The 144179-nt window shown below is 39.0% G+C and overlaps 1 protein-coding gene and 1 pseudogene across 1 annotated transcript; one reads left to right on the top strand and one right to left on the bottom strand.

Moving 5' to 3' along the window:
- Positions 1–53453: 53453 nt before the first annotated feature.
- On the bottom strand, positions 53454–54404 carry LOC147824560 (lipopolysaccharide-induced tumor necrosis factor-alpha factor homolog pseudogene; annotated as a pseudogene).
- Positions 54405–69433: 15029 nt separating this feature from the next.
- On the top strand, positions 69434–133271 carry LOC101697849 (chondroitin sulfate proteoglycan 4-like). The gene is made up of 10 exons (XM_087189374.1): positions 69434–69602; positions 86230–86393; positions 87180–90740; positions 92068–92538; positions 97142–97318; positions 108030–108228; positions 112073–112204; positions 120157–120329; positions 129410–129596; positions 130310–133271. Exons 1-10 carry the CDS (start codon positions 69533–69535, stop codon positions 132352–132354), a joined length of 7179 nt encoding a protein of 2392 aa, XP_087045500.1. The 5' UTR covers positions 69434–69532; the 3' UTR covers positions 132355–133271.
- The last annotated feature ends 10908 nt before the right edge of the window (positions 133272–144179 follow it).

Raw genomic sequence — 144179 nt, 5'->3', positions numbered from 1 at the left:
CATATAGATCATTGGAATAAAACAGAGAATCTGGAAATAAAACCACACAAATATGGCTCACTGAGTTTTGAAAGATGATTTAACATTAACATTTTATAGAATATAAACTCAATTCAAGAGCAGAGGAAAAGATAATGTTTTCAGCAAATGGCACTAGAACACCTGGTATCCATATATAAAAAATTAACCTCAACCTTTTATTTCCATACATAAAAATAACTTGAAAGGATCTATGACCCTAAATATGAAAGACTAAAACTATAAAAGTTTAAGAAGAAATTATAAGGGAAAATGTTCATGAATTTAGGTTAGGCAAGAATTTCCTAGGATATAAAAAACATGATGTATAAAAAAAAATTGATAAATGAAATCCCATCAAAATTTGGAACTTTAAATGACATCGTTAAAATGAAAAGTAGTTCTTAAACAGACCATATTTACAATGCATATAGCCTATGATCAGAATATACAAGGAACTCTTACAGCTCATTAATAGACAACTCAATTAAAAAGTAGACACAAGAAGATGATAAATAGCCAGTATAGCACAAGGAAAGGTGTGTAACACTAGAATCAGAAAAATACTAATCAGTACAATAACAAGATTGAATTATACACCATTAGGGAGATGAACTTAAAAGTTTTAAAAGAACAAATGTCAGCTTAGGTGTGAACCAGTTAGAACTTTCTAATACTGCTAATGTGAATGTAAAATGATAAAACCATTTTTGGAAAACAATATAGAAATTTCTTGTATCACTGTTAAGAACCAACTGTCCTGTTCTTAAGTTTTTACTTGAGAGGAATGAAAAGACATGTTCACAATAGATTTGTACATACAAGTTGAGTATCCCTTATCTGAAATTCTTGAAACCAGAGTGTTTCAGATTTTCATTTGAAATCCACTTGATCTGCAAAGAGGATAGCTACTCCTGCTTTTTTTTTTTTTTTTTGGTTCCTGTCACATGGAATATTGTTTTCCACCCTTTAACTTTTAGACTATGAGTTTCTTCAATTAAGTGTGTTTCTTGTATGGAGCATATTGTTGGATCTTGGTTCTTGACCCATTCTGGCAGTCTATTTCTTTTGATTGGTGAATTGAGACCATTAACATTGATGGTTATAACTCATACATATGGACTTATCATTGTCATGACTTCCGTTTGTTGGATTCTTCCCCTTTGCATTTAATTTCTTGTCATGCCCGACAGATTCATTCTGCTGGGTTTCTTGGGGTTGTGATCCTCATTGTCTTTTCCTAGGATATTGTCTAAAATTTTTTGGAGTGCTGGTTTGGTATTCATGAAGTTCCTAAAGTGTTCTTTGTCATGAAAGTATCTTATTTCTCTATCAATTTTGAAAGATCATTTTGCAGGGTACATAAATCTGGGTTGGAGGCTGTTTTCCTTTAGGGCTTGAAATACATCACTCCAAGCTCTTCTTGGCTTGAGGGTTTGCATTGAGAAGTCTGCTGTGATTCTGATGGGCTTTCCTTTGTATGTGATTTGGTTCTTTTCTCTCACTGCTTGTAGAATTTTGTTCTTTTGTTGGGTTTCTGGAATCCTAACAATTATTTGCCTATGTGTAGATTTTTTTTGATCAAGGCTAGTTGGAGTCCTATATGCCTCACTTATGTGTATGTCAAGTTCTTTCCCTCTGCTTGGGAAGTTTTCTGCCATCACTTCTGTGAACAGTTTTATGTTTTTTTTTTGGTACCAGGGGTCGAACTCAGGTCCTTGTGCTTGTGCAGCATGCAGCAAAACCACTGAGCTAAATCCCCAGCCCTGTGAACAGTTTTTTTTAATGTCATTTGCACTCCTGTTTCTTCATTGACCTCAGTCAGTCTAATGTTGTTCTTCTTTGCATTGTCTAGCAGCTGCCAGATCGATTTCTCGTGGCCCCTCACAATTTTAAAGCAATTTTTCTTTTCCCAGTCACCAATTGCAATTTTATCTTCTGTATCTGAAATTCTGTCCCTCACATTGGCTCATTCTGCTGTGTAGACTTTCAATCTTCTGGAAATCTGTTTGTATCTGTTTTATGGATTCCATTTGTTTCCTATGTAGGGATTCCATCATGTTCCTCAGCTCCACTCTAGATTTATTAATTATGTCTTGCACTCTGGGCAGATTCTCTGCTGTTATATGAGAAATTATTTCTGATTTCATTTTTTCCAGATCCTCTTTTGTTACCAGTTCAGGGAATCCAGGTGGTTGAGTATCAGAGTGTTCCAACTCATTTCCCTTTGGGGTTGTTATAGGTGATCTGGAAGTCTGGTTTTGAGACTTGTTTACATGTCTTCTCATTTTGATGGGGGCTGTGCTGCTCTTGCCCATGCAGCTTACCTCCTCTGTGCTGGTAGGGGTGGTATGGGGGCCTGGAAGCCTCCTCTTGTGTCCTGGGAGTGGCTCACCTCCTCTGTGCTGGTGGGTGTGGTACAGCAGCCTGGAAGCATCCTCTTGTGTGCTGGGTGCAACTCACCTCCTGTCTAGAAGGCATAATCTTGATTTAATGAACATAAATCCAATAATCTCAACTAATAACCTTCTTGTCACACATTGGTTTCATGTTAAGAACTGTTTCAGTATTGAGTAGAAAGAAGGAAGACATGGGGGAAGGGAAAGATTATCATTAAACAGAGAAGAGAAGAGAAGAATTATCAGATTCCAATGAGTTTATACCTTCCATTAATTATTTTCTTGTGGTCATTTATTCTCTCCCAAATTTCCCAGAAAGTTTATTTCTTTTGGAGTTCCATGTAGAGTCATTGTAATTTGCCTAGAGGAAATGTGGCAACTAATCTACCACAGAAGTGTAAAATACAGAATCTAAAGATCCTATTATAATTCCTGAAAATAAGTATGTTTATATTCTTTGACTTGGGCCTCATGACCATGGTGAAAGTCATTATCTATAGAAATAGATGACTTTAAATTAACGGTGGCCTGAATACCAACAGTAATATCCACAACTTAATGAGACCAATACATGAATATTTTGTCATAGGGGAAAAATAATTTACAAATTTATTGAAATTACCCCCAAAACAAATATGAGGCTTCTAAATCAGGGACACAAATGATTGTCAATTACAGCATAGTGGAGTATCAGTCAAAATGGCACAGTGAACATCTCTGAAAATTTACCGCTCTATGAAGAAGACAACAGAAACAAAAAACTGGCAGGAATTAGTATAATTAACTTTTTCAGATTTGGAAGTTTGCCTGGGGAGAATTGAGCAGAGAAAGTGTCCCATTCTCCTTCTCTGCTTCCCAGCTCAGTGGGAAGGCTTTTAAGGCTTCCCAGCTTTAAAAACACATAGCATCCAGCATGACTGACCCTGGAGAGAGCCAACCAGACTTTAAGTTCTTTCACAGTTCTCAAAGAACAGTTATTGTTTGACTTACCTGGTCTCCTTGGAAAATTCCACTTTTTTACCTCACATAAGCTTTATCTGAGGTTGTCAAGAACATTTGTCAAGAACACTTTATCTGAGGTTGTCAAGAACATGGCTACCTGAAGTGATGGATAAAAAATTGGTGCAAACAATAGACTAAAACAATACTTAAAAGGAAACACTAAAGGATAATTATCTATAGTAGCTTTGAAAATTTCCAATATAGTCTCAGAAATCTAAATGACCATGTCCATATATAGCACCATGTGCATGCTCATGAAAGACCTGAGAAGATCCTAAGTTCTCACCTCTGGCCAACCTTGAGGTTCTGCATGACTAAGATGTAAAGGCAAAGGCAGAGCTGCAAACTACTTGATTGAATGTTAAAGGCATTCTGTACTTGCAGAGCCACTCAATAAAAATTGGGAGGTTAATTCAGGCATTTAATAAAATATCTGTATAATCATTACCATTAGATGATAAAGTTAATTGAATAGAGACTTTAGTGCCAAAGATTACAGATTTTAGTCAATTATTTAAGAAAACTCACCAAACCAATGAACAACAACTACAACAAGCTGCCAAAACAACAAACTTTGAGAGGAGAAAGAATCTAATCTCTGGAGTTACTACTTATATTATTCAAATCATTCAAATTTTGACAAAACTTATGAAACATACAAGGAAACAAAAACGTATCACTCATACACAGGAAAATAGCAGTCATTGGAAGCTCAGACACTGGATTTATTAAACAAAGATTTTAAATCAGCATGGTAGTTAGGGTGGAATATCAAGTTCATTGACTTTGGGACTCACCCTGATGATTGGTTTATCTCAGAATGCCGCAGACCAGCTGCAGTCGATGTGCAGTCGATGTAGGGTAGGAAGGGGAGATGTCCTGGGGCAGCGATGAGAAAAGAACCTTCACAAGCAATGTTCAGGTTCCCTCTGAGAAGTCTCAGGGTCTGATTTATTTTTATATTTTTAAGCAATAGCTGGGAGGCATTGGGCGGAACATGTTTACATTTTAAGTTGCCTTAGCAATTTCTATTGAAGTAAAGGTTATTTTTTGCTAAACAAAGTACAATTCCTCTAAGCTGTTTCATTTCATTGAACATCATGAATACATATTTAAAAATTACAATTGTCCCCTTATTTACCCACACCTAAACAGAACAGAAAGTAACTTAATCAAAATCTTTATATCAGTGGGGGTACAAGCAAGATTTAATCAACTAAGTGTCAAACTTGTGGTCACCAGCTGGCCTTTGAGAAACTGCACAATGGTTAATATAGTTTGCTATTAGCTCTGTATTTTTCTATACCTCTATTCATCTTAACTAAATGTCATTTGGGTTCATAGTCTATGAGCAGGAGATATTTACAGCACTTTGAGAATTATTGAGTAACTTCCCTCCTTAATGCATTTACCTGTCTTAAAGTTCTTTCTATTTCCAATTTTCCACTGTTTCTTACATCTAAAGTCTGTCCTTTCAATCTCTTTGTAAGACCCCTTTAGTAAAAAGAATGTCAACAATAAGAGGGGGAGTTATAGTAGTGGGGAAACAGAGGGGGTTTTAGGAGAAGTTTTTTTAGAAGTGGATGTGGCAATAGAACTAAGAGAAACTGGAATTTGGGACTTGTGAGCCAGATCAGATTTCAATATATCATTACCAATTTGCCTCATGGAGAGTTTGTTGTTAGTCACAAACACAATGACTCCTGTGATCAGAGTAACAATTATAAACATTATGGCAAGAAAAAATAAAACATGAGGGTATGATGTGTTCCACCCTTTCTTTCCCCCAGCTGGAACTTTGTCAAGCAGCATTGGAGGTCAGTTGGGCTTCACCACCAGAATACTTTTGAGTATCTAGGTGAGTGGTAGAAGCATAACCTTATTATGGTCTATGTCTGGTCCCTTATCCCTTCCTCTCTGGTACTATTCCCCTGCTGTACTTCCCAGATGCCATGAACTAAGCAGCTTTGCTCCACCGTGCCTTTCTGATATGGTATTTCTGCCTTGGAACCAGATGACCATATAGTGAATACCCTGAAACTTTGAAACAAATTAAATCTCTCACCTTTCAGTTGTGGGTGTTGGGCCTTGTGTCTCAGTAACAAGAAAGCTGACTAATACAGAAAATCGGTACCAGAGAAGCTGGGTCATTGTTATGATTGTATCTGATCTAATTTGCTAAGCAGAGCTGGATAGGTGATTCTGGTTGGATTTCAGAAGACCAGAATGCTGATAAGAATGTGGACAATAAAGGTCAGGCTCAAGAAATTCAATTTTGGAACAGGAACCCCATTGGCAGCAGAACTAGAGGCCATGTATGTTATACTCTTGCAGAAAATTGTCTGCATTTTGTTCCTGTCCTGGTACTTTGCAGGAGATGGAGGATAAGGGTTGTGGACTAATCGATGTGGCAAAGGAAATTCAAAGTTAGCCCAACATTCAGGTCTTGCCATGGGTACTTCTGGCTGCTTTTAGCCAGAATTTTAGTGAAAATTGTGGGCAAAAGGCTGAACAGAAAAATTTGAAAAATTTAAATTTTTGCCCAGAAGGAACCATGTGTAAAGTTAGAGCCAAAGGAGGTATGGTTGCTGGAGAGATTAATGCCATTAGAAAAAAAACCAAGTACTTTGTACAGGAACAAGAAAAAAGGCATTGCAGAAACCAGCAAGATCCACCCATCACAAGCTCAAAAATGTAAAAGTATAAAACTTTCACTTTAAAATGGAGTTCCTGAGACCCCTGTTCAAGAAGGATCTCCTAGGGAATTGGCCCTCTAGGATTCATTTCACCATGTTTAGCCATCTAGGCACTTAGATGTTGCTGCTGTCATGATCCAATAGGCCGGCCTGGGTACCGCTACTGCTGATAGCAGACTTTGGCATTACTTGTCTGATGCTGGATTTACTGGCAGGCAAAATGCAAGAGCTGTGCTGTCAGGGATATTTCCACACAGATGTCAAAGGAAGGCTTGGGAAATCAGGCAAAGAGTCCTTGAGACAGTAGTGGGTAAAGTTGTAGGAATGAAGCCAAAGGTGAGTGGAGAACCTAGAAAGTTGGAAATGCCATGAATATGCTGAGGAAAGCTCTAGGCCATGAGTACAGCCACCCCAAGAGAAAGGCTGTGGGCTGCAACTGTCAAGGCCATAGGAGTGGGACCACCTAAGTCCTCTGGAACTAACATTTTACTACATGTGGCCCATATGAAAAATATAGAGCCATAGGACTTAATCTTTGTTATACTGTGTTTCCATCATTTCTAGCCCCCTATTCCTTCTGTCTGGAATGAAATATTTATCCTGTGCCATTGTAAATGGGATATATAACTTGGTTTTTATTAATATAGAGACTCACAGATAAGAGTTTGACTTGAGTCTCAGAAGAGACTTCAACTTGGACTTATCAAAAATGCTGACCATGTCAAGAATTTGGGGAAGGGATTGCTGTGTTTCATTTTTTTTATATGTATATATACTTTTGTAATGTATTTTATTTTTAAATTAATTTTATTGGTTCATTTTAGGTGCACAATATAATGACATTCATCATTGGAAATTTGCACCTTTTCATAATATCTCTTGGTTCTTATTTTTTCCCCATTTCCCTGCCCTCCCATCAACACCTCCATCCCTCCCTATTTACAAAGACTTTGTTTCCATTTTTTCAATTTCTCATATTAATTCTATTCCCATCTTTCCTTTCCTCTACCCTTCCCACTTACCCTTTGCCCCTTTTCTTCCTATTTCACATTAGCTATTATACCTTTTAGTCCTTATTTACACTTTCAGTTTCTTACGCAAGAGAAACTATTGGGTATTTACATAGTGTCTTATTTTTTAAAAATATTATTTTATTGGTACATTTTAGGTATACAAGATACCCAGCAGGGGAATAGCTGGGTCAAATGGGACTTCCAGTCTTAGTTCTTTGAGGTATCTCTGTACTGATTTGCACAGTGGTTGCACCAGTCTACACTCCCACTAGCAGTGGAGCAGGGTTCCTCTTTCCCCACAGCCCTGCCAGCATTTGTTATTGGTTGATTTCATGATAGCAGCCATTCTTTCTGGAGTGAGGTGCAATCTCAGTGTTGTTTTCATCTGCATCTCATGAATGACCAGTGATATTAAACATTTTTTCATGTATTTATTTGCTATTTCTACTTCTTTGTCTGAGAAATGTTTGTTCATTTAAGATGCCCATTTTTGGATTGGGTCTTTAAATTTGGGAGGTCAGATTTTTTCAAGTTCTTTATAGATTTGAGATAGTAGACCTTTGTCTGAGGAAAGTAGGCGAAGACTTTTTCCCACATTGTGGGTTTTCTCTTCACTCTGTTGGTGATTTCGCTTGCTGTGCAGAAGCACTTTTTTTTTTTTTCGGTACCAGGGATCGAACTTGGGTCCTTGTGCTTGTACAGCAGGTGGCAAAACCACTGAGCTAAATCCCCAGCCCAAAGCTTTTTAATAAGAAGAGATCCCACTTGTTGATTGTTTGTGCTAGTTCATGGGCAACTGAGGTTTTGTTCATAAAATCTTTTCCTACATCAATATCTTCAAGAGTTCTACCTAACCTCTATTCCAGCCAGTTCAGCATTTCTATTTTAATATTTAAATCTTTAATCCATTTAGATTTTAGTTTCGTACATAGGTCTAGTTTTGATCTTTGGAAAGTTGAAAGCCAGTTTTTCCAGCACCATTTATTACAGAGGCTATCTTTCCTCTGGTGAGGGTGTTTGGCTCCTTTATCAAAGAGGAGATGGCTGAATGTGTCTGGAGTTGTTTCTGCATCTTCTAATCTGTTCCACTGGTCCTCAGGTATGTTTCTTTGCCAGTGCCATGCTGTTTTTATCAAAGTAGCTTTGTAGTATAGATTCACATTGGGGATTGTGATACACCCTGCCATGTCTCTGTTGTCTACAATTGCTTTGGCTATTCTAGGTCTCTTCTTGCTCCAAATGATTTTTTGGATTGTTTTCTCAAGGTCCGTGAAATATGTTGCTGTGATTTCAATTGGGATTGCATTGAATCTATATAGCAGTTTTGGAAGTATGGCCATTTTCACTATGTAGATCCTTCCTACACAGGAGCAGGGGATGTCTTTCCATTTTCTGATATCATCTTCAATCTCTCTTTTGAGAGTGCTATAGTGTTCAGAGAAGAGATCTTTGATTTCTTTTGTTAGGTTAATTCCTAGGTATATCAGTTTCTTGGATGCTATTGTGAAGGGAATTGTTTGCCCTATTTCTGTCTCAGTGAGTCTGCTGTTTGTGAAGAGGAAAGCTATTGATTTGAGTACATTGACCTTTTATCCAGCTACTTTACTGAATTTAGTTATTAAGTATAGAAGACTTTTGGTGGCATTCTTGAGGTCTTCTATATAGAGTATCATGTCATCTGCAAACAATGACAATTTGACTTCTTCATTTCCTATCTTTATTCCTTTTATTTCTTTCTCTTGCCTAATTGCTGTGGCTAATGTTTCCAAAACTATATTGAACAAGAGTGGTGATAGTGGACATTCTTGTTTTGTTCCTGATTTTAATGTAAAGGATTTCAGTTTTTGATCATTTAGCATGATATTGGCTGTTGGTTTTTCATAGATTGCTTTTATCAGATTGAGGTAGAGACCATCTATTCCAATTTTTTGTAGGGTTTTTATCATAAATGCATGTTGGATTTAGTCAAATGCTTTTTCTGCATCTATTGAGATGATCATATGGTGTTCATCCTTGGCTCTATTGATATAGTGTATTACATTGATTGATTTGTGCATGTTGAACCATCCCTGCATCCCTGGGATGAATCCCACTTGGTCAGGGTGTATGATGTTCTTGATGATCTTCTGCATTCTATCTGCCAGTATCTTATTAAGGATTTTTGCATCTATGTTCATTAGTGAGATTGGCCTATAGTTGTCTGTTTTGATTGGATCTTTCTCTGCTTTGTGGATCAAGGTGATGCTTGCTTCCAGGAATGAATTTGGGAATATTGCTTCCCTTTCAATTTCATTGAAGAGTTTCAACAGTAGTGGCAGGAGTTCCTCTCTAAATGTGTTGTAGAACTCAGGGGTGAATCCATCAGGACCTGGGCTTTTCTTAGTTGATAAGTTTTTAATTACGTTTTCAATTTCATCAGTTGATATTGGGTTGTTTGGAATTTTCAGGTCTTTTTCACTCAACTTTGGTAATTCATATGTATCTAGGAATCTGGCCATTTCTTCTATGTTTTCCATCTTATTGGCATATAGCTTCTCAAAGTAGGTATGGATGATCCACTGGATTTCTGCTGGGTCCGTTATAATTTTACCCTTTTCATTCCTAATTGCATGGGTTGGGGCCTTTTCTTTCTTTTTTTTTATAAGGTTGGCTAAGGGTTTGTCAATTTTGTTGATTCTTTTGAAGAACCAACTCTTGGCTTCATTTATTTTTTTTGTATTGTTTTCTTAGTCTCCATTGCATTGATTTTTGCCCTGATCTTTATAATTTCCTCCCTTGTATGAGCTTTGGGTTTGTTCTGCTCTTCTTTTTCTAGAAGCTTGAGGTTCAGTATCAGTTTGTTTAATGGGCTCTTTCTGTTTTCCTAATATGAGTATTCACTGCTATGAATTTCCCTTGTAAGACTGCTTTCATTGTGTCCCATAGATTCTGATATGTTGTACTGTCATTGTCATCTAATTGCAGGAACTGTCTGATTTCTTCTTTAATTTCCTCTGTGACCCATTGGTTATTCAGAAGTGTGTTTTTCAATTTCCATATGTTCGTGAAATTTTTGCAGTTTCTTTTGCTATTGATCTCCAATTTCATCACGCTATGGTCTGATAATATACAGGAGATGATGTCAATTCCTTTGCACTTACTTAAACATGTTCGATGAGCAAGTATGTGGTCTATTTTGGAGAACAACCCGTGTGAAGCTGAAAAGAATGTGTATTCTGATTTTGTGTGGGTGGAATATTGTGTAAACATCTGTTAAGTTCATTTGTTCAAGAGTTTGATTGAGTTTTAGTATTTCATTACTTATTTTTTTCTAGTTTATCTATTTGTGACAATGTGGTATTGAGGTCCCCCACTACTATTGTATTAGTGCTTATATGATTTTTCATGTCCATTAGTTTTGTGTAGTTGGGCACACTAGTGTTTGGTGCATTTATAGTTATGATTGTCATCTCTTCCTCTTGGACTGCTCCCTTTACAAGGATGTAGGGTCCTTCATCTCTCTCAATCAGTCTTGGTTTGAAATCCACTTGATCTGCAAAGAGGATAGCTACTCTTGTTTTTTTTCAGATTCCTGTTACATGGAGTATTGTTTTCCAATCTTTAACTCTCAGTCTATGAGTTTCTTTTTGAATTAAGTGTGTTTCTTCTATGTAGCATATTGTTGGATCTTGCTTCTTGACCCATTCTGCCAGTGTGTCTTTTGACTGGTGAATTGAGACAATAAACATTGATGGTTATAGCTCATACATATGGACTTATCATTGTCATGACTTTTTCTTTTTGTTGGATTCTCTCCCTTTGCATTTAATTTCTTGTCATGCCCAGTGGATTCATTCTGCTGGGCTTCCTGGCATTGTGATCCTCGTTGTCTTTTCCTAGTATATTGTCTAAAATTTTTGGAGTGCTGGTTTGGTATTCATGAAGTCCCTAAGGTGCTCCTTGTTGTGAAATTATCTTATTTCTCCATCAATTTTGAAAGATAGTTTTTCAGGGCACATCAATCTGGGTTGAAGGCTGTTTTCCTTTAGGGTTTGAATACATCACTCCAAGCTCTTCTTGTCTTGAAGCTTTGCCTTGAGAAGTCTGCTGTGATTCTGATGGGCTTTCCTTTGTATGTGATTTGTTTGTTTTCTCTAACTGCTTGTAGAATTTTGTTCTTCTGTTGGGTTTCTGGAATCTTAACAGTAATTAATGCCTATGTGTAGATTTTTTTCATCAAGACTAGTTGGAATCCTATATGCCTCAGTTGTTTGTATGTCAAATTCTTTCCGCCTGCTTGGGAAGTTTTCTGCCATCATTTCTGAGAACAGTATTTTTAATGTCATCTGCACTCTCTCCTGATTCTTCATTGACTCTGATCTGTCTTTTTTCCCCTTTTCTCATATTTTTTCTTTTCCTTTCTTTTCCTTCCCCTCCCCCTCCCACTTCCCCTACTCCTTTAGACCTTTTCTTCCTATTACACAATATCAATTATACATTTTTAAAATTAAAATATCAAGATCTAGGAGACATTACCCCAGATTTTACAGAATTTAAAAGGATATAGAAAGCATATTAAAAAAATATTTTTGAAATAAATTTGACAACTCCTAAGAAGTACCTTGGAAGACAAATTAATGAAACTAACTCTGGAGGAAATATAAAATTTGAATAGCACCTATTGTAGAAAGTATATTCCTAGCTTGAAAACCTACCTATATGACAACAACAGGCTCATATACATTTAAACTTCTAAATTATATCAAACATTTAAAGCAGAAAAAAGAAGGAAGACTTCTCCCCTCATTTTAGGAAATCAATATTGTGCTAATCCTAAAACTGGATAAAGATAATGGAAGAAAAAAGTATGAATATAGACATTAATTTGTTTAATAAAACAAATATTAAAAGTCAGATCTGGCAGTATGTAGAAAAGTGGTTTTATTATAGTGATGGCAGTGTTGGTTCAGCATTGGAAGATCCACCTCCAAAAGTCATCATTTTAACAGAGGAAAGGAAAAAGCTATATGATCCTGTCACTAGTTGGAGAAAAAGTATTGGACTAAATTCTACACCTGTTCATGGTAAAAGCTATCAGGAGACTAGAAGTAGTACAGAACCTTCTCAACAGATCAAAGACATGTACTCCATACTTCCAGCAAAAATGCCTTATATGAATGGAGAAGATACAATGCTTTCTCCCTAAGGTGGGGAACAAGGGCAGATATGCCTACTCTTCATCTGTCCATTAAACTTTGAAACATAGCCCTAAATCAAAATAATCTGGCCATAAAATGACACAATTAGGATAGGATTGGCAAGGAAGAAGTAAAATCTTTATATGTAGATGAAATGATCATCTACAGAGAAAATACTAAGAAATCTCTAGGAGCCCCTAGAACTTGTATTGGAATTTAGCAGGATTAGAAAACACAAGGTATATAAAAAAATCAAGTCTATGTATGCTTGCTATAAATGAAGAATTGGCTATTGAAATTTAAAAGTTATGTAGGAGTACAAAGGACCCAGAAAAGTAAACAAACAAACAAATAAACAGTGTTGGAAGACATTTAGTACCTAATTTTAAGACTTCCTCTAAAGCTATAGTAATAAAGGGAGTTTTGATGTAAGGAAAGACATACAGATCATTGGAATAAAACAGAGAATCTAGAAATAGAACCATACATATATGGTCCACTAAGTTTTGAAAGATTATTTAACATTAACATTTTATAGACTATAAACTCAATTCAAGAGCAGAGGAAAAGACAGTGTTTTCAGCAAATGGCACTAGAACACCTGGTATCTGTATATAAAAAATTCACCTGAACCCTTTACTTCCATACATAAGAATAACTGGAAAGGATCTATGACCCTAAATGTGAAAGACTAAAACTATAAAACTTTAAGAAGAAATTATAAGAGAAAATGTTTATGAATTTAGGATAGACAAGAACTTCCTAGGATACAAAAAACATGATGTATAAAAGAAAAAAATTGATAAATGAACTTTAGAACTTTAAATGACATTGTTAAAGTGAAAAGTAGTCCTTAAACAGACCATATTTCCAATGCATATAACCATGACCAGAATATATAAAGAACTCTTACAGCTCATTAATAGACAATCCAATGAAAAAGTAGGCAAAAGATGATAAATAGCCAGTACAGCACAAGGAAAGGTGTGAGACACTAGAATCAGAAAAATACTAATCAGTGCAGTAACAAGATTGAATTATACACTCATTAGGGAGATGAAGTTAAAAGTTTTAAAAGTCTTATCATGACTTTTCTTTTTGTTGGATTCTCCCCCTTTGCGTTTCATTTGTCACACCCAATGGATTCATTCTGCTGGGCTTCCTGGGGGTTGTGATCCTCATTGTCTTTTCCTAGGATATTGTCTAAAATTTTTTGGAGTGCCGGTTTGGTATTCATGAAGTTCCTGAGGTGCTCTTTATCATGAAAGTATCTTTTTTCTCCATCCATTTTGAAAGATAGTTTTGCAGGGTACATCAATCTGGGTTGGAGGTTGTTTTCCTTTAGGGCTAGAAATACATCACTCTAAGCTCTTCTTGGCTTGAGGGTTTGCATTGAGAAGTCTGCTGTGATTCTGATGGGCTTTCCTTTGTATGTGATTTGTTTCTTTTCTCTCACTGCTTGTAGAATTTTGTTCTTCTGTTGGATTTCTGGAATCCTAACTATTGTATGCCTATGTGTAGATTTTTTTTTGATCAAGGCTATTTGGAGTCCTATATGTCTCACTTATGTGTATGTCAATTTCTCTTCCCCTGCTTGGAAAGTTTTCTGCCATCCCTTCTGTGAACAGCTTTTTTAATGTCATCTGTACTCTCTCCTGCTTCTTCTTAGACTCCAATCAGTCTTATGTTATCTTTGCATTGTCCAACAGCTGCTGGATTGCTTTCTTGTGGTCCCTCACAATTATAAAGCAATTTTTCTTTTCCTGGTCACTAATTGCAATCTTATCTTCTATATCTGAAATTCTGTCCTCACATTGGTTCATTCTTCTGTGTAGACTTTCAATGGAGTTTTTAATCTTTTGGAAATCTGTTTGTATCTATTTTTGGATTCCATTTGTTTCCTATGTTGGGATTCCATCATGTTCCTCAGCTCCTGTATTTTTTTTACCTGTGTCCTCTCTAGATTTATTAATCATGTCTTGCACTCTGGGCAGATTTTCTGCTGTTATCTGAGAAATTATTTCTGATTTCATTTTTTCCAGATCCTCTTTTGTTGTCAGTTCAGGGAATCCAGGTGGTGGAGTATCAGATTGTTCAATCTTGTTTCCCTTTGGGGTTGCTGTACATGATCTGCAAGTCTGGTTTTGAGGCTTTTTTTACATATCCTCTCATTTTGATGAAGTGTGTAGGGGGGTGCTGCTGCTGGCACTTTCTCGGCTCACCTACTCATTCCTGGGTGGGGCTCTGCTCCTTTGTGCTGGGGGCATGGCACAGAATCCCAAAATTCTCAGCTGCTCAGCGCTGTTGACTTCTGCTCCTCTGCACTGGGGGCGGTGGTATGGCAGTCCAAAATGCTCAGGTGCTTGGTGCTGGATGCCTCTGCTTCTCTGTGCTCCAGGCAGTGGTATGGTTGGTTAAAAGGCTCACCTCCTTGGTGCTGGGTGGGGCTCTGATCCTCTGCACTGGGGGCAGTTGTATGGCATCCTGAACGGCTCAGCTGCTCGGTGCTGGGGGATTCTAGGGATTGTTGTATTTGTGGTTGTACACAGGATAGTTGTAGTATGTTAGGTGGAATTATGAACTTGCTATTTGTTTTTAAATTGGAAATTAAGTATGGTTTCAGGTCTGGTTGGGTATGAAGTTGATTAGGGATATGATGTGGTGGTTTGGGTGAAATATCAACTTAATTGCCTTTGAGGTCCACCCTGGTGATTAGGGGAGCATACTTCTGTGTGTGTCTTTATAGGCGATAGAAGCATGGCTTTGCTTTGAATGGCTGGTCCCTAGCCCCTTCTTCTCTGGCAGTGTTACACTGCTGTGCTTCCTGGCTTCCATGAACTAAGCAGCTTTGCTGCACTATGCTCTTCCACCATGGTGTTTCTGCTTTGGAGCCAGCTCACTACATGATAAATACTCTGCAACCATGAGCCAAATTAAATATCTCTTTAAATTGTTGATGTATGGTATGGTATCTCAGTGTTGAGAAAGGTGACTAATACAATCAGCTTTTAAAAATATGTTCAAGAGCTAATTGAAACCACAATTAAGAACTAAAGAAAAGCATGATAGGAAAGTCTCATAAATAGAAAACATCAATAATGAGATAGATATTGCCAGTGGTGTCGCCACCTGCCTCGCAAGCATAAGGTCCCAAATTCAATCCTCAGTACAAAAAACAGAACAACAAAAGAGACAGTTATTGCAAGAAGTCATCAAATAAAAATTCTAGAGTTGTAAAGTATGATAACCAAAATTAAAGAGAATGAAATGGGCAAACTAGCATAGTTGAGAAGGCAGAAAAATTGTAAACATGAATATAGATTTATTAAAATTATGCAGTCTGAGGAACAAAAATAAAAAGAATAAGGAAAAATGAATAGAGCTTTAGAGATATGTGATACTTTACAAATAAATCTATTCATAAATATATGCTAATAGGCACACAGTGTATGAAAACATTAATTTGTGGCAACAAAAGCATAAAGCAGGAGGGAGAGCTAGAGCTAGAGGGAAGCTTACTGTTTACATACTGCTGGAACTAAGTTGGTATTAATTTGAAAGATATTGTTATAAAGTAAAATGTTAATTCCCAGGCCAACTACTAAAAAACCCTATAAAATACATAGTAAAAAGGAGAATTAAAATAGTACACAAAAGTATCTATTTAATATAGAAGAAAGCAGTAATGCAGAAATAGAAAAATAAAAATACAATAAGGCATATAGAAGAACAAATAAAATGACAGACACAAATTTTATGTCATTATATTAAATACAAACAAAAGTCTTCACCTAAAAGTCAGAGATGGATGAAATTGTTTTAAAGTCTAACTTTATTCTGTCTATAAGAGACTCACTTTAGATTCAAAGACACAAATAGTCAAAAGTAAAAGGACAGTGAAAAGTAAATGATGCCAATAGCAAGCAAAAGAGAGCTGGAGGGGTTATACTGTACTAAAATCAGCAAAAATTGATTTTCCAATAAAATTATTACTATAAACAAAAATGTTCAATCCATTCAGAAGATGTAAATCTGTAACTATATAACCAACAAGAGATTCCTGAAATATATAAAGAAAAAACTGACAAATTTGTACAGAAAAATAGACAAGTCAACAACAATAGCTGAATACTTCACTACCCTACTTTCAATTATAGAAAAAGCAAATAGACAAATCAATAATATAAGACTTGAGCAATAGTATAAAGCGATAGACTCAACATGTATATATAGAGCATTCCACACAGCAATAAGAGAATATACATTATTCTCTAATGTACATAGAAAATTCTCCAAGAGGGATTATATGTTAGGTCATAAAACATCTCAATGGTGTATACAAAATCTGTTCTTCAACCAGAATGGAATGAAACTAGAGATTAGTAACAGAATATAATTTGGGAAATTCATAAGTATGTGGAAATTAAGCATAGTCCTACATAACTAATTTGTCAAAGAACAAAGTTTCAAGAAAAATTAGAAAATTATTTTGATAAATTAAAATGAAAATACAACATATCAAAATTTATGGGATTCAGCAAAAGAAATGCTCATAGGCAAACTTACTCATTTAAATATCCATGTTATAAAAGAAAGAAGATCTTGAATTAGTAACCTAGACTTCTACCATAAAAAATTAGATCAAGAAGAGAAAAAGAAAAGTAGAAAGAAAGAAATGATAATGATTAGGGCATCAGACCAGAAATAAGTAAGTTAGAAATAAATACTAAGGAAATAGAGAAAATCAATAAAGCCCAAAGTTGATTCTTTGAAAAGAGCATTAAAATAGATAAACCTTAGGAAAAAGAGAAAAGGAGACAAGACATGAATTACTAAGATCAAGAATGAAAGATGAGACATTACTATTGTATATTTTACAAAAATAAAAATTTATGAAATACTATAACTATGAAGTAAATGAATTAACTTAACAAAAAGACACAAATCACCAAAACTAGCTCAGGAAGAAATAGAAAATTAGAATAGATCTACCTATAACAAATAAATAATTGGAGAATTCTACTACACATTTAAAAAATAATTAACACCAATCCTTCCCAAATTTTTCTAAAAAAAAAAAAGAAGATGATGATGATTGTACAAAGGAAGAAGAAGGAATTCTTCCAAATTCATTTTATAAGTCCAGCATTACTCTGCTACTAAAAATAAAGGTAATAGAAGAAAAAGATTTCTTAATTCATATGAAAAAATTCTCAACAAAATAATAGCAAGTTAAATCTTGCAATATATAAAAAGGACACCATAACCAAGTGGGATTCATCTTAGGAAAAAGTTTCATTCAATATATGACAATCAGTCAAGTTAATACATTGTAATAAAAAATGAAAAAGAAACATACAATCTCAGTAGGTAAGAAAAATGCTTTGAAAAAATTCATCACTGTTTTATAAATAGACACACATGCAAAAAACAAAAAAAAAGAAAAAATTCTTAACTTGCTAAAAGTTAAGTTGTAATAAACCTATAGCTCATAAACTTAATGGTGAAAGATCAGGAAGAAGACAACGATGTTTGCTCTCACTTCCTCTGGTCAAAATTATACTAAAGGTTCTACCTGGCATAATCAAGTAAGAAAAAGAAATAAAAGACATCCAAAATGGAACAGAAGTAAAATAATCTCTATTTGAAGATGAAATGGTCATAAAGATTTTTAAAACTCTAAAGAATTTTCAAAAACTGATTAGAGCCAGTAAGTAAGTTCAGGAAGGTTGCATGATTAAAAATCAATGTTCAAAAATGATTTGTATCTTTATACACTAGAATTGAACAATTCAAAAGGGGAATCAAGAAACTTGTTCCACTTATAGTAGCATCAAAAAGAACAAAATAGTTTGGAATAAATTTAACCAAGAAGGGTAAGCCTTGATCTCACTGAAAACTGTAAAAGACTGCTGAAAGAAATTAAAGACCTAAATGAATGGAAAGACATCTTAGGTTCAAGGATTGATATTGTTGAAATGACAGTACTCCCCAGAGTGATTTATAGAGTCAGTATAATCTCTGCATATGCACAAAAAGGGTTCTCTTGCACCATAGGACAGGAACCCCAAATTATGGCTCAGCTTATGTAGGAGCAGGACAGTTGCCCTCTCCTTCCTTCTGAGAAAAAGAGAAAAATCTGGGTTCCCTGACATTTACAATCATTAAATTCTTACAGAAAGAGAAAGGGGGAAAGCCCAATCTTGGAATGTAAATATCTGGCTCCTGGAGAGAGAGGTTTTATTATCTATTAGTGGGAGCAGATGGCATCATATCCAACATACTTTAACCTCTGAAGGCTTTTCTTTAACCTGGTTTTGGTTTCCATTGCTTTAAAAGCACTAATTCTACATAAATATGAACTGACTGACCTGGGCTAGCAGTCCAGACATAGTCTTGGGGGATCAGGACAGGATGACAGCCACCATAGAATACCACAGGGTACACCATAATTGGGTGACCCTACACCTTGCTTTGGCCAGGAAGATTCCAATTTACACTTGATGTAGCTAAATTAATGCTTGTTAGTTATTTGTGGTTCTTTCACTTTCAAAAGTGCCCCAAGGTGATGATTAGTCATGTTACTATCTAACACAAAATTCTAATGATGCCTATTATAATGTATAAGGCTAAAGGAATGAAGGAAGGAAGAGGATGGAGCCAGGGCCATGACTAAACAGTCTGTCGGTGAGTCACATTTTCATAGTTTGAAATTTCATTTATACAGCCAATATTTCAAACTTGATCCTATAAAGCAAGCCATTTGTCAGATAAGTATGCCATTTTGTATTGAATAAGTCACCTGGTAGGCAAGTCTAAGCCTCAGGAAATTCTGGGAGAAGGTAGATAAGCTTCTGCCAAAGAGAATAGCAAGGAAATAGCATGGAATAATGAAGAAATGACTCAACACTGAATACAGGTTTTACAAAATGTCCTGGATCCATTTCAGAAATATGAAACAGAGGAGAAGAAAAAGCAAATGATTCCAGGCCCATTTGGATTTGAGAAATCCCAAAGCTCACTGAGCATTGACTCTGACTTGTATTTTTCCTCAGGAAACACTTTGATATTAATGATGTGTCTAAGATGCTATCACCACTCTGTATTATCTGAGCTAAGCTCTGGACTGTTCAGTCTGAAGGAGAAGCAGAGCTTTGGCTTTTGAACAGTGGAATGATGAGATATGTAGTATCTTACTGATCCCAGAAACTTTCTTATCCATAAATTTCCTCCCAGAACTATGGAAGGGTTTTTTTTGGTGGTGCAAAATGTTTCAGGTTCTCATTGCTCTCATTTGCCTCTTGACTTCTCCAGCAGTTTATCCAGGCTTTTGCTGTAGATAGAGTCTACCTTATCTTATAAGGCAGGAACTGGGTCAGCGTGGTTTACTCAAAGACATGAATGTAGAAAAATCATTTTTGCGTCTTTGTTTCTCAAGAGTCAGACTCATTGATGTAGACTTTTACTTTAGATATATCTAACCTATCACTTGCCTCCATCAGCAAACAGCTAGAAGATTGTGTCTTGAATTTGAGAACAAGGAGTGAGTACAGAAGAGTTGCAAAGAAAGGAAGTGTCCAGGTGTTAGCACTTTGCTCCTTGATAGCAGACATTCCTTTAGATATGCTTTGTGCAATAATAGGATAATTGAGAGCTCTTGAGTCCTAATTTTGGATTCTCTACCCACACTCTTTTGTCATTTATTCAACCATACATCTGAACCAAATCTAGAGGGGCCAGATGTATGACTCAGCCAGAAGCTATCCAACCTTTTCAATATTAAAAAGATGGAAAATGGCTCCACAGTGTTGGTATTTGGATGTGGGCTATCAGGGTTACTGCTTTTGGATTATTATGACAGCCCAAGTTATTCAGACTGTTTGTTACAATAAGTAGCCTCACTGACCAATATTGTACCAACTATGGTATCTTCATTCTGTAGATAGACTTTTCTATGTGGTCAGCGAAAATGATTGCTACTTGCTCCAGGCTGACCTGGTTACAAAAAGGGAAGATCTCTCTTATTCATCTATTCATATATTAAGCTAAACCAGCTCTAATTATTATTGACCTATGGCCTTATTCTTGGACCAGCTATGGTGTCTAATGTGATGAGATGTTTCAAATTAGTGGTTATGAGCATAAATTTTGAAGGCAGAGTGTTTGGATTACAATCCAGGTGCAATTGTTTCTGATCTAGGATAGAGTGGATTGGCTGCTTCATTATTTGTTTCCACACCTGTGAAGTGGAAATAATAATAGTACATTCTGACATTACTGTGAGGAAGAAATGAGTTAATATTTAGAGTTTAATAGTGACTGGTGCACAGGAGAGCAAGTACTTACATAACTTTGGTCCTGCTGGGTCACCTGGCTACACCAGTGGCTAAGAGAGTATATATATTGAGAGACGTAATTGAAAGAAATATCAGCAGGAGAAATGCTTTAAATTTTACAAAATACCATGGACCCTTGATTTACTCAATTAATTTGGGAGGGCTGGTTGTTACTCAGGTTGATCAGTTGAAGGCTCAGGCTCCTCTGTACAGCCTTTAGAGTCTCTCTTCTGAATACAGGCAGATCTCAGTGTCTTTAGAGAGACATTGGCCCAGGATTTCCCAGTTAACCCCACACAGGAAAGGATGTTGCAGTGTTCCTTCCAGTACTCTTTAAGGGTTAAATCTGTTTCTGAGACCATCTGGAAGCACAAGTGGCTAGCATTCCGGTTGAAACTCAAGACTTTGTTCTTAAGTTAAAACTAAAATTCCAGTCATAACTCAAGTTGTTTTTATATCAGGCCAGTCATAACAAGAGGGTCCAATGTAGTTTTTTTTCCCTTAAATTCTTTTATTGGTATATCTTAGGTATACAATACATTAACATTTATCATTGGGAACTTGTACCTTTACATAATTTATCTTGGTTCTTATATTTTCCCCATTCCCCTGCCCTCCCTTCACCCACTCCACCTTTCCCTGTTTACAAAGACTTTGTTTCCATTTTTTCCTTTTCTCATATTTTTTCCTTTCTCTTCTTTCCTTTCCCCTACCACTCCCCTACCCCTTTGGATTTTTTCTTCCTATTTCATATTATCAATTATTCATTTTAGTCCTTATTTACACTTTCAGTTTCTCACAGCAGAGAAACTGTTTGCTATTTACAGGTTTGTCCTATTTATTTTGCATCAGAGTATGGCCTCAATGTGCATCCACTTAGCTATAAATGTCTCTAGTTTCTCATTCTTTGTGGCTGAGTAGTACTCCATTTTATAAAAAAACCCCCACATCTTCTTTATCCAGTCTCCAGTTGATGGGCAATTGGACTGTTTCCAAGCTTTAGCTATTACAAACTGTGCTGCTATAAACATGGGTGCATATATATCACTGTGGTGTGATACTTTTAATTCTCTTGGGAAGATACCAGCAGAGGAATAGCTGGGTCAAATGGGACCACTAGTCCTAGTTCTTTGAGGTAACTCCATACTGATTTCCACAGTAGTTGCAGCAGTCTACACTCCCACCAACAATGGAGAAGGGTTCCTTTTTCCCCACAACTCCACCAATATTTATTATTAATTGACTTCTTGATAGCAGCTATTCTTTCTGGTGTGAGGTAGAATCTCAGTGTTGTTTTCATCTGCATCTCTTGAATGACCAGTGATGTTGAACATTTTTTCATATGTTTATTTGCTGCTTTTACTTTTTGTCTGAGAAATGTCTGTTCATTTCAGATCCCCACTTTTGAAGTGGGTTTTTAAATTTGGAAGGTCTGATTTTTTAAAGTTCTTTATATATTCTAGATAGTAGTCCTTTGTCTGAGGAACAGCTGCTAAAATTTTTTTCCCATGCTGTAGATTGTCTCTTAGCTCTGTTGGTAGTTTCTCTTGCAGTGCAGAAACTTTTTAATAAGATGAGATGCCAGTTGTTGATTTTTTGTGCTAGTTCCCATGTTACTGAGGATTTGTTCATACAGACTTTTCCTATGCCAATGTCTTCAAGAGTTTTACCTAAATTATCTTCCAGCAAGTTTAGTTTTTCTGTTTTAATATTTAGATCTTTAATCCACATCGATTTTAATTTAGTGCATGGTGATAGATATGGGTCTAGTTTTAATCTTTGGCAGGTTGTAATCCAGTTTTTCCAACACCATTTATTGAAGAGGCTATCTTTTCTCCAGTGAGGATGGTTGGCTCCTTTGTCAAAGATGAGATGGCTGAGTATGTCTGGAGTTGTTACTGCATCTTCTAATCTATTCCACTGATCCTTAGGGCTGTTTCTTTGCCAGTACTATGCTGTTTTTATCACAGTGGCTTTGTAGTATGGTTTCAAGTTGCAGATTGTGATACTCCCTGCCATGTCTCTGTTGGCTAGAATTGCTTTTGCTATTCTAGGTCTCTTCTGGTTCCAAATGAAGTTTTGGATTGTTTTCTCTAGCTCTGTGAAATATATTGTTAGGATTTCAATTGGCATTGCATTAAATCTATATAGCAGTTTTGGAAGTATGGCCATTTTTACTCTATTGGTTCTTCCTACCCAGGAACAAGGGATGTCTTTCCATTTTCTTATGTCCTCTTTGATTGCTTTTTGCAGAGTGCTGTAGTTTTCATTGTAGAGTCTTTTCCTTTATTCATTAGATTGATTCCTACATATTTCATTTTTTTGGATGCTATTGTGAAAGGAATTGTTTCCCTTATTTCTCTCTCAGTGAATCTGTTATGTGTGTACAAGAAGGCTATTGATTTTTGAGTGTGGACCTTGTATCCAGCTACTCTATTGAATCTGTCAATTAAGTCTAGAAGTCTTTTGGCAGAGTTTTTTGGAACTTCTATGTAGAGTATCATATCTACGGCAAATAATGACAATTTAACTTCTTCCATTCATATCTTTACTCCTTTTATTTCTGTTTCTTGTTTAATTCCTGTGGCTAATGTTTCCAAAACTATATTGAACAGGAATGATGTCAGTGGACATCCTTGTCTTATTCCTGATTTTAGCGTGAAAGTTTTCAGTTTTTGACTATTTAGTATGATGTTGGCTGTTGGTTTTTCATAGAGACTTAATCAGGTTGAGATAAAGACCTTCTATTCCAATTTTCTGTAGAGTTTTTTTTTTTATCATGAATGGGTGTTGGATTTTATTGAATGCTTTTTCAGCATCTATTGAGATGATCATATGGTTTTTGTCCTTGACTCTGTTAATATAGTGTATTACATTTATTGATTTATGTATGTTGAATCATCCTTGCATCCTTGGGATAAATCCAACTTGGTCAGGGTGTATCTTCTTCTTGATGACCCTCTGTATTCTGTTTGCCAGTATCTTGTTGAGGATTCTTTGCATCTATGTTCATTAGGGAGATTGGCCTGTAGTTCTCTTTCTTGGTTTGATCTTTCCCTGATTTTGGAATCAAAGTAACACTTGCTTCCAGGAATGAATTTGGAAGTATTGATTCCCTTTCAATTTCATTGAAGAGTTTAAAGAGTAGTGGCAATAGTTCTTCTCTAAATGTTTTGTAGAATTCAGCAGTGAAGCAGGACCTGGGCTTTTCTTTGTTGGTAATTTTTTTTTTTTTTTTGGTACTGGGGATCGAACTTGGGACCTAGTGTCACTAGGCAGTGACACTACTGAGCTAAATCCCCAGTCCCTGGTAAATTTTTAATTATGTTTTCAATTTCACTGATTGTAATTGGGGTGTTTAGAATTTTTATATCTTCTTTGTTCAACTTCGGTAATTCATATGTATCTAGGAATCTGCCCATTTCTTCTGTGTTTTCCATTTTATTAGAGTACAGGTTATCAGAGTAGGTATTGATGATCCTCTGAATTTCTGCTGGATCTGTTGTGACTTCATCTTTTTCATTCTTAATTGCATGGATTTGAGCCTTTTCTTTCCTTTTTATTGAGAAGGTTGGCTAAGGGTTATCAATTTTATTTATTTTTTCAAAAAACCAACTCTTCAATTCATTGATTTCTTTGTATCGTTCTCTCAGTCTCCATTGCATTGATTTCCGCTCTGATCTTTATAATTTCCTCTCTTGTACAAACTTTGGATTTGTCATGCTCTTCTTTTTTTAGGAGCTTGAGGTTCAGCATTAGGTTACTTATCTGATTTCTCTCTGTTTTCCTAATATGGCCATTCACTGCTATGATTTTCCCTTGTAGAACTATTTTCATTATGTCCCATAGATTCCTGTGTGTTCTATTGGCATTATAATTTAATTGTAGAAACTGTCTAATTTCTTTAATTTCCTCTGTGACCCATTGGTTGTTCAGGAGGGTGTTATTCAATTTCCATGTTAGTGGGTTTTTGCAGTTTCTTATGTTATTGATCTCCAATTTTATTGCACTATGTTTTGATAATACATAGGGGGTAACTTTAATTCCTTTGCATTTACTTAAACATGTTTTATGAGCTAGCATGTGATGTATTTTGGAGAATGACCCACGTGCAGCTGAAAAGAATGTGTATTCTGATTTTGTGGGGTGGAACACTCTGTAGACATCTATTAAGTCCATTTTTTCAAAAGCTTGTTTCAGTTCTAGTATTTCATTGTTGATTTTTTTGTCTAGATTATCTGTCTATTTGTGGCAGTGGGTTATCAAGGTCCCCCACTACAATTGTAGTAGTGCTTATTTGGTTTTTCATGTCCATTAATATTTGTTTTGTATAGTTGGGGGCATTTGTATTTGGTGCATATATATTTATGACTGTCATCTCTTCCTCTTGGATTGTTCCCTTTACAAGGATGTAGTGACCTTCTTTGTCTCAATTAGTTTTGGTTTGAAATCTACTTTGTCTTCAAATAAGATTGCTACTTCCACTTTTGTCTGGGTTCCTGTCAGGTGGAGAACTGTTTTCCATCCTTTTACTCTGAGTCTATGAATTTCTTTTTGAATTAGGTGTGTTTCTTGTATACAGCATATTGTTGGGGTTTGTTCTTAATCCATTCTGCCAATCTATTTCTTTTGATTGGTGAATTGAGCCCATTAACATTGATGGTCATAATTGATAAATTTTTAATTTTTTTTTGGTACCAGGGATCAAACTTAGGACCTTTCACTTGCAAGGCAGGTGGTGGAAACACTGAGCCAAATCCCTGGCCCTACAATTGATAAATATTGACTCATCTTTGTCATGGTGTTTTAGTGTTGTTAGCTCTTTTATTTCTTATTTTCCCCCCTTTCCCTTTAGTTTGATACCTTGGCTGCTGGCTTCCCTCTGTTTGGCCTCATGGAGTTGTGAACTTTGTTGTCTTTTTCTAGAATATTGTTCAGAATTGTTTGGAGTGCTGATTTGGAGTCAATGAAATTTCTCAGGTGTTCTTAGTCATGGAAGTATCTAATTTCCCCCTCAATCTGGAAAGATAATTTTGCAGGATACAGTAGTCGAGGTTGGAAGTTCTTTTCTTTTCTTTTTTCTTTTTGTATTAAATTCTTTTATTGGTACATTGTAGGAATACAACACAATTACATTTCTCATTGGGAATTGTACCTTCACATGATGCATCTTGGTTCTTATTTTTGCCCCATTCCTAGCCCTCCCTTCACACCCTCCACCCTTCCCTATTTACAAAGACTTTATTTCCATTGTTTCCATTTCTCAGCATTTTTCCTTTCCCTTCTTTCCTTTCCCCTGCCCCTCCCACTACCCCTATCCCTTTGGACATTTTCTTCCTATTTTACATTATCGATTATTCATTCTAATCATTGGTACATTTTAGGTATACAATATAATGACATTCATCATTGGAAATTTGCACCTTTACATAATCTCTCTTGGTTCTTATTTTTCACCCTTGCCCATTCCTCCCTTCAACCCCTCCATGCCTCCCTATTTACAAAGATTTTGTTCCTAGTTTTCCATTTTCTCATATTAATCCCATTCCCTTCTATCCTTTCCCCTAGCCCTCCCACTTCCTTCCCCTTTGGCCCTTTTCCTCCTATTTCACATTACCTATTATACATTTAGCCCTCATTTACACTTTCAGTTTCCCGCAACAGAGAAACTATTAGGTATTTACACATGTGTGTCCTATTTATTTCACTTAAGAGTAACGCCTTGATGTGCATCCACTTAGCTATAAATGTTTCTAATTTCTCATTTTTTATGGCTGAGTAGTACTCCATTTTATAAAAAACCCCACATTTTCTTTATCCAGTCTCCAGTTGATGGACATTGGTGCTGTTTCCAAGTTTTAGCTATCACAAACTGTGCTGCTATGAACATGGGTGCACATACATCACTGTTCTATGATTCTTTTAATTCTTCGGGGAAGATCCCCAGCAGTGGAATAGAGGGGTCAAATGGGACTTCCAGTCCTAGTTCTTTGAGGTATCTTCATACTGATTTCCACAGTGGTTGCACCAGTTGACACTCCCACCAGCAGTGGAACAGGGTTCCTCTTTCCCCACAGCCCCACCAGCATTTGTTATTGGTTGATTTCATGACAGCAGCCATTCTTCCTGGAGTGAAGTGGAATCTCAGCGTCGTTTTCACTTGCATCTCTCGAATGACCAGTGATGTTGAACATTTTTTCATGTATTTATTTGCTATTTCTATTTCTTTATCTGAGAAATGTCTGTTCATTTCAGCTGCCCATTTTTCGATTGGGTCTTTAAATTTTGGAGGTCTGATCTTTTTAAATTCTTTATAGATTCGAGATAGTAGACCTCTGTCTGAGGAAGAGCAGGTGAAGATTTTTTCCCACATTGTGAGTTGTCTCTTCACACTGCTGGTGGTTTCTCTTGCTGTGCAGAAGCCTTTTAATAAAAAGAGATCCCATTTGTTGATTGTTTGTGCTAGTTCGTGGGTAACTGAGGTTTTCTTCATAAAATCTTTTCCTACACCGATGTCTTCAAGGGTTCTACCTAACCTCTGTTCCAACTGGTTCAGAGTTTCTATTTTAATATTTAGATCTTTAATCCATTTTGATTTTAGTTGAGTGCATGGTGAGAGATACAGGTCTAGTTTTAATCTTTGGCAAGTTGAAGCCCAATTTTTCCAGCACCATTTATTAAAGAGGCTATCTTTCCTCCAGTGAGGGTGTTTGGCTCCTTTGTCGAAGATGAGATGGCTGAGTGTGTCTGGAGTTGTTTCTGCATCTTCTAATCTGTTCCACTGGTCCTCAAGTGTGTTTCTTTGCCAGTACCATGCTGTCTTTATCGCAGTAGCTTTGTGGTATAGTTGCAGGTTGGGCATTGTGATACCCCCTGCCATGTCTCTGTTACCTAGAATTGCTTTTGCTATTCTGGGTCTCTTCTTGTTCCAAATGAATTTCTGGATTGTTTTCTCAAGGTCTATGAAGTGTGCTGCTGGGATCTCAATTGGAATTGGATTAAATCTATATAGCAGTTTTGGAAGTATGGCCATTTTCACTCTATTAATCCTTCCTACCCAGGAGCAGGGGATGTCTGTCCATTTTCTGATATCCTCTTCAATCTGTCTTTTCAGAGTGCCATAGTTTTCAGAGAAGAGGTCTTCGATTTCTTTTGTTGGGTTGATTCCTAGATATTTCAGTTTTTTGGATGCTATTGTGAAAGGAATTATTTGGCCTATTTCTCTCTCAGTGAGTCTGTCATTGGTGTAGAGGAAAGCTATTGATTTTTGTGTGTTGACCTTGTATCCAGCTACTTGATTGAATTTGGTTATTAAGTCTAGAAGACTTTTGGTGGAGTTCTTGAGGTCTTCTATATAGAGTATCATGTCATCTGCAAATAATGACAATTTGACTTCTTCATTACCTATCTTTATTCCTTTTATTTCTTTCTCTTGTCTAATTGCCGTGGCTAATGTTTCCAGAACTCTATTGAAGAAGAGTGGTGATAGTGGACATCCTTGTCTTGTTCCTGATTTGAGTGTGAAGGATTTCAGTTTTTGACCATTTAGTATGATATTGGCTGTTGGTTTTTCATAGATGGCTTCTATCAGTTTGAGGTAGAGACCATGTATTCCAATTTTTTGTAGGGTTTTTATCCTAAATGCATGTTGGATTTTGTCAAATGCTTTTTCTGCATCTATGGAGACAATCATATGGTTTTTGTCCTTGGCTCTATTGTTATAGTGTATTACATTGATTGATTTGCATATATTGAACCATCCCTGCATCCCTGGGATGAATCCCACTTGATCAGGGTGTATGATCTTCTTGATGATCTTTTGCATTCTGTTTGCCATTATCTTATTAAAGATTTTTGCATCTATGTTCATTAGTGAGATTGGCCTATAGTTCTCTTTTTCAGTTGGGTCTTTCTCTGCTTTGTGGATCAAGGTGATGCTTGCTTCCAGGAATGAATTTGGGAGTATGGGTTCCCTTTCAATTTCATTGAAGAGTTTCAACAGTAGTGGCAGCAGTTCCTCTCTAAATGTCTTGTAGAATTCAGCAGTGAAGCCATCAGGGCCTGGGCTTTTCTTAGTTGATAAGTTTTTAATTACATTTTCAATTTCTTTTTTTTTTGGTACCGGGAATCAAACTTGGGTCCTTATGCTTGCTAGGCAGGAGGCAGAACCACTGAGCTAAACCCCCGGCCCAACATTTTCAATTTCATTGGTTGATATTGGGTTGTTCAGAATTTTTAGGTCTTCTTCCTTCAACTTTGGTAATTCATATGTATCTAGGAATCTGTCCATTTCTTCTGTGTTGTCCATCTTATTGGCGTATAGGTTCTGGAAGTAGGTATTGATGATCCTCTGGATTTCTGCCGGGTGTGTTGTAATTTCACCCTTTTCATTCTTAATTGCATGGATTTGGGGCCTTTTCTTTCCTTTTTCTGACAAGGTTGGCTAAAGGTTTGTCAATTTTGTTGATTCTTTCGAAGAACCAACTCTTGGCTTCATTGATTTTTTTGTATCGTTCTCTTAGTCTCCATTGCATTGATTTCTCCTCTGATCTTTATAATTTCATCCCTTGTATGAGCTTTGGGGTTGTCCTGCTCTTCTTTTTCTAGAAGCTTGAGGTTCAGCATCAGGTTGTTTAATTGGGCTTGTTCTGTTTTCCTAATATGCGTATTCACTGCTATGAATTTCCCTCATAAGACTGCTTTCATTGTGTCCCATAGATTCCAATATGTTGTATTGTTATTGTCATTTAATTGAAGAAAGTGTCTGATTTCTTCTTTAATTTCCTCTGTGACCCATTGGTTATTCAGAAGTGTGTTGTTCAATTTCCACATGTTTATGAAATTTTTTGAGTTTCTGTTGCTATGGATCTCCAATTTCATCGCACTATGGTTTGATAATGTACAGGGGATAACTTCAATTCCTTTGCACTTACTTAAACATGTTCTATGTGTGAGTACGTGGTCTATTTTGGAGAATGACCCATGTGCAGCTGAGAAGAATGTGTATTCTGATTTTGTGGGGGTGGAAGGCTCTGTAAACATCTGTTAAGTTCATTTCTTCAAGAGTTCGATTGAGTTCTAGTATTTCATTACTTATTTTTAGTCTAGTTGATCTATCTATTTGTGACGGTGGGGTGTTGTGTTGAGGTCCCCCACTACAATTGTATTAGTGCATATATGACTTTTCATGTCCGTTAGTATTTGTTTTATATAGTTGGGTGCACTAGTGTTTGGTGCATAGATATTTATGATTGTCATCTCTTCCTCTTGGATTCTTCCCTTTACAAAGATGTAGTGTCCTTCTTCGTCTCTCTTAATCAGTGTTGGTTTGAAATTTACTTGATCTGCCAAGAGGATAGCTACTCCTGCTTTTTTTCGGGTTTGTGTCATATGGAGTATTGTTTTCCACCCTTTACCTTTCAGTCTATGAGTTTCCTTTTGAATGAAGTGTGTTTCTTGTATGTAGCACATTGTTGGATTTTGCTTCTTGACCCATTCTGCCAGTTTATTTCTTTTGATTGGTGAATTGAGACCATTAACATTGATGGTTATAACTGAAACATATTGACTTGTCATTGCCATGACTTTTTCTTTTTGTTGGGTTCTCCTCCTTTACATTTAATTTCTTGTCATGCCAGATGGGTTCATTCTGCTTTGCTTCCTGGGGTTGTGATCCTCAATGTCTGTTCCTAGGATATTGTGTAAAATTCTTTGGAGTGCTGGTTTGGTATTCATGAAGTTCCTAAGGTGCTCTTTGTCATGAAAGTATCTTATTTCTCCATCCATTTTGAAAGCTAGTTTTGCAGGGTACATCAATCTGGGTTGGAGGCTGTTTTCTTTTAGGGCTTGGAATATGTCACTCCAAGCTCTTCTTGCCTTGATGGCTTGTGTTGAGAAGTGTGCTGTGATTCTGATGGACTTTCCTTTGTATGTGATTTGTTTCTTTTCTCTGAGTGCTTGTAGAACTTTGTTCTTCTGTTGAGTTTCTGGAATCTTAACAATTATATGCCTATGTATAGATTTTTTTTGATCAAAGCTATTTGGAGTCCTATGTGCCTCACTTATCTGTATGTCAAGCTCTTTTCCCCTGCTTGGGAAGTTTTCTGCCATTATTTCTGTGAAGAGATTTTTTTTATGTCATCTCCACTCTCTCCTATTTCTTCATTGAGCCCAATCAGTCTTATGTTATTCTTCTTTGCATCATCTAGCAGCTGCTGGATTGATTTCTCATGTTCCCTTATAATTTTGAAGCAATTTTTCTTTTCCTGGTCAGTAATTGCAATCTTATCTTCCATATCTGAAATTCTGTCCTCACATTGGCTCATTCTGCTGTGTAGACTTTCCGTGGAGTTTTTCATGTCCTGGAAATCTATTTGCATCTGTTTTATGGGTTCCATTTGTTTCCTATGTTGGATTCCACTATGTTCCTGAGCTCCTCTCTAGATTTATTAATCATGTCTTGCACTAGGAGCACAATTTCTCCTGTTATTTGAGAAATTATTTCTGATTTCATTTTTTCCAGATCCCCTTTTGTTGCCAGTTCAGTGGGTCCAGGTGGTTGAGTATCAGAGTGTTCCATCTCATTTCCCTTTGGGGTTGCTGTAGGTGATCTGGAAGTCTGGTTTTGAGACTTATTTAAGTGTTTTCTCATTTTGACGGGGGGGGGGTGCCATTGGCACCTGCACGGATTACCTCCTCTGAGCTGAGATAGGTGGGACAGGGGCTGGGAGCAGTGTTAGGGATGGTGACCCAAAAGCCCCTTCCTCTGGGCTGGAAGCAGCGGTAAGGATGGTGGCCGGGAATCCCCTTCCTCTGGTCCAGGAACAATGGGATGGCAGCTCAGAAACCCCTCTCTCTGGGCCGAGAGCAGTGGGAGGGATGATTACCAGGAAGCCCCTTCTTCTGGGCCAGGAGCAGGGGGACAGAAGGTGGCCCAAAATCCCTTTCCTCTGGGCTGGGAGGAGTGGGAGTGATGGTGACCGGGAAGCCCCTTCCTCTGGACCAGGAGCAGTGGAACGGTGGCTCAGAAGCCCCTACCTCTGGGCCGGGAACAGCAGGACTCAGTACCTTGGTCTGGTCGTCTGGTGTCCTCTGCGTCTTTGTAGTGTGGAACCAGGTGGCTGCCTGTCTGCAGCGGGGTGATTCGGTGTCTTCTGTGTGACTCAGGACCTTGGTAGGGTGTGCACAGACCTTCCTGTGTGCAGTGGGCTGATTCGGCATGTTCTGTGCAACTCAGGACCTCAGTAGGGCATGGGCAGACCTACCTGTCTGTAGCGGGGTGATTTGGTGTCTTCTGTGTGTCTCAGGACCTCGGTAGGGTGTGCACAGAATTGCCTGTCTGCAGCAGGCTGATTTGGCATGTTCTGTGCAACTGGAAGTTATTTTCTTTTAGGGCTTGAAATACTTCACTCCAGGCTCTCCTTGCCTTGAGGGTTTGTGTTGAGAAGTCTGCTGTGATTCTGATGGGCTTTCCTTTGTAGGTGATTTGTTTCTTTTCTCTAACTGTAGGATTTTCTTCTCCTGTTGGTTTTCTGGGATCTTGACTATTACATGTCTTGGTGTAGATATTTTTTGATCGTGGCTAGTTGGAGTTCTATATTCCTCACTAATCTGTATGTCAAATTCTTTACCTCTGGGAATTTTTCTGCTATTACTTCTGTGAACAGTTTTTTTTATGTCATTTGTACTTTCTCCTGTTTTTTCATGGACCCCTATAGTCTTATGTTATTCTTCTTTGCATCATCTAGCAGCTGCTGGATTGATTTCTTGTGGTCCCTTACTATTTTTAAGAAATTTATCTTTTCATGGTCACTAACTGTAATCCTGTCTTCTATATCTGATATTCTATCTTCACATTTGCTCCATCTGCTGTGAATACTTTCAATGGAGTCTTTAATCTGAATATCTGTATGAGTCTATTTCATGGATTCCATTTCTTTCCTATATTGAGTGTTCTTGCTATCCATTTCTTTCCTGTGTTGGGCATTCATGGCTTCCAGCATGGTCATGAGCTCATGTATTTTTTTTTTTTATCTGTTTCTGTTCTGGAGTCTCTAATCATGTTTTTCATTCTTCTCACCACCTCTGTATTTATCTGGGAAATTATTTCTGTTTTGAATTTTTCTAGAGCCTCATTCATCTGTTTTGATATTTCCTGTGCTATCAGTTCAGGGTATCCAGGTGGTTGATTATCATATTTTTTCCACCTCATTTCCCCCAGAATTTGCCCTTGGTGTGCTGAAAGTCTGGGTTTGTGTCTTGCTAAGATGTCTTCTCATTTTTAATTTTGTTGTTGGTGTTGTTTTTTGCTTTACTTCCTGGGCTGATACTTCAATATTTTTTACTGTGCATATCTTTATTATTTATGTTTAGAACCCTCATGGAGTGATTGCTTCTTGGAGATATCTTCCAGGTATAGCTGGAGTTTTTCAGTTTTGAGTCTTTAATGACTTTTAGGCAATCTCATTTTCAGTACACCAGGGAGAACAACTGATTAGATCAATTATGACATCTTAGCCCAATTGACACAGTCAGCATCAACAATAGCATCAAACACAGCTTAGAAAATGACAATTTGTGGTAGCAGTTAATCTTCCACCTTTAACCTAGCATGAGCTAGATCAAAATCTAGAGTCAGCCCAATATATGTTTGTAGTAAATAAACCCTTCAATATGGCAAATTTACCCTTTGGGATAAGGATCTAGAAGGGGTGGGGAGGGAGGGATAGAGAGATAGGAGAGGGAAAGTTTAGAGGTGAGGCTAGAGGACACAGGAAGATCATGCAAATTGTGGGAATCTGTTGAAGACAGGAGGAAAAGACTGAGCAAAAGTACAGAACAAACTGATAATAATAGGGAAGCTAGAAATTGTATTCTCCTTCCTATAATAGTGACAGTTGAGAGTACAGAGAGAAACAATTCAAAATGGGACAGGAACAGGAACAAAGAGGGAGAGAAATACAGAGCCAGAAGAGAGAGAGAGAAAAAGAAAAGAAAAGAAAAAAACTTATAAAAAAGATCTTCCCCAGGATATGTCTCTGGTGTTCTGGTAGACAATGTAAGTAGCAGTGTGCAGGTCTAAATCAATCAGTCTCAGCAAGCCAGCTGTAGTCTACTGAGATTCAGGGTGATTTCTGGCTGAAAGGCCCAAGTTGAGGTCCCTGACCTCTTGGAGGATTAAACTCTGCAGGTTCCAGGTGTCCTCTCCCATTAAGTGAGTCTGGGTTTCTATTAGAGGTGCTGATCCCACCAACTTACCAACCACGATGGTCCAGTGTGCCTTCATTGAAGAGATTTTCTTCACTTTCCCAGTGGGCTTCAATTTTCATTGAGAAGCCTCAGAGAGGCCCTCTCTGTTGTTCACTTCTGCTCTATCTTCTGGGGCTCATAGCCATGGCCTTTATGGCCCTTCCCTGAGGTGCTTCTGCTGTGCAGATTCAGATTCTGTGTGGCCCACGCAGCGTGGTCCAGTGGAGATGCTGCTGGTGTCCATGTAGGGTCCGCTGTACTTTTTATGTCTATTTTTAAAAATTTGATTCTTGTCTCAATGCTGTAAGGAGGTCATATTATTTTTTCTACTTTATAAATAAAGAAACAGAGGCAGAACTAGCCCCAGGTTTCACAATTAGTGACCCAGAAGTTTTCCAAGGTACCCTGAATTGTATGGATATTGCCAGAGAGGTGCTGATAATGAGCCCAAGTTAGCCCGAACTCCTGGAAAATTTGCTGAATAATGCAGCCCCTTCTAATCTATGATTTGATCTTTAGAAAATGATTTGGTAAGTGTTGGGAAGCATCATTCTCTGCACTTCAGGGACTTGGCATCTAGAGGTAGTACTATTATTTGGATCTTAACTGTCACCCAAAAACCCATGTGTTAGAGGCTTGGTCGCCAGTGTGGCACTATTGGGAGCTGGTGGAACCTTTAAGAGGTAGACCCTAGTGAGAGGTCTTCTGGTCATTGGGAGTCCAACCTTGAAGTGAATAGTGGGATCCTGGCTCTTCCTTCTAACCCTCTGCTCCTGGCTGTGAAGTGATGTCTGCTCTACTACATACTCCCTGTCATGATGTGTTATCTTCTTACAAGCCACAGAGCAATAAAGCCAAATGGTCATGAACTGAAACTTCCAAAACTGAACCAGAATAACATTTTACTGTTTACAAGTTGACTTATCTTGGATGTTTGTTATTTTGAGGGAAAGTTGGCTAACACAGGCACACTGGAGCATGTCAGGCTTTTCCTTGTTTAAACACTCACTGCCTTGATGTTTGGGGTGCCCACGGTGCACGATCTCCAAGGATGTCACTGGATATAAAGAGTCTCATTAATTGAGTAATGCAAATAGGTTGAAAATACAAGATGGTTTAGACATAGAATGCAATCCCTGGCTCTAAAATGACTTACTTTTCTTTTCTCTTAAAAAGTATCTGAATGTACCTATTAATAACTTACATATAATACAGGGAGTCCTTACACCAGTTCAATGTAGCTAGAATTTAGAGGAAAAAACCTGAACTTTAGTATCTGACACTGATCTGAATTTTTAATTTGTTTTTATTTTAATTATGGCTTTTTCAGCATCAGATTGATTTTCCCTCAGAACCATGTTAGTCAGATTTCCATTACTGCAACAAACACCTGAGATAAGCAACTTATTAAACCAAAAAGTCTTATTTTTGCTAACAGTTTTGGAGCTTTATGTCCATGACTGGTTGATCCTGTTGCTTTTGGGTCTGCAACAAAGTGACACATCATGGCATGGACAGCGCTATAGAACAAGCTGTTCACCTCATGGCTGGGATGTGAAAAAAAAAAAGAGGTCAGAAGGGTCCCATAATTCCCTCCGAGGTTGTTCTCCTAATGACCCCATGAACTCTCTCTAGGCCTCACCTCTTAAAGCTTCCATCAATTCCTAATAGCACTGTGGGCTAGGGACCAACCCTTTAACAAATGGCTTTTGGGAGACATTTCAGATCCAAGCTATAGCAAGGACACATAAAGGCAAAACAAAAAGTACTTAGTTTTGTTCTTAAATTTAGGGATGAGGAAAGGGGATTGTTTACTTGTAAAGAAATTCTCACAGCTGTGTTATAATAATGTAGAGAGTGGTGGGGTATGGTGGAGTCTCCAAATATGGCAGCCATTGCTTCCTTCTCCCGCTGTGTGCACACACTGTCCCATCTACCAAGGAGCGCATTTCCTTTTCCCTTGAATCTGGGATACTCTTATAACTTACTTTGAATAATAGGTTTCGTAGAGATGACACTCAGCCAGTTCTAGATCTAGTCTTAAGGAAATCAGGAATCTTTTAATTTTCCTCTTTTCTTTACAGGTAGACTCCAGGCTGTAAAGAAGCACAGGCTAGACCATCAAAGAAGGAGTGATTGTGTAAAGAGAAAGACCACGGAGGGATATTTTGGTGTGAGACATGTGAGTGAAGCCTTTGTGGACCTGCTAATCTAGTCCATCTGCCAGCTAAAAATATCTGAATTAGTTACCCCAGACAGTGCCTTGTGGAGACTTACTCAACAAAGTCCTAACTCAATACCTGACACATCAGGTTGTTTTAGCCAGTGAGTTTTGGGGTGGTTCATTAGAGTAAGAAATCTTCCTGCAACATGGGGTTTCCCTCAGTAGCTTCTGAAGGGAAGCCAACTTAGCCTATATTCTTGACATTAATTCTCCAAATGAGGACAACAATGGAAAGTTAACCAAAGCAAATAAAAGTTGCAGACAGTAGCAAAACTTCCAAAAATGGAGCCCTTAGGACTAAAGACCCTTTCGTTTTTCTCTTCTAAAATAGCTCCCTCAGATATGGCATGTGCTGAGCCCATTAAAGTGAACCTCAAGTTGTCAATACAGTTTTTAAAGAACTTATTGAGCCCTTTCTAGGAGCTTGGAGCACAGCTCTGAATATGGGAAGGAACCTCTGCTCTAGTGGATATTAGACTCTACTGGAGAAGCAAGTGAAGTTACAAACGTGATAAATGTCATAGAAGGGAGGTATGGGGAGTAAAAATTGTCAAGGCTTCTCTGAGAAAGCACAATTTAGGTTGAGACTGGATGAGGAATAGAACTCAGCGAGGGGCAAAGGCCAAGGGATGGGGAAGAAAGAGCTAGGCAGAGGCAGTGAGAAAAGCTACAGAGATCTTCACTGGGCCTGAGGTACAGCTCTCTAGAGTTAGGCCACCTGTTGTCACAGTCTAACATAGCTTTGCTGCTTTTTGTAGCCTTTTCCCAGAGCTGCTTGTTTTCACTCACCTTCCAGAATGAAGGCCTACTCATTGGGTGTGTGTTTCTTTCAAGTTTAATGCTCTTTTCCTACCAGATCTAGGATCTGCTCTGATTCTCTCAGCTCCTCAGATTACTTGACTTTCTCACATAGGTGGGTTGGTGCATGCAATTGCTGTTGCAGATTGCTAGGATCTAGCCATTTTCTAATGATGCTTTTGGGAGGTATTTTCATGTGTAGATTCACTGATGAGTAAGCCATTTTATTCTGCCAATTTGGCTCTAATCTCTGTCTTTCCAATTTACTGCCTGACTGCAGAACCAATCAGCAGATATTTCAGTGGAATCTTGCTGGTTGGATGAAAGCTGAATCTAACACTGCATTTGGAGTGCCATAGGCAATTCACCACACATCTGTCTTTCAATGAACAAGTTTTCCAGGGACTCAATGGTTGCCAATATTTTGCAAAATAATCTTGTGGGTTTGGACAGAGGACAATGGACCACATTTTATGATTCAAGACACATGGCCACCTTGAATGTACAGTCAAATTTCCAAGCAAATAACCAGAAGAGTTTTAAGCCAGGTGAAATAGGATAGACATTACATCATCAAGCAACACTAACTTGTGGTCTGTTATTTGGCTCTGGTGGCAGCTGAAGCTCCTGGAGAAAATGTATTGGGCTTTTGAAGCTGCCAGGATGTAGTTTAGTAGTTTATCAATGTGGTCCAATAAATTAATGATGTTCTGGTTACATTTTATGTCTGGAGGTGAGTTTGATTCCTCCCTTATTTTAAAGTAGTTTTTGTTTTTTTAGGAGGTACAATAGGATTACAATAATAACAAAATAATAATCTGATTTGGCCTCCAGAAGCAAAATCATCATATCCTTAGCAGTCACTATCATCTCAGATTGTAAAATAATCCTCTATTTTTCAAAAGCATCTAAGATCCAAATATTCTCCTTAATGGTTAATGCTGCTGTCTTCTTCTACTCTGTCACCTCTACTGGGGGTTCCCCGTCTCCAGGAGACACATCTGCTGGCTGTCTTGGCCAAAGACTGACTGAAGGGTCAGCTCAGCTGTGTGACCATGGGTGAATCATCCCCCTTACTTCTCTGTGCTTCAGAAGAAAGAGGTTCAAGGAGGCTCTAAAATGAATTTTTTTTAACTCAATAGAGCATTTAACAAAACTAAACTTTTGTGATGTTAATGCAAAATTTGTTGAATGAGACAGTCAATAGGAAAATAGACTGTATTCTAAAGAGAATAGAAGAGCACCACATTATTGATGTAAATTGGAGTTTCCTCTCCCTGCCTTCCATCTACCTCAGCTGGTCCAAACTATGGTACTCAGTGTGAATTCCTTGGTTCTCTTAAAGCCTCCTTTTATTTTTCTGAATGATCATCTCATTTCTTAGATTTTCCTTTGCAGATATATTGCTCTAATTATTTCATACATGAATCTACTCTCTCTATTTGACTTTAAGACCCTTCAAAGTAGGAGGCAAACTTATCTTCTGTTGCCTAGCCCAAATTTGTGCAGAAACCTTCTGCAATACTTGGGAATTTCATCACTCCCTGTGATTTTCTACTATCCCTTATGGAAAGTAGGATTTGTGTTGAACAAACAAAGCCCGATTGAGAAGCTGAGGTCACATACCAGTTTTTCTTTTCTCTGGGAGTTTTAAACCCCCAAATAAAGCAAAAATTTCCCCTATGGAAACTCAGAAAGTTTAGGTTTCCATTTTTAAGTCAAAAGATTCGTGTTATGCAATTTGTTCCCAATATTTTCCTCATTTCACATTGGAATATTAATCTAAAGCAAAAATACACAGAACATTTTTTTTTAAACACAATATCCTTCTTATTTCATTTGGCTGGGTAAAGGCTGCTTTGTACAAGAGAATTTAGTTTGTCAACTGGATCTTAGTTAATCCTACGAGAGTATAAAGAGATTCCCTTTCTTTTCCTAGAAGTGAGATCTGATTCAGTTTTATTTCCTGCAGCTTGCTGGACAAGGGATAGGTCTAAAAATAACACTGAAGTAGCAGAAAGCTATTTTCTTAAAACCTGATGGCGCCCCCAAGTGGCACATTCCGTTTCAAAATCCCAAATCTCAGGCAGCGAGCCTGAGAAATTATTTTATCAATAATCAAAGCTATCAGTTACGTTTATTATTATTATTTTCCTTGAGATCCAAGGACTAAATATGCACTCTACCACTGAGCTACAACCCCAGCTCTCTAAGGTGTATATATTTTTTTTAAGAAGATAACTCTGTAATATCCCTTACTAGCTTTTAGTTCCTGGAGCACTTGAGATATTTCTTGCTACCTGCTGCCATGAGAACAAAACTTAGACATATGCACTGATGCTATAGAACATGGCTGATGCATGACTTCTCAGAAGATTTTCATGGGAAGGGTAGATTCACTCTTAGAATTCACTGATGATAAGTTGGTATTTGACCAAGGTAGAGAACTTGAGAAAATATGTAAATACTTTGAAACCAAGCATGCTAAGCTCTTTTCCTTTCTACAGTGTAGTTTTAAGAAGGCACAATGATTTTTAATGTCACAAGGTACTAAGTAGTGCTGAATTTCTTGGTTTTCAGTGAACTACTTTGATCATTATTTTTCAAGAGTGACCTTAAACATAAAATCTTTGAAACTTCCAAGTAGATGGATTCAGTTTCCTACAAGCTGGTAAACCATTCACCAAACCTCCTCATGTTCCCTGGTCCAATAGGTGCAAGGAGGCTGATGTGAGAGATAGTAGAAAAGACAGTTTAGTTAGGTAGCTTATGAATAGGCAGTTAGAGAGAAGGCCTGAAATAGAGTTAGGCAGTCAGTCATACTGGTAAGAATTAAAATAAGAATAGGCAATGGACTAGGATTTTGACCAAGAAAGGACATACTCAAGCAAAATGCAATGCAACCCTTTCCCTACATTCAGGGCTGAATGTAGTACTAGTACTAGTACTAAGTACTAAGCCCCTAGTTGTGGGCCCCCCTACAAAGTTTCTGAGTTTCTAGGAACTTAAAAATGCAGAATAACCAGTTCTTCTTTAAAATCTCTGTTTCCTTTAAACTCTGCATACTAAGTAACTGGTTTAGAGATCCTGAGTACCAATTAGTCATTTTAAACTAATGGAGTCACCTATCATAGGTGACCACTAACCAGCTGAGCAAATTCTAATGCTGTGCTTATCCATAAGAAGTTCTGGACAAGGGGCCACATGGTGACGCATTTGGGACCCCTTCCAACCAGGAGCTAGTTTTCTTCTTATATTTCTTTCTTTAAATTTAGTTTTTCATTAGTACATATTTGAAGTACATAATGATTACATTCCTTGTGTGGAGTTTGCATATGTACATAACACATTGTAATCCCCTCCCGCCCCCGCTTTTTTTTCCTGGTAGCAGGGATCGAACTCAGGACCTTGCTGTTGCAAGGCAAGCACGGTGCCACTGAGCTAAATCCCCAGCCCCTTGTAATTCCTTTTTTCATGCTCTTTCCCTCCCCTCTCTCTCCCCTCCATCTCCTGATCCCCTCACTTTTGAGAAAGATCTAGCCCCCTACTTCCTGCGGTCTTCCATTTTGCTCTTTATTTGTAATTTGAGTTTCTCATATAAGAGAAATGTAGTATTAACCTTATGTGTCTGATTTACTTCACTTAACATTATGGTCTCAAGGTGCATCCATTTTCCTACAAATGACTCAAGTTTATCTATTTTATGGCAGAGTAGTATTTGATTGTGTATAAATATCACATTTCTTTGTTCTTTTGATATTGGAGAAATGTAACTGCCAACCTGCAAGATGTCAGATATGCTGAGTTCATGTCTTCTGAAATCAAAGAATGAATTCCAAAGGACAAAGGAGATTAAGAGTAGGAAAGGTTTACTGATGAATAGGAATAGCTCCTGAGAGACAGGAGGGGTCCCAAGTGGGTTGCCACAGAGGCCCTTTGTCAGGGATAGCTTATACAGCAAAGTCACAATGTGGATACCATGTAGGTCAAACTATAATTAACCAATAAGATTACAAGTATAGCTGCTTAGCTAACATTGATCCAATAGGGAAGTGGGGCACGTAACAAGGGCATAAGGCCAACATCATTAATCTTGGCTTATCTATGACTTCTAAAACAGAAATATTTTTAGGAAAGGGTGGGCCCAGGTTTCTGGACTCAGATTAAGATAGAGTCCTTCAATACTTACTTTCTTCAGGGTTTTTTTTTAATCATGAAAGGATATTGCATTTTTGTCAAAGGTTTTTTCTGCATCTATTGAGATGATTATGTGATTTTTGTCTTTGCTTCTGTTTATATCCTGTATTACATTTACTGATTTGCATATGTTAAACCATCTTTGCATCCCTGTGATGAAGCCTGCTTGGTCATGGTATATGATCATTTTGATGATTTGTTACATTCTGTTTGCCAGTATCTTGTTGAGGACTTTTACATCTATGTTTGTTAGAAAGATTGGCCTGTAGTTCTCTTTCTTGATTGGACCTTTGTCTCATTTTGGGATCAGGGTAATGCTCCCTTCTAGGAATAACTTTGAGAGTACTCATTCTTTTTAATTTCATTAGAAAGCTTGAGGAGTATTGGTGTTAGATCTTCCCTGAAGTTTTTGTAGAATTCAGGAGTGAATCCATCTGGACCTGGACTTTTCTTAGTTGGTAGGTTATTTATTACTGCTTCACTTTCATTGGCCATTATTAGATTATTCAAGGGTTTTGAATCTTCCTGGTTCACTTTTGGTAATTTATACGTTTCTAGGAATCTATCCATTTCTTCTGAAGTCTCCAATTTATTGGCATATAGGCTTGCAAAGTAGTTCTTAACCTTTTTGATTTCTCAGGGTCCATTGTGATTTCACCCTTTTATTTCTAATTGCATGTTTTGTGTCTATTCTCTCCTGTTTTGGTTAGATTGGCTAAGGGTTTGTCTAGCTTTTTTATTCTTTTGAAGAATCAACTCTTTGATTCAGTGATTCTTTGTATGCGGAGTCTCAGTTTCATTGATTTCTACTCTGAGCTTTATAATTTCCTTCCTTTGGGTTTGGTGCTCTTGAAGTCCCCTACTATAATTGTGTTTATGTTTATCTGATCTTTTATGTCTGACAGTGTTGTTTTATGTAGTTGAGTGTACCATTGTTCCATGCTATCTCTTTCTGTTAGATTGTTCCTTTAACCAATTTGTAGTGAACTTCCTTGTCTCTTTTGATCAGTTTTAGGTTGAAGTCCACTTTGTCTGAATATAGGAAACCTACACCTGCTTTTTTTCAGGTTCTTGTTGCATAGAATATTTTTTTCCATCCTTTGATTTTTAGTCTATGATTTTTTTTTTGGGTTAAGTGTATTTATTATATACAATATACTGTTGGGTTTTATTTCTTGATTCATTCTACCAATCTGTGTCTTTTGATTGGGGAATTTAGACCATTAACATCAAGAATTATTACTGGTAGATATTGACTTATTCCTGTCATTGTCTTATTTTCTTGTTGCTGATTCCCTCTTTCCCTTCTATTTAATTGCTATCTGGTATATTTAGTCTAGTAGACCTTTTGTCATTGTTAGCTTCTTTGTCTCTTTCTAGGATATCCTTGAGAATTTTTTGAGTGCTGGTTTGATGGTCATGCATTTCTTTGATGTTTTCATTATGAATGTATTTTATTTCTCCATCAATTTTGAAAGATATATCAGCCTGGGTTGGAAATTGTTTTATTGTAGGGCTTGTACACTTCATGCCAAGCTTATCTGGCCTTCAAAATTTGTGTTAAGAAGTCTCTGTAATTCTAATCAGTTTAACTTTATAAGTGATTAGTTGCTTTTCTCTAACCACCTTTTTCTTTTTTTGGTACTGGGGATTGAACTCAGGACCTCGAGCTTGCCAGGCAGGCACTGTGCTGCTGAGCTAAATACCCAGCCCTCTCTAACCACTTCTAAGATTCTGTTCTTGTGTTGAACTTCTGAGATTTTGATTATGATGTGTTGTGGAGAGGTTCTTTTTTGTTCATGGCTATTTGGAGTTCTGTATGCCTCACTTATCTATATGTTAAATTCCTTTCTCTTATTTGGAATCTTTTCTGTTATTATTTCAGTAAAAAGTTTTTTTAAATGTCATTTGTGCTACCTTCTGATTTTTCACTAATTGTAGTTAATCTTAGATTATTATTTCTTGTGTCATCTAGGAGCTGTTTGGACTCATTTTTCATGTTCTCTTGTTGTTTTTAAGGTATCTCTCATTAATTGGTCACCAAAAACAACTCTATCTTCTAGTTCTGATACTCTATCCTCATATTGGTCACTTCTGCTGTCCATACTTTCAGTAAAATTTCTAATCTCCTGAATTTGTATTCAGAGCTTCTTTATGGACTCTAATTCTTTTCTGTGCTGGTCATTCATATTTTGCATTGTTTTGTTTAGATCTGCTAGGTTTTTATTATTGTCTTCTATAGAACTTGCTGATCATTTTGTTTATTTGGTCTAATATCTTTTTATATGTATCTTTTGTGAGCTTGCCAAATGCTTTATTGATCTTTTTCTTATCTCTCCTGATATCATTTCAAGTAATTCAAGTGTGCAGATTTTGACTTCCTATCTTTCAAGCTTTGGGAGAGTTGGGAGTTTTGGAAGTCATTTTGTCCACTTATCTTCTTGTGCTTCTATTTTTATGTGTGTTGAGCTTGTGGTTTGTAGTAGAAAGCTTTTTTGATGTTATGAAGACTTCTTTAGTTAATGTCTACTTTTCAGTGGTATCCTTTGGGTATAGCTAACAATTGGCTTTTGCCTTTGTCCCAAGATCCAACCACCTCCTTTCAGGAGAGGGAGTGTTGCAGCTTATTTGGCCCAGTATCCATGCCTCTGAGAATGGATCATAGTAAACTTTATGATCCCCAGATAATCCAGATATTGGCATACAAAAAAACCACCCCAATTAATAGGAACAACTATGTCACTTTTGCAATAGTAATAAAGCCAGCAACAACAATTGCATAAAATATAAACTGGATATTGCAAACCCTAGGAAACAATAATGTACCACCATTAACCATAGAAAAGAGATCTATGATTATGGTATAAATATTAAGACAAACCAGATATTGACCTACAGTAAATATCTACTAAATGGAACAAAATTACCTCCACTAACAGAATGGTGTTCAACATATATAACTAGCTATATAGTTAACAAACTATATATAGATTCATAAATTAGAGGGTTTGGGGGATATGAGAGTGGAAAAAAGTAAAACTTGAAAAATGAAGCAATGGAAGTTGAGATAAAAGTGAAATAAAGGATCCTATTAAGAAATAAGAGGAAATTAATAGTATTAGATAAAAGTAACAAAAAAACAAAGTAGAAAAAGGAGAAATAAGAAAAAAAGAGTAAATTAAAGGAAAAAAGAAAAAATAATAAAGGAACAAACTAAAAGTGAGAAAAGAAAAGAAAGAAAAAGAGGACCGAAACAAATAAACAAACATAAAAAAGGAAAAGAAAATAGAAAAAAGCCTCCAAATACCAAAATAAAAAAGAAAGAAAGAAGAAAAAGAAGGGAAAAGAAAAAGAAAATAATGAAGGAGAAAAATGAGTCAAAAATTTTTCTATGTATATCCAAATGAGTATTTTGCTTCCAGGACCTATAACTTTGAAATACAGTAAGTCACATTCCTCTCTACCCCACTTTAAAGCCTATGAGTTTGTACAGTGACTCTTCTACTCAAAAGGACCCCCTTCTGTAAATCCCAGCCATGGCAATTATCCAATCCATGGCAATTATCTAAACTGAGTCATGTCCCTAGTCCCTAGTTTATATCCCTGGATATAAAGGGAAGTGACCAGACCAGCAGTCTCCACTGGATGTAGGCAGCAGGGCAGGGGCTTAAGCAGACTCAATGTTAAAACCTTCAGATCAAGTCACCTCTGAAAGTCAGACCCACCCAAACTGGCCTCTCACCAGTAATGCAGGCCCTGTGTCCTTCCTGGCCCGATCTTGAACTTCTTAGGGGATGTCTGAGGATCTTAGTCCTCACCCTCTCCACATCTGTCTCCCATCTTGTGTCTCACCCAGTCATTGTGGTAGGGTAATATGTCCTAGAGTGAAGCTTTAGTACAGGTGTTCTGTAACTTAGTCCCACACAATCAACCCCTTACCAAAGTGGAATCGGATTAGACTTTCTCTGGCAATATGGTGATTGCTGCACTGGGTTTCTTCTTCAGTTCTATCCTACTGTGAAGAAATCATAGTTGAGGTAAAACTCCATGCTGTAGTTTTTATCGTAGTTTTTTCCCCTTGCATTGTTCTTCTTTGAATGGTTTTAATTTTCTGTATGTGTGTGTGTTTAATAATAAAGTTATTTAAAAAACCTCCCCCAAACTCCATGCTGTCTTTGCAGTTTAGAACAGCCATTGGCTTTTCTTGGGGTTAATGTTGTTGGTCCATCTGTTATTTCAACCTGAAGCAGCAGATTCTTCCTGCCTTATCTCTTCCTGGGGGATTAATCTCATCTTTGATCAGGATGGTTGGTTGGTAGTCAGCTCTGCAGCCCTGTGTTGAGTGGAACCAAGGTGTGGCGCCAAATAGGAGTTGATAGTTTGGTGTACCAATGGCTCCTCCTTGTGGTGCACAACTCCATTTTTTTCTGTGATTTCATTCTTTGACTTTGTGAGTCAATGGGTTTGATTTCTATGGTGACAGTTGTTTCAATAGTACAGCCAAGGGCTGGGCTGAATAGCCTTGTATCTTTGCATGGGTATTTTATAAGTCACTGGGCCCAAAGAATCAGCTCCCTGAGACTGGGAAGCAATGCACTTTCCTTCACTTGACCAGGCTGAGTGGTCTAATTAAAAATGGCATGAGCGGGCATGATGGGAGGAAGCAAATTCCTTCACTTTGTGTCAATCAAGGGAGCTGTTTAGAATGAGTCTTATGCTTGCAGTTTCCCATAAGTTTAACATTTTATAGAGACCCAGAGAAGGGTGAACAGAAAGCAATTATCTAAGAACTTAAAAAGCTATATGAATACAAAAGAAGAGGTTAAATAAAATGTTCTTTCATTGCTTTGATAATGGAGGATCCATTTCAATACCCTGACATGGAGATTTATACATAAGAAAGAAGGTGCATTGATTTAGTACACACCAGAAGGATTTTGTTGTTGTTTTAAGCTCCTTAACATTCCCAAGAAAGCAAGAAAGATACCTACCACTGCTGGTTCAAATGTCCTTTTTTTTTTCTACCACGGATCGAACTTGGGTCCTTGCACTTGCAAGGCAGGTGGCAGAACCACTGAGCTAAATCCTAGCCCTCAAATGCCTTTTTTACAAAAACTCTTGCTTAGCCCTGGGTCAGTGAACAAAAACATTTAAAGGACACAGAGTCTTTAGGCATTTCCCAGTTAACTTCAGATACAGGAAGTCCTTTCTAGGTGGCTTTGGTAACTTTGGTAAAAACTCACAGATATGGTATAGGGGAATATCCTGCCTTCTATCTATACATGGTGTCTACCCCTCCAGCTCTTTCAAGAGTGAAGATTACAGGAGATGAGGCACTTTATTAACTAAATTACACTAATTAATTTATTTGTCATCAGAACTATAGGGCATCATGGTGTTGAGGGACATGCACATTTAGAATGAAGGAAGAGCCTGAAACCTAGGCTATTATTTAAACCTAGTAAATAAATCTCTAATAGCAAAATTCCAAGTAACTGTAAAATGAGGATATTAATAGTAGTTACCTTATAGAATTATTGTGTGGAGTAAGTGAATAAATCACTTAGAGAACAGTGTGTAGAAGAAAGTAAACACTTTTTTTTTTTTTTTTTTGGTACCAGGGATAGAACTCAGGTCCTTGCACTTGCACAGCAGGTGGCGAAACCACTGAGCTAAATCCCCGGCCCCAGAAAGTAAACACTCTTGAAATTACTTGTTGTCTTGTTTTGTTGTTATTATTACTACTGTTATTTTCTCTTATCTACCCAAGAGACATATTTGGTAAGAAGTAGAATGGCTTGTAGCTTAACAACTTCCCATAAAACTATCCTTAACTTCAGCCTCTAAATTCCAGCTTTGTCCAGATACCTGAACAAATGCAGCCACTGAGCTAAAACATTAATCTACCCTGAAATCTTCCTCCTTTGAATTCATCCTTGAATATTCCATGAAGTACAAAATTCATTCAATGACTGAATGAGTGAATAAGCTATAGGTAAAAAGGAAACAACTATACTATGCAAGGTTCCATATGGGCTGTCTAAATTATTGGACATAATTTGATAGTTAATAACAGACACTCAAATCAGCAGGATACCAACCAGGATATAAAGCGAGCAGAAAAGAGTACAGGAGTATGGGAGTGACAAGGAGGGAGAGGTGACTTCTCCAGTTTGGTAGGGAGGGCTTTGGGAGATGGGGGAGGGGAAGAGTATGCTGAGCCTTTCTTGGGAATCCTTGGGTTTTTTTGTGTTACCAGAAAGCAGCTGCTGCTCAATTGCAGAGTCAGGGGCACAGTGGGGCCGAAGTGTCAGTTTCACATGTCCACCTGTAGAATCTGAAACCTCCAGATCACCCAGACTTCCTGAACCTTCCAGTTGTACTGACTGAAAGTTTCTGAAAAATACTACATGAAGAGCAAAGGAAGTAATCATAGGTTTGCTGAGCCAGAGAAATGGCTATATTCTTGGAAGTATGCAGCTGTTGCATAGTTTTCTTAGTCCCTCCCGAGCCAAGCAGAGAAATGTATTAAAAATTTGTGTTTGTGTGTATTTATGTGTATGCATGCACACAGTCATGAGAGAGAGAGAGAGAGAGAGAGAGAGAGAGAGAGAGAGAGAGAGAGAGAGAGAGATTGCTTTATATTGCAAGGAAGATAGATGAGGGTTACCTCTGAGTGAGCAATGTTAGTGTTTAACAGCAGAAAGTCAATGTTATGTTGTCTGTGGAATAATGTATTTACAAATAATTTGCATAAGACAATAAGTAAATGTTAGATTTAGCCCCCAAACAGAAAAAAGAAAAGTAACTGTGGGATGATGGGTATGTTAAATCCTTTGACTGCAGTAGTGACTGCTTACTGTGCATATTTATATGAAAATAAATATAATCAAGGATCATATTGTACACCTTAAATATGTACAATAAAAACAAACCCCCTATAATTTGGGTCAGCTGTCATTTTTGTGTACAAGTTAACTCTAATTTTCATCCTAAATCTGATTAACAATCTTTGAAATTCAAGGGGCCAGCTACACAGAATCCTAAACAGTAATCTAAGTCTCAAAAGCTAATTTGTCAAAAGCACTTACTGAAGTAAAACTGAAGAGACTTTGTTGGTCAATGGAAGAGCTGGCAGATGAAATTTTAAGCAGTGAAATTCATAGTAAGAGGGAGATTTGGGACTTTTGCACTATATTTGATGAACATTAAGTGGTGTATGTGAACAAAGTTTAAGAATCTGGTAAATCCAGAACTGTAACACTTTCCAGGTCTAAAGCTTCTTGGGCCCTGCTTCTATTGCCTTCATGGACGATTTTGTTATTTGACTTGACTACAAAGATGGGCATTCACTCACCATGGGATATGCCTTTTCTTTTTCTTTATGAAATTCCTTTATTGGTACATTATAGGTATACAACACAATTACATTTCTCATTGGGAATTGTACCTTTACATAATGCATCTTGGTTCTTATTTTTTCCCCATTCCCAGCCCTCTCTTCACCTCCTCCACCCTTCCCTATTTACAAAGACTTTATTTCCATTTTTTCCATTTCTCAGCATTTTTCCTTTCCCTTCTTTCCTTTCCCCTGCCCCTCCCACTACCCCTAACCCTTTGGACATTTTCTTCCTATTTTGCATTATCAATTATTCATTCTAATCATTGGTACATTTTAGGTATACAATATAATGACATTCATCATTGGAAATTTGTACCTTTACATAATCTCTCTTGGTTCTTATTTTTCACCCTTGCCCATTCCTCCCTTCAACCCCTCCAGTCCTCCCTATTTACAAAGATTTTGTTCCTATTTTTCCATTTTCTCATATGAATCCCATTCCCTTCTATCCTTTCCCCTACCCCTCCCACTTCCTTCCCCTTTGCCTCTTTTCTTCCTATTTCACATTACCTATTATACATTTAGTCCTTATTTACACTTTCAGTTTCTCACACCAGAGAAACTATTCAGTATTTATTTATTTATTTATATTTTTATTTTCTTTTTGTATTAAATTCTTTTATTGGTACATTGTAGGTACACAACACAATTACATTTCTCATTGGGAATTGTACCTTTACATAATGCATCTTGGTTCTTATTTTTGCCCCATTCCTAGCCCTCCCTTCACACCCTCCACCCTTCCCTATTTACAAAGACTTTATTTCCATTTTTTCCATTTCTCAGCATTTTTCCTTTCCCTTCTTTCCTTTCCCCTGCCCCTCCCACTACCCCTACCCCTTTGGACCTTTTCTTCCTATTTTACATTATCGATTATTCATTCTAATCATTGGTACATTTTAGGTATACAATATAATGACATTCATCATTGGAAATTTGCACCTTTACATAATCTCTCTTGGTTCTTATTTTTCACCCTTGCCCAGCCCTCCCTTCAACCCCTCCATGCCTCCCTATTTACAAAGATTTTGTTCCTGTTTTTCCATTTTCTCATATTAATCCCATTCCCTTCTATCCTTTCCTCTATCCCTCCCACTTCCTTCCCCTTTGCCCCTTTTCTTCCTATTTCACATTACCTATTATACATTTGAGTCCTTATTTACACTTTCAGTTTCTCACACCAGAGAAACTATTCAGTATTTATACATGTGTGTCCTATTTATTTCACTTAAGAGTATCGCCTCAATGTGCATCCACTTAGCTATAAATGTCTCTAATTTCTCATTTTTGATAGCTGAGTAGTACTCCATTTTATAAAAAAACCACATTTTCTTTATCCAGTCTCCAGTTGATTAGCCATCACAAATTGTGCTGCTATGAACATGGGCACACATATATCACTGTGGTATGATTCTTTTAATCCTTTGGGGAAGATCCCCAGCAGTGGAATAGCAGGGTCAAATGGGACTTCCAGTCCTAGTTCTTTGAGGTATCTCCATACTGATTTCCACAGTGCTTGCACCAGTCTACACTCCCACCAGCAGTGGAGCAGGGTTCCTCTTTCCCCACAGCCCCACCAGCATTTGTTATTGGTTGATTTCATGATAGCAGCCATTCTTTATGGAGTGAGGGGGAATCTCAGCATTGCTTTCATTTGCATCTCTTGAATGACCAGTGATGTGGAACATTTTTTCATGTATTTATTTGCTATTTCTACTTCTTTGTCTGAGAAATGTCTGTTCATTTCAGATGCCCATTTTTTGATTGGGTCTTTAAATTTGAGAGGTCTGATCTTTTTAAGTTCTTTATAGATTCAAGATAGTAGATCTTTGTCTGAGGAAGAGCAGGTGAAGAATTTTTCCCACATTGTGGGTTGTCTCTTCACACTGCTGGTGGTTTCTCTTGCTGTGCAGAAGTCTTTTAATAAGAAGAGATCCCATTTGTTGATTGTTTGTGCTAGTTCATGGGCAACTGAGGTTTTGTTCATAAAATCTTTTCCTACACCAATGTCTTCAAGGGTTCTACCTAACCTCTGTCCCAACTTGTTCAGAGTTTCTATTTTAATATTTAGATCTTTAATCCATTTTGATTTTAGTTTAGTGCATGGTGAGAGATATAGGTCTAGTTTTAATCTTTGGCAAGTTGAAGCCCAATTTTTCCAGCACCATTTATTAAAGAGGCTATCTTTCCTCCAGTGAGGGTGTTTGGCTCCTTTATTGAAGATGAGATGGCTGAGTGTATCTGGCATTGTTTCTGCATCTTCTAATGTGTTCCACTGGTCCTCAAGTCTGTTTCTTTGCCAGTACCATGCTGTCTTTATCACAGTAGCTTTGTAGTAGAGTTGCAGGTTGGGGATTGTGATACCCCCTGCCATGTCTCTGTTACCTAGAATTGCTTTTGCTATTCTGGGTCTCTTCTTGTTCCAAATGAATTTTTGCATTGTTTTCTCAAGGTCTATGAAGTATGCTGCTGGGATCTCAATTGGAATTGCATTAAATCTATAGAGCAGTTTTGGAAGTATGGCCATTTTCACTCTATTAATCCTTCCTACCCAGGAGCAGGGGATGTCTGTCCATTTTCTGATATCATCTTCAATCTGTCTTTTCAGAGTGCCATAGTTTTCAGAGAAGAGGTCTTTGATTTCTTTCATTAGGTTGATTCCTAGGTATTTCAGTTTTTTGGATGCTATTGTGAAAGGAATTATTTGGCCTATTTCTCTCTCAGTGAGTCTGTCATTAGTGTAGAGGAAAGCTATTGATTTTTGTGTGTTGACCTTGTAACCAGCTACTTGACTGAATTTGGTTATTAAGTCTAGAAGACTTTTGGTGGAGTTCTTGGGGTCTTCTGTATAGAGTATCATGTCATCTGCAAATAATGACAATTTGACTTCTTCATTTCCTATCTTTATTCCTTTTATTTCCTTCTCTTGTCTAATTGCCATGGCTAATGTTTCCAGAACTATATTGAACAAGAGTGGTGATAGTGGACATCCTTGTCTTGTTCCTGATTTGAGTGTGAAGGATTTCCTTTTTTGACCATTTAGTATGATATTGGCTGTTGGTGTTTCATAGATGGCTTCTATCAGTTTGAGGTAGAGACCATCTATTCCAATTTTTTGTAGGGTTTTTATCCTAAATGCATGTTGGATTTTGTCAAATGCTTTTTCTGCATCTATGGAGATAATCATATGGTTTTTGTCCTTGGCTCTATTGATATAGTGTATTACATTGATTGATTTGCATATATTGAACCATCCCTGCATCCCTGGGATAAATCCCACTTGATCAGGATGTATGATCTTCTTGATGATCTTCTGCATTCTGCTTGCCATTATCTTATTAAGGATTTTTGCATCTATGTTCATTAGTGAGATTGGCCTATAGTTCTCTTTTTCAGTTGGGTCTTTCTCTGCTTTGTGGATCAAGGTGATGCTTGCTTCCAGGAATGAATTTGGGAGTATGGGTTCCCTTTCAATTTCACTGAAGAGTTTCAACAGTAGTGGCAGCAGTTCCTCTCTAAATGTCTTGTAGAATTCAGCAGTGAAGCCATCAGGGCCTGGGCTTTTCTTAGTTGATAAGTTTTTAATTGCATTTTCAATTTCTTTTTTTTTGGTACCGGGAATCAAACTCGGGTCCTTATGCTTTCTAGGCAGGCGGCAGAACCACTGAGCTAAACCCCCGGCCCAACATTTTCAATTTCATTGGTTGATATTGGGTTGTTCAGAATTTTTAGGTCTTCTTCCTTCAACTTCGGTAATTCATATGTATCTAGGAATCTGTCCATTTCTTCTGTGTTGTTCATCTTATTGGTGTATAGGTTCTGGAAGTACATATTGATGATCCTCTGGATTTCTGCCGGGTCTGTTGTAATTTCACCCTTTTCATTCTTAATTGCATGGATTTGGGGCCTTTTCTTTCCTTTTTCTGATAAGGTTGCCTAAGGGTTTGTCAATTTTGTTGATTCTTTTGAAGAACCAACTCTCAGCTTCATTGATTTTTTGTATCGTTCTCTTAGTCTCCATTGCATTGATTTCTCCTCTGATCTTTATAATTTCGTCCCTTGTATGAGCTCTGGGGTTGTCCTGTTCTGCTTTTTCTAGAAGCTTGAGGTTCAGCATCAGGTTGTTTAATTGGGCTTGTTCTGTTTTCCTAATATGCGTATTCACTGCTATGAATTTCCCTCATAAGACTGCTTTCATTGTGTCCCATAGATTCCAATATGTTGTATTGTTATTGTCATTTAATTGAAGGAAGTGTCTGATTTCTTCTTTAATTTCCTCTGTGACCCATTGGTTATTCAGAAGTGTGTTGTTCAATTTCCACGTGTTTATGAAAATTTTTTTTTTCAATGAAAAACTTATCCATTTATTTTTGTTTAAAAAAGGAAAAAGGGAGCCAGGCAGAGTGATAAGCATGTGAAATCCCAGCTACTCAGGAGGCCAAGGCAGAGGAGATCCTTTGAGTCCAGGAATTCAAGGCCAGTCTGGGCAATACAAGACCCCCTCCCAAACTAGGCAAAAACACAGTGTGCATTAATAAATGGGAAAATGATCCCCATCATATGGTTACAGAAAACAAGTCTATAAAACCCTCCTTCCCAAATTAGGTTCAAATGTGTTTAAGACCAAAAGGAGGTCAGGAAAGCTGTTAATACTATTAACCATTAAAAAAAAAATCCTTTCATATAAAGTGGAGCTGAGGATCTGAAGGAAACAAGGAAAGGCAGAACAATGATAAAACCCGGCCCTAATTTTCTTTGATTTTGCATTTATGGCCTCATGGATCTATGTCTGATGAGTGTTAATAGCCCTTCCTTGCCCTTGAAAGAACATTAAGAAATTAAAGTGAGTTTGAGTGCCAAAAAAGTTTGCAATTACAGAATCTAAGAAGCAAACCTATAAAGTCTCTAAGGCAAGATTTTTGTCATGGGGCGGGAAGAGAAGGATAGGATGACAGGTGCTACAGGCTGGTTCAGCCAAGGGCCAGGCACAACAGTCTCAAAAATAAGGCAAACTGTGGCTTCTTAGTTTGAGACCAACAGAAGGGCCCACTGAGGCCGGAAGGCAAATCGCTGGAAGATATCAGAGGGGGCGGCGTCACAGTCATGGTGGCTTTGGGGCCGTGGGTCGGCAGGAAACCCTTGAACCCACACTCAAGGTCCATGTCTCTGCATCTCCTGTGCATCTCTCCAATCAGCAATTTCTGGGGTTAGGAGGTTTGTTACTTTTGCGATATTTTCCCCCCAAAAGAAGACATGAAGGTGGAGAGATGGGACCGTCGGAGCTGAGCCTGTCCCAGGGGTGGGCTGGGTGAGATTCAGGGAACTTCCTGCAGCTCGCAGCTCCCTCCAGGCCTGGCCATGTTCTACAAGCGCTTGTAGGTGCCCAGGAGGGCTTTGCAGTTGGGACAGTAGTGGTCCACGTCCTGCAGGGCATCCACGCAGAAGGGGATGAAGCAGCAGCCCAAGATGCACCCCAGGAGGCACAGGCTCCCGCAGGACAGCCAGGTGAGGGCACCAGCATTGTAGGACAGCCTAGTCACGATCATCTTGTTGCAGGAAGGACAGTACATCTGGATGGGGCGGTCAAAAAAGGACACAGGCTGCTGCACGAAGACCGTCTGTACTGTTGTGTTGGCACTGGGGTTGAGGACGGGCATTGGTTGGGTGTAATACAAAGGAGGGTTCACGCCTTTCCCATCCGGGCCTTTCATGAGCCCCGTGGTCGGTCCCGGACCCGGGGCTGGAGGCGTCGGCATGTAATTGGTAACTCTCACCGTCTCTTCATAGGATGGGGGCGCAGTGGGCACCGAGGAAGGCCCGGGAGCCGCCTGGTAAGGTCCTGGAACCGACATTTTACCGCGCCCGCACTGCCTGTCTCGCCCGGAGGTCTTCGCTGCGCTCTGTTTATGAAATTTTTTGAGTTTCTTTTGCTATGGATCTCCAATTTCATCGCACTATGGTCTGATAATATACAGGGGATAACTTCAATTCCTTTGCACTTACTTAAACATGTTCTGTGTGTGAGTACGTGGTCTATTTTGGAGAATGACCCATGTGCAGCTGAGAAGAATGTGTATTCTGATTTTGTGGGATGGAACACTCTGTAAACATCAGTTAAGTTTATTTGTTCAAGAGTTCGATTGAGTTCTAGTATTTCATTACTTACTTTTAGTCTAGTTGATCTATCTATTTGTGACAGTGGGGTGTTGAGGTCCCCTACTACAATTGTATTAGTGCATATATGACTTTTCATGTCCGTTAGTATTTGTTTTATATAGTTGGGTGCACTAGTGTTTGGTGCATAGATATTTATGATTGTCATCTCTTCCTCTTGGATTCTTCCCTTTACAAGGATGTAGTGTCCTTCTTCATCTCTCTTAATCAGTGTTGGTTTGAAATCCACTTGCTCTGCAAAGAGGATAGCTACTCCTGTTTCTTTTTTGGGTTCCCGTCACATGGAGTATTGTTTTCCACCCTTTACCTTTCAGTCTATGAGTTTCCTTTCGAATGAAGTGTTTTCCTTGTATGCAGAATATTGTTGGATTTTGCTTCTTGACCCATTCTGCCAGTTTATTTCTTTTGATTGGTGAATTGAGACCATTAACATTGATGGTTATAACTGAAACATATTGACTTGTCATTGCCATGACCTTTTCTTTTTGTTGGATTTTCCCCCTTTCCATTTAATTTCTTGTCATGCCAGATGGGTTCATTCTGCTTTGCTTCCTGGGGTTGTGATCCTCAATGTCTGTTCCTAGGCTATTGTGTAAAATCCTTTGGAGTGCTGGTTTGGTATTCACGAAGTTCCTAAGGTGCTCTTTGTCATGAAAGTATCTTATTTCTCCATCCATTTTGAAAGCTAGTTTTGCAGGGTACATCAATCTGGGTTGGAGGCTGTTTTCTTTTAGGGCTTGGAATATGTCACTCCAAGCTCTTCTTGCCTTGATGGTTTGTGTTGCGAAGTCTGCTGTGATTCTGATGGGCTTTCCTTTGTATGTGATTTGTTTCTTTTCTCTGAGTGCTTGTAGAACTTTGTTCTTCTGTTGAGTTTCTGGAATCTTAACAATTATATGCCTATGTATAGATTTTTTTTGATCAAGGCTATTTGGAGTCCTATATGCCTCACTTATCTGTATGTCAAGCTCTTTTCCCCTGCTTGGGAAGTTTTCTGCCATTATTTCTGTGAAGAGATTTTTCATGTCATCTCCACTCTCTCCTGTTTCTTCATTGAGCCCAATCAGTCTTATGTTATTCTTCTTTGCATCATCTAGCAGCTGCTGGATTGATTTCTCATATTCCCTTATAATTTGGAAGCAATTTTTCTTTTCCTGGTCAGTAATTGCAATCTTATCTTCTCTATCTGAAATTCTGTCCTCACATTGGCTCATTCTGCTGTAGAGACTTTCAATGGAGTTTTTCATGTCCTGGAAATCTATTTGCATCTGTTTTACGGATTCCATTTGTTTCTTATGTTGGGATTCCATCATGTTCCTGAGCTCCTCTCTAGATTTATTAATCATGTCTTGCACTAGGGGCACAATTTCTCCTGTTATCTGAGAAATTATTTCTGATTTCATTTTTTTCAGATCCCCTTTTGTTGCCAGTTCAGTGGGTCCAGGTGGTTGAGTATCAGAGTGTTCCATCTCATTTCCCTTTGGGGTTGCTGTAGGTGATCTGGAAGTCTGGTTTTGAGACTTATTTAAGTGTTTTCTCATTTTGACTGGGAGGGGGGTGCTGTTGGCGCCTGCACGGATTACCTCCTCTGAGCTGGGAGAGGTGGGACAGGGGCCAGGAGCAGCATTATGGATGGTTTCCCAAAAGCCCTTTCCTCTGGGCTGGAAGCAGCGGTAAGGATGGTGGCTGGGAATCCCCTTCCTCTGGTCCAGGAACAGTGGGATGGCAGCTCAGAAGCCCCTACCTCTGGGCCAGAAGTGATGGGAGGGATGGTGGCCTGGAAGCCCCTTCTTCTGGGCCAGGAGCAGGGGGACAGAAGGTGGCCCAAAAGCCCTATCCTCTGGGCTGGGAGGAGTGGGAGTGATGGTGACCAGGAAGCCCCTTCCTCTGGACCAGGAGCAGTGGGATGGTGGCTCAGAGGCCCCTACCTCTGGGCCGGGAGCAGCAGGACTCAGTAGTGGTCTGGTGGTCTGGTGTCTTCTGCGTCTTTGTAGTGTGGAACCAGGTGGCTGTACAGAGGAGCGGGGGGGGGGCAGGGCGGGGGGGAGATGTCCAGTAGTTTTTTGCCGGGGTGCAGGCTGATTTGGCGTGTTCTGCGCAACTCGAGGGGATATACCTTTCATGTAAGAGATAGGTATGTGGCCAAGAAAGAGAGTAGTACCTCTTCTTCTAGCCAGACTGTGGGACTGAACTATGACTTTGGATGGAATTTGTCCCTTTTCCTGTTGTTCTGCATTCAAAAGTGAGGTTGTGAAGGGGATGTCTAACCCTATCCCTCTTAGAATGACTAGGGTATCAACTTACAACATGTACTGAAAAAGAGCCTAACATTTGCTGAAGGGCCAAGTGGATTTAGGTCAATTTGCAACAATGTAAGAAGCCTTCAGTGATAACTCTGGGGATGAGCTGAGTAAAAGATTTTGTTTAAAAGTCTCATTTGGGAAAACAAGCTTCCTGAGGAGGGATGCAGTTCATTCCTCCTATGTTCTGTGAAATGGCTGTCTGCTAAGTGATCCACCATCAGGAGGATCTCTTGACTCTTAAGAAAGATAACTGAGTGAGACTGAGGGCTGGGCACAGTTGTCTTTTGATTATTTCTTCATCAAAGAACAGTTTTCAAGCAGCTGGACATGCTAGCTGAATGCTTCATGTATGGGTAACTAAGGACTTTGATTTTAGAAAAACCCACCTGTTAGTTCTCATTCTCTTACAAGTAGAAAAGAAGGAAGAGGGGCCAGGGATTTAGTTCAGTGGTGCTGCTGCCTGCCTCACAAGCACAATGTCTTGGGTTCAATACCCAGTACCAAAAAAAAAAAAAAAGAAAAAGAAAAGGAAGAGAAGCAGGATATTCACTTCATCCCATAGGTTCTTGACTCAGAACTTATACTATTTTGTAAAAATAGAAAGTATCACTCAATTTCTAAATAGGAGGGAGAGATGATGAAGTTACAGGGCTAGAAAATGTGAGGAACCCAGGATACTTTATTGGTGTTATTCAGAATGTCCCCTTCCACAGTTTTTGCAACTGTTCCTGTAACAGTTTAGAAACTGTTCCGTTGCTATAAGGCACTTCTGTGTGGATTATTCTGATAGACATATCCTGGCATAATCTTGGCTGAAAGAAGTACCTTAGACCACTTTTTGTCTCCAGAGCTGGAAGAAATTCCACTGGCTCTGGTAATCTGCCTGTCTTTAACTTTCTTCTTTCATCTTAAGGCCTTGCTCCCAAATGCTCTGGAGAACAGTCATTGAAGTTGCCATCATTGATTTATTTTTCTCTGTGATGACTTCCACAGAATTCTTTCTTTAAAAGAAGTTTTTATTATAAGAAATTATAGACAAGAGAGGAATAAGAGGGTTCCCAGAGAAGCATTTTGGGATACTTTTATGTACACTTTATTAACTTCTAAATTTTCTCCAAGGTATCTGAATTCTGCTGTAAAAGGAGTGCTTGACATTCAAGTGTTATCCTATGAAATAAAATTATTTTTCATCAGATATTTGTTGCATACCTGCTATGTGTCAGCCAGTGTTCCAAACCCTGGGGATATGAATCAGAGTGAGGGTGATTTGGTTTAGAGCAACAAAACAGATGGAAAGAAACAGGTAATTTGGGCCATGTTTGGATGCACAGGTAGCATAATGATCTCATATCTAAAAATTTTGATTTCAAAGAAATTGCAAAAAGGAATAGTGACTACCAGTGACGGGGTAGAAATAGAGGGGAATATGTAAGGGGAGAGGTTGATTAACAGGAACAATGTTACTGTTTGACAGGAGGAATAAGTTCTGATGTTCTATGGCATAGTATGACAAACAAAATCAACAATAATCATTATTTATCTCAAAATAGAAGAATTTGAAGGTACTTATCATCAAGAAATGATAAAAGTTTAAAGTGATGGACATGATTATTGCACTGAGGTGATTAGTACATACACAAATTGGAACATTACACTGTACCTTTTAAATATGTATAAATATTATGTGTCAATAAAATACACTATAAGAAGTAAAGTAAGGGGAAGATGTAAATAGGATATATGAAAACACTAAGTCTTTTTATATAAGGGATTTGAGTATCATCAAATTTTGGAATCTATGAGGGGCCCTAGAACAATCCCCTGGAGATATGAGAGGATGACTGTACACACACAAACACACACACGTATGGATACTATATACTTAATTGTTCCAACTGGGACTACAAATAGTTATAACAGGACAAGAGGAATAAATTAGGACTGTCTTGGATGCACCTGTAGTAATGGTCAATCAACTCATAAACAATTTTGTATAACAGAGGGGAAGGAAGAAAACCCAAGGATAATTCCCACCCCCCCAGACTTGTATTATGCTCCTTACACTTAGGCATCCTTGCAACTCATTTCATAGAGAAAACAGAAGCTAAGTCCAATTTCTTGTACTCTGACCTGTTAATCTGTTGTCTGCCTAGATTAATCTTCCCTTCCACTTTAGGTCAGATAAAGCTCCTCTTACATCTGGACCCCATGCTGTCCTGTCTTTCTCCTCTCCTGGCCTCTGCTCTGCCCCACCACCCTACTCAGCCCCTCTTCTCCACTCCCATTCCTCTCTCTCTCTCTCTCTCTTTTCTCAAGCATGCTCTAATCCAAAGCATTCCTTTTCTGATCTTATGATCGATCATCTTACCCAACAATCTACCTTTCCTCCTACTCATCTAACCCAAACTCTTTGCAGTCACATCTGCACATGATGTCTACTCTTCTTTGTGTCCCATCCACTCTGGGCAGTATAATTTCTGTCTCCCACTGAGCTAGTAAAGCTACTTTCATCAAGGTTAGCTCTGTCCTTGAAATGACCATAGCCACTGTTGGTTTGTATCTCTTACCTGACCTTCCTTGAGGCCTTCAGCATTGTTGAACATTATTAACGGACACCTTTGGCTCCTCATCCCCACACACATACCTAGACCTCTATGTTCTCATGGTGGCTTTCTCAGGTTGCTCACTTGTCATCTTTTCTGTAGACAGTTATCACCACTGCTTTACAATGAATCCTCACGCGAAAATATGCAATACTTGGCTGTTTCTCCTTCCTGCAGAAGGCACCAGAGAGACACAGAATTATAAGCAGGTGGGCTGAAAAGGGACTGTGGGGCAGGGGGAGAAACGCCAGCGAGGCTCTTTATTTCTGACATAAAAATACTTAGAGATGGATCTGGAGGGACTGCATGGCCAAGGAGTTTCTTCAGGGTACTTTTCTGTTTAAGTCTCACCCAGTTATGGGGTGAAGTTCAGACTGAGTCATTTGCGTAAATTGCGTAAGGGAGAAGCAAAACAGCAGTAAATGGTTCTTTGGAAAGCAGAGTTCAACAATTTTAAATCAATTTTGAAGTTCCAAGATAGCCCAAAATAGTTTCCTGTGGCTTCTTCTATTTCTTTAACTGGGGTTACCAGAAGGCAGCTTTGTATTAGACATGCAAGTTCAGCAGAAATGTTTTTTCCCTAACAAGGCCTGGTGCCTGCTGGTATTATGTCTGAGCCCTGGGGCTGTCCAATGGGGAAGGGTAGTAGAGGCAAGCTCTGGTTTTCCAGTTGCTGAGAAGTTCACATATTAAGTGGCCATAAATTACCTTGGAGCTTTGGGACTCAGTATCTGGCTTTTGTGTGGGGCCTGACTTCTTATGAATCTTGTGGGTAGGTTTGTGGGGAGCAGTTTACCACTCAGATCTGGCTATGTGAGACTTTTTATTGCTTGGTGGGTGGCTTCGTATCACAGCCTGTGGTCTGATGAAGACTTGATTCTGAGCAAAGCCAAGAATGAGACAGGGCAGTTGGGAGCAGAGGATTCACCAGTCATGGGAAGGTTACAAAAATTCCCACTGTGGCTAATCAAGGGCCATCTCTGTGTATTCAGGGTTACTGAAGGGGCTCTGTAAAGGTTCATTCGTGATGGTCCAAGGGTTCAATGCATCACGGAATGTCAGAGCTGGGAGAGATCTCAGAGACTCATTACCAGAATTTCTCATTTTGTTGAATAAATCTTTTGAAATGCTGATGGTGGTTTGACCCCCATAATTGCATCGAGCTGTATTGTATGAAAATTGTTTATACTCCCGTAATGATAAGGTGTTTATCACTTACAGCAAAACAAGAGGTGATAACCAGATGAGACATGAAGTTTTTTAAAAAGTTAAATTTCTCAAATGTATGTATGACATAGCATCAACTTCCAATACTTTCCCAATCTTTTATTTATTCATGTCCAACTAACTTCTGTCAATGACCTTTTCAGTTACAGTTCTTGAGGAGTTACACAGTGGTCATTTCCAGGCTCATCTTGGTGATCATAATCACTCCTTAAAACTTTCTCCTTTTTGTACTTCAGAGGTCCTGCACTTTGCCGGTTCTCCTCCTCTCTCTGACTAGACACCAGCCTTCTAGTGAGTTTAGACCTCATGACCTAGTCCCTAGATAAGCTTGAATCAAAATTCAGAATGTTTCTAAATGCTACATCTTTGATCTGAGCTGTTGACTTAAAAAGTGGCAAAGAACAGGCCAGTTAGCCTTACCTAACTGTATTGTCCTATGCCCAGAAGATGCTGAAATACTATTTTCTTTTTTTTTGACACCAGGGATCGAACTCAGGTCTTTGGGCTTGAGAGGCAGGGAGCGGAACCATTGAGCTAGATCCCCGGCCCTGAAATACTAATTTGAGGTATTATTTTGTAGTTTTTCTCTTTGTGAGCACCCTTTCACTTATAATTTAATAGGTTATGATGTCTATGTCTGAAATGGTTTATAAATGGCTGTTTCCCCAAAGCCTCATGTGTTCCTAGGCAGGGCTTTGGAAAGCAATGGTATCATGATGGTGGTTTAGCTGACTTGTTGTTAGGAGGCAGGGTCTGGATGGAAGAGGAAGGTCACTGGAGGTATGACCTGGAAGAGCATATCTCCTCCCTCCCTTCCTTAATGCCATGAGGTGAGCAGCTTTCCTTTGCCCAGTCCCCTCCACCATGCAGCTCTGCCTTGGAGCAAACCAACTATGGACTGAAAACTCTACATATGATAAGCCACAATAGACCCCTCCTCTTTTAAGTTGCAAGTGTTAGGTATTTTATCCCAGTGGCGAGAAAAGTCAATAAGACAGCATCCTGAATTCCATTCCCATAAAACTTATACTTCATGGAACACAAAAGCTATAATGACTTGGGGGCTCTGTCTACGTTTTCCTGAGCTGAATCCATCTGTGAGACAGTAAACAAATGCAGCAGAGTGCAGAGAGGAGATCCAAAGAGATTATGGCAGTTGAAGGAGAACAGTGACTAAGGATAGAGGGAGGAGGATAGAATAAATAAGTGGGGGAATAGGAAATTCCCCAAGAGCTGATACTGAGGAAGTTGGCAAAAGCTTTACTGTCAGGTGGGCCTAGCCAAGGGTGGAGGATCTGCTTGGGTTAGTTCAGGGCTCCTCCATCATCAGCAGAGAGCACTCACCCTGGCTTGTGCTCTGAGAGGAAGCTCATTATTCCTTCTGTTGGTATCCAGTGAGGACTTACCTCTCACTGGGGTATCACCAGTGAGGCCATGAAGCAAGATCCTACCTAGCCTGGCCCCCAGTTTATTTTATCCATAACGAAAATTGTCTCTCGTAATTCTTAAAACACTCTTGAGCTCAAGAAAGGATGGAAGACAAAGGTGTTGCTGGTGGGGAAGAACATGCATGTGTGCTTGATGGGGATAAACTGAGCCAGTTTGAGAAGTTACGCACTGTCCTGACATCCAGAGATGCCACCCCCTCTTTTTTTTTTTTTTCCAGAACTCAGTTTTCTGTTATCTCTAGAGCAGAAAGTGCTTCCCAAGGAAGAGAGCACAGCTGGCGGTACCAGCCTTCACCTGGGCCCCCTTACCCCATCTTCATGGATCACAGTCCACCTCAAATATAAAAAGGGGCCCTTGTTCTCCTGTTCATTATTTATGGCTTTTAGTTCAAGGTGAGGTCTTCATTGGATCCCAAGCAAACAAGTATGATGCAGCAATATTTTTAAATGAAGTAAACCCCTACATCTCCCCCCACCCAGCTATTTCCTTTTCCCTTTAGTCTTTGCATGTCTTTGATCAGTGGTCTTCAAGGAAGGGCTATCTTGCTGTGCTAAAAGGCAACAGGAATAGTTAACAGGCTGCCTACCATCATGGATCATGCATAGTGTATAAATAATCCCATTTAACCCTTACAACATCCCTACAGGGAGAAGTGCTACACTATGCCTATTTTTTAGATGACAAAACTGGGACACAAAGAAAGGATAAACAATTTGCTTTGTCCAGCGGTGGAGCTGGGATTTGAAACTCTCTCCGTTTACATAATCAAGGCTATATTATTTAAGCTGCCTTCTTAAATAATGGGGTTATTGCCCAAACTTCTTTTCAGCTAGTCATTTCTATCCTACTTGCAGTTATTATTTAAACTTGACCTTGAGAGTTCTGTGGGCTCAGAAGGGAAAAGGGGGCTGCATGAGCTTAGGTTCCTGCAGAGTCAGACTGGCTCCAATACAGTAGTCATCTGATTTCCCAAGCTCTTTTCCCTGTATTAAATATGTCTCAGCTTCTACATTAAGTCTGGGTTCTCTTTTTCTGGATAGAATCTCCCATAAAATGTTTACCTTCCCACAACTCAGGAAAATTAGGAAATATTTACACTTTCCTAGTTGGAGAGCATCTCCCTTTTCTACTTAGAACAACTATCTTGAAATACTCTCTTTGGGCTGTGCAGAGATCTTCCTCTAGCCTGGATGTGGCTCCTCCCAGCATATGACTCAGTGACTCAGGTCACTAAGTTTAGATCAGACTAAGGGTCCATGTAGGTTTTGCAGGGTAACAAGGGAGCTCATGATTGCTGTAGTTGGCCCAGCAGAAATTGCACTGCTCTCCTCAGGAAAAAATCATAATACTCTCAAGTAATCCTTAGCTTTCCTTAGGCAGCTTTCTAGCATGCAGAGAGAATTTAATCATTGCAGCAAACTCTAAGACGTCTTCAATTGCCATTTTTTCCTCCTGTTAACTTTCCAGGAGATTGAAAGCACCCAGAGCCACTTTTTTAAAACTTATTTTTTGGTACTGGAGATCGAATTTGAGACCTTGTGCTTTCGAGGCAGGCGGCAGAACCACTGAGCTAAATCCCCAGCCCCAGAGCTACTTTTGGACACTGGATTTCTGAAACTAACAGTGACTTCTGAGAGTCCACCTCATTTTCACACATCAGTGCTCACTTAGGACACAGTCATCGCCTCGAAGAAATTGGCTCCAACTCAAACATTTGTCAGCCATTCTGGAAGTAGGGTAGGTTCCTTGAGAATTCTTAGCATTCCTTAGTCCCTTAATACAGCAAATACAAGTCCCACTCTGCCACTTAGATCTACATGAGCCATAATATTATTTTTCAGTAATGAACCTCATGACTTCATACCTCTTTCTGCTAAGTGTCTACAACTCATCCTGGTCTCTTCAATGTTGCCCCTTCTCACTATCCAGCAGGTCAAATCTGGGTTGGGAGACAGAATAGTCAGGGAGAAGTCACTGGTGTCACTGGTGGGCACTAAAGAAAGTCAGAGCCTCAAGGAAGCAGCCTAACCCCACATCTAGATTTTGGGCTGCAAAATCTCTCAGGAAAGAAAAAACATCTGTGTGGTTAGTGTTGACAGCCAGAGCTTTAACCTGCTTCACAGTTTCTGTGCCAGAAATGGCCTGAAAACATTCAAAGTGGCTTGGGAAAAATGGAAGGGGTTGTTGGCCAATAATTTAGGATGGGAATGAACCTGTCTCCATGGGGCCTGCATGGATAAAGAATGTCTCAGCAGGTGCCCGCATGAGGGTGAGAGTGTCTTGAAGTAAACAATTGGCTCACCCTTTCTCCAGTCCAATCTAATGTCTTACACTACTTAAGTTCCACAGAGCTTTAGGATGTGCAGAATTAAAATCCTTAGTCAACTGAGATGTAGTTTTCACAACCACAACCCATTGGGAGGTCAAAAATAGAAATCAACTTGAATTTTGGAAAAAGAAAGTCATGATTCATGAATGTTTGAATCTGTGGAGTTAGAGCTGTATACTAGCCCTGGTAAAGTATGAATTTATTAAAAGAACTCAGGAAAATTTCATGGAAACAAAGTTCAGGAAGTACACCTGGACTTCAAGAACAAGACAGGTAGCTGTAGAACCAGTACATAGCTAATGTCTTCTGCTCTGTCTCTTACAATTAATTTTTCTCTGGGGCCTGGTACCAGTGTCCGCTCAGTAAAGTCTGAGACTGTGGCAAGGGTGTTTCTCTGCTGATACATGATCTTTGTTCCTCCATAATTTGGGTGGAAAGGGTTTTTAGCTAGAATACGAGATGTCATTGTGAAGGTGTTATCTCCATTAACTTACTGGCCCTATGACTGCTGCCAAAGCACTACTCTGTTTATGCTTCTTGGTGGAAAATTTTGAAAAGAATCAGAATCATTTTTGACATTCTTGTTCCCAGGGTCATGTTCCTTAGGCCAGGAATCCACCTGGCCCAATCATGTGGAGTCAGCAGGTAAGGGGTTATGAAAATCTGACATGGCTGCTTATGTCAGTTCCACCATCAACAGGGTATAATTTGGAAAGTTCCTGAGAGTTTTGAGCTCAGAGGTTAAACTGAGTTCTAATTCAAATTTATTAAAATTACTTATGTACATGTCTTATCATAGTCTGTAAATCACAACTTCCTTGAAAGCAGGGCCTCTAATTGAATGCCTCAAGTTAGTATTTCAGCATCTTCTGGTCATAGGACAATACAGTTAGGTAAGGCTCTAATTGATCTTTCCTTGAAAGCAAGGGTTCTAATTGTTTGCACCATAACATCTTTCATGTGCCTTTGGTATTTGGAAGAGTTTAATGAATATTCGTTGAATTAATGCATATTTGTTCTGTGCCTTCTATACCTTTATTTCTGAGTGAACAGTATTTAGGCCAATATTTGAATAGAGGAACTCCTGTCACTGGTGCCGGTCAAAATGACTAAAGTGTAACCTTTATGTTGATGGATTTCTTGCCCAGATAATAGAGACTACATTTAATCTTGGAAGTATTTAAGTGATAAATTGGAGTAAGTGGTACTCTACAGGAAGATAATTCCTAGTCTTATCTTTTTGACTGTTTGAATGATTTTGCTAAATTAAAGGTCCAAGTTTATTAGCAATCACAGACTTGGCTTATGTAAAGAAATATAAACATTTCCAGTTTCTTTGTGTGTTAATTAAAAAGAGCTTTATTTAAATGGTAGAGCTGTCTCCAAACCAATGACTAGAACATAAAATGTTGAGCTTGAAGGAAGTTTATAGATCTTTTAATCTCCCTTTTATTTTATAAAGAAGGAAACCGAAGGAAGCAGATGCAGCATATGTGACTTATTATACATCTAATACCAGACCTACAGCTTTCATCCACCTGGTCTAGGGTTTTACAGTCTCAGGAAAATCAGCACTAGTAATGACAGAGATTACTAATATGGATAGCATGAGTAGTTTTTAGCAGTGTACACAGGTAGGTTGATGGTAAGTGCTTTATCTTAAAGGAAAGATAAAAGATGGCTCATTCTCAGGAGTGTGTGTCTAGTCAGGGTGCTTACAGGCTGGCAGAGGGCCTGGTTGGGCTGCCAGGTATAATGGTGCCCCAGTGAATCTTACCACAAGCCATGCACCATGTTCAATACTTAATTCTCATGAGTTTGATAAACCACACAACATACCTTATGGGATCAGCATGATTGTCTTCATTTTATAGACAGAGACAATTGGGGCACTTAAGCGATTTGTCCAAGGTCTCATACCATTGTCACTTACTAGTGTTTGAGCTAGGATTTTCACTAGGTCTTTCAAGAGACGAAGCTCATGACAGCCAGAGATGACATTTCAGTAGAGGCCACCTTGTGAGACCTCGGTGACAGTATAAGCCTCTTTGGGAATCTTGTTCTGTGTTTTCTGTGCTTTTAGATTTATGTAAATACCAGAGCTTTCCAGGAGAAATTTTTTATGCCTGGGTTAGCATGAGCTGAGCTAGCCTCTCAGCCCTTGGCAAACCTTATCACAAGCTGCATCTCCTATACACTTTGGTAGGACAGAGTCAGCCTGAGGTAAGGCCAAATTCTGTGCTTATCAACTTACATTCTAAATGTAAACTTTAGATTGCTAAAGCTGGAAGGAGTGGAGAGATGTGGTGTGATCACATTTTAAGAAGGCAGAAACAGAGGTCTAGGTTGTGTTTGGTTTAAGTTAAGTTGTAAATGGTGAGAACCATAGTGGCTAAGAGTAGCAGGTTTCAGATACACCTGGAATGCAAAGCCAGGGGCCAGGTTCTTAACTATGACACTGTGGATTCTAGAGCAGAATTTCCTACTAACTCCAATCTTATTAGGTTTTGTGACTGAGTATGCAGAAGAAAGACCCCCAGATACATTAATGACCAGGTTCCTGGCTGTGGGCAAGTAGACCTCAAACCTCTATGAGACCTATTAGAGCTCACTTTGGAGTTGTCCTGGCTCAGGGAGAAGAAGCCTGGATATTTATCCACCGACTTTCTTCCATCAGCTGCTCCTGTGGCCATTCACTCCTTATCTGTCTTGAACATACATGGGTCAAGCATGTCCTATACCCATGCAGAGAGTGCCATTGCTTGAAGGAAAAAGTCAACAGCATGTTAGTGCCTTGCAGATCTGAAGATAGTCTGTGTAGTTGACAGTCATGTTAAAGTTTGTCATTGGCCATAAAGTTTACCTGCTTCTCATCTCAGGGCTGGCAAATATATGGCCTGCTGAACACAAACCAGAGTTAGATATAAATCGCTCTTGGATTAAAGTTGAGAGGATTCTTTTGCAGGTATGGAAGCCAGATGGTTCTAGTTTAGGTTAAAATGAGACTTCACTGAGCACATAAGCAAACCCTAGCAAAGATTAGGACTCAGCAGGTCTCAGAGATGAATGGAGATAACAGATTCAGGCCTATGCTGCAAACCTTCTCTATGTCTGCTCTCTTTTTATTGTACAATAGCTTCTTTGAAAAGGCAGAGGGCTTGGCAATTTAGAGTTCTCCTGCTTCCCCTCCAGAGAGGAGCAGACCTTTTTCCATTGGAACTTTCCTGAGAGTTTACACAGAGGATGACTGGGCCTGAAAGTGGCTGGAAAGGTCATGAAAGCAACCCACTCCCATTTCCCACATACAGTGGGGACAGTAAGTAAAGAGCCCTTCGCCTAATCAAGGGGGGTGATGTTCCCAGGAGAATGGACAGGAGAATGGAGGGTGACTGGGTAGACAAAACACATCTCAGAAGTACAACAGTGGCCTCCCAGATGATCCACTGAAGAAAAGGTCAATTCTCTGCTTAAAAAGTACTTTATTGTAGAACTAAAAAGGGAAATGAAGTCATAAATTTTATTAGAAACAAAATACCATTAGCTTTGACTGTCTTGGCAGCATATGAATTGCCATTTTAACTAACACCAGTGTCACAGAGGAAACGCTGGGCTAGGAAAGCTGGTTTTAGAAGGTCCTGGGCTCCTCTTGTCAAACTATCTCTTCAGGTCCGACTTAAGTCATTTTTTACCTGACCTAGGTAGGTTTCTCCTCTTGATGATCTGTGATCATGACTGCCACTACACATTGACTCTTGGGCCTTGATTAATTTTTCTGATAAGTAGTTGCTCCAAACATGTAATGATCTAATTTAGGGACTGTTCTTTGAAAGAAACAAAACAAAACCTTTCTTGAGAAAGAATGATTAGGCAGCCTTCTCTCCTCCCATTTGCTTTCATTCAACACATATTTACAAATGTCTCTGCACCAGGCATACATTGGTAATAGATAAAGAGAAAAGCAACCCCTCCCTCCGGAAGCGCACCTTGACATTTGAATCAAGGCCAGGCTAGGATTCTTACCTCCAGCAGGAATCTTTTCCCTCCTACCAACTCCTCCAGCCACCCTCCCTATCCTCCATTTGTCACTTTTCTCTGTCTGTAAGACTGAACAACAGTTACTCCATCTTTGTAATAGGGCCTCAACTTTCTGCTTCTGTTACGGATCATCAGGTAGACATCGAGTTCCAGGGATGTGCTTGTTGTTGTGCCAGGAAGGTCTGTTGTGTGCGTAGTGTTCTGTCATGCTTGCCCACCTCCATATCTCAATATGTTATCTTAAGGACAATCTGTAAAAGATCTGTTTTATCTCTCTCCTCCGCTTTTGTATTTCTGCTTGCCAACTTCCCCTGAGACCCCCCTATAAAAACAGCTTGGGACTCTGAGCCAGTTGCCTCTCTAAGCTACTTTGCTTTGGGAGTGCTGTCTGGCCAGACTAATAAAGGTCTGTTTTACTTTCCAACTTGTCCGGTGTGTTCCTTCCCGGGTGTTCTTCGCTGCAGTCAGCTCCTCGGAGCCTTTGGTAAGGCCCTCGGTCTTACATGTCTCCCTCTCTCTGACAGACACACACACACACACACACACACACACACACTCCATTACAGATATGCAGCCGGGAGTCAGGAACTGTTTGCCCTTTTGGGGCTGCGCCCAAGCCCCCACACAAGCCACGTTTAATTTCATCTTGGGGTGGGGTGGGGTGGAGGGGGAGGCCGGGGTGGGGTGGGGTGGAGGGGGAGGCCGGCCCCCGGGGATCCAGCGCTGATGGGGAGCAACAGCTGCAGGTTGCAGCAGTCTCTCCCCGCCCAGGTCCGGCCCCCGTGATGTTGGGGGCGGCGCCCCTCGCCAGGCTTCGGGTCCCAGGCGGGGGGCGGGAAGGCGCCGGCGCAGGCAGGCAGCTCTGCCATCGTCCGGGAGCGAGCGCAGGTCACCGTGGCGGGATGCAGGTGCTCTGGGCCCGCCACCTTGTTCTGCTCGCCGCATGCCTGCGGCTCTGCGGGGCGCTGGGAGGTACGCGCCCCAACTTCCCTTTCCCGCCCCTTCCCCAACCTGCTGCGCGCATAGAGCCCTCGGAAGACGGTGGGGGAGCGGGGAGGGAAACGCGGGAAGCTTGCTCCTGGGCTCCGCGGACCCTGGGACGCGCTGCGTGGGCCTGGATCCTCTGCGACCTCGACTTTGACTCCTAGGCCTGGCATTCCGGAGCTGGGCGGCCAGGGGAGGAGACTGCTTAGCCTTGCGCAGTGGCTTCGGGGGCCCGTAGCAGAGAACTTCCAGCTGCCCGGCCCGCGCGGCCGGGCCCTGGGTCCCAGGCCAGTTCCTAGGGAGCCAAGTCCGGGCCTGTTCTCACCTCTGCTAGGTCAGCGGAGGACTTGGAGTGTTAAGCGGGCCTCCTGGTTGCACTTCGACTTGGAAGAGGGATCTCTTCCGTCTTCCTTGCTGGTCGTTTTAGATCTACCCCAATTTAGCCTTGATTAGAGTTACTCAGCTGCATGTGATCCTCACGTTTTTGGGGCCTTAAATTCATTGCTGAAATTCTTTGGTCACAGGCTGATTGTCCCCTGAGTCCCTCCGCAAAGAAGCTAAATATTTCTGTACTCAATAAGGTAGAAGTGCTTTACATTTCTAGTGCTTTTCAGACTAAAGATTACAAATGAGAAATATTTAGACTTTTTAACATGATTAAGCGTCTGTATTTGGGCCTTCCTGCCCTCCATGACTCTGAAATTGAATTCATAAATGAAATTGAACACACACACACACACACACACACACACACACACACAGAGAGAGAGAGAGAGAGAGAGAGAGAGAGAGAGAGAGAGAGAGAGAAAGAGAGAAAAAGAGAGAGAACACATTCTAAATGAAAGGTCTTATATCTCTGTACTATTTAGACTAAGTTTTGAAGACTTATTTATTTCATTTTAGGCATAGCCAAATAGTGTCATTGCTACCTTCTACTGCTTGATGGTTTCATTGCTTTAAGAGGGTCGTTCCAGCGATGCCCCCACACAATAGAAGACTTCTGACTCTTCTCTTGTTGAGGTGTGGAGGGGGCCAGTTCTGTTCCCATCTTTGCTCCTTCATCTTCTTCCTGGGTCTTTCTCTACTCTCCATAACATATCCTTTAACTTATGTGTTCACCCTTAGCTCTGACTGAATGGCAAATATTGTATATGAAAGTTTTAATGAAAATTTTACTTTGGGTGCTTGGGGAATATTTTCTTGAGCAGCCAGCCAGTGTGTGATCTGACTTTAGTTTTCTTTCTTTATCTTCTTGAGGGATTCAGAGTGTTCCCTTGCAGAATCTAATTACCTAAGGCTTACATGAACTTTGCACTCAGGCCTTGAAGGACACAGGATGATGTAACCTCAGTTTGGCAAGTCTTACACTGAACTACCTTTGTCTAGGAAAAAAGACACAATCTCAGTAAAAATATTTTTATCATGCATTATAGTATATTTCTGTTTGTAAATCAGTACTACTGTCGCTAGCCACTTTCTCAAGGTACTGCACACAGAGCACTAGATCTACATTATCAAAGCATGATAATTTATAATTTGACTATTTTCTTGTCAGATTTCATTAGTATATTACTTCTTTTGCCTTGTACAAGGGTGAAGGGCTTGCCCATAAAAAGGTATGCCAGCACCCCTCATTCCTTTGCACTACTGTTCTTTACGTTATTTGTATGTATATTTACCAATAGTTTGTTTGCAGTACCTTGTACTGTTTAAAGTACCTTATGTTAGTCTATTTGCCATAATAAAATACCTAGGGCTGGGTATTATTTAAAGAAAAGTTTATTTTGTTCATGGTTTTGGAGACTGAAAGTCCAAACAGCACAGTCCTGGCTTTGGTGAGGGCTTCATGACAGTTGGCATCACAGCAGGAGCTTGTGGGGAGAGTGAGCAATCACATTGTGAGAGAGTAAACCAGAGAGACTGGGGAGGGCCTGAACTTGTTCTTTTATAACAATTCTTTATCCAAAGAACTAACCAGGCCCCCCAGAGAAGTACCTTAATCTCTTCTAGGGGCAGTACCCTAAACCAGGGGTTCCCACTCCAGGCCACAGACCTATATGGATTAGTAACCTGTTAGGAACCAGGCCACACAGCAGGAGATGAGTTGTGGGGAGCAAAGGAAGCTCTGTCCGTATTTGCAGCTGTTCTCCATCACTCCTGTTACTGCCTGCACTCTACTTCCTATCAGATGGTGGGGGCATTAGATTCTCACAGGAGCATGAAGTCTGCTGTGAACTGCACATTCAAGGGATCTAAATTGTGTGTTCCTTATGAGAATCTGATCCTGAATCCATCCCATGACCCCCATCTATGGAAAAATTGTCTTCCATGGAATTGGTCCCCAGTGCCAAAAAGGTTGGGAACTGCTGCCCTAAACAGTCTAATCATCTCCCGTTAGACCCTACCACTTAAAGACCCTATTACCTCTTAACATTGCCGCACTGGGAACCAAGCTCCCAACAAACGAACCCTTGGGGGACAAACCACATCTAGACCATAACACACCTTATTCCATTGGTGAGAACTTGCTTAATTACAGTGAGATAATATAGTTGGGCCAGCACATCTGCATGTGGTGTGCCATTGAATTGGGGTGGAGGAAGAGAACCAAAACCAACCTTCTTCCTCTAGCTTTGGAAGACTGAGCAGGTGGTACACGTGCACATGCCAATCAAGACAGATGCCAATTGATCTGTAAATTAAAGACCAAAAAAAGTCAAATTCTCATTGTTTTTTTTGGTTGTTGTTAAATTCTTTTATTGGTACATTTTAGGTATACAACACAATTACATTTCTCATTGGGAACTTGTACCTTTACATAATGCATCTTGGTTCTTATTTTTGCCCCATTCCTAGCCCTCCCTTCACGCCCTCCACCCTTCCTTATTTACAAAGACTTTATTTCCATTTTTTCCATTTCTCATCATTTTTCCTTTCCCTTTCCTTTCCCCTGCCCCTCCCACTACCCCTACCCCTTTGGACCTTTTCTTCCTATTTTACATTATCGATTATTCATTCTAATCATTGGTACATTTTAGGTATACAATATAATGACATTCATCATTGGAAATTTGCACCTTTACATAATCTCTCTTGGTTCTTATTTTTCACCCTTGCCCAGGCCTCCCTTCAACCCCTCCATGCCACCCTATTTACAAAGATTTTGTTCCTATTTTTCCATTTTCTCATATTAATCCCATTCCCTTCTATCCTTTCCTCTATCCCTCCCACTTCCTTCCCCTTTGCCCCTTTTCTTCCTATTTCACATTACCTATTATACATTTGAGTCCTTATTTACACTTTCAGTTTCTCACACCAGAGAAACTATTCAGTATTTATACATGTGTGTCCTATTTATTTCACTTAAGAGTATCGCCTCAATGTGCATCCACTTAGCTATAAATGTCTCTAATTTCTCATTTTTGATAGCTGAGTAGTACTCCATTTTATAAAAAAACCACATTTTCTTTATCCAGTCTCCAATTGATTAGCTATCACAAACTGTGCTGCTATGAACATGGGCACACATATATCACTGTGGTATGATTCTTTTAATTCTTTGGGGAAGATCCCCAGCAGTGGAATAGCGCGGTCGAATGGGACTTCCAGTCCTAGTTCTTTGAGGTATCTCCATACTGATTTCCACAGTGCTTGCACCAGTCTACACTCCCACCAGCAGTGGAGCAGGGTTCCTCTTTCCCCACAGCCCCTCCAGCATTTGTTATTGGTTGATTTCATGATAGTAGCCATTCTTTATGGAGTGAGGGGGAATCTCAGCATTGCTTTCATTTGCATCTCTTGAATGTTGTTGAACATTCAACATTCAGTGATGTTGAACATTTTTTCATGTATTTATTTGCTATTTCTACTTCTTTGTCTGAGAAATGTCTGTTCATTTCAGATGCCCATTTTTCGATTGGGTCTTTAAATTTGAGAGGTCTGATCTTTTTAAGTTCTTTATATATTTGAGATAGTAGACCTTTGTCTGAGGAAAAGCAGGTGAAGATTTTTTTCCTACATTGTGGGTTGTCTCTTCACACTGCTGGTGGTTTCTCTTGCTGTGCAGAAGCTTTTTAATAAGAAGAGATCCCATTTGTTGATTGTTTGTGCTAGTTCACGGGCAACTGAGGCTTTGTTCATAAAATCTTTTCCTACACTGATGTCTTCAAGAGTTCTACCTAATCTCTGTTCCAACTGGTTCAGAGTTTCTATTTTAATATTTAGATCATTAATCCATTTAGATTTTAATTTAGTGCATGGTGAGAGATATAGGTCTAGTTTTAATCTTTGGCAAGTTGAAGCCCAATTTTTCCAGCACCATTTATTAAAGAGGCTATCTTTCCTCCAGTGAGGGTGTTTGGCTCCTTTATCGAAGATGAGATGGCTGAGTGTATCTGGCATTGTTTCTGCATCTTCTAATGTGTTCCACTGGTCCTCAAGTCTGTTTCTTTGCCAGTACCACGCTGTTTTTATCACAGTAGCTTTGTAGTAGAGTTGCAGGTTGGGGATTGTGATACCCCTGCCATGTCTCTGTTACCTAGAATTGCTTTTGCTATTCTGGGTCTGTTCTTGTTTCAAATGAATTTTTGGATTATTTTCTCAAGGTCCTTGAAGTATGCTGGTGGGATCTCAATTGGAATTGCATTAAATCTATAGAGCAGTTTTGGAAGTATGGCCATTTTCACTCTATTAATCCTTCCTACCCAGGAGCAGGGGATGTCTGTCCATTTTCTGATATCATCTTCAATCTCTCTTTTCAGAGTGCCATAGTTTTCAGAGAAGAGGTCTTTGATTTCTTTCATTAGGTTGATTCCTAGGTATTTCAGTTTTTTGGATGCTATTGTGAAAGGAATGATTTGGCCTATTTCTCTCTCAGTGAGTCTGTCATTGGTGTAGAGGAAAGCTATTGATTTTTGTGTGTTGACCTTGTAACCATCTACTTGACTGAATTTGGTTATTCAGTCTAGAAGGCTTTTGGTGGAGTTCTTGGGGTCTTCTATATAGAGTATCATGTCATCTGCAAATAATGACAATTTGACTTCTTCATTTTCTATCTTTATCCCTTTTGTTTCTTTCTCTTGTCTAATTGCCGTGGCTAATGTTTCCAGAACTATATTGAAGAAGAGTGGTGATAGTGGACATCCTTGTCTTGTTCCTGATTTTAGTGTGAAGGATTTCAGGTTTTGACCATTTAGTATGATATTGGCTATTTTCATAGATGGCTTTTATCAGTTTGAGGTAGAGACCATCTATTCCAATTTTTTGCAGGGTTTTTATCCTAAATGCATGTTGGATTTTGTCAAATGCTTTTTCTGCATCTATGGAGATAATCATATGGTTTTTGTCCTTGGCTCTATTGATATAGTGTATTACATTGATTGATTTGCATATGTTGAACAATCCCTGCATCCCTGGGATGAATCCCACTTGATCAGGTTGTATGATGTTCTTGATGATCTTCTGCATTCTATTTGCCAGTATCTTATTAAGGATTTTTGCATCTGTGTTCATTAATGAGATTGGCCTATACTTCTCCTTTTCGGTTGGGTCTTTCTCTGCTTTGGGGATCAAGGTGATGCTTGCTTCCAGGAATGAATTTGGGAGTATGGGTTCCCTTTCAAGTTCATTGCAGAGTTTCAACAGTAGTGGCAGCAGTTCCTCTCTAAATGTCTTGTAGAATTCAGCAGTGAGGCCATCAGGGCCCAGGCTTTTCTCAGTTGATAAGTTTTTAATTACATTTTCAATTTCATTGGTTGATATTGGGTTGTTTAGAATTTTTAGGTCTTCTTCGTTCAACTTTGGTAATTCATATGTATCTAGGAATCTGTCCATTTCTTCTCTGTTTTCCATCTTATTGGCGTATAGGTTCTGGAAGTAGGTATTGATGATCTTCTGGATTTCTGCTGGGTCTGTTGTAATTTCACCCTTTTCATTCTTAATTGCATGGATTTTGGCCTTTCTTTCCTTTTTCTGATAAGGTTGGCTAAGGGTTTGTCAATTTTGTTGATTCTTTCGAAGAACCAACTCTTGGCTTCATTCATTTTTTTGTATGGTTCTCTTAGTTTCCATTGCACTGATTTCTCCTCTGATCTTTATAATTTCCTCCCTTGTATGAGCTCTGGGGTTGTCCTGCTCTTCTTTTTCTAGAAGCTTGAGGTTCAGCATCAGGTTGTTTAATTGGGCTCATTCTGTTTTCCTAATATGCCTATTCACTGCTATGAATTTCCCTCATAAGACTGCTTTCATTGTGTCCCATAGATTCCAATATGTTGTATTGTCATTGTCATTTAACTGAAGGAACTGTCTGATTTCTTCTTTAATTTCCTCTGTGACCCATTGGTTATTCAGAAATGTGTTGTTCAATTTCCACATGTTTATGAAATTTTTTTAGTTTCTTTTGCTATGGATCTCCAATTTCATCACACTATGGTCTGATTATACAGGGGATAACTTCAATTCCTTTGCACTTCCTTAAACATGTTCTGTGTGTGAGTATGTGGTCTATTTTGGAGAATGACCCATGTGCAGCTGAAAAGAATGTGTATTCTGATTTTGTGGGGTGGAACACTCTGTAAACATCTGTTAAGTTCATTTATTCAAGAGTTTGATTGAGTTCTAGTATTTCGTTACTTATTTTTTGTCTATCTATTGTGATCTGTATTGATCTATCTATTTGTGACAGTGGGTATTGAAGTCCCCTACTACAATTGTATTAGTGCATATATGACTTTTCATGTCCTTTAGTATTTGTTTTATACAGTTGGGCGCACTAGTGTTGTGTGCATAAATATTTATGATTGTCATCTCTTCCTCTTGTATTCTTCCCTTTACAAAGATGTAGTGTCCTTCTTCATCTCTCTTAATCAGTGTTGGTTTGAAATCTGCTTGATCTGCAAAGAGCATAGCTATTCCTGCCTTTTTTTGGGTCCCTGTCACATGGAGTATTGTTTTCCACCCTTTACCTTTCAGTCTATGAGTTTCCTTTTGAATTAAGTGTGTTTCTTGTATGCAGAATATTGTTGGATTTTGCTTCTTGACCCATTCTGCCAGTCTATTTCTTTTGATTGGTGAATTGAGACCATTAGCGTTGATGGTTATAACTGAAACATATTGACTTGTCATTTCCATGACTTTTTCTTTTTGTTGGGTTCTCCTCCTTTACATTTAATTTCTTGTCATGCCAGATGGGTTCATTCTGCTTTGCTTCCTGGGGTTGTGATCCTAAATGTCTGTTCCTAGGCTATTGTGTAAAATCTTTTGGAGTGCTGGTGTGGTATTCACAAAGTTCTTAAGGTGGTCTTTGTCGTGAAAGTATCTTATTTCTCCATCGATTTTGAAAGATAGTTTTGCAGGGTACATCAATCTGGGTTGGAGGCTGTTTTCTTTTAGGGCTTGGAATATGTCACTCCAAGCTCTTCTTGCCTTGATGGTTTGTGTTGTGAAGTCTGCTGTGATTCTGTTGGGTTTTCCTTTGTATGTGATTTGTTTCTTTTCTCTAACTGCTTGTAGAACTTTGTTCTTCTGTTGAGTTTCTGGAATCTTAACAATTATATGCCTATGTGTAGATATTTTTTGATCAAGGCTATTTGGAGTCCTATATGCCTCACTTATCTGTATGTCAAGTTCTTTTCCCCTGCTTGGGAAGTTTTCTGCCATTACTTCCATGAAGAGTTTTTTTATGTCATCTCCACTCTCTCCTGTTTCTTCATTGACTCCAATCAGTCTTATGTTATTCTTCTTTGCATCATCTAGAAGTTGCTGGATTGATTTCTCATATTCCCTTATAATTTGGAAGCAATTTTTCTTTTCCTGGTCACTAATTTGCAATCTTATCTTTTATATCTGAAATTCTGTCCTCACATTGGCTCATTCTGCTGTGTAGACTTTCAATGGAGTTTTTCATGTCCTGGAAATCTATTTGCATCTGTTTTATGGTTTCCATTTGTTTCCTGTGTTGGATTCCACTATGTTCCTGAGCTCCTCTCTAGATTTATTAATCATGTCTTGCACTAGGAGCACAATCTCTCCTGTTATCTGAGAAATTATTTCTGATTTCATTTTTTCCAGATCCCCTTTTGTTGCCAGTTCAGTGGGTCCAGGTAGTTGAGTACCAGAGTGTTCTATCTCATTTCCCTTTGGGGTTGCTGTAGGTGATCTGGAAGTCTGGTTTTGAGACTTATTTACATGTTTTCTCATTTTGACTGGGGTGGCAGGGGGTTGCTGTTGGCGCCCATGAGGATCACGTCCTCTGAGCTGGGATAGGTGGGACGGGGCCGGGAGTAGCAGTAGGGATGGTGGCTCAGAAGCCCCTTCCTCTGGGCCGGGAGCAGTGTGACAGAAGGCGGCCCAAAAGCCCTTTCCCCTGGGCTGGGGGCAATGGGAGGAATGGTGGCCAGGAAGCCCCTTCCTCTGGACTAGGAGCAGTAGGATTGCGGCTCCGAAGCCCCTACCTCTGGGCTGGGAGCGGCGGGAGGGATGTGGCCTGGAAGCCCCTTCCTCTGGCCTGGGAGCAGTGGGAGGGATGGTGGCCAGGAAGCCTCTTCCTCTGGGCTGGGGGCAGCGGGAGGGATGGTGGCCAGGAAGCCCCTTCTTCTGGACCAGGAGCAGTGGGATGGTGGCTGAGAAGCCCCTACCTCTGTGCCGGGAGCAGCAGGACCCAGTACCATGATCTGGTGGTCCGGTGTCTTCTGCGTCTTTGTAGTGTGGAACCAGGTGGCTGCCTATCTGCGGTGGGCTGATTTGGCATTCTCTCATTGTTATTTTCAGATGACAACAGTCTGAGAAGTCCTAGTATTTTTATTCTTTTTCCACCGTAAATATGTCGGCAGCCACCTTACCATTTGTGCCTCAAAATTATAGTGTCCAAATCCAAATGCTTTCAGGAGCCAGTAAGTCATAGTGAGCCATACAGCTGCTGGTGTGGCAGGAGGTGACCCAAGGAGGTCCACCTCCCAAAGAGGTGGAAACCTTGAGATTGAAGCATCCACAACTCATGCATGGCTGCTATGCTGTGAAGTTGACCATCTGATTCTTCTAGGGAAGCCAAAAAGTCCAGATTTTTATTTAAAATCTCCTGGCCTTATTTTTTTTTTAAAAATAAGGCTGCAATAAGGCTGCATAGTACATACAAAATAAATCAAAACCAAACTCACAACTTTTGTTTTTGGATCCCTTTACTAGTGCTGCTTTCTTATTGACCTTTGTATTTCCAGCACTTAGTTCAGCAACCTACAGATTATAGGTGCTCAATAAATATAAGTGACTAAATGACAGAATGCCTCTAAGGAATATGGTTCGCAGAAAAATGGCCCTCCAAGTGTGTTTATGTACTAATTCCCAGAATATGTGAATATGTTGCTTTATATGTCAAAGGTGACTTTACACATATAATTATCTTTGGAATTTGATGTGGAGAGATTATCCTGGATTATATGAGTGGATCCTAGATGTAATCACAAAGTTTTGTAGCAGGGAAACAGGAAGGCCGGAGTCAGAGAAGATGTGACAAGGGAAGCACAAGTTAGAGTGACATGATTGCTGGCTGGGACCACAAGCTATGATATGCAGGTGGCCTTAAAGAGCTAGGAAAAAGGCAAAGAAACGGATTTTCTCCCAGAGCCTCTGGAAGGAAGGCAGCCTCGGAGATACTTGGATTTTAGTGCAACGAGACCTATTTTAGACTTCTGACCTCTGGAACTTGTAAGATAATAAATCTGTGCTGTTTTAAGCCACTAAATTTGGTAGCTTGTCACAGCAGCAGTAGAAAACTAATCCAAGGAGTTTATTTCATGGTAAAAGATAATATAAGGGCCATATATCTCTGACGGGTGTAAAATGGCAAGTGCCATCAGAGGGGAATGAATTGCGGTCAACTTCAGGCTGAGAGCATTAGAGAAGGTTTTGTCCCGGTGAGGAGGGAGCCTGGCTCCAACACCAACTCCCAGGCCAGAGAATGGAGCCTGAAAAACTCCCTCGCATCCTAGCAGGTCAACACACAGAAAAACACACAGATGCTACCCATGAGATGTGGACACAGGCTTTTCAGCAGTAATAAAGGAGCTGTCAGCTCAACCAGGGCAGGCCGTACACTAGGACTGCCTCACTGACAATTCCAGGGAGTTCTGTTTTCATTGGAAACTAGAGGAACAGCACTCTGGAGCAGAGCCAGACAGTCTGGAGGGTGATACACAATGCGTCTGGGAGTTCTTCATTGGGAGGAAGTGAGGGCAAGTAAATGCTGTTTTCCACTTTGTAACTTGAGGTCCCATCTCCGAGCAGTTGACGTGGAGGCTAATATTTGGGAAATGTATGGACACCTGAGAGTCTAATGGGTTGTGTTCTGCAACTGCAAAAAGTCCAAGGCTGCAGATTTCTTTGGCTCTGCCTGCACCTTCACAGTGGGCCCAGGTCCCCCTTTATCAGTTTCAGCAGTGTGTTTAGCATAGGGATATGGGGCCAGAGCTGCCCTCACTGCAGCTCACTGAACATCTGGTCAACCACCTGCTTGCAGTCTGGAGCAAAAATATCTTGGTTCATTAACTTTTTGTCCTGATTTAAATTTAATGGACCTGAGTTTTGCAGCAGAGACTTTTAGATTGTTCTCTGTTGGAGTTAACTTTTCAGTGAATAAAGAAGATTGGGTCTCCCAGAGCATATTGGATGTTTATGCGAAGTTATTTCATACTTCTTTTTTTCTTCCTCGGCAATGCTAGATAAAATCAGTTATCTCTTCAATAAATATCCAATTTCAGTTTGATTTACATACAATGTAGATATCATAGTAAACACTGTAGAGATTCTCAAAAATTGATTTTTAGGCAAAAGGTTGCTTTCTTTTCCAAGTGACAGCGCAGATCTCAAGTGAAACAACATGCATAATAGCTGTTTTCTAATGCAAGACCTCCTTTTAGAAGTTCATCTTAGGACTTTGTATAGTGGAAATGGTTGAACAGGGAAGTTTTAATATTAAAATTAGCTTCTACACTTATGATATCCGTAGAATGTATTTGGAAGATTTTTTTTTTTGAGACAGGGTCTTGCTTTATAATGTAGGCTGTCCTTGAACTCACTATGCAGCCCAAGTTGTCCTCAAACTCACAGCAATCCTCCTGCCTCAGCCTCCCGCCTCAGCCTCCCAAGTACTGGTATGACGGGTGTGCGCCACCATGCCTGGATCTGGAAGATGGTAAATACATGAAAAGATACAATATAAAATTACAAAAAATATTGTATTGTGGAAAGATAATGGCTATGGTTTGGAAATATTTCTTCAGAAAGGCTCATTGTGTTGAAGGCCTCATTCCTGATGGGCTTTGAGGAAACTGATTGGATCATAAGGGATCTAACCTCATTAAGTGAATTAATGCAGTGTTTAATGGCATTGTCAGGAGGCAATGGAAATAGGAGGTGGAGCTAACTGAAGGGAGAAGATCATGGCGGCGTGACTTTAAGGACTGTCTTCCTCTCTGGCTCTTTTTCTCTCTCACCTGTCATGAGGTGAGCCGCTTTCCTCTGCTGTGCCCTTCTGCCACAACATTTCTTCCTTGGAGTCAGCTGACTGTAGACTGAAACTTCTGAAGCAGTGAATACCACCCCCCTCAAATGTTTTCTCCTCTAAATTGATTTTCTCACTCAGGTATTATTTGATCACAGTGATGGAAAGCTAACTAATAGTAATTCTAATTTTCAGTGAAAGCAAAGTTGGTGAAATCTTTTTTGAAATACCTTCCTAATTATTTTCCATCCTACTCTTTTTTCCCCCTCACACAGCCACCAGATCATTCTTTCTAAAACACAGAACTGATCTGTCTCTCCCTAATAGAAAGTTCTCCCTAATATAGTTCATAAAACCCTCCAGTGAATAGCTCTCTGTCCGTGGAGATCTGGTGGGCGAGTGAGTCATCTGTTCCCCAAACTTTCATTGAGAATTTCTTATTCTATATGGATCAACAACACAAAGCAAAACAAAGCTTTTCCTTTAGTTTCCTAATCTTGTAAGTAGATACCAAATCCAAAATCTGGAAATAGTAAGCCAAACAAATGCAAACCCCAAACCAAACAAAAACCCAGACAGATGACATTTGGAAGAAGGAATGAGAACCAGTTCTTAGGTATATATAGTAATGAATAAAATAATCACTGGCCTGAGAGAGATTGCAGGCCAATATAAACGTTTACTTTCCAGAAAAAGTGTTTTACCTACTTTCCTGCCGAACTTTGGCTTCCATTCAAGCATTTCACCTTTTATATAAGGACACAGAGACAGAGCATCATTTCTGTTTTCTGTTCAGCCTGATTTGTTCCAGTTATACTGAAATCACACCCTTTCCTTTACTACAAGTAAGAATCACCTTTCTTTGTCCAGAAGCCAAGTTCACCTGCATTTCTATTTGCTCTCTGCTGGGATTTTGAGACACATATGAGGGGCTACCCAAAAGGGCGTGAAGTTGGAGGTATATGAGGACATAAAGTAGCTTCAGGCTGTCAAAGCAAAAGTTTTTAACCCACTTACTTGTTTTCCTCCTTAGGCAATGGAAATTTCTGGCCACTAGCTGGGACTGAAATTGATTTAGTGCCAGAGAGGTGAAATGTAAGAAAATATAGGGATATTGTTTATTAACATTACTTAGTCATTCTGAGCAGTAGATTTTATGACTTAGAAAACATTTCCTGGTTTTGAACACTTAACAATACAGCCTTTAAACATATCAAAAATTGAGATGGGGATGATGATTCACTAATAGGAAGCCCAATATCTGAATAAATTCAGATAACTTTTGGGTTTGTAATTCCTTATTGTGTCTTTAATGACTTTAGCTCTACCTTCTAGTTTTATTAAATTTAATTATTCATGGTTGTTTTATTTATTTATTTGATACTGACTTTAAAAGGTTTTTTTTTTTGGTACTGGGGATCGAACTCGGGTCCTTGTGCCTGTGCAGCAGGCAGTGAAACCACTGAGCTGAATCCCCGGTCCCGTCAAAAGTTTTTGATTAACATGTATTAGTTGTTCATATTGGTGGGGTTCAGTATGATATTTTAGTACATGCATACAAAATGCACTGATTAAATCTAGCCTCCCTTTATCCACCTCCCTCCCTCCTTTTCAGCCTCTACTATAATCACTATTCTACATTGACCTTGATCTTTTTTTTTTTTTTAACTTCCACATATGAGAGAGAACATGTGGCATTTGTCTTTCTGTGTCTGGCTTATTTCACAACATGATGTCCTCCAGTTCATCCATTTTACTACAAATGACAGGATTTCATTTTTCTTTATGGCTGAATAATAATCATACAGATACCACATTTTCTTTACCCATAAATCTGTTGTTGGGCACCTACAGTGATTCCATTTCATAACTATTATGAATAGTAATGCAATAAATGTGGGAGTGCAGTTGTCTTCTTATATGCCAATTTTGTTTTCTTTGGCTATATACCTAGAGGTGGGACAGCCAGAATAAATGGTAGACCTAGTTTTAGTTTTTTAGGAAACTCCATAATGTTCTCCATAATAATTATACTAATTTACATCCTTACTATCAGTGTATGAGTGTTCCTTTTTCTCCACATATTTGGCAGTATTTGTTATTTTTTGATCTAGCCATTTTTACTGGAGTGATATGATATCACATTATAGTTTTGATTTGCATTTCCCAGATGGCTAATGATACTGAGCATTTTTTCATATTTGTTGGCTGTTTGTTTTTTTTCTTTAAAGCAATGTCTATTCAGGTAATTTTTCTGTTTTTGGTTCAATTACTCCTTTGTTGTCGTTAAGTTTTTTGAGTTCTTTATATATTTTGGCTTTTAATCCTTTGCTGCATGAATAGTCAGTAAGTATTTTCTCCTGTTCCATAGGCTGTCTCTTCATTGTTGTTTTCTTTGCTGTGCAGAGGTTTTTTAATTTGACATAATCCCATTTGTTGTCTTACTTTTGGTTTTATTTCCTGTGCTTTTGGGTCATATCTAAAATGTTATTGCTCATATCACTGTCTGTAAGTATCTTGCCTATGTTTTCTTCTTGTTGTAGAATTTCAAGTCTTACATTCAGGTCTTTGATCCATTTTGTGTTTATTCTTGTACAGGATGAGAAATGGGTCATTTCAGTTTTCTGCATAGAGATTCCAGTTTTCCTAGCACCACTTATCAAAGAGACTCTCCTTTCTCCAAGTTTTTATTTTTGGTGCCTTTGTCAATAATCAGTTGGCCATAGATGTGAGGGTTTATTTTGGGATCTCTATTCTATTTCATTTGTCTGTATGTCTATTTTTATGCCAGTACTGTACTGTTTTAGTTACTGTGGTTCTGTAGTATGCCTTAAAATCAGGTATTATGATGAGTCCAGCTTTGTTTTTTTTTGTTCAAAATTGCTTTGGTCTTTTGTGGTTCAATATGAGTTTTTTGAATATTTTTCCACTTAAGAATATCATTGGTATTTTGATGGGTATTACATTGAATCTGTAAATTGCTTTGGGTAATATAGCCATTTTAACAATATGGAACATTGGAACATGGGAAGAACATTTTTGATGTTTTAAAATTTATTTTGTGATTTTATTATTTTTATTGTAGAGATCTTTCACTTCTCTAGTTAAATTTGTTCCTAGATATTTATTTTATCTGTAGCTATTTTGAGTGGGATTACTTTCATGATTGCTTTCTTAGCAAACTTGTTATTGGTCTATAAAATGCTGCTTCTTTTTAAAAAATTTTATTAGTACATGTTTGTAGTACATAATGATTACATTAATAGCAGGGAATAGGTCAATTTAATTTGATACAATAAATGTTTTCTTTCTCTCTACTTATTTTAGGTTAGGTTCTTTAGAGAGAGAGCCTGAGACGGGGATTCTAATATAAGTGAATCATTGAGTAATTTCTCCCAGGAGAGAATTTAAGAAAGTGAGGGAAGCAGAATAGGGTAGGAGAAGCCAAGCAAAGATGTGGTGTTAACTGATGTCATCTCAGCCTGATCCCGGGGGGCGGGGGGGCTCTGGAGCATGAGTGGCAAAATTGAGTTTTATTTATTTCAATAAGTGACTATGTATGAGTTTCCGTCCAGGTAAAAGTGTGATTTCATTGGGTTTTTTTGTATACAGCATTTCACCAGCTCAAGAATAGCTGTTAATAGGGTTCTAGATGGGGCACCAAGAGAATATATTACATCGCTTGTGTACCAGGCACTGGGATAGGTACTAGAGAGATGAAGATACAAAAGGTATGGCCTTTGGTTATAGAAAGTGCAGAAGATGGCAACCTCTGGGAAGAGTTAAAGTGCAACTGGAGTCCATTTTTTGCTTTTATCCATAAAATGAAACCAACTCATTCATGAAACAAACTTAGGTGTTTTGTTCTTCATCAGCTGGCAATAAGGGATTCTTATGCAGACACATATATAAGCTGAGGGAAAGGAACTGGTGCAGCCATAGTGAACGACAGGAGGTTGGAGCTACCATCTCATTGGCTTGCTTATGCCTTCTGGTCCTTTACATGCTCGACCTAGCATAGCATGTGCCACTTTGTCCCTTTAATCTCTTCTTCCACTATCTTTTATGGCCAATCTGCCATTGCTGTCTCACTTATAATGGAGCACTGGATTTTCCAAGCTTTTAGAAGCCAACTTATCTTAAACTTACGAGTTTAGACTATTTCCAGGAGTCTTTGCTTGAGTATTATGTCCTATATCTTGGAGGATGCTCCAAAACCTAGAAACTTTCCCCTATTCAACCTTAAGCTTCTGCCCCTGCTCAGGTTCCTTCAGCCTCATATGTATTCTGACAGGTAGTAGCTTACATTCTGGGTAGGTCTTGAAACTCCTTTAGGGTCAAGCTTATTTCTTCTATATAAAATCCAACATGTCCTCACACAGGTTATATTGTAACTTAACTCTTATTTTTGGTCTAGAAACCAAGAGGAAAAATGGGATTACATATTCAGAGGTCATATGTTGTCTTGTGGAAGGAGGCTTCTGCATCCTCTTTAAGCCAGCGGAGAGTGGCAATTTTATTTATTTATTTTTTTGGTACCAAGGATTGAACTCAGGACCTGCTTGCGAGGCAGGTGGCAGAACTACTAAATCCCTGGCGAGAGTGGCAGTTTTCATAGGGGAATGAGACACTTCTACAGGATCAGAGGGATGAAGGGGTTTGGAGACTCAGGACGAATGAATGCAACAGCCTAGATATTCCCATTCTATATGGCAGGGTCTCATTCATCTCAAGGGGGAGTCTGGCCTGAGATGGAAATTAGCATGTAGGAGGTTTTTAAGAGAGTTTTAAAATCAACCCCTGTTGGAAAGAAGAATGCGGCGTTAGATAGAGAAGGTGAGTTGCAATTTAGTCTCAGTGGAAGCCTTGACCACCATCCCTTATGAAGGTTCAGAAGAAAGAATGACCCTTCAGGGATGTCCTGAGTTGGTTCAGAGAACATTAAACCCACGTACACCCATGTCACCTATGTCACCTGGAAGCATGTGCACCCTTGGGCAAGGCAGGTTTCTTCAGCAGGGTCCATCCCTGAAAGGGGATGATAATATAAAGTGAAATAGCCATTATGTAATACTTATGCTTTTCCTAACTTATGCTAACTTATGCTTTTTCCCCCTTTAGCATCTTTTTATGGTGAAAGCTATGTGGAGCTCAACAACATAGAAGTTTCCTCTGAGCTGTCTCTTCAATTAAAATTTCAAACCAGCAAGCCACAGGGGTTACTTTTTCTTGCAGCTGGGAAAAATGACTATTGCATAATAGAACTTCTATCAGGAAACTTATGGGTATGATTTTAAAAAATCTTTAAAAATACCTAAGTGTTCAGTTATTGAAGAGAAAAAAGCGAGAGAGACAGGGGAAAATAGCTATACATTTTGATTAGTGTTACCTCACTAGAATAAAGTGATGTGCCATTTATATAGGATGGGATCTTGTCCAGTTATGCCAGCATGTCTTAAATAATTGGACTGTAAAGTTTTCTCCTGCAGTATATAATCTATAAGTGCAGTAAGAATTTTCATGGCCATTTCTCTGAGTGTGTGTGTGTGTGTGTGTGTGTGTGTGTGTGTGCATATGAGGGGTGTATAGGGGGCCCCAGTTAGTCCATTTCCTATTTTTTTCAAACAAAAAATGCCTATGGTTTTGACTCACAGTGCTTCAGGTTGAAGAACATAGTGCTGGGATCTGCTGCACTTCAGGTGAGGGCCTTATGATGAAAGGAAGCATACGATGAAAAAGAAAGAGAGAAAGCTGAGGAAACTGAACTTGCTTTATAGCAACCTACTCTGACAACTTGTAGCCTGTTCTAACAACCTGTTATTGCATTAACTAATCTAGTTCCACAAAAGTGAGACCTCATTCTCTTAAGAAAAACATCAGTCCTCTTAATGACCTACTCACCTCTTAAAGGACCAGTACCACTCAACACTGCTGCCCTGGGCACCAAGACCCAGTAAGAGTTTTGGTGGGGAAAAACAATGTTCGAACCACACCAGCCCCCTTTCCTTAGTAAAACACAGTGACATGAAGAATAATATGTAAGTAGTTAATCATAATTCTTTCTTTTTCAGGTAAGAGTGAATTTGGGTACAAGTGAACAAGTGCTGTTCCCTGAGCAAAGACTTCGTGTGGATGACTTGGTTTGGCATTTGGTGGAACTGTATTATATTAAGGATAATGTTCTCTTGGTTATTGACAAACATTATGAGACAAATGGCCAAATGGCTGGTGGGATGCACAATTTTAACTTTCAGCATGGAATCTACATAGGAGGCCATGGGGGACTCAATGTCCCTTACCTAGATGAAAAGGTCCCCAACTTCCGAGGATGTATGGAGGATGTGGTATTTAACCGTAGGGAGATCTTGATGTCCCTTAGATCTTACCCCGGTTTTAAGAAAGTTTATGAGGTGTCATTAGGATGCAATGAAGAGTTTTTTGCAGGGGAGGATGAAGCCATCAATTTCTTTAGCTCTAGATCGTATGTCACCTTTCCAGAGTGGAAGGTGCAAAGGGGAGGAGTATTGAAATTTGCTTTGCAAACTGGGAATCAGCAAGCCTTGCTTTTATTTCAGTCAGGTAAGGATGGAGATTTTGTTGCCTTGGAAATACATGAAGGTCTGTTGAAGGTTCACATAGGAAGGAATAAAAGTAAAACTGAGCTGTCTTCTTCTGTGTTAATTAGTGACACCAAATGGCACACTATTCAACTCCAGTTCATGGGAGGGTATCTGGACCTTGTGGTAGATGAGCAAGGAGTAAGGATGTTGCTGCCTTTGGAAAGTAAGCCATTTGTATCCGAAGGTCCCCTCTTTATAGGAGGTCTTGATAACAAAATGTGGGAAGAAGTGAAGATGTTAGACCTTGCCTCTGTGCCTAGGAAATCTGCTCGAGGAATCTCTTTGAAAGGCTGCTTACAAGGCTTGGAAGCAAACTCACAAAAGAGAGCATTAAGGGATGCCTTTGTTTCCAAAGATATTTCTGCAGGGTGCAAAACTGAAAGCACTGATAATGGACATCGTTCTGTTACAACATTGGCAAATCTGCCTCAGTCAGAGACTTTGCATTCCACCATAGTCCCTGGTGCTATCAAGCCCTTTTTTCAAGATCAAAGTAGCTCTCTTTTGGTTTTGAATAGCTTGGAGGTTCAAGAAGGTGGACGAGCCTTACTGGAACAAAGGCATATGAAGGTGAATATAGAATGTAAGGAATTGGTTTTCATTTATTCTCAAATACTGATTAAAATGGAGGAAATGCCTATTCATGGATTCTTTCAATTAGATGTTTCTTCTGAGCAAGAAATGGTGAAGGCTTTTACTATGTTAGATTTGTGGCAAGGAAAAGTGTGGTATGTCCATGATGGTTCAGAAGAACCTACGGATTACTTCACATTTTTGGTCTCTTCCAATAGCAAGAATGAAATGCCATTATGTCTGCAGGACCATGATCCATATGTATTTAACATTAATATCATTCCAGTGAATGACCCCCCATACCTGAACCTCCCAAAAGGAAACATGCTTCTTGTGTTGGAGAACTCTAAGAAAAGACTGACTCCAAATATAATACAGGTGTCAGACCCTGACACGGATTCTTTGAGTCTTAGTTTTTCAGTTCTTGGCAACTTGAATTCAGATGGTGGGTTTTTAGAAAATGCCAATGACCCTGGGAGAGCCATTAATGGCTTCACACACACGGATTTAAGAGATGGCAGCATTTTCTATGTGCACCGAGGGCTTCGAACTTCTCGAGTTGTCCTGCGAGCAAGTGATGGTGAGCTGGTTAGCAATACAGTGGTGTTTCGGGTCATGGCTGTTCCTTGGGACTTTGAAGTGGTCAATAGAACTGGTGTGGTTGTACCGCAGGGTGGCACTGTTTTGATTACACAGAGTAATTTGTCAGTGGAGGTTAATGGTGAACATCATGCAATGGAGGCTCACTATGACATCACTCACCCACCTCAATTCGGCCAGATTCAGCGTTGGGGGTCACGTGGGGAATGGAAACAAGTGAGTAGCTTTTCTCAGCGTTCCATCAATAAGAGTCGAGTCCGATACTACAGTACATTCGAGGAACTACAGCAGGAAAATGTTATGGATCACTTTAAATTTAGAGTTAACATAGAAGGAAAAGTCAGCAAAGAGCTCATGTTTCCCCTGACTGTACAATGGCTGAAATTTACACTTGTGAAAAATGTTCCTCTAGAGATCAGTACCATAAACAAGGAGGTATTGAATTCTGATCATTTACAGGCTGCAACAGAGGGTGTGGAAGTAGCAGAGAGGGAAATACATTTTAAATTACTCATTCCACCTAAGAAAGGAAAATTGCTACTTGACAATAAAATTCTAAAAAAAACCTCAATCTTCAGCCAAAAAAATATTACAGACTCTCAAATAAGTTATGAACCTCTGGAGAGGCCAAAGGAAGACTCACAGGATACTTTTAAATTTTTGATTGTTGCAAAACACATTGAATCAAAAGATTATATTTTCAGAGTACTCTTGAAAGCAGATGAGACGCGCATTATTCTAACAAACAGAGGATTACTTGTAAAAGAAGGAGAAGGAAAATTAATTACAAAATCAGAATTATTTGTTCAAACCTGGGACAATCAGATCTTCCAGTATAAAGTCACCAAGAGTCCTCAGTATGGAAGGCTGAAATTGATTGGCTTTTCAGATACCCTGGAAAGTAATGACAGTATCACTACATTCACTGATCAGGACATAGTGAGTGAGCGGCTGATGTATATTCACGATGATTCTGAGACCCAGAGTGATGATTTCTTTGTTGTGGTATCTCCAGGCCAAGAGGGAGTTGTCAAAGATTTTGACTTGAAACACTTATCTACAGAAATCAAAGTCAACATTTCTGTTGAATTAAAAAATGATGAACGGCCAGTGCGTGTGGTAGATAAGGCGTTTCATGTTGTGCGGAATGGCCAGCGCTTATTGACTCTAGAAGATCTTTGCTTCCATGACCCTGACTTAGATTTTGATGATGGGCAGTTACTGTACACCCGGTGGGGCATCCCAAATGGGGATTTGGTGCGAGCTAGCAACCCTACTGAGAAACTCTACCAGTTCAGACAAGAGGACCTGCGAGAAGGACAGGTACTCTTCAGACATCGAGGTGCAGACTCTGCCCGCTTTGTGCTGTTTGTGACAGATGGTGTTCATTACACTTCATCCCTTCTGGAGGTCAGTGTTTCAGACCCCTATATTCAGATAGCAAACAACACGGGGCTTCTTGTAAAGAGAGGAAAAGACACCTGCCTCACAACAGCTAACCTGAGTGTCACCACAAATCAAGATGTCAGAACGGACCTTGAGGTTGAATTCCACATTGTGTGGCCCCCAAAGCATGGCAGAGTCCTGGTCAACAATTCTGTGTCCTCGTCATTTTCTCAACATGACCTGAAGCCAGGACATGTGACTTATAGGCATGATGGCAGTGGCAACTTTGACATATTCAACATGACAGTGAAAGTTAAAGATACATACTTAGAAGTAGGGGTCTGTGTTCAAGTAGAGTTGGAAGATCACCACCATCATAGTCAAGTTTGGCACAGAAAGACCCTGATAGTTGAAGAAGGAAAACCAGTAAAACTGAGCATAAGAAGGCTCCAGGTATGTGTCGTCCTAAGCACCAAGCAGTCTTATTTTCTTAGAATTGCAGGGGATGATAGTGTACTTGTTTGCTTTTGAAAGATATTTTTGTGTTGATTTTTCTCCTGGTATTAGGAGTGAGGTTTTAAAAAAGTTATGTGGATGCCATTAAGAAGAAATGTGGGAAAGTTTCATGAGTGTGATACTACCTTTTTTTCTACGGTTGGAAATGGCACATAAGCAATGTTCAGCCTTATTTTAAAGTTGTGTTCACATGTGCACTCTTTTGAATGTGTGTTTAGTATACTACTATGAACTGGGAATAAGGAAGGAAAATATATATTATAGGAAAGTAAGAGATCTTTACTTTTATTCATTGTTAGCAGTAATAACACTGCCAATATTTCATTTTTCTGAGTTATATTCAAGAGATGAAGAGATGAAGCAGTAATTTAATAAACATAAAAAGGATTTCTAAGACAGTAGAAGATACTATATAACAGTTTATTTCCTTAGTTCTGAATGTGCCCTTGTTTAGTTTCCTGAAATTTGATAGATAAAACTGACCTAGACCAGTGGGATACCAGGAATGAGGTCAGAGCACCTGGTTTCCTCAGGCTTCTGCTTGGAAACTTCTAGCAGGCAGAGCCCTGCTGATCAGAGTTCGGAGGGCTACACTGTTTAGGGTCAGGCCACAAAGACAGGCTACTCTGAATTTAAGTTCAAGACTGCAAACGCGTTTACTAAATGCACCCAATAATTTCAAATAGAAATGAATTCAAATCAGAGTGAGTTTACTAGTTTTGAGTGAATGAAGAGTTACTGTGGACATTTCACCACAAGGGGGCATGTGCTCTTCAGTGACTAAATCAGTCGCAGTCAGATTTGAGATGGATTCTGCTGAATCAATAAATTTTAAAATGTATAGAAAATGCTGAGCTGATTGAAATAAGTGAGAAAAAATATTTGCTCTATGTCCTTGCAGTTTTAGTGATTCGGCTGCTGTTTCTTTTACAACCTTTAACTTCTAATTACAATTTATTTCTTTCACTTAATTTCTGAGTTCTTGCATTTTTTTTTTGTTGCTGCATATGATGCCTTGTTAATATATTTGTAGCTACACAAGTGTTGTTGATCATTGTTTTCTTTGTAACTGAGGCTAATATTCAAAATATTGCCATGGACAGCAGATCAGACCTAGGCTTAAGCTGTGCATCAAGTCTGCTTGTAATTTAAGCCATTTGTGGACATTAGTAGAAAACATCTTGGCTTATCAGTAGTGTTGGCTCTTACATTTATTAATATGTTTTTCTTTTTTGTGCCTGTGTGTGGTACATGTGAACTCAAGGCTGGAAATGAATACAGTATTCCTTCAGAGGCAGTGTTCATAGTCAGAACTCCACCTATGCATGGATACCTCCAAAAGTCTATACCAGAAGAAGGCAGCTTGAATTCTGATGAAAAGTTCCCTTTGAGCTTTACACACCAGGATGTTGATAATGGCAATATCCTTTATGTGCAGACAGCTCCTGCCCAAAAGCAGGACCATTTTCTCCTAGACGTGATAAATGGTTCCCAAGTTATGAGTGAATTGGAAATCTTGTTGGATATTGTCCCTAAGTTGATTCCTCTGGAAGTACAGAATTTTACAGTTCAAGAAGGTGGTTCCAAAGCACTTCTGGAAGACTACCTCAAAATACCAAGCAAATATTTTGAAGGACTTGACTGTGAATTTGTTCTTCTTGAACCACCAAAACATGGTTATGTTGAAAGTTCTCACTTTCCAAGAGTAAAGCTAATGAAATTTACAAGGAAACAGGTAATAATTCTCAGTTAATATATTTGGGTATGTTGGATAAAAGATAAAAAATTGGTATTTATCATTTAGACCCATGGATGATGGGACCTAGGAGGTATCTAGTCTGACCTCCCATCAGATACTAGGAGCCTTTTTATAGTGTCCGCATAGAGAGAGTGTCCAATCATTGCTCAGATATCTTCATTGATGGGAAACTTACTACTTCATAAGATGGGCCCTCTAGTTTAGAAACATTGCAACTATTAATTCTTTAGGCTGAGCTGAAGTCTGCCACTTTGAAACTTCTCCTAGGCCCTGGCTCTGTTATCCCACAGAATAAATCATACCCTCCTTCATGAAAACTCTTTAAATGTTTGAAAGAAGAAGTCATCAAATTCCCCTGAATTTTATCTTCTTTAGTTTAAACACTGCTCATCATCTAACTTTTGCTATCATCTAACTATATGCCATTTCCTGCTCCACCCTAGCTACCTAATTTTACCTAAATCTGGATGAATGCCACATTGTCACTGTCCTTCTTGGTGATGTTAGGGTAACACTTAGATATTTAATCATTGGTGATTTTTTTTCAGTGACTCATTTACTCATTCAACCAATGTGTGCATACAGAGTACATACTCTGTGCCATGCCTATGCTAAGCATAGGGCTATCATTGTTCAAAATGACTCAGTCCTTGGAATCTGGGAGCTGGACACAACTGCCATTGTAGCATCCAGTTGTCATAAAATAACCAAGGTCAACTGTAGGCTGCTATTGTTTTTTTTGCTTTGGCCTAGAACAGTATTTTTGTCAGACTTTGCTTTTTTTTAATCATGAATAAAAGAATTATTTCCATTACTTTTTAAAGTTTGAAAAGTAGTTTGTAGATTGCCATCATTTCCTTTATAATCATCTAGCAATATACATTCTTCAGGTTGGAAACCATTAACAATCACTATTTTGGCATGTCTTTGTCTAGTCAGCTAAGAACACATATGTGCTACTTAATTGTATGTTAAAAATTTTTTCCAAGTTAGAATAAATTTATTTTTGTTTTAGACCATTTAAAACAAGTGATTACAAAACAAGTACAATTATAGAGTTAAGTTAGATTGCAATTACTTGCAGTTTAAAAAAAGTTCTAATTTTGAGAAAGTAACAAATCTGCTTTCAAAGTGTGTAATACTATTAAATTTCAAATCATCCATTGATTTGATTAACTTTACTAAAGGCTTACTCTGTTTGAGTTATTGGGTGGAGTTGCCATGCTAAATAAAACATATTCCTTGCCCTCTAGAAATGCTATGGAGGAACCAGACACAGCAACTTTAATATAAGATACTCTCTTCTTGCCTCTCATTTTGCATTTTCATAATAGTGCTATGGGAGAATAGAATTGGCACATTTGATTTGAATTGGAGTGCACAGGGAAGAACAGAAGAAAGTCTTCATTAAGAAATAATGTTTAGGGGCCAGGGATTTAGCTCAGTGGTTCTGCTGCCTGCCTTGCAAGCGCAAGGTCCCGAGTTCAATCCCCAGTACCAAAACAAATAAAAAAGAAAGAAATAACGTTTAACCTAAACGTTGGAGAGAGAGACGAAGAGCAGGGGTACCTGGGAAGGGGGAGGATCCAGGAAAAGGCAGTGTGAACAAAGGCAGCAGCATGGAGGTCTTAAAGGGCTAGGGGAAGAAGCAGCCAAGAGGCTGAGGAGTAGCAGTGATGCTTGGAGGTAGACTGGAAAAGTCCTCACTTCTTGTCCTAAATTACTTAAGAAGTGAGTGAATGACTTAAGAAGCCATGGGTCCAACAAAGAATGCTGGGAGTTGGAAAGGATTTTATGCATTGGAGCCAAAGAGGGTGATTCTTTGGTGACCTCGTGCAGGGTCTCTTAATCATGGCTTCCCACTTAAATGCTCTACAAGTTACCTGTAATAACCACCTGCTCAGGTGTGAGTTGAATTTAATCCTTTCTTTTTTCATGGTTTCAATGAGCGACCAAATGCTAAATTTTGATAATATTTTGGTCAATTCCATTACTTACTGTTCCTCATAAAAGTGGGTATTTAAGGATCATTGATTGAAATCTGTGTGTTGATGCACACATGTTCCCTGGGGCATCTCTGGCATCACACAGATATAAGTCAAGGTCACCTGTTCCTGCTTTCTAGATGACCTCTTCTCACTCTTTCTTTCTATATGACTCCCAACATCTCCGGGTTTGCCATTTTCACTTACAGTGAAACTAATCCTTAAAAACCAGTGGCTGTAGCTTTTAATGGCTTGGAGAAGGAGTCCCTGGCTCTACTGGATAGTTTCTGAATACGAGTTATGTGTCAGGGATTTCAATTCTAAGTATTGGGGATCAAGTGATGAACCAACCGGGTAGTAATCCCTGCCCTTGTAGAGCTTTTTTGTTTTTTTTTTTTCAGTTGGATCCAGAGAGAGATGATAAATAAAATAAATATATGAAAAAAATGACATAGTGAATGAAGATTAGTACTATGGAGAATAACAAAAATCAGAAAAGGGACATAGGAAATGCTGGGGCCTTCATTGATGTGTGCACATATACACGTGAGTGCACAAACATGGATGTTCAGTTTCTAAGAGCATGGTCAAGGAATGCCTGTTGAGAAGTGGCATTTGAGCAGACACCTGGAGTAGGTAGTGGAGGGGTGAGTTGAGTGCAGGAAAGAGCACTCAGGCAAAGGGGCAAGGGAGCAGCTGCAGGTGGAAAGCCAACCTGGTGTCTGGACAGCTCCCTGTGGTCCAGTACCCAGGGAACTGCGTGTGTATGAATGATAGCGAGAATAGCAGGTGAGGTTACAAGGTAAATTAGGAAAGGGCTGGAGACTTCGTCTTGACTCTGAGGGAGGAGATGGGAAGCAATGGGGTTGGGAGGATCTAAGTGGAAGAGCAGCACAATATGCCCTGAACAGGACCGGTGACAGGGGACCTGTCAAAATTTTCTGCAAGTTTGTTGTATCCTTTCTTTTTAAGTCAGCATATTTTTTTTCACATTTTTGAGGTCAGGAATAGAAAAATCCCCAATACATTTTTTCTCGGCCTTGTCATTAATACTATTAAATGATATGTCATTTTGGAAAGTGCCATTCTACTAAGGAAATGATATACTTCCCAGGAAAAAAAATCATGGGGATGATTGCTACTTAAATATTATGTTCCTAAAGTGCCTTAAAAGTTAAAACTTCTCTCAATTTCTGATCAGTGCCTCCTTACATTTTTTTAATAGTTTGAAACAGCATGTTCCAGGAGCCTGTTGTCAGGTCTATGATCTGGAATTCTTTTGCCCATTGGACTCCAAAGAAATTTTTATAGCACTTGTGTACAAGTGGCCACAAGTGTTTTTTTGAGTGCTTTCCTGAACTCGTCAGATCTTGTCAGGAACATTTTGGAGAGATCAAAAAACTTTGCTGAAGGGAACGGGTGAAATTGAATTGTTAAAAAAATTTGGCTGTATTTTATCAAAACAAATCCAATACTAGAGACTTTTTCAGAAGTTCACAACTGCTTTTGGGGTTTAGAAGTTATCTGTCATTGTATGTTTAAGTCACGGACTTACTGAAACTAATTTTCCTTTTAGTTTTAAATTCCTTGCTTTACAGTATTTCCACCACAGTCTTAAAGACATGAAAGACATTCTGGTCAAATTTTTGGTTATTACAAATCCAAGAGGAATAACTAAGTCATTGGACAACTATTTCAGAATTAAAATTTAAGGCCCAGGGATTTAGCTCAGTGGTTCCAGCACCTGCCTCACAATCGCAAGGTCCCGAGTTCGATCCCTGGTACAAAAAAAAAAAAAAAGAATTAAAATTTAAAAGATGAAATCTAACAAAGATAAAAGTAAATATTTGTATTCTGCTTCTTAGAGTAAGGAAGATCTGCCTTGATAGAATAATTTGATTCCAGTGTATTTTATGTGTTTGTTCAGAGGAGATGTATGTTACCTAACCATGGGTGGACTCTTAGACACCCCTTAAGGGAGGCACACACACAAAAACTATTAAGAAAGAGGAGGAGTAGAACTAGGAGATAGCAAGTGCAATCTCATTTGCAAAGAACATTTAGGGGACCACTGCATTCTTTGCTGAGAAAAGAGAAATTTGGGGGAACTTAATAGTCTCCAAAAAGGAGAAATACAATTAGTGAGAGAAGTTTTGAAGCCTGAATCTAACAGTGTGAATTGTCCAAGAAAACGATCAACAACTTCAAAAATTAGTCATTCTAAATGAGCAAATCAAGCCTGAGTTTTACCATGTTGTTCTGTTAGTAGAAAAGCTGGATTATGTCACTCCTAACACACTTTGGTGTTAGAAATAGCAGTTGAACTTGAATCTTCTGATTACCAGTATTGCAGTTTCTTTATTAAATTGTTCTGTTCCTCTTTAAACTTATTTCTAGGATGCAGTATTATTTCAGAAAAACTATACTGTCTATCACAATTTGCCTTCTGATGTTCAGACTCAAGCGTCATGGGATGAGGACATGCTTCTGTGTTTTAGAGCAATTTTTAAAATTAGGATTCCTTTGATAACAATTTATTCATATTTTAAAATCATATTTCAGCATGTTAGCAATTTTGTTGTTGTTGGTTATAGGTGGAAAATGAATCGATTTTCTACGTTCATGATGATAGTGAGACACTGCTTGACAATTTTACCATCTTTGCAAATAGCTCAGAGCTTGGAAAACAAAGTCTGCCTCAAACTCTTTTTGTGACTGTTGAATCTGTCAATGATGAAGCTCCAGAAATAATAGTCAATAAAATCCTCCAGGTGAGTGCTATATGCTTTTGACTTAACTTGAGAACTTAGAGCTGCTAAATTGATTTTCGTTTATATTCTTTCTAATGTTAAATAATAAGACTTTGTGTATATAGTTTGCATAGTGCCACTGTTTTATATACATACTAGCTATTGTCAGGACATTCTTCTGGTTATTTTTGGGAGGAGATAAGGAGTCACAATAGATTTCCTTCATTTTGCATTTCTCCATTGGTCCCCACTCTCATCCTCACAAGGCATGCCCTTTTCAAGGGAGCCTCGACAGACGTCTTGCACAGGGAAGCTCCTGCTAGGCTAGAAATGGGATGGCTAAGAGTGAGGTTTGCAGTTGACCAATCTGAATGGGAGTCCTGGCTCCTCACCATTAGCCATGTGACCTTGGGCAAGTCATTTAGCCCTCAAATTTGTTCTTATTTGGGTGAGGAAGATGAAAACAGAGTTGTGAGAATTAAATTATAACACGATGAAAGGCTTGCACACAGTGCTTACATGTGATTAGCATTCTGATCTACTTGCTAAAAAAAATAGGCCATACCAGTTTTTTTGGATCAAATAAGGCCACTGCATAGTTATGAGGCAGTATTTTTCTGGTCTGGGAGCTTCCAACCCCCTTCACTCTCTGAGATTTGCATCCAGATGCACATTTCTTGGCTGGTAGGTGTTCGCCTTTTTTCTCCTCTCCTGATCTGATGATTACCCAGAGTTATGACTGCTGTATGGCTGAAATGCAGTAGCCTTCTGGCACCGCTGGCCCGTTTCCTGCCACATAAGCATCTGTGTCAGTTTATACTCAAATATCCTGAAGCTTCCATTTATTTGGTTACCTTGGTTTTAACTTACTTTATCTTTATGACCCTTCATCTAAGGACTTGGGTATGGACTCACAAGACTGACGTTATGGTTTAGATCTAGAATGTCCTTCAAAATTCCTCAACCTAGCCAACTACCTATTTCTCAGATGACTTTGCAGAGTGAGCTCAGTGGGAATGACCACAGCAAGACTCTGTGGGGAAGAGGGAGAGAAGCAGCTGAAAAGAAAGGAGGGCCACAAGCTTAGTTACATAGCACAGACCATTTCTGGACCACCCGGGTAATGAACACAAAGCAAACTTATAAAGTGACAAGTTCCAAAGGTAAAAACACTATTAATTTTCCACATAAAATGTAGACAATACGTGATGAAACAAGCTCTAAGATAACTAAACACACTAAAAAGCCTATTCCTAGATCCAAGTATTTTGAACACATGAAAAAAAAAAATGTTAAAAGCCCAGCTATTTTTAACAATGTAAAAACGTACTAGTTAGATCACCCCCTGTGGGCTCCGGGTTTGCTCTCACAGTCATTTAATTGGCCCTATGGTGTTTCATAAATTAAGGTCAGAGTTCACTGTTTCATATTCTATTGGTATTTCCCTTGCTTTCTTCGTGTCCCTTCCTATCACCTATCTGGCCATCACTCTCACCAAAGGCCCTTTCCTTTATGTCAACACCATCCACAGATGGTTCCTTCTGCCACATCATTCTGTGGCTTGATGGTCTAGATTCTTGCCACTTAGGAAATAATACAGGGTGTGGGGGTGCAGTAGAACACATTCCTGGCATGTGTGATGTCCTGTATTCAATCCTTAGCACCATAAATTAGGAGTTTTAGCTATCAATAATCTTTGAATGCTGGAGATTTAGCTCAGTGGTTCCACTGCCTGCATGGAAAGCACAAGGTTCTGAATTCGATCCCCAGTACCAAAAAAAAAAAAAAAAATCTTTAAACACATTATAAAAGTTAGCATTTATTATGTGTCTACTGAGTATGGGGCATCTTCTGTAACTGGTATTATTTCTCATGCCTGTCCAGGAACTGCCATCATGAACAACTTTATTTGTAAAATGGGAAAATTGACGCATAGAGTGGTTACAAGGGAGGGAGTGAACTTGAAGCTAAGTCTGCTTCCCACTCTCAGCACCATCCTCTGCCACTTTTCCCTGTAACTCCTGACTGACTCAGGCTCATTCAGCACACCCATGGTATCAAAGAATGTCTTTATTGGTAAAGAAAAAAAGAAAGAAAGAGAAAATAGTGCCGAAGTGGTTATGCCTTGCTCCTGCTATGGGTCTAGTTCTATAGCAGCTGTGTCAACATGTGGGTTTGCCCAGGAACCCAAGAAGATTTTGGGTCTTTGCTCTGTGGTGCAGAACTGCAGGATGAGGAGGGTAAAAACGAAGGAAATAGAGGCCAAGACCTCATGGGAGATGATGCAGAGTTGGCTGAGGAGGGGGAGAACTGAGGAAAAAGGTAGTCAACTCTTAGGCTTCTTTGTGGAAAGGAATTAAGATGCACCATCAATTCAATGAAATATCATAGACTTTGTCTTTGTTCTCCTCCAAAGTTAGGGAAATTCAGTCTCTGTCCAGAGCCATAGGGTTGTTCAGTGGTTCACTGCCTACCTCTGATGTTGATAGAAGAATGTTCTCTCTAAAGAAATAGAGGCAAGGGCTGGGGATTTAGCTCAGTGGTTCTGCCCCCTGCCTTGCAAGAGAAAGATCCCGAGTTCAATCCCTGGTACCAAAAAAAAAGAAAAAAGAAAAAGAAAAAGAAAAAAAGAAATAGAGGCAAAGTATCTGGGGTGGGAGGACCACTTCCTTTATTTTTACCTTATTCCCTGAATAGGCTGGATCTAGGCCAGCAAGTATACAATTTCCCACTTTTGATGGATATGTCATTCACATTGTCCCTTTCTGAGTTCATTCATTCATTTATCTGGTTTAAAAAATGTTCTTTGAAGGACTGAAGGTTTTGGATTAAATTTAGGGTACTAGAGGGCCAGGGATTTAGTTCAGTGGTTCTGCTGCCTGCCCTGAAAGTGCAAGGACCTGAGTTTGATCCCTAGTACCAAAAAAGAAAAAAAGAAAATTAGGGTACTAGAGTTTAAGATTTGCAAACTGGTCAGTTGAGTTTGGGTAATATCTCTATAGGTTTCACTTTCGTTAATAGCAAAACTGTAGGGGAATAGGTTGTTTTCCTTGGTTTTTGCTCAGTTCCTCCCTGTTCTAATCCCCGGTGATTGTATCATGGGAAAACTTGCTTGATGTTCTCTTGCTATGGTTCTTTTCAGCTTGACTTGGACAGATGGAGAAGCTATAGTGTTGCCATTTTATATTGGATTCATTCACTATAGACTGGGTGGAGTTTTTTTGTTTTGTTTTGCTTTTCGGTACTGGGATGGAAATTGGGACCTTGCGCTTTCGAGGCAGGAGGTGGAACCACTGAGCTAAATCCCCAGCCCCGGGTCAAGTTTTTATATTTAAGAATGTAACACTTATTTAAGAAAAGTCAGACTATCGCTTCTCGGCCTTTTGGCTAAGATCAAGTGAAGAAAAGTCAGACTAAAAGGGGCTAGGTATTACTGTAGAATACGTGTATTAGCTTTTCAATTGCTGAGATACAATACCTGACACCCAGAATTTAAAGGAGGAAAGGTTGAATTTGACTCACAGTTTCAGGGAATTCAGTCTATTGTCAACTGGGTCCAAGGCAGAAATAACCATGATGGAAAGGCATAGTGGAAAAAAGATGCTTAGTTCATGGCAGCAGGAAACAGAGCAGGGAAACAGTGCCAGAGAGGAAAGAGTCTGGGACCAAATACAGAGCCCATGGATATGACCCACCCAGAGATACCCAGAAGCTTGTGTTACTAATTCCTGGGGCTTCCAAGCCAGTCAGGTTAACAATATCTTAATCATCACAGCACGCTATCTAGTTATGTACAGATGTAGAAGTAGTTTTGGTAGGACTTGTTTGATTATTTTAAAATGGACAAAAATCCCAAGAAGTTGTGTCTTCAATTACAGGCAATGGTCATGGTGCAGTATCCAGTGAAAATCTTCTCATACCAAGGTGTTTTGGCTCACTTGCCAAACATGATTTTTTTCCTTTGTCTAAATTGTGACTGTTTGAGATTTTATTGATTTTCAGTCATATGGTTCAGATTTTAGTTAGATGTCTTCTCTCAAGCATAGATATGTTACCACCTCTTGGAAGCCTGCTTGGACTATGGCTTCCCAGAATTCTAGATGGGATGGATGCTTTGAAAGAGACCTTCTCTGGCTACCCCAGAGGAAAGAGCATTGTGCTGTTTACTGTCCCTGGATCCAATTTTTTCTTTTTAGTGCCTACTACTTTCTGATATTAAACAATCTATCGTCTTTCTTCCCCCATAAATGTAAGGTGTATTTGTGAGGGAGTCTACCTGTCTTTTCTCTTTGATATCATCAGTGCCTGGCATAGTACCTGAGGAGCTCAATAAACCTTAAATGGCTAAATAAATGCTTTCATGGAGCTTATGTTCAGTGAGGTCATCAATAAAATTACGTTATCAATGGAGGGATGGTCTGCTGTACTTTCTGAAAAACACTATGAGGATAGAGAAGGATTGGGATTGGAGAATACTAATATTGTAGAAAAGGTGGTTAGGAAGGGACTCTGTCAGGAGGGGACATTTGCAAGGAGGCTTGTATATCAGGGGTCCCAAGACCTCCTCCAGGTTCATTGATTTACAAAGACTCAGAGGATGTAGCATATTCATGGCTTAGATTTATTACCATGAGAAATATGAAAGTCAGCAAAGAGAAAAGGCATATAGTGTGAAGTACAGAAGAAACTAGGTCAAGTCTGAGAGTGCTTTTCCAGTGATGTCATGCAGGGTGAGTGTAATTGCTCCAGCAATGGTAACAACACATGCAAAGTGTTTTCTATCAGGAAAGTTCATTGGATACTGGGTGTCAAAAATTTTTATAGGGAGCTGATTAGGTAGGCACTCTGCCTAGTATGTACTAAGATCCCAGCCTTCCAGAAGGAAAGCAGGTGTCCAACATGCACTACATTGTACATACACTTTAGGCACAGTGAGGCTCTCTCACCATTTAGAAGACGTTTAACATCGATGTAGAAAACTGTTTAATAGTCCAGTTCCTAGATGACAGTGAAGGGCCATCCTTACAAGCAGATCTTTCTAGGGAATGGCTATTTTAAGCTTGCTGCAAACCCTTTTCTCAATAAAGGTGGGCTTGGGTAGATGATTCATTCCTATGAATATTAGAAGGAAGAACATTCCTGGAAAAGGAATACTTCAGAACTAAGGCAGTAGGTCTGTAGTGAGCCCTTGCAGTGTCTGAAGGCATGAAAAACTTGGAGTACCTGGAGCAGATGGAGAGAGGAGAAGAATGATAGATATTCAGTTCCATGGTGAGACTTTATGTCTGGGCATAAGGCCCACCTGGTGCTGCACAATTTTGTGCCATTAGGTTTCCTGAGATAATTATGGGGAAGCAGCCAGTATGTACTGAACCCTTGCTATGAGTTAGGCTCAGTTCTAAAAGTATCACATGAATGATGAAATGATTTCTCATTTAATTCTCTCCATGACTCTTGAAGTGAAATGAAGATTGCAGTAGATTCAGGGCATAGAAAGATTAAGTCATTAGACTGAGGCCACACAGTTAGTAAAAGAGAATGGGTTTGGGGCCCAGGTGGCCTGATCAGAATACACCTTCTGCTATCCACACTGGAACAGTGTTTCAAAACTGCAAGTTGTAATCTATAGATCAGGACCAATATTTTAAACACAGATTAAATGGAATAAAATTTAAAAAATAGTTGTATCACAATGCGCTGTATTTAATGAGAGTATTGTCTGAAATTTTTGCTTGATTTATTTGTACATTAGATTTTAAACACATACACACAAACATCCATGTACTAAGTTACTATATAAAATATATTCCTTACAATGGAAACAAAATATTTGTAAATAGGGAAGGATGGAGGGGGTGTAGGGAGGACAGGAAATGGGGAAAAAATAAGAACCAAGATATATCATGTAAAGGTACAAGTACCCAATGATAAATGTAAATCTATTGTATACCTAAGATGTACCAATAAAAGAATTTAAGGAAAAAAATATATTCCTTACTTTGGATGTTAATAAAAAAGAAACATTGTAAGCCACAGATCTAGCAAAGCTACATTCTTCTATATGAATGAATCACTTTTCCCCATTCCTCTTCCTATTTCTGGGTACACTGTCCTTTTATGGGTTGAGTCAAGTGCCAGAAACTCATCTACTGAACTTGTTGTTTTCAGCAGGAAAGGAGGTTAGGTGGAAGGGCCAGTTACACTGTCCATAAACCTGGCTGATTCACTTTGTGGACTGCTGTTGTCATCCAAAGTCATGATAATGAAGGAAGAAAAATAAATCATAGAATTTCAAATATTCCAAGAAAAAGGGACATAGATGAAGACATATAATATCAATATTTCTTTCCTATGGTTTATAATATAGTGTGAATGACATTGCTTAAAGAATTTTAGGAATATGTAGTTTTGTGCACTGCAACTCTGTAATATAATCACATTGTCTACTGTTAATCTCAACATAGTTTTGACTTGAAAAAGTGCCTAGAAGCAACCAGCAGTTGATGTTGATAATTTTGAAAGTCTCTATGAGTGGTTTATAACATCAAAGAGATCCTTTTGTTTTCAGCTCCTAATTTTTAATTGGAATATGAGATCTCTGTCTAATGCACTGGAATATATAATAATGGCAAATGCACATAAAAACTTCTTGGAAAGACTGTGCCTATTGTTCATATTTCAGGGAGTTTTCATAAATTGATAGCCTTGAATACTATTAAAGAACTGTCAAGTTTATTAACATTTTTCTGAGAGCTAACATATAAAGTATATTTACTTTATCAAAGTAACAGAGCTGAGAGAGTGCATTTTCAATAATAGTTTCTCCAAAGCTATGGTTGCTAGTTGCTTCTTATTCCCATTTAAGAAGACAGAGTTAGAGCTAAAGAGAATAAGTGACTTGCCTGCAAAGACAGACAGTGGCAGAATCTGGAGCAAAGGCAGCTTTGCAAATGTGACTCCCATGAGGCCTCCAGATGCTATGCTATCTCTGGTTTTAAACCAGCATTTTCTCAAGACCATCAGATTTTCTTGCATCATCATTTAGTCTCCTTACTTAATACTAAGGCCTGGAGGAGGTGGCAGGAAAATCCACTTGCAGTCTACTTCAGAGAAGCAGAGGCGATAGAGCCCCTAGTAGCATTTCACATTCTGCATGGGAGTTTATGGCCAGAAATCTGAACATTAGCATCTCTTCCCAGTATTTCATGTGCAGTTCTTTCTACTGAAGTAGGAAAACATTTTTTTAAGCCACAGGACTTTCGGCTATCTCTAAGACCATTCAATGCTATGGGGGATAACTGTGTCCTGGAATTAGGAATTGGAGTTAGGCCATTGTGGATGAATCCTTTGGATTTTACTCTGAAATATATTCTACTGAATACTTTTGTGTTCAAACATGGCCATCAATTTTTATGCATACCTGATAAAATATATTTGTGTCCACAAGGGGGCTTCATTTTCCTATTTTTCAAGTACCATATCTCTATAATACTGTATATTTTCTCTTGTTTTTACACTGAAAATAGGATCATTTTCTTGTTTTTTTGTTTGTTCTTGAGGTGCAAGTTATTGAACTCAGGGCCCCACACTTACTAGGAAAGCTCTCTACCACTGAGCTACACACCCTGGAGATCTACTTGTTTTTGGTAAGTGCTTGTCACTAAACAGAACTTGAGAACCAGGCACAATGGAAGAAGTAAGGCTGCAAAACCTGAAATAACAGTTAAAGTTCTAAAGGAGTCAAACAGTAAGACAGTGAATTCTTGAAAATTTCACATCCTTCCTATTAAAGTCAAACAAAATCTTTTTCTTTAAACATTACAATTATAATTTGAATTAAATTGACTCATAGATTTCTAAATCCCACCTATTTCCTCATAAAGCTAAAGGTGAATTCAAGAAATAGATTATTCTGGATTCAAATACCAGTGTTTTCAAATATTTATTCTTTGAAACACTTTTGAATTATTTTAAAATCTGAATTCAAGTTCTAAGGGGTTGTCACTTCCCAGCACCCACCTGAAGTTTCTGTTACCAAGCACAGAGCATTCATTAACTCAGACTTCCCCTAAAGCAATGAGATTGTTGATTGAACTAAATTTGATTTGAGTTGAAATGAAGACCTGAGAGTACCACCTCCTGCTTTTAGTGTCAGGATTTCCATTTGTTTTGGAAGAGGTAAGAAGGGGAAAAGCCATGTTCTGCAGTATAGCAACTCAGTGGAAAACGTGCTTTGTCCAGCTCTCCTATGCTCAGTGTTGAAAAAGTAAGTGCCTACTATAGAAAGAAAAATAGCAGCACATTTCCAACTCAGTTTGAGCTCCTGACAAAATAAGGATAAAACAGAGATGGACTTTAAAATGTAAAAAGTGACAGACCAAAATGAGTAGGCTTGGTATTTTTTTAAACAGGCCAACTTGTATATTTTTCAGAAACTGTGTTAAATGAAGGCTAAAACCTTATAATTTGAATATTAAGTTGATTAGCATTTCTGGTAGCTGTTAAAGAGTTGATATCCTTAGAGCTTAGCACTGAAAATCTTCAGTGAGCCTATTCCAAATTAAAGATTAGGAGCATCCATCCGACGCAATCATTTAACAGATAAACTACTCATCCCATTATGGATGCTTGGAATTAAACAAAAAATCTGTAGCATGTGTTACAGAACAGCCTTAGTAGTAGTAATCATCACAATCAGAATAACTTAAATAATATTAAAAAGTCACATCTGTGTAGCTTAGTTGTAGAACACTTGTCTAGCATGTGAGAGGCCCTGAAGTCAGTCCCCAGCACACCAGCAAAACAAAACAAAACACAACACTCAATGAATGTAATAACTCCATCTTTCCTAATTTATCAATAAGTAAGGCCCAGAGAAGTTAAGAAATGTGCCCAACATTAATTACATAGCTAATAAGTGGCAAAGCAGTGACTTGAACTCAAAGAGTCACTGATAAAAGCAGGTCAAATGTTCTTGAACAACCTGAAAATAATTTCAAAAGAAAAAATTTGAGCAGTGCTATTGTTATTGGCATGTGTGCTTCTTCAACATGGTTACTTTGACTTTGAAGAGTTATACATTCATCTGGATGTGTAAGTTCTAGTGTGTGTGTGTGTGTGTGTGTGTGTGTGTGTGTTTGTGTACCTATGTGGAATGTGTGGGTGTTTAGTTATGTTCAGTGACTTTATGATTGCAGCTGTTAACTTTCAAAAAGTTAGGAGGTGATTCACAAAGCCGTTTTGTGTGTGCGTATGTTATCAGTAGTTGGAGCATTAAAAGGAATCAGAGCAGATTTTTGTCTTGTAGCTCCATCATATATGATATAAGAACATAGGAATCCTGTACACCTGCTGACCTCGCTGTCTCAAAATTGTGTTTAGTTAATAGATGTCAAACAGGTGTGGATTAAGTTATGTCACAAACTGCCTGTTTTCTTGAGAAAAATAGTTCCCTTTAACCAGGCATCTTATCTACTAAATGCCTTAGAGTTGAAATTTTAAGTGTGTTGGTAAAAAGCATAGAAGAGGATAAGATTCTAGAGAATGATACATGAACTCAGAAATGTGCACATAGTGTTTCTCTGAGTAAGAAAAAAATACAAATAGAAATGTGAAAATTGAGTTACTGATAAAACCACTTATTTTTAGTGTTAGTGAAGTATCATGTGACTACATGATTATAGAAACTCAGAACAGCCTCATTACATCAGATGTGATTCACTGTCCAAAGGAGCATTTGAAATTCAACACATTCAGAACTGAACTCCTGATCCTACTCCTCAAATCCAGGCAACCTGCAGTCTTCCTCATTTTAATGGATGGGAACTCCCAGTTACTGAGGCCCTAGCCATGGTGTCATTCCTGTCACCTTCCCTTCTTGCACACCTCCCACACCTAATTCCTCAGACATTGTTGGCTTCACCTTCAACAGACACCTGGAACTGGACCCCTTCTCAGCACCCCTGCAATTTCTGGCTACTTTCTTCTTTCGTTTCTCTCTGGGATTGTTGTCATCACCCACTAACAGATGTCCCCACTCACAGTGTGTTCTTGAAACAGAAGCCAGAAAGACACTAAAAATGTGAATATCCAGGGAAGAATCAGACAGAGAAGGGAAACAGCCCTATGGTGGGGTTAAGTGGCCTCAACTGTGGGTCAGCAGCGTCAGAGGTTAGTGTGGTGTGGTGAGAGCAAAATAAGCGAGATGAAGAGTAAAAGATGATGAAGCAAAAACATAATGGAAAGTCAAATTATTCAGGGTCTTGAATACCACTGATGAGCTCTGGCTTGTCCCTGAGTGCAATGGGGAATCAACACAGGGAGCTGGGTGAGAAGTGACCTGGTGTTCACATGTTCACATGGCCCGTCTTCCTCCTCTTCCTCTTTCAGACTTTCATCCAGTGAGCCTCCTATTTAACATTCCCCATTTTTTATAGTGTTTTGACTTTGTAACAGACTATATAGTCCATTTTCTTATATGTGCTTTAAATAATTAATTTTGAATAAATATACTTTTTTGAAGCCTCATAAACTTCATAAATTAAATGTGCTGCATTGCATTTAGCTTGTAATTATGTGTCTGTTTTGAATTATGTATCTGTTTCAAACCTCTGGTGAATTGATTCAGTTAAAATATTTGTGCAAGGTGCCAGGGTGTCCTAGCTATCCCATTTACTAAGATTGTGTGATTACAGTTGGTCCTCAGAAGATCTGTGAGCACCTTCTTTTTCAGGTGTGGGTGAATTCTGTCACTGAGATAACCAGAGGTGACCTGTGTGCAGAAGATGGAGACTCCTCCCTGCAGGATCTAGTCTACTGGGTCACTCCACCTAGCAATGGGCATCTGGCTCTGAAGTCCTCTCCTGGTGAAAGCATCCAGAACTTCACCCAGGCTCAAATCAATGAGGGCCAGGTGGTGTTTGAACACTCTGGTAAGTCAAAAGGTGGAGTGGGGAGAGGAAGAAGATAAAAAAATAATTAAGGTGTGTTATGTACATGTACTAACTTCCCAAACTGCAAACATGGACTCATAAAAAATAATTTTAAAAAAGATAATGTCAACAAAGTCACAGAGCAAAGCACTGTAAAACTAAAATGTGTTTCAGTCAGTGGTTAATGTGATGGTCATAACTGAGAGTTGCTGAGTGAAAACCACATACCATGGAGAAGCTTTCCAAGCTCTGTAATTATTAAAAAGTGACATGTTTAGTCAGGCCAATAATAGCAAACCAGAGTACCTTTGACTCCCATAGGACTTACACAAATTGTCATGTAAAGTCTGACACCTCCTCTTTGAGCCTTTTCTTAATCATTCACTAACACAGCTTCTCTTTTCTGTCACTCTTCATCAGTTTCCCTCCTTCCTAGTGTAGCATAGATTGATTTGGCTGTTGGTTTATTGTTTGTTCTTCCCCATCACAGTATAAATACTGTAAGGATAGGATATCTTGTATCCTCAGCCCCTAGGACAGTTACTAGAACACAGTAGGTGCTTAATAAATAAAATTTGGTTGAAATAATGAAATACCTATTATATATCTGGTGATAACATTCCAGATGGTAGGGATGCATTGGTGAAAAAAGCATATCTGTTCAAGAAATAAATACAAGAATTAAGGAAGGAAGGCATACAACTTTAATTCTAAGAGATCCTGATGTTGAATGTCCTTTTCTTCTTCTTTTCTTGTTCATCCATAAATCAATATGCCAAACAGCTAGTGGGAAATCTGCAGAAGGGGTGGTCCAGGCACTTTGCAAGGGCAGCCTGGCTTTGTTTTCAGGCTGCCCTTGTCAGTGGATGGAGGGCGGCAGCAGCTGGCAGGAGGAGTGGGAAAGAGCATGAGACAGGAGGGCATGATCCAAAACCTAAGATGTCCAGCTTTCTCAGTTATTTTTAAGTATCCTCCTTAAAAATATAGTAAAGAATATAAAAATAACACATCTTCTAAATCCAAATGTAGTAATATCCTGATTATCTTTGGACGTAATGCAAAGGATCCCCCAAAGAATCTGAAAATAATTTACTCTGTGAATGTTCCCATCTAGTGGTTCTAAACCTGTAGCCCAGGACATGTAGGGTTAGATTTATTGCAAAATGATCCTAAACCTACCCAAGTATGTGTCAAAGCATCATTTTTTAGACTGGATAATATTTTAACACACATGTGCTGAGCACATTCCTGTAATCCCAGCATTTGGGAAATGGAGGCAGGAGGTCCTAGGCTGGGATACATAGAGAGTTTGAGGCTAACCTGAGCTGGATAGAGACTCTCTAAAAATCAAAAACCAAACCAAAACCATACACATGTGTGTTTCTATTTTAAAATGTGTACAGATGTGCTGATCAACTGAATACAATTCATTTTAAGATGGAATCTTTTTTTTTTTTTGGTACCAGGGATCGAACTCGGGTCCTTGTGCTTGCGCAGCAGGCGGTGAAACCACTTAGCTAAATCCCTGGCCCAAATACAATTTATTTTAAAAGGCATAGTTTCTTCTAATTATGTATGTTCTTCAATAGAAGATACCAAAAGTCCTGCTATTTTTAGGTGTCTAGAAAGTTTTTTTTCCTTTTTATGAAAGGATTGTCGTATTTTGTAGGTGGAGACAACTGCTCTAGAGACTTGTACAAGGGAAGTTTTGAATTTCTAAAGCTATACTGTCTATTCTGAAAAGCAGTCACTGATTCTTTTTGGATTTGTCAAGCACTGCAGAAAACTTAATTTCATCTCCAGAAGTTCTCTGAGCAGTAAAGAATAATGACCCCATCTTCAAGATGAAGAAACTAAGTCTCACAAAGATTAAATTGGCCTAACCCTAAAGCTGGACTTTCTTCATTACTTCCAACCTACTGAAGGCCAGAGCAGGTTGAAGAACTGAGGGATTTTTACAATGAAGGATTAAAATAAAAATTAGGTCTCTGGATTGATTGGTTTATCAGTTACCAGGTCAACAATATCTGCTTGGTGAGTAGGGAAAATAATCTCTCCTCAGAAAGCAGGAAGGAGCGTTAAAGACAAGGTTAACATGAGAGCCAATCCATTACATTTCCTAAATGGATATTGAGGCAAGCTGATAACTCTGAGTGTTTGGAGCCAAGTGCCAGATGAATCTGGTGCTGAAACCAGCTGGCTCTCCATGTACATCTGTCCATCAACAGCCCCAAACAAAGACTTTGGTTTAATTAGCCTCTCTTAGCAAAGTGCTCTGCCATTAATCCAATTCACTCTCCACATAACAACTTAAGCATGTTTATAAAACCAAGAGATAGGAAGCTAAATGATTCACCATTGCCCTTCTGAAAGTACTGTTGGGGAAAAAAATTGAGGTTGTACAATAGAAAATCCACAGGTCAACTCTTGTTTTTGTGTTTTCTTCCTTATCTTTTTTTTTGGCACTTTATTTAAAGTGCCCAATGGTAGAACACTTTCTTTCCTTAATTTCATGTTTTATTAAACACAACTTTTAAAGTACTCTTTCTAGAAAAATAAATAATGCAAAACAACATTTGGTTGTGGACCCCTGTTCTGAATTAGACTCGGCATTCTCTTCTCTCTTCTTTCTCCCTCTCTCACTCTCTCTTTCATTTTGGGAAAAATTTAGCAACCTTTTTGGTGAGAAATCAGAACTCTCAGGGTTTGCTTAGATAACAGAAACAAAATACTGCCAACCTATTGATCTACCTCTTATTAAATTGTGTTATTAAGGGTGTACTCATTCATAATTATGGACTCGGCCATGCCTCTTTTATTCCTTGTGACATGTTCCTGAGGAGAGCAAAGATGTATTTCTACCCGGTACAAGAACAAAGGCCTGTGGGGTTCCCAATTTAGTGCTGGATGAACGTTTTCAAAGGGTGATGGGGATGTGATGTGAACCTTGAGCTCTCTGCATTGTGGTCTTGCCTAGTGCTTTGAGTCAGATTGGTAAAGCACCCCTGGGAACTGAATCAATAAGGATCCATCTCAATTTCAGTTATGCACATAAGTTAATTGTTAACTTTAATGATATCACCAATCTCTTGACAGAAGTGAGAGAGTGGAATTCTCTCCTCGCAGAAATGTAATGAAAGCAAGACTTTTAATCCCTTCCCTTTCCCCTCTTATCAGAATAGTTAGCTTGAGATAGATACATAATTAAAGATGTAACTCTTTGGTGAGGGTGATGAGTATTATTTAGGTCCTCCTAAATTTCTAAGTTTCGATTTTCAGTGCTACTAAGATTTCAAAAATTATTTGTGTGTGTGTGTGTATGTGTTTTGTGTGTTGCAGTAAGCATTATTTTACTGGTATAAATTGATTATAAATAATAAAATTCAGGTGAAGGATATGTTCAAAACTTTTAAAAAATTTCTTAGAGATAAAATCTGTTACATTTTATTGTGAGATTGGGGAAGCTGCATTTGAGTATTTCATTGATATGTTTTAATGTTGTGTCTGGCAATACAGTTGTTCATCACTTAATGTTAGAGTTGCTCTGAGAAATGAGTCACAGGGCAATTTCATCATTGTGCAAACATTGTAGAGTATATTTGCACAAACTAGACTGGCTTTGATGTCTTTTGATGATACACATAATGTCGTGGGATGGAGTTCTAGATGTGGTCTATTGTTGACAGAAATGTTATGTGGCACATGACTGTATTTGATCCAATGAGCTAGTGTTGTATTAACATAGGGGTTGTTTTACAGGGGTCCTGTCGGGGGAAGGGTGGTGAAAGTGGGTGGCTTCTGCAGAGCAACCAAATTAACCAGAGTGTAATTTCTTCTTTTGAAGGAGCAATGTCAGGAGGCTTTAATTTTCAGGTTACTGATGGCTTAAACTTTGCACCCCAACAAATCTTTAGTATCACAGCTCAAGCGCTGATCATTAGCCTGGAAGTAAACAGAGGACTGAGCATCTTTCCAGGTAAGAGTTTATCTTGAGCCAGTGTTTTGAGTCTTGAGTGTTTTCCTGTTTATTTAGAAAGTTCTACATGCACAGTATAAAGTGTCAACATACCATCTTTTACTACAGAATAATACCAATAACATTTACAAAGTCCAAAAGGATTTTCCAGATACAAAGTTGGGGCTCTCTACAACTGTTCTTTCCCTTTTTCGTCTTCCTTGGAGGAGGGTGTGTTGGTGAAGGGCAGCGGGGAGGAATCATGCAAGAGGTATCTTTATAGCCCATAAGCACTTTGTTCCTATTCTCTGCTTAGAATGCTCAAAAAACCACAGAAAGCCAGGCTGTGTGATGCCCATCTTGCTCCACTTTGTTGGAATTTTTGTATTTTGAATATAAAATCCTGTGCATTACCTAGACTGTCAGTGCTTTCAGCCAAGGCTTGCTTTGGGGCCCTGCAGCCTCTGCAGGGCTTTCTGCCAAGAATCTCAGCCTGACTGACATGGAAAGGTACAAGGAAGCCTCGCTGGCCAACATTCTCATGGAAGAAAAGGGGAAAGATTTACCCAATGGCAGGAGCAATAAAAAAGGAGAAAAAATGTTAGATTTGTTATTTTTTTAGAAAGTCCTGAGGTAGAAGTACAGGAAACAATAAAATTTCAACATACCTCGAATATTGGTGAGAAAAATAGCCAAAAACATTGTGACTTATTTAAATGATATGCACTACCAGTGAAACATAGAAGGAGAAAAATTAATTATAGTTACAGTAGCCATTTGTTCTGGTCACTGGGAAGCTTTAAAATATAGTGACGCCTGGGCCTGGCCTCACATGAATTGAGTCTGACGTGGGGCTTGGCATCATTTTTAAAAATCCCCCATGATTCTGAAATTGAATCAGGATTGGAATCCAGGGGGCTATACACCATACTGGTGTTTTAGTTCTTATGACATGAGGTTAGTGATGTATTCATGGGAAGTTCATAGGCTTTGTGGCTTGAAGAGAGAATGTAACTTGGCCCCACAAGAAGTAAAGAGTAGAGACTTCTCATATTTCTATAGTAGTCATGGAAGAAATATTCTTTTCGTTGTAATTATTTTTTAAAAAATACTATTTTAGGAGAAATTTTGGAATTTTTAGATATCTTCAGTATTTGAGTTCATGAAAAGAAACTTTCAAAATGGACCAAAAGTTGTTAAACAAGATTCTTCTATTCAGAAACCTTTTTTTTTCTGTTCTAGAATTTTTCTCTGAGAATGTGTGATATTTTTGTTAGTTGTTTTAGGATAACTAACATGACACTTAGTGTTGTAAAAATAAGCAAATAAACTAGAAATCTGAAAAATATGGTAATCTATTTTAAAAGTTCCAAAGTTGGACCGGGGATTTAGCTCAGTGGTTCTGCTGCCTGCCTCGCAAGCACAAGGTCCCGAGTTCGATCCCTGGTACCGGAAAAAAAAAAAGTTCCAAAGTCATGATAAATCTGGCTGCTACAAAAGATTAAATACCTTTCATCTATTCTGGCTAAACTAAGTCTGATTTAATAATTGAGGACAGTTATATTAAGTGAAGGATGGAGCCACTACTGCTTAAAAACTTTCGAGTTTATGGTTCCTGTTTTACTGAATATTAATTTGACAGGAAAAATATATTAAAGCAGATAGAATTCCCTTGTCACCTTTGTAGAATAATGCAAAGCATACAATTTTCAGAGCTCTCTGTTTAATATTGGACACAGCCCTGACTGACCATCTTTCCTTTTCCATGAGACTGACATCTTCTCCAGCTTTACCTCTGTGTGTCTGAAAACACACTATTAGAACTTGCATGTTATCTAAAATCCCAAAGTGAGCTGCTCCTTTTCCAAGCTCTCCTGAGCACATTAGCTGTTTTCGTATTTTTGGTTTCATTGTCACCCTCTGTCCCTACAGAGTGACTTGTTTCCTACTCCAGCTCCTGCTCGGGAGGAAAGATGATAGATTTTCATGTACATTTCCACTGAGTGGCTTTTAACTTGAATGAATCTCAATTTGGGTGGGTGTAGAAATGAGAACTGTGGAATCATAGATGAGTTGGGATAGACCTTCTGAGTTATCTGTTCCAGTTGTTCTATGTGTTTTTCATAATCTAACATTGTATTGTGGATCAAGATTTTCTAGTGTATGCATGGTTCAGATGGCCATGTCACCTCATTGTCTTTCCAGTAGTCACCCAAGGATTGCTGGTCCCTGCTGCTGTGTGAAGCTGTGGAGTGATGACAGCGGAGACCCACTCTTCCTTTTCCCTTAGGTCTCCCAACCTGCACCTCATCATGTCATGAGGGAAAAGGATCTGGTGTCCTGTTTCAGGGTGTGATTTTAGATATCAGGTTGTCAGCTTTTGCAGATTTTTATGTTCAGAGTCAGATGTTCTAAGTTATCAGGGAAAAAGTATTCCTTTTTTTAGAACTGTAGATTTTTAGATCTATTTTAAAAATAGAAAATCTATTTCTATTATAGAGTAGAAATGCAGATATGTTGCTATTTTGTGTTTTTATAGTGTTATAATTTTAACCTACTGCACTGGGTTGCTACAATATTTTAAATGAAATAATGTATGCAAATACAAGTTTTGATCCATCTCCATTGACAGCTAAAAACCACAGAGGCTTGGGAAGGTTTAAGGTCATTTAACTAATAGGAGTTATAAGCCTGAAGAATGAGTGCTGAATCTGACCCCAAATGCTGTGGTCACATCTGGCAGCTCCTTTTCTTTATGTTCCAGGGCTCTCTCTGTTTCAGAATGTCAATTTCCTGAGAGTGGACCATCATGGTAGCTGTTTATTTTGTCTCCTTTTCAGTATTACTGATGTATTGACATGCACAACTAGGAAAATATGCAGAGCAATTTAATAAAGAGAAAGATTATGTAGAAATATGTGATTTACTCTGTTTGGTTAGAGAAATATTGCAACCTGGCATTAGTTAACAAAAATAAATTTTTATAAAATTCACATTGGTTCCATACCATTCAGCCTTTCTTTGCCAACTCATCATGTGTTAGCTATTTCTGTCTTGGCTCTTTTATGCTGTTGGTCTTAAAAAGTGGCTCTGGCTTGAGACTTGAAAGAATTTACATGGTAGGCCAAAATAATTATTAGAATACATAGTGGGGGGTGAATATTTTAAGGTTAGCCATGACTTCTATGCCCTTCCAAATTTGAAAATCAGTTTTTACCTCAGTTTTTTTTTTTTTTTTCTTTTGGTACTGGGGATTGAACTCGGGTCCTTGCACTTGTGCAGCAGGCAGTGAAACCACTGAGCTAAATCCTCAGCCCCACCTCAGTTATTTTAATGTAGGAAATATTCTAGTTCAAATTAAATTCTTTTTTGTGAACTAAGAAAAGAAATTTATTTAAAATATTTTTTGTTTTTGTTTTTTATTGTATACATTTTGAATATGTATTTGTAGATATGCATTTATAGTATATGTATGTATGTGTGTACAATATATATGTGTATATATTTTTTATTTCATTGAAACATATTCTCTTTATTTCTGCAGGATTCATTCCCCAGAAAACAAATTTTTGTAACAGTTTTTCACATTGAATGCCACCATTGATTTTGTTTATCTTTAGTGGTACATGTTGGAAAACACTATGGCCTGAGGATTTAGTTCTTCTGTTTATCCAAACTGTACTTGGCTCTTTTTCAAGGAGTGTTGCCTTTAATGTTGGAGGGATTTACACTGAGAGTTTCACTACCATGGTCTAGTCTAGAATAAAAGCTTACATATACCCAGAGTTAAGTAGACCGTGAGTGGAGGGTCTTCCTGGCAAACTCTGTGACTTCAGTATCTTTGGCATGATATAGAGGGAATAACATCTCATCAGCAAACCATCGGTTGCCTGTGGTAGGAATTGAAGGAGAGAAGAAGGGAGAAGGGACTCACAGTGTGTTGCTGAAGAATATAGAGCTGAGATTCATAAATTGTTAGTCAGCAAGACTTAGTGGGAGATAACCAAGAATTGTAAGAAAAGATTGTCAATCCTCATAGAAGTAAGGGGTTGCTAATTGATGAAATGAGACTTACATTCAAGGGGTGGGTACATGGATTTCTCACAGACTGGTGGGGCCAGGGAGAGCTTGTTCACCAAGATAGGCTTTCAGCTGCCGATGAGGAAGGATGAGCATGCCAGGGAATTGCAAAGTGAAGACCAAGGAGGAGAAGGATGTATTTGAGAGGTGGGGAGAAATCTATCAGATATATTGAATTGTTAATCACATTATTTCCTAACTCAGATATCATGTCACCCTCTAAGTTCAAAGTAGAGTGGTATAAGCAATACTGTGGTGTTAAAAATACTTCTGAATCAGCATGACTTATATTTGACCATCAGGTAAGTTTCTTACATCCCTTTCTTGATGATAAGGAAACAACTATATACTTCTTAAGGTTATCATGATATATAAAAGAAAAGGGAGGGACCACATCCATGTTGGTATCTTGGTACAAGTTGAGTATCTCTCGTCTGAAATACTTGGTACCAAAAGTGGTTTTAAAAAAAATATCTGCATATATACAAGGAGATATCTTGGGGGTTGGACATTCATTTATGTTGCACAAACACCTTATGCACAAACCCTGAGATAATTTTGTACAGTATTTTTTATGTGCTTACATTTTTGACTCTAACCCATCATATGAGGTCTGATACAGAATTTTCCACTTGGTGGAGTCATGTCTGTGCTCAAAGAGTTCCAGGTTTTGAAGCGTTTCAGATTTTGGATTTTTGGATTAGTATGCTTAATTTTTACATCTCTGCTCCTTGTTGTAGGGCTTTTCACATATTAGGTACTTAACAATGTTTGTTGAAGAAATGTATGAAGCTTCCATGTTTAGTGACCCTGAAACTCTTGATGTTATAGTAGTGGTTGTTTTTTATGAAACAAAGAACCAGGATAAAAGTATGTTTAGGAAATAGTGTTTACGAGAAGCATAAAACAGATTTCTTTACCCAAGTATTCTCAAGGGCTTTAATGTACTGGTTTGCTTTTTAAATCTCTGAGAAGTATTTGTGGAGTGAGGGTTTGCCAAAGAGCTATGGTACAGAGCCCTCTGAGGACTTCTATGCTGAACAACAGTGATTCTGTGCATAAAGATTTTAGGTGGACTTCATATAAATTCTTCCCTAATTAAGTGCCTGGAACTCGCTGGTGAAAACACCAACTATTTTTCTAAGATGAAATGGAAGGGGATACTGTTTAGTCTTTTTCTGAGTTGGGCTGGACAAGAAGAGATGCTTGTCAGGCAGTTGTGACATAGGGTAAACTGGTTTTACTGCCTGAGCAACTCAGAGTGACTGCTGAATAGAAATTAAACTTTAGTGACCTCTGGGTCACATAGGTGGAAAAGACAGTGAGGGACTGACATACTCCTGCTGAGTGAAAAGCACTCTGGACCTTGAACAGCTTGGGTGGATCCTGTACTCCAGAAGGCTAAGATGAATGAAATAATATTTTTAAATTTTGTTTTTAATTCACAGATAGTAATTGTACATCTTTATGGAGCACAGTGCTGCCTTTGTGCCTCTGTACATTGTGAAAAGATCAACTCAGGGTATTTAGGTCATCTATCATCTCAAACATTTATCTTGTGCGTATAATGACAACATCCAAAATCCTGTTTCCTAGTGATTTTGAATTATGCAATGCAACACTGACTTTAATCACACTTTTGTGTAATAGTGTATCAGAGCTTACTTTTATTTGGCTATGCCTTTGTACCAGTTAACCAGTCTCTCCCACCTCTTCCACCCACCATCACCTCTGGTAACTGCTCTATTCTCTACTTCTATAAGCTCAGCTTTTTCAGATTCCACATATAAATGAAATTATGTGGTATTTTTCTGTCTGTGCCTATCCTATTTCAGTTAATATTATGATGTCCAGGTCCATTCATGTTGCTGCAGACAAGATTTCATGCCTTTTTTTGGCCAAATAGTATTTCATTGTGCACAGGTCCCACATTTTCTTTATTCATTCATCTAGTGAAAGGGTCCATTCTATATCTTGAATATTATGAATAGTGCTCCAATAAACATCAGAATGCAGATATCTTTTGAAAATGATTTTCTATCCATTGGATAGAAACATTTTTAAAAGAGCCCCTTTTATCTTCCTACCTCTAAAGGTAACCTTGGAGGTGAAGGAACAAGTTAATATAAATTAGGGTCCTTTATAACAAGGAAGTAATTAAGAAAGTACTGTGGGATAATGTTCCAAAGAGAAACTGATGATGGTAAAGTTGAATTGGAGGTGTCCAGAGACCACACACATAAGAGATGTAATCTATCTGTAGGAAGAGATGACCCCACCTTGACAGGAAGGGCCCCAGTTATAACTATAACATTGACTAGAGGCACAGAAACATTCCCCTTGGTCTCCCTGATGTGACCTCCTATCATGGTCCCCCAGTTCCAGAAACCAGAGAGTAGCAATGACTGCAAAAAATATCAGCAGCAAGAAGTGAGAGGAACATGGGAGGCAATTACAAGCATCACATGAGCATTTTGTGCAATAACCAAACTTGTGCCAAGGTGGTTCTGAACTTGGGGCAGAACTATGTTTCTTTTCTTTTTTTTTTTTTTTTTTTGGTACCAGGGATCGATCTCGGGACCTTGAGCTTGTGAGGCGGGCGGGGCAGAACCACTGAGCTAAATCCCCAGCCCTAGAACTATGTTTCTGAGACTGACATTCACCTACTCCCAGGAGCCCCAGGACAGAGTGCTTATCTTAGGGGCTCAGGCATTTTAAATGAAGTCTTCAAATTGCAGGCTCATAAAAATCCTTGCAAGTTTAAAAGTTATCCAGACCCAAAGCTGGCTTCTTCTTGTAGTTAGCTCATGCCCAATGTGGTTTAAACATTGTGTCTGGTGGCCCTTGCTCTCTGACTACAAAAACTGAGTAAGGAAAGCCCAAACAGGATGTCATTCAGGAGGCTTAGTTATTATTGGATGGTTGACATGACTTCATAATTAACTTATGAAGTACCTACTCAGAGAAATACCCGTGAAGGGCTGACGTGAAAGCCCTTTATCAACGATTAAAACAAAAGGGATGAAATAAGCTGGGCCAGAAGGACGGAAATCTCTTTCAGACCTTTCATCCTGTGAGGCTGGGGATATTTCCCAAATAACTGCAAAGGGAAGGGACGTTTACTCTGGTCCTGGGCACCCATAAAAGTATGATCCATGTACCTTCCAGTCTGTGAGCTGATAACAATGGAAAGTAAGTGAAAGTGTTTACAAATTTTTATAGCAATTTGACATTGCTGTGACATTTTTATTGTGTTTTACAAAATATTGGTCCATAGCAGATGAGGAAGGAAAAACTGATCCTTTACCACAGAATATTTAAGGAGTATTGCTGTAAGCTGAGTGGGCCCACACCTTTTTGGCCTTAGGTTACCAGTGAGGCCACATTAGCACCAAAACTCATGTGTCACTACCCCTACAACCTCCCAATCCCTTGATGTTCACAGGTCCGTGAATCATGCAGGTATGGGGGTTCCCAGGAGGTGCCTCACATTCATGAAGAGCAAATCTCTGCTCCTCAAGAGGAGGGGGCTGTCTCTTGTGTTCTCAGCACTACACAAGCTGCTTTCCCTTCACATACCCTGAGCTGAGCAGGACCCACATGCCATTGCCATCTTTCTCTAGGGATCGGTTAGACACTCAGGCCTTGGCTGGGAGAGACAGGGGTGGTAAGAAGCTGGTTTCTCCAAGAGTGCTGGTAGCAAATCATCCCCAGAAATAGATGCCTGCAGGATCACTAGCACCTTCTAACCCTATTTCAAGTTAGAGCTAGCCATTCCCCACACTCATAACCATGTGTTTTCCGAGGAGATTTCAAGGGTTATAAAAATTACTTCACTAACAGGTAGCCTTCCTATGTGTTCTACTTATGCACATGATTTAATCTTTCCTTAGGCTCCATGAAGCCCCTTTCATCTCATGACCTGAAGGCTGTGACTAATGATGTGTACAGTGCAGGAAATAGAACTATAACTTTTATAGTTCTAAGTTCCCCTAGACTTGGGAGATTGCTGAGAATGAATTCTGACAACAGCACAGAGGATGTTTTCATTTTTACCCAATATCTGGTGAGTCTTGATGTCTGTTTCACTGAGCTGGGTGGACCTTGCATTTGTCTTCATCCTGTGTAAACCAGTAGACATGCTCTGTTGCCCAGGCAATTACTCATTTCAGCTGTGCAGGCTTTAAAGTCTGACACTTTGTGGGTAGCATAAGATGAGACATAGTTGTCAGGAAACACTGCACAATTTAAACTCTGTGTGTAATAAAAAAGAATAATTTTTATCATTAATGACTGACTTAAAAGGAAATTGAAAGCATAGTGGGCAGAGTAAATCCTGCAGGGCATACATGTTTGTACATTGATATTTAATATTAGATACTATTCAATATATTATAATTGCGTGTGTGTGTAATCTGTATCCACAGGCAAGTGTTTTGAACTTCATTACCAGTACCATCATCCACATACCTTTTTTTTTGGTACTGAGGATCAAACTCAGGACCTTATGCTTATGAGGCAGGCGCTGGAACCACTGAGCTAAATTCCCAGCCCCAACATACCTTTTTATTGAAATGAATAGGCCTTCCAACACTTTCTGCATTTTCTAAAAATTTGTGCTTCCAAAGAGAGTTTGTGAATATAAATATTCCTCTTGTTTGCCATTCAACTTTCTTTTTCCATTCTGAAACAGTTTATGCATGGATCAGATAGCTAATTTGATTATAGCTTTATATTACTGAGGAACAAAAAAAAATTCAAAATCAAGTTTAGAGGAAATAGTAAGGGTAAACTACGTATCTGCCATTAACATGTGTCCAGTTTGATATGGCAGGATTGAATTTAGCTTTTGTTTTGCAGTTCCCTTTGTCTGGATACATTTAAAGGGGCAGGTCATGAGGCTAGTAAAAGCTCTGAATGTGATGCTAAAAAGAGGAAGTATAATTTCTCTGGTTCACAGATGTGGTTTAGAAGGGGGGAAAAGATTAGGATGAAAACTACATTGTATAGGGGAGCTAAAATGTGCCCACAGCCATCAAAACATGTCCAGGGTCAGTTTGCATTCGAATAGTTACAAAAATGGTATCAGTCATATATTGATGCCTTGGGTCTAGCCTTGATTCCTTTCTCTTTTTTTAAAAAAATTGTGACTATGATTATTGTTTTCAATGATCCTTTGTTTTATGAAAACATGAAACATTTTATAACAAAGTAATGAGAATAAAAATAGTTAATACACTACGTATTGCAATCTTAAAAATAGTTACTCAGAGCTCAAGACATAGACAAACTTGCAAATATATAGTGTTTTAGATCAATGTGGTCTAAATAAGCTTTAGTGAATACAGTAGCCAGGATCCTCTAGGTTTTGCTACAGTAACAACTTTCAAATGCCAGTGGCTTGCAAAAGAAAAATTGTATTTCTCACTTATATTGTACATTGGTTGTGGGTCTGTTCTATGTGTCTTCCCTTTTCCAGGGTCTGAGTTGAAGGAATAGCCTCTCTCTTGGGCATTGCTATTCTTTGAGCAGAGATAAAAAGTGATGGTAGAGCCATGTGATAACTTTATAGCTCATGCTCCACAGTGTCACTTGTGGCTCAAGAAAGCCACATGAGCTACCTTGATGTCAATGAGGTGGAGCTAAGTGGACAGAGCAGTAGGGCAGTCACTATACTGGGCTAACCTGGTAATCTGAAAACTGTTTATAATTTTGGAAATCAGAATGTGTATTCCTATTGAAACAACCCACTTTTAAAATAGAACACATTTCTACACAGGAAATGAATAGCCCAGGCTAAATATAAGGGCCCAGGGTAAGCAAAGTCTTGACTGATTAAAATGCAGTTACTTTAAGATTTTATTTCTATCCCCCCCCACACAATTCCTTCTGCTTTTGTGAACAAATAAGAAAGTACCAAGTAAACATTAGCAATGGCAAATGGTAGCCAGACCAGGGCTGCACAATGTATCTGAGATGAAGGACCCTTGACGTTGGTTTATATGCAGATAGGAGCACGCTCTAGCCTAAACAGTACCACAAGTCAGGGGTAGGGAGAGGAGTTATTCTGTCTTTCATGAGTAAACCACGCTGTGTGTTTCTTCTCACAGCATAGCCCTTACCTCTCCAGAGCTGACACCTGCCACACCAATGGCCTTATTTAATGCTTTGACTCTAAGGACAAAGGAGAGATTGTCTAATTATATACAAGTTGTGATAAAAAAGACAGTGAATGTTTAAATTAAAAAAAATTACAGTAAAAGACACATTGTCATTATTCCCCCTCAACCCCCCCGCTTACTTTGAACACACTTCTCCCACTATTCTTGCCACTTTCTAAAGCAGTTCTAGAAGTCCTGTTTTGTGAGTATTGTTAGTTGTACTATTGTGGCTGCCTGGATGTCCTGAATCAATTGAAAATATTTACCTTTTGTGATCATTGTAACTTTGAAGAATATCCACAGGGAGCCAGATCTGGTGAGAAAAGTGGACAAGGATGCACATAGTAGTGTTTTTACAAGCCTACCTTTCCATTGGAGGACAAGTGGCAGCAGCATTCACTGTATTTTTGATCAGGCCTTGTAGTGACATGAAAGAGGACTTCCAGAAAGACCTCAGAAAGTGGCAAGAATGGTGAGATGTGGCAAGAATGTTTGAAGCAAGGGGGAATGTTTGGAAGGGGATTAATGGCAATGTGTCTTTTACTTTAATAAGTTTTTAAAAATTTAAACAATCATATATTTTGAACTCAGTGGACCATATATGTGTAGTTCTATTTCTAGATTCTCTGTTTTATTCCAGTGATATATATGTCTTCCCTTACACCAACACTGCCTTGATTACTGTACCTCTAGAGGAAGTCTTAAAATTAGGTACTAAGCATCTTCCAACACTTTTTTTTCTTTTTCTTTTTACTTTTCTAGGTCCTTTGTACTCCTACATAACTTTTAAATTTCAATATCCAATTCTTCTTTATAGAAAGTCTACATAGACCTGAATTTTTATATATACTTTGTGTTTTCTAATCCTGCTAAATTCCAATACAAGTTCTAGGGGCTCCTAGAGATTTCTTTGTATTTTCTCTGTAGGTGATCATTTCATCTACATATAAAGATTTTACTTCTACCTTGCCAATCCTATCCTAATTGTGTCATTTTATTGCCAGACTATTTTGGTTTAGGCCTAGGTTTCAAAGTGTAATGGACAGATAAAGAGTAGGCATATATGCCCTTGTTCCCCACCTTGGGGAGAAAGCATTGTATCTTCTCCATTCATGGAAGTATGGAGTACATGTCTTTGATCTGTTGAGAAGGTTCTGTTCTACTTCTAGTCTCCTGATAGCTTTTACCCTGAACAGCTGTAGAATTTAGTCCAATACTCTTTCTCCAACTAGTGACAGGATCATATGGCTTTTTCCTTTCCTCTGTTAAAATGATGACTTTTGGAGGTGGATCTTCCAATGCTGAACCAACACTGCCATCCCTATAGTAAAACCACTTTCCATATATTGCCAGATCTGACTTCTAAGAGTTGGTTTTGTTAAACAAATTTCTATTTATGTTCATACTTTTTCTTCTATTATCGTTATTCAGTTTTAGTATTAGCACAATGTTGATTTCCTAAAATGAGGGGAGAAGTGTTCCTTTTTTCTGCTTTAAATGTTTGATATAATTTATCAGTTAAAATGTATATGAGCCTGCTGTTGTCATATGGGTAGGTTTTCAAGCTAGGAATATACTTTCTTTAATAGGTGCTATTAAAATTTTATATTTCCTCCAGAGTTAGTTTCATTAATTTGTCTTCCAAGTTACTTCTTAGAAGTTGTCAAACTTATTTCAAAAAAGATTTTTGTAATATGCTTTCTATATCCTTTTAAATTCTGTAAAATCTTTGGTAATGTCTCCTAGATCTTAATATTGTAATTTCAAAAATGTATAACTGATATTGTGTAACAGGAAGAAAAAGTCTAAAAGAGCAGGGGAATTGGGAGGGGTAGGGGAAGGGAAAAAGGGGAAGGGAAAAAATATGAGAAGAGGAAAAAAATGGAAAGAAGGTCTTTGCAAATAGGGAAAGGTGGAGGGGGTGAAGGGAGGACAAGGGAAGGGGGAAAAATAAAAGAACCAAGAGACTCATGTAATGGTACAAGATCCCAATGATGAATGTAACTGTATTTTATACCTAAAATGTACCAATAAAATTAATGGGGGATAAAAAACAGTACTAGTGTAGAACTGGAATACAGCCTTTCTTTAATTGGCCATTTGTGATAAACACATTCTATGACACATTATTTCTTTAAATCATTACAAGTTTGGACAGCTCTGACCAGGATTAAATGTCCTGGTCAAGTCATACCACAAAGTGGCATTTATCTGCCGTAATCATACTAGGCAGATTGGAGGGTTCATTAGAGAGCTCATTGGAGAACATATTTCGTGAATTTCTTTGTTACCTGGAATCTCACTGAGTTTTCCGCATTGGCCAGAGCCTAACGGGTCCCAGCACAGTGCCATAGGAGAAGGAGCTCTTATCTGCAGGCCTGGAGATATGGTTGTTCCTATCTCTGTTACCAGCCATCCCTGTGAGGGGGAAAGGCATAATTCTCTAAATTCCCTACTTCTCTAAGCTGTTGGGCAGCTTCTTAGCTGCAAACTTTAACCCATAACAGAAAAGTCAGTAAGGTCATGATTTTTTTTAGAGCCAAATCTCTCCTTTAGCATCTGCCAGATACTCTTTGTGGTTTTATAAAAATCAAGGATATGAGATACAGAAAGCTTAGATCTTAGAGATTCAAGGGATATTACATTGTAAATTAAAGTGTTACTGTGTTCTAAGATTTGGAACCACATACCTGTCTATTCATGGGTAACTGGATTACAGCCTTGTTAAAGTTCCAGAGAACCAAGTTGGAGGCATGAGGATAGGGGTAGAGTTTGGGAGGGCAGGGACAGACCAACTTGCCAGGATAGGAAGCAACCACTTCTTGATCTCTGGGGGGCCAGAGCATTTGTGGGTTGCTCCCTCTCCCTCATTCTGCATAAATTGGGTCATTAGAGAAAAGAGATGATCGGTCCTTTCTTGGAGCTGATGTAATAAAACACCATGGGAGTTATTTTTAAAGTTATTTTAACTTTACATTTTAGTAAGAATAATTGCAAAAAGAATTCTCATATACTATTCATCCATGTTCCCCAAATCTTAGCATTTAACCAAATTTACTTTATACTTTCTTTGAAGACACACACACACATACTCACACACTCTTCTAAAATTTTCAAAGCCAGTTGCCAACCTGGCTAGTTACCTCTAAATATTTTAGTGTATAATTTCTAAAAACAAAGCCATTCTTTTACATAATCACAGTGCAATTTTTAAGATCATGAAATCAACATGGCTACAATATATTATACAATTGATAGACCTTACTCAGATTTCCCAAATTATTCCAGTAAGTGTCCTTTAGAGCAAAAGAAAAAATATCCACAGCATACACCGTAGCATTTAGTTGTCAAATGTTTTTAGTTTCCTTTAATCTGGAGAGAAGTTATGTTGTCTTTCATGACCTTGCCTTGACATTCTTTTTCTTTTTCTTTTTCTTTTTCTTTATTAGAGTGTAGGCCAGTTCTCTGTAGAATGCCCCTCAGGTTTGATCTTGTCTGATGTTTTATCTAATGTGACCTAATGATGAGATTCAGAGCGTGCTGGTCGTGTGTTCTGGGCAAGAGCTCAGGTTTTGAATTCTGGGCAGGAATGCCATGGGAACTGTTGGATTCTTGTCAGCACTTCTCCCAGCAGCCTCTGAAGCTCACTCTGTCTCAGTACTAAGAATTTCACATTCATCCCTGGGTCTAACGCTATCTTTCAGATTTCTCTGCTGAGAATATGTTCTACTATTTCCTTTGTGTCTAATAAATATTTTCTGAGGAGATACTTTGTAACTATTAAAATATTCTGTTTCTCATTACACTACAGCTCACTAGTTCAAGCAACCACTTTAGGTTTCCTATCTGAAATGCTGCAGCTAAAATACTTGCCAAATGGTAGTTTTTCCTCATTGTACTTTTCCTGCTATATTTATTAATTGGAATTCTACACCATTGGTTTTCTAATGGCCTTCCAGAAAGACTCTTGGAAAAAAGAAAATATCTGGACTAATATAAATCTGTAAGAAATAGAAACATTCCCTTCCCCCTTTCCTCAATCCCAGAGCACAGTTATTATTAGCTTAGTGGCTAATCTATCCATATTTAATACAGTGGAATTATGTAGACCTGTTGGAAGCTCTTCCTAAGGCTATTTTCTGTTTGAGGTCCCAAAATTCCTAGCCATCTCTGAGATCCTTCTCTCCTTAGGTTCACCCCATACTTTGTCTCATGAAGTTCTGGTCTCATTTTCCCTTTCCAGTCCTTCTCCCAGAACATACAGGCATCACTGTGTACTATTGCTCTCTCATTCACATCACTTAGAACGTGGCTTCTAAAGCTGTAGAAGCTAAAATGTATCTAAACATTAGAGACTATTCACCTGCAAACCTCGTTCTGGGCATGACTGGCAAGTTGGCATTCCACAGGCACGCTTACTCTCTTTTACACATAGCTCAGCACTTTCAGTAACCTATCCAGTCTTAAAATTCAGGTACTCAAGATACATGTAATTTGATTTTCTCTCTCATTCTCTAATGTAAAATGTCAACTGGTTATTCACACTTAATTTTTCACTCTTGAAACAGATGCCTTTTTAGTAATAGAATTTATAAAAGACTTTTCCTCCATTAGGCTCCCAAAGTACAAAACTATATTTAGGAGTCCTTCCCTTGGAAGATTTCTGACCTTTGACTCAACTGTCCTCATTTAGGGGTACCATTCATTCCCTGGGGCAGTCGCTCTCAATACAGCAAATATCAGAAGATATGTAGATTATTTAAATAACTTCTGATATATGCAGGAAGCTAATTTTCACTTACACCAAAGGACCAATATACAAGAATGACCAACTTCTAAGAAAACTTTCCTTTCTGGTTAATAGATTGTGTTACTTTTCATATCAAGAAACTGAATTTCTATATAATAGTATGTCTCCCTTAAGCAGGATAGGAACCTGTTAGGAATCATACTCTGGCTCAAAATCCATGGCACATTACTTGTTCCTGGGAGAAAAAATACATTTATGATTAATCTTTTTTCATAAATCAGAAGCTGGGCATAGAAGTAATAGGGCTGCTAAATGAAACAGGACTTATTTTCTAGAACTGCTGAGAAACTGAGTCTCTAGTTAAAACTAGAAATTGTTATCTTTGAAGAAGATAATCCAATTTCCAATTGAAATTGGATTACTTTTAACCCAAGTAATCCAATTTCTCCTAATCTTGTTTCTTTCTAAGGAAATGTTGAGCAATGACATTTTATTCTCCTCATTTAAAATCCCCAAGTGAAAGCATTTCTTTGTCGTATCCTTCAGTGGTTTAAGGAACAAAAATCTCCTTACCAACTGTTTTTGGACACTGTAGGACAGGATGCTTATCTTCCACAGAAACTCCCTAGCCCAAAAGTCTTTCTAGAACTCTTTATAGACACAGTCATTGAACCAATATGGAGCCAGCACTACATATTCAGAAATGAAAACTTCTGCTAATTAATACAGCATTTCTAAATGTTGGCTGATTAGTAGACTTAATAGCTCTGTAAATTATATGATAGTTTGTTCCGTGCAATCTTGAACTTCACAAACCCATGTAAGTTCAGAGCACAATAAGAAATAGCAGGTAAGAAAATATGTGACTCCTAAGAATTAAGGGTTGACTATTTTTCAGTGGCTCTCCCTTCTGAGGTACAGTTTTGCGTTTTGAGTCACTGATATTTGATGAAGGACTACACACATGGTGTCTGGATAAGAAAACACAGAGTAGAACCCATCCCCATTACTTGTGTTAGAAAGGACCTTGACAAGCCACAGATATTAAAGACAAGTTAAATATAGAAAAAAAATACATTAGGCAAGGTGGAACAATTTGAACATCAATGAGAATAATAATTGCAATGGAATAATGTATTTATTAACATTTATAAGTTTGTAATGATTCCAAAACAAGCATTTTTCCTATCCCTCCCATTCCTCTTTGTAGCCAAATAGCTGATGAAAGAAAGTTCTTCCTTATAGAAAAATGCCAGATAATAAATGAAGAAGGAATGATAAAAGAAAGAGTATTAATGTTTTGCCATTGCATCAATGGATCAAGACAATATTATAATTGAGTCTGTTAAGCTATTAAGTGACCAGGTCATGGGAAACCTTTCAACAGATGGATCAACCTGCCAACACTCGAAACCGCCTAACAACCTTAACACATCTTAAGGAGAGTTAACCAAATATTATTGTGTTTTCCACGAAGTAAAAAAGGAAATTATCCAGTACAACTTGTAAAATATTCATATCCAAAAACTGAACCTAATTCTTACTTAAGCTTCTAAATTTAACTACATTATATAGGAAACATAGGAGAGAGGGGCATGTTAACATCATAAAGATGCAATCAGCAAAATCCAAAATGTAGAAAACACTGCAAGACAACTCAATTTCTTCAACAAATAAATTGCAAGAAAAAGATTAAAGAAGGGAACCCATACATGAAAAAAAAAGCTATAAGAAATACTAACTGCGGTATGTAGACTTCCTAAAATCTTGCTTGTCCAAACAATAGGGGATTTTTTAATGTGGAAGGACTACCAAAAAAAAGAAAAAAGCAAAAATTGTCTTTCAAACTTAAAAAAAGTCATCTTTTACCAGTACCTACTAAAGCATTTACATATGAACTGATATGTCAAGATTTGATTCAAAATAGTCTGTTGGCAGAAAAGTCAATAGGAATACTCATGAAACAAGACTGGTTGAGTTGCTAATTGCTGAAACTGTCTGACGTTTAAGTGTGTTTTTCTTTCTTTGTTGAATAGATCATTTTGAAATAGAATCTCTTAAGTTTGAAAAATAAGTTACCCTGCTTTTAATGTTCCTGCATTTGCAATATGTGCAACAATTTCAACATGAATAAAGTAAGCCCTAGAAAAATATCTGTTTCCTCTAGTTAGGATCTATTTTAATCTTTGTATCAACCTGGAAACCAGGAGCTAATTTTTCTCACTGTCTGGCCAGGTCAGTGAAGGGTTGATACTATACCAGCATATAGATCATGAGAACAGCAGCTCGACTGTGGAGGACTCTTTTACATTCATGGCATCTTCTCCACCTGTAGCAGTTCTTGGCCCTGAGGAATTCTCGATTACCATTTCATATGAAATTAATGAGCCTGGTAGGCATAGCCGTCTGCTTGCAAATACAGGTAATGCTATTGAGAAATGGTAAGTGCTTTATCTATATTAAAGTAGGGACAATTTGAAAATAAATCTTTCCCTTTTTGTCAATGCCATTATAATAGCCTTTGAAATAAAACTGAACAGTTTATAAGGAACTGTTACTTTGCATGCCCTCTTTCTGGGCCTCTTTCCTTTTGTAAGCGTAACGGTTGAATTGGGGAAAGAATTATAATTTGGCTTTAAATAATTTTCTTTATACCTCCAAATGGGAACTTCACCATGCTTACAACTGAACACTCTTGATAGAAAATGAAAATGAAAATAGGGTAAGTTCTTAAAAGGAAAGGGGTATTGAAAGCTGCACCTGTTTTCATAGCAAAAGAAAGTCCAGAAGTAGCTAAGTTAGGAAATTAAATTATAAGTAAATCTGAAGATTTTAAAGTGCACTTCCCTTGCGCTTGTATTTAAATTTCTTTCTTTTTTTTCTGTCGGTACCAGGGATTGAATTCACAGGATCTTGCGCTTGCGAGCCAGGTGTAGCATCGCTGAGCTAAATCCCGGACCCATAAATTTCATTTTTTCATATGCTTTGGGTAGCAGTGATAATTCAAGTACTTGAGCAACCAAAGCCCTTAGAAGAATACTAGAAGAGGCAGATGTGAGGGAGAAAGCTTTACTGAAACTGTCATCTGAAAGTTCTAATGAAATGCCACTGTTCTTCATGTTTATGTTTTACCAGGAGCTACTGTCAAGGAGGGAGACAAAGTTCTAATTGACCAATCTAAGTTAGATGCTTCCAATCTCTTATTTAAATTACCCAAATCTCAGCACTCTTCCTATGAAGTTTGGTTCCAGGTTACATCTCTTCCTCATCATGGAACCATCATGGTTGGAGAAAGAAATATTACCAAAGAAAAACCCAATTTCTCCCAATACATCATTAATAAATTTGGAGTGACATACCTTCACGATGACTCTGATTCACTGGCTGATAGTTTTACCTTTGCTGTTTGGCCAAACAAAAAGAGCAAGTCTGCCACCAAACCAGAGGCTGGTTTTCTTGAAGAGTTGTTTAACATCACCATTACTCCTGTGAATGACCAGGCACCAGAATTAAAGACAAAAGGACTTCGATTGCAAGTGCTGCAGGGCAGTAGGTTGGTTGTGGGACCTGAAATCCTGAAAGTGGAGGATCCGGACAGTCCTCCAGATGAGATCAGATATGTGATCATTCGTAACCCCAATAATGGCTTTTTGGCAATGGCTAAGCATTCAGATGTACCTTGTCACCAATTTACACAAGCTGACATTGATAGCTGTCAGGTGTGGTTCATACAAGATGGAAGCCCATCCTCTGGAGTGTTTTACTTTAGCGTGACTGATGGCAAACACCGCCCTTTCTACAAGCTTTTCCATCTGGATGTCATCCCCACTGCCATCACCCTTTTGAACCTCACCGAGCTGCTCCTCCCACAAGGCCAGACAATTGTCCCTATCACCCATGTTCACCTGTCAGCAGTTACCAATGGAAGGAGCCCCCACATAATTTACAGGATAACAAGGCCCCTCCAACATGGGCACTTGCTGATTGAAAACGAGGTGGTCACTAGCTTTGCCCAGGAGGATTTGGACTCAGGAAGATTGTCCTACCATATGACAAATCTCACAGCCTCAGAGGATCAGCTACAGTTCTCAATGTTCACATCAGAAAGCAACCTGACGGGGCAAACACTAAGCATCAAAGTGAAGCCTCTATTGCGGGTTATGTCAAATCTGAAAGTTGCCAACAGAGTGGCTCATCAGCTGAGAAGAAAGGACCTTGATGCAAGTGAACTTGCTAATATGACTAACAGTGATCCCAAATTTGAAGTGACAGAGCCCCCTGTCCACGGAAGACTTGTACGAAGAGTGGTTCGCAGCACCATGATGGAAGATGCCACACTGTTCACTCAGAAAGATGTTGACCAAGGACTGTTGGTACTTGACATGCATGCTAATCTAACAGGCACTGATGTGCTGAATGACTCTTTCACATTCTTGCTCAGGGCAGACCATGTACAGCCAGCAATAGGTTATCTCCCCTTCACCATAGTGCCACCTGACCTCTTACTTCTGCAAACTTTTACACCAGATGTTCCTCTAGTCACTGGAGAGGTCCTTGGGACCTCAGTTTTCTCACAGAAAAAGCCTGTAGTTTCGTCAGGATTCACAACACAAACAGAAACTCGAGGGAAGCTGACCCAGACCAGGTGGCAGGGAGCAGATCCCTGGGGACAACACAGTGGTGCAGAGCCAGATGTGAATGGCACGATCTCTTCCATGGGGGTCATTTGGCCACCAGCTGCCACCAAAGTCAGCCCTGGGATATCCACTCAGCCCAGAGAGATCAGTTACCCTCTGATGGTTATCATACCCTTGGCTGCAGTGTTCCTTTTGCTGATAGTGATTTCAATGACCTTATGTATCTGGCTGCTGGGCCAGAAAGAAAAAAAGGGAAAACCACTTATTAACCCCCAGACCAACCTAGAACCCACAACCCCAAGTTGCAAGCCAGAAAGAAGCATAACTGTTCCATCTGTCATAGTGACGCCCCTCATTCAAAGCTCCAGCAACCCCCCAGCTGGTCTTTTCAGGGCCCTACAGTGTGAGCAGATGGACCCCACAATGGTTAAACCGATCAGAAAATGTGCTCCTTGGGAGACCTGGATGAACCTGGATCCTGACATGGTCAAGCTCTGCCGACAAACCAACCCCATGCTGAAACACAACCAATACTGGGTGTAGATGGAGGGCTGGAGTTTCTATTGACTGCCTATTTTGTATAAATACTAGAATAGGCACTGGGACATAATGGGGAAAAAATGCTTGTTGAATTAAAAAAAATAAAAAAGCCAGGCCATGCTTCCCACTCAGTGCTTAGCCATAGCCCCAAATTAGATATTGGTGGGTGTTTATTGTAACTCTGTGTAGCTCTCATGAGCTTTTCACAGGCCTTCTTCCATAAATGCCATCTTCTGGACTTTACTTTTGCAGTATATGTATAAATTTTGTTGATATTTAGACCCCTTTCCAAGGTGATGCTGAACATGTTGGCCCCACTGTAAATAGCAGTGTTAACATGGGACATAGAGTTAAAGAAGGGTTTAGATATATTTCATTGGGAATTCACTTCCGAGTGAGTCAGCAGGAAGAGTAAGAACTATCTCAGCAGTAGGAGAGGAAATTTATCACATCAATGTGTTTATGTCCCGAGGTTTAGTTTCCCAACACAGGAAATGCCTTGATGCTCCAGATAGCAGGACAGTCAGATCTCCTTGGAAGATATTCACTGGACAAACAGTAATGCCTCAGTTCATGAACACTTCCCTTTGAAAACAATTTGGTTCACAAACAAAAGATTCTGGCAAAATTTTGCTTGTGTTCGCAAACTCTGCATTGGGTGACACACATGACCGCAACCATTTTCCTCACATAAACACAGACGCAGCCATGTCCTCCTGAAACATACAGCAAATTAAGTTCACAAAGTGAAGTACCACTGCATTGCATTTCAAGAAGCTTTATTTATTCTGATTTGTAAAATCAAGCTTAGTATACCAAAAATATTTAAAATGCTAAAGGATAGAACTTTGTTAAATGCTTTTTTGTTGTCTCAGTTTGGCTTTACAACAAATTGAAATAAAGCCCAATTTGTAATTGAATTGTCTCATTTCACCCACGATTACCCAACTCCAGCATTAGTGTGTGTAATTGTAAAATGAAGATATTAGTGCTTACATTAGGAAAGCTTTGGGCTGCAAATCACAAGACAGCCACTATAAGTGGTTTAGGTTGGGGACTGGCAAACATTTTCTAGAAAGAGTAACATGGTAAAGATTTTAGGTTTTGTGGGCCACATATAGTCTCTGTCATTCATTCTTGTTTTTTAAATAACCTTTAAAACATGTAAAAGCAGTTCTTAGTTCTTGAATTTGGCCTGTAGACCATAGTTTGTCAGTCTTTGGCTTAGGCAGTATAAATGTTGGATTGCCTGAGTTAGTGAGCATTGTGAAGGTAGGTGTTCCAGTGCTGGTTCAGCAGTTCAAGGTTGTCATGAAAAACTGAAGCTCTTGCTCTCCCTGTTTCACCTTCCTCAAGCTGTAGCTTTTCATTCTTTGGTTCAATTCCTGTGGTGTGAGTTGTGATTGGCAGCAAAGCTCTAAGCAGTACAGCCACATCCAAGGCAGAAATTGCAGTGGAGGAAAGAAAGATATGCTAAAATGGCTTTTTCTTCAAGAGACTTGTTTCATTACTATTTAAAAAAATTTTTATTTTATAAGGTTAATTTCTCCTTATACTGTTTTTCCCTTTTATGACTCATTATTTGGAACTGGGCAACATGATTCCTATCCCTCAACCAATCACTGTCAGAGATAAATGGAATTCTTATGGGTGATAATCTCTTCTAGGGCCAAGAGGAGTCCACTACATAAGACATCAATGGATCAGTCCTCTGTGTAATTAGGGAAAGATGAAGGGATAGCAATTAGATAGGCACTGAATACAGTCTACTAAAATATGTCTCAGGTGTTGGAATACTTGGGAAACAAAGATTTTGATATTTCAAATTATTGTCTACTTTTAATATCTTCTTGTTTTAATGATCCTCTAACAGGCAGAGGCTAGTAGTGTTCCAGGAGTGGCGGTGGAGGTGAGGTGGACTGTGATGAGAGATACGCTCCACAGATGACATTTGACAATGACTGAAGACATTTTTGGTATCTAAAACTGCTGGGGGAGCATGTTGCATGTATCTATTGAGTAGAGACCAACCAGACTGCCAGATATCCTGCAATGCACAGGACAGTCCCCCAGAACAACAAATTATCTGGTCCCAGGTATTAATAGTGCTGAGCTTGAGAGACTTTAATTTAAGGTATAATGAAGAGTTTTTTGTAGATTCAACAAAGGATTAATAAACTCATTACTGAGTCTAGGCAAAAATTATATTTTAAAAATAGAGGGGTAAAAATTCCATAGTATGTGTGAAATTCTGGCTAATGGCACACATAACATTCTTTTTAAAAAGATGTATTAAAAATATATTCTTTGTTCTTAAGGAAAAGATTTTGCCTTATGATAACAGGTGGAACACATAAAGAGAAAAAAAAAGAGGTAGGATATTTAGAAAGGTAAAGATGTGGTTAGTGTCCCCAAAAGCCTGATGCCTTTAATGTGTTTCATAGAGAAAATAATTTTTTTTCTAACTCGTTTTCATGACACTCAATCTAATTTTAACTGGTCATTGTGAAAAAGAATGTCATAATCTATAGTAAATGCAGCAAAGGATATTTGGGCCTAGAGAATCTCACCTGTGTTTTAGATCTTTATCTTCTATCCTGACTATGAACAACGGATACTGCAGAAAACTCTACTCTTCCTCCAAAGTTACTTCTTTCCTGTGTTTTTGGATTTCTGAATTATAAAGTGCCTCCTTTCAGTATTTTTGTTTTAGAAAGAGGGGAGAATGAGAGTTTAACCCCAGGTTAGCTTGATTCAGAATTGTTCTTAGGTCTGTTCTAATCCAGGCCATCAGAGGAAACAGAATGGCAGTGTGTTTTTGGCTCTGCACACACAAGGAGAAAGCTGAGCAAATCTTTGCACCCAGTAAGTGGGTTTTGCTCCCCTGTGGTAAAGAGGATGCCTATTTTTTGTGGAAGAGCCAGACAGCCTTGGCTCAGTGAGTGTGATGGCTTCTTTACCTCAGGCATTAGATATCTGGAGGTAGGATTGATAATCTGGTCCCCCAAAACCTAATTTCCTCTATTTTTTTCTATTAATTTTGCTACTCCAAACTAATAAAATTGCTGTCCATATTGGAATGAGGCAAAAGCAGGCACTTTAAGATAATCCACATTCTTGTTTGTGAGTGTGCCTGCTAGAGTAAGAACTATGTGAGATCCAGATGTCAAACCTCAGTGATTACTCAAGTAACTAATGTAGAGTTTAGAGAGTTTTCTTTGAAAGGCCTTGGAATATTCTACTAACCTCCAGATGGGTTCAATGAAAAGGTTGCAATGCCTACTATTTGGTGCTGGCTCAGAAAAAGCATAAAGTTTTTGCGAAGCCTTGTCATTGTTGAAGATCAAAGTTCTGGAAATAGAAAATCAGTCTGAAACGACTTCTCCCATAGGCAGAGGTACAACTGAATAACTTCGTCATAATGAATTCGATGTTTCTTAACAAATGGCTGGTAAATACATGACTGTAAATCAGAGGTTACTAGTAGAAGAGCTGCTGATTTTTGCTAAAAGATGGTATATACTCTGTCTCAGGTGGGCTGGGAATGGAAGATCTCTTATTTTTTCCTGACATCCCACAGTACTTTTTCATATCGGAAGGCCTTGGCAGTTTCTGACCCTTAGGGGCGCCTCCTCAAACACCTGGATGCATTTCCTCATAATCTTGTGTTAAGTGGGTGGGCTGGGAGTGACACAGAAGTTACCCTTATCATCTGGCTCTTATTATGGAGCTGAAACGGACACATTTGCTTGTAGGGAAAAGTGATGGAACATATGGGGTGATCTTCCCTGAATTTGGGGATGGTACTGGGATACCTACTTCCGTCTTTCAGAAGCATCTTTTTTCACCCCGTATAGAGGGAGACATGAGGCTGAAAGTGAGCATGGAGCCCACTGTTTCACTTGCTGAAGGATGGGGATTTTTGGTAAATGACTTCTTGAGAGTGCCATTGAGTGTTTCATAGACACTTGGAAATGGCTGCCTTCTGGAGATCTACAAACATTATTTTATGTGAGATATACATTATTAGGTACTCCCGTGGGCTGAAGATGTATGATGCTATCCTACAAGAAGCTTTTTGATGATACTTTAAGACAGGGACATCCCAGGGCATATGAGGATACAGGATAGACAAGACCAGAGAAACAGTTAAGGAAAGGGTTTGGACTTGAAATTCAAGGATTCAACTTCACATATTGCACTTGGAATGACCAGAGGTATATATGGCCCATCCAGTGGTATAGCAAGAATTAAGGTGCACATTGGCCTACTGTGGCATGTCCCCCAACTTCCACATTTCTCCAGCCAAACCTGATCTTCAGTGTACCTGATGAAGTATGTTAGTTCATAAAAGAATCAGCCTTAAACATCTGCACAAACCTTATGGCAGTACTAGTAGTGTAGAAATGTTTTGCTCCCAATCTACTCACATTGTGCATTAGTCCTGGTGTTGAAGCCATGATCAGCCAGAGGAGGAAGGACACACATGACAGAAGAGCGGCTTTTTCCTTCCTTTACTTCAGGCCCAAACTATACCAGGGGAGACACCAGCATAAATATAAATTTGAAATTTTCACTATTACACGAGGCTGGACATTTTAAGGCTAATTATTATTTATTGCCTGAAATGTCCCTAGAATTGTATTACTCAAGAGTGGCAGAAAACTCATAAGGACTTCTTGCCTCTGACTGAAAACATCAACCTGGCTGTGCCGAGCTGACTGATAGGGGTGGTAGAGGATAAAAATAAAGTTGCTTTCTGTTTGCACTCTGTTTCCCGCTTGTTCAACATAATGTTTACATGAGAACAATGCATTTCTATTAGAATAATACCTCTCTGCACAACTGAGTGTCCAATGCTGTTGTGTTTTTTATTTCAAATTTGTTTTCACAAAATAAATCCATCTACATTCTCCTCCCTTCACAGAACTCCTAGCTGACCACTCCAGTTGGATGTGGTCTCATTCACCATAATGGACGTTTGTACTCCTCTTTGGCTACTGAGCATCAGAATCACCTTCCTATGTCTGGGAAATCTCTGAGGCAGAACCTGCATCCAGGGATAGAAACTGAAATGTCACTCATTCCAATCTCCCTGCAGCTAATGTGTGAACACGTTGTCCAATTCAGAAGTCTGTGATGGCAAGAAGCAGGAGTTGGTCACAATCTATTTTGGTGACAAGTGGCAATGGCAGAAGCTGTAACCAATTCTAGAGGCAGCAATTCCAAAGATGATGCAAGGTGGTGGGGAAGCCTGCAATGTCCTTGTCCAGTGGTGGCCATAAAATCTTTTGCAATCAGTGTTGCAGTGTCAGTTTATCAATAGTTACTGGCTTTGTAGCCACCAATACTAGTTCTCTAATGTTTCTGGAGATTTATAGAACTTCTTGGTAGTCTTTTTAAAACAATGTAGATTTACCAAAATGTTGCAAATGTAGCACAGAGAATCTCCATGTACCCTTACTCAGCTTCTTCTAGGACAGTAGTGGTGAACCTATGGCACACAAGCAACAGCAGGCTGTTTGTATCATTGAAAGCTTTAAAAGATTTGCTGTCACTGCTCTAGGTTAACATTGTATGTAATCATGGTACCATTATCAAAACTAAGAAAACTATCATTGGTATAACACTTACATAAGTTGCACACTATTTGGGTTTCATAAACTTCTCTATGAATGGCCCCTTTCTGTTCCAAAATCTAATTTGGGATACTATCTTGCTTTTAGTTGCCGTTTCTTCTCCCAGTCTATAATAATTCCCAATCTGTAATAATCTGTAATAATTTCTTGTAGTGTTACCTTGTTTTAAAAATACTGATCAGTTATTTTATAGAATGTTTCTCAGTTGGGACTTTTCTAATGTTTTTCTCTTTATTTTCTGGAGTTACAGATTTTTAGAGAAAAGTCAACATAAACTAAGTGCCTTCGTCACTTTATATTGGGGAGTATACGATAGCTACATGACTTACAAATGTGAGCCTTGATCAGTTGGTTAAAGTGGTAAATGCCAGGTTTGTCCACTATAAAGTTATTATTTTTCCCTTTCCATACTCCACTTGTTAGAAGCAAGTCACTAATTCCAGCCCCCATTTAAGGGGAAAGTAGTTAGGTTGTACCACTGGAGGGGACATACCTACATATATTATTTGGAATTTTTCTTCAGATAAGAATTGACCTTTCTTCATTTACTTATTTATTTCTCAATGCAGGACAAAAAGAGGACATTTGCAGATTAAATATGCAGGAGAGTCTCTTAAAGCCCAGTGGCAGGAAATAAAACCAGCATGATAGGGCCAAAAAGGTATTAGAAACTGGGACAAAAACCATGTGCTAGAAACAAGAAAGATGCTCTCTGTGGTAGAGACTTTGTGGTGTTGACAGTGAAATGGCTTCTGTCACAAAGTTTATCATTTAGTTTCCTTGTAGTTTGAATTAGCCAAAGCCTTTAGTTGAGTATCTCCTTAGCCTCATGCTGTATACTCTGTCCATCCAAGCCATAACATCATCTAATTACAATAGACGGTCACCAGGCTCAAAATCTCCATAGAAAGAAACTCATTTTCTGTCTGCAGTATAGGTTCATTCTTCCTGGGCTAATTGTCCCCTTAAGTCCAGTTAGCTCTGGCTGGGAGTGGAATTTTCCCACCCTGTATCAGAACTCTAAGGAGACAATTCTAAAATGAAGCACAGTGGGCCAGTACTGCAGAGTGTTCTTACTATACTTTCCTCTTGCTCTTCCTAAGATAGCAGTTGTGCTCCTAAGATAACATCAGAACTTAGATTTATTTCAAAGTCCACCTATGGTTCTTCTGCTCAACACCCAGTATTTTTCTGTGATCCTATTCATTCTCTACTATTTGGAGTTTCTACCCAAAATTTTGTTAAGCAGATAAAAAAGAGTTGCTGTAGTTGAAGCAATGGTCAGTCTTATTATGTCACCCTCTCAGCCTCTTCTTCCTCCCCTAAGGGGCTGCCAAGATCTCATTCAAATATAGTTTAAGGGAGGTGGACCAGGTAAATGATTTATTTTTCTGGGCCTGAGTTTCCAAAGTTGAAAAATGAGAAATCACTGTTTTCATATGTCATTTTCCTCTACAAGATTATATTGAGGAGCTGGGAGATTCAGAGTCCCTACCCTAGGAATATCATATAGCAGCAGGAAACAGAAGGCACATCCAAATTGCATAATTGAGAAGCACTTGATGACAGACTCTATGCAGAAGTGAGCAGAGTGCAGGAAAAATAAGCCTGTCATAGTGCCTCCTGGGCTAGCAACAACACGGTACCATTGCTGTTGAAAAATGAACAAAAAGGGGCCTGAGATTTAGCTCAATGGCACCACTCCTACCCTGCAAGCTCAAGGTCCTGAGTTTGATCCCGAGTACCCCCCCCCCCAAAAAAATCACACAAAAAATGGACAAAAGGCAGGATTGGTTCCTGGGACTTGGAGAAGGTGACTGGCTGGCCAGAGTCACCCAATGGGAGCTGTGGCCTTCAGTAGACAAGAGGTAGCCAACCTTAGAGAGCAAGCGGGAGGAAGGTGGAGGAGCTAATATTCCTTTCTTGTCCTCCTCCTTTTCTCTTATTTCTTGCCAGCAGCTTCCATTGACTGGCTCCAGCCAGAGGCCAGAGGGCTGACTTGCTCTTGATTCAGCCCATAGAGAGCAGCCCCCCAGGGCAGTGAGCATGGTGAAGGGGAACAGTGGATCTGGAGATGAACACAGCAGGTGTCCAGCACAAGACAGACAGCTGGTTTGTGGCCAGGGCAGCTTCGAAGCCCACTTTCCTGACTTGAGTCACCATGCACTTTCTACCTCATCACACTGCTGTCTTCTCATTGTATCCTACTAAAGGTTGCCCCAAGGTCTTTTCCATGTTACAGACAAAGAGCTTAGAGCTTTGCAAACTGTGAGGGACTAATTTTGGGATGCATTTTATACCCTACAAGAGAGAAAAAGTTGGACCTTTTCTCCTGCTTTGCTTGGGTTTCCTCCCAGCCCTGAAAGCCAGAAGTCTATCTTGAAGCTGCTGATCCCTGGTGTTCCTCCTTCTAAGAGGGCTTTGCAAAGCAGCTCTTCCTAATGAGCACAAGAAAGTCCCCAATAGTTTTATAGTTGTGTGTGTGTGTGTGTGTGTGTGTGTGTGTCTAAAAGAAGCCACACATTGCTTTCTCAGTGAGGTTTGCATTCTTTTTGGAAAGAGATTTTTTTTTCTCTGAGGCTGCTAATGCCACAGTCAATTGAAAACTAGGAAGCTACTTTCAGAAATTCTCTGAAATTCTTTGGAATCTAATTGAAAACAACTGTTCTGCCTCTATTGAAACATGTATTGAAAGCAACATTGGCAACTAATCAAAGGGGGTGGGAGAGTTATGGTTTTGGCAAGGGGAGGGGAAGATAGTAGTTGGGATGGAGCAGGGGAAAAACAAGGTTTATAGGTTAGAACGAAGGAAAAGAATTTGAGTTTTCCATGTAAAATAAATTTCCATCTGGCCTTCCCTGATGGCAAAATAGGTGTGGACTAGAAATGAATGACATTTTTAGAGTCTGAGAGCTTGGTCTGAGAGCCAGGCAGTAAAAAGGTAGTCCAGAGCAGGACTGAAACCTAAGAGTAAGTCAATTAGAGACAGAAGTTGCTGGCCCCATCTTAAAAAGCTAATAAGGGAGGGTCGGGGATTTAGCTGAGTGGTTCCACCACCTGCCTTGAAAGCTAAGGACCTGAGTTTGATCCCCGGTACCAAAAAAAAAAAAAAAGCTAATAAGGGAGACAATTTCTCAGAGCTACAGGGAAGATTGGGCAATATGCTCTGAGCTTTCAGAATGAACATACCCAGTAGTAATGATCTAGTCATCAGCCTCACTTCAATAGGAAAGAGTACCGCATTCACCTCAACAGACCCTGTGCCTTTTATTTGCTGTAGGCCACATAGTCTCCAGCCTTAGACTTTGTTCATGAGTCATGCTTTTGTTTCTAGGCAAACAGCCCATCCCAAGTACAGATGCCGGTCGAGTCTCTGCCAGCCAGGCCTGCACTGGGACTATGTCCCTCCTCAGCAATGTACCTTTTAGCTGGGCAAGTAGAGGGGTTGAGGATCCTTCTAACAGATCACACATTCTTCAGTACCTTGAAAAATATGGAGAATTTGAGGGCTAATTTCAGGAGACAGGACTTGGATATATTTTCTTGTATGAGATAGAACATTTCTTCATTATATTGACACAATAGCAGAGTTGATCACACTCAGCAGCATTGAAAAGGATATTTTAGGTAAAATGACCACAGTTTCTTCCTAGCGCTTTTTCTGGTTGTGATGTTAGACGTGAATGGGAACTGATGTACAGTCCTTCAGGCTCAGTATTTTAGCTGAGGATCTGGGGTTCTGGGAACAAATCTGAGGGCCATCTCCTCCATTTCTGGTCTTCCTTAGACTCCAAGGTCTAATCCCCAGATGAAAACATTCCTGCTGTGGTGGAACTTATGAGAGGTATGTAATAACTAACTCTTAGAACAGTGCCAGGCATTAGTATTCACTCAATAAATGTTTTATAGGTGTTGACTCATTTAATGATCACAAACACTCTGTGAATTACTACCTATTTTTTCATTTGTGAAATTTAGATTAAAGAGGGTAAATAACATGTTCAAAGTCATGTAAATAGTAAGTTTATAGGGATGAAAAGTTTATAGTTATGACAAGCTCCTCCTCAGATCTGCTTTCTAGAAGGAAAGACTTACGGCTCTATCTGCTGGGAGTGTGGCAGCCAGACCACAGCTGTCAACTTTCTTTGAGAATGGCCTTGGCAGAAGACAGCCATAGAGCCCAGGGCTGTGCTCATTTTCCAGGGCAACCCTTATCCAATGATTGAGTCACATGGCTCTGCTCCTTCATTTCATATCAGGATAATCCTAAGGTCTATCTCAGAGTCCTTGAAAAAATGGCTCAGGCTTTTGTTTAGGTTGAATTTTACTTCAGCATCTGCCTAGGCCTGCATCATTCCTTTTCTTTCCATAGCAACTATCCCAGGAGCACTTCCTAAGAAATCCCCTGTGCTAAACCTCAACTCTGAGACTGCTTCCCAGGAGCACAAGCTTGGATAGTGTAGGAGCTGTGATTTGAGCTTAGACCATGTGGATACATGGCCAGGCTTTTACACGGTGCATCTACTAACTCTCGAGTGGACTTGTTCAAGTTGGAAGGGACCAAACTAGTCAGGTAGTACAATCCAATGTTGATGGCTAAAAATCATAACACATAAGACATTGTCTTGCCCATAGCAGATACTCTGTTAACTGAGAGGGGATGAATACATATGTGTAGACTAGGAAATGAGGAGGATCCCTATGTACTCATATCTGTCCTCATGTTTAAGGTGAGATTTGTTGTGGCTCTTAGAAGAAAACCCTTATGGTTTTCTGATGAGTAAAAAGTCAGGCTTCTGAAAATTGAGAGCCCCTTAAGTAATTCTACATGGGTCAGTCACTAGAAGAAACAGAAGTCACCAGGGCTTTGTCTGTTAAGGCTTTTTAAGTGTGAAATCTTTGTTGAGATGTTCAGAGATCATTTATGATACCTTCACAAGCCACAAGATCATAGATTTGTGTCTTTCTGACCTTGAAAGAACACTGTGGGTCATGAAACACCACTTTGTCTTCTACAGATGAGGATAATGGATATGGAAGAGCAACAGGCTTCCCCAGGTAGTTAGTGACTGAAGTGGCTCTGGAGTCATGTATCGGGACTGCCATTCAAGCAATTTTTCTATACCTCTGCTCTCCTATTTTAAAATTTCCAGTATTATAAGCATACCATGATGACTATTCTAGGTGTTCCTCTGACATTCCCCAGCTTTCTTTGCATTTAGGTTGGGGTCCTGCTATTGGGTAGCAAGTAGAAGTGGAGTCCATGTATTTTCCAAGCTAGTGAGTTCAGACTTGTGTTCCTCCTCCTTTCCTCCTGTACCTTGCAATGGAGTCCTTGGATCAGGTGGAGCATGCAACAAAACTGCAAGATGGAGGAAGGCTTCTCAAACCATGTGAGACTTTATATGAATGGGAAATATTCCATTGCTCTCTTAAGCCACAAAGATTTCAGGAGTTTGACCTTTGAGGCAATTCATATTCAGTGGACTTCTACTTCTGAGCCAGCTTGGCTAAACTGGACATAATGAGCAAGGTCTACCAAAGGCAGCCCACCATGTGAAGAAAGTCAAGGGATATGACATCTGTCTGTTGGGCACCTGTTGCTCAACTCAAAGGCAGATGAGCTGAGGGAAGGCAGGATTTCCAAGATTGAGATGAGAGTAGTGATCATTGGCTGAATGTACCTTCCCACTCTTCTTTAGGAAGTCAGATTCCCATGAACACACAAGGGCCTGGGTTAGACAGCTGTCATGTATTCTCGGTTCTCTTTCTACATCCAAGGAAGGGTTGTGGCTATGTTGCCTTTTCAGCATGAGCACAGCTGCATCCCCTCTGATAGGAACTGATAGGAGGAACTAACCCAATGCTACTTCTCTATGAAACCTCTACCACATTTATAGTAGGCCTGTCAGGACCTGCCTCTGAACTGAGAACTCACACCACTTTCCCATGCTGATCATAACTATAGCTCCAGACTGGACCTTGAAATAAGACAGAGGAAATACAGAACATTATCTCTGCTGGGCTGTTGGTTTTGTGGCTATCACTGAGTGACTTCTGCTTCTGGGGCCTCAAATTACTATGTGGATTGTTGGCCCCAGTGTTGAGTTCTGGCCAACTAGTCTTGATGTCATTGCATTTTCTGGCACTGAGCCTGCCATGCTCATAGTGGTATAGTCTGTTGATGGA

The sequence above is a fragment of the Heterocephalus glaber genome, unplaced genomic scaffold, assembly GCF_053883595.1.
Source record: "Heterocephalus glaber isolate CG9 unplaced genomic scaffold, H.glaber_assembly_v1.0 deba00001538, whole genome shotgun sequence".
NCBI classification, from domain to species: domain Eukaryota; kingdom Metazoa; phylum Chordata; class Mammalia; order Rodentia; family Bathyergidae; genus Heterocephalus; species Heterocephalus glaber.
The sequence above is the reverse complement of the archived record's forward strand: the minus strand, read 5'-3'. Positions and strand labels throughout refer to the sequence as shown.

Coding starts and splice junctions, on each gene's coding strand:
- LOC101697849 (XM_087189374.1), top strand. CDS start 69,533: ATGCAGGTGCTCTGGGCCCGCCACCTTGTTCTGCTCGCCGCATGCCTG. Junction 86,394..87,179: donor TTCTATCAGGAAACTTATGG/GTATGATTTTAA, acceptor TTTCTTTTTCAG/GTAAGAGTGAATTTGGGTAC. Junction 97,319..108,029: donor TAGTCAATAAAATCCTCCAG/GTGAGTGCTATA, acceptor CTTCTTTTTCAG/GTGTGGGTGAATTCTGTCAC.